This window comes from Budorcas taxicolor, chromosome 5 (assembly GCF_023091745.1).
Source record: "Budorcas taxicolor isolate Tak-1 chromosome 5, Takin1.1, whole genome shotgun sequence".
NCBI lineage: Eukaryota > Metazoa > Chordata > Mammalia > Artiodactyla > Bovidae > Budorcas > Budorcas taxicolor.
The window spans coordinates 136,245,176-136,389,354 of record NC_068914.1 but is presented as its reverse complement, the minus strand read 5'-3'; positions in this window follow the sequence as shown (position 1 = coordinate 136,389,354).

Here is a 144,179-nt window from a genome sequence, read left to right as displayed (position 1 = left end):
TGAAAGTTGAGTTAAAACTTGCACAGGAGTGTCTAGGCTTGGCTGAAATCAGAGATGAGGCCAAGATACAAGCCAGAGCAGTGGATACAGCCAAAACAGTGGTGTTAACAGTGGCTTATTGGTGTTTATTGCCTAGGATCCAGGAAACTTGAAGCTGTGATTCAACTCAGAATCTCTGGCAAATTTCTTATATATCCCCTGGGGCTTTACACAAAGTAGCTCTTTGGTGGCAGATGCATGAATCTGACTACCAAATTGTTATTTCTGTCAAGATGTTTCTGTGTATCAACCTGTATTTTTCTATCAAGGTTTAGAAATAGGCAAACGATTGCTTTGTGAAAATGACTCACTTAATGTTTCATTCCAAATTAAACTCAAAGAAAGTTTGTTTGTTTTTGAAGGATGTTTTCTTAAATATTCATATTTCAAGCTTACTAAGTAAAAGGCTTGTGAATAAAGCTACTGACACTTTGTGAGTGTTAAATGACCGACTCCTGAACATTTTATAAAGCATCTATTTTCACCATCTTTTTGATATATTACTATTTAACTATAAGATTGAAATCTCAGAATAATCTCACGCCTGGGAGATTCCCATAAGAAGTTATATATTCGCTGTGTCTCTAGTAGGCTACTTTGACCTCTTATGTTTCAAACTGTGGTCCTTTTCTATCACTAGAATTTTAAGTTTTCAAAATCTAGGGAGGAGGGGTTTTCTTTCTCATCCTCTCTTACATTGCCTCTGGGCTGAGGAAGAAAGTAAGCAAAACAAAAGATTTTTGTGTGCCTTGAACCCAAAAGAAGTTCAAATGGAAGCCTCAAGTGCAATGACCTTAATGACTATTGCTCTTTTATTATAACTATATGCTTAAGCAGTTCACAGAACATTTAGCTCAGCTGGGCACAATCGAAAACTTCAAAAGGAAGAAGTTTCTCTCTGTAGGGTAACTTACCTTTCCAGAGTGGGTAATTCCTTTATGTCTAAGGTTTAAGTAGATTGCAAGTGGAAAAGGCAATGTTTGAGAATAATTGAAGGATGACCAAAATAGTGCTATACAGTAAAAAAATAGTCTGTATCCTCTAGCTGTCCACATCAACCTGAAAAAAAATTTTCTAATGAATTAATGTGCCCAAGCCATTGCAAACCTTGTTAGCAAATGTATCAAAATGCTAATAAAAGATGATATTTGATATAACATCTTAGACAAATTGAAGCAATAAATATGGACCACGTTATTACATTAGCACAATGTTGTATGTGTGTATTTGTGTGTTCATGCTAAGTTGCTGCAGTTGTGTCTGATTCTTTGTGACCCCATGGACTGTAGCCTGCCAGGCTTGTCTGTCCATGGGACTCTCCAGGCAAGATTACTGGAGTCGGTTGCCCTTCCCTCCTCCAGAGTATCTTCTCAACCCAGAGATTAAACCTGAGTTTCATGTCTCCTGCATTAGCAGGTGGATTCCTAGGTAGTAACATCTGGGAAGCCCAATACATATAGGAGCCAACTAAGCATTAGCAAGAGCCTATTGGTAAGTTTTCAAAAATTTTGTGAGCTGGTTGTTAAAATCAATCATAATAAAAAATTTAATTATATAAGATCATAAATATATTAAAAACAAAGGTAATTACAAATCTTCAAAACTCAACACTTTCTACATATTTTTCTACATTTTATTATTATCTGTGCTCTTAAGGTTATTGACTTTTGTCTGTGGTGGGTATACCGTGTAATGGCATCGTACATCACTTCCTAACTCCACGTTCAGTAGTGTCAAACTGGTAGCTTAAAGCAGATACGGTATGAATACTTATACCATATAAATAAAGGCCTAGGCTCTTGCTAAGTGAGTCTAGACTGCTCTTCAGTTTTCCTTAGAACACTTGTGGATTATCCAACATACTATGAATATAATTACACAATTACTGCAACATAGTCTTCTCTATACTTTTAATATGTGAATATCATGAGAAGGGAGTTTATGCAAAACACTTTAAAATAATGACATACTTTAAACAATATAGGAAATATTATATTCATTCTTGTATCTATAACATAAATCATTTTCTTTCACTTCTTTTCCCTCTATCCCTTCTTTTCTGCCTTCCAAAGTGAAATACAATAATATCATCTTTAGCCAAAGTGAGCATGTTGCTACCATCAGGTGAATAGTAATACAGTTGAACCTTGGATAATGCAAAGGTTAGGAGCACCCAACAACCTGCGTAATTGACAATGCACCTATAACTTTTGAATCCCCTCAAAATTTAGCTACTAAAATAGTCTACCATAGATCAGAAGTCTTATCAATACCATGAACATTCATTTAACACATATTTTTATATTATGTATATTAAATACTATATTCTTAATACAAAGTAAGTTAGAGAGTACACAAAATGTTATTTAAAAAATCATAAGAAAGAGAAAATACATTTACATTACTGTACTGTGTTTATCAATAATCTAAGTTTATACGATTTACACAAAGATGAATTGTCTGTCAGTACCTGCATCTAGATTGACTTACATGACACAAAACATCGTACATGTTTTAAGTATTACTAACACACACAGTATGAAAAGGCAAAATGATAGGATAATGAAAGAGGAACTCCCCAGGTTGGTAGGTGCCCAATATGCTACTGCAGATCAGTGGAGAACTAACTCCAGAAAGAATGGAGGGATGGATCCAAAGCAAAAACAATACCCAGTTGTGGTTGTGACTGGTGACAGAAGCAAGGTCCAATGCTGTAACAGCACTATTGCATAAGAACCTGAAATGTTAGGTCCATGAATCAAGGTAAATTGGAAGTGGTCAAACAGGAGATGGCAAGAGTGAACGCTGAGATTCTAGGAATCAGCGAACTAATGCACTGGAATGGGTGAATTTAACTCAGATGACTAGTATATCTACTACTGTGGGCAAAAATTCCTTAAAAGAAATGGAGTAGCCATCCTGGTCAACAAAAGAATCTGAAATGCAGTACTTGGATGCAGTCTCAAAAACGACAGAATGATCTCTGTTCGTTTCCAAGGCAAACCATTCAATATCACAGTAATCCAAGTCTATGCCCCAACCAGTAATGTTGAAGAAGCTGAAGCTGAATGGTTCTATGAAGACCTACAAGACCTTTTAGAACAAACACCCAAAAAGAGATGTCCTTTTCATTATAGGGGACTGGAATGGAAAAGTAGGAGGTCAAGAAAGACCTGGATTAACAGGCAAATTTGGTTTTGGAGTACGGAATGAAGCAGGGAAAATGCTAATAGAGTTTTACCAAGAGAACGTACTCGTCATAGCAAACACCCTCTTCCAACAACACAAAGGAAGACTCTACACATGGACATCACCAGATGGAAAACACCGAAATCAGATTGATTATATTCTTTGTAGCCAAAGATGCAGAAGCTCTATACAGTCAGCAAAAACAAGACCAGGAGCTGACTGTGGCTCAGATCAGGAACTCCTTATTGCCAAATTCAGACTTAAATAGAAGAACGTAGGGAAACCCACTAGACCATTCAGGTATGACCTAAATTAAATCCCTTATGATTATACAATGGAAGTGAGAAATAGATTTAAGGGCCTAGATCAGATAGATAGACTGCCTGATGAACAATGGATGGAGGTTCATGACATTGTACAGGAGACAGGGATCAAGACCATCCTCATGGAAAAGACATGCAAAAAAGCAAAATGGCTGTCTGGGCAGGCCTTACAAATAGCTGTGAAAAGAAGAGAAGCAAAAAGCAAAGGAGAAAAGGAAAGATATAAGCATTGAATGCGAAGTTCCAAAGAATAGCAAGGAGAGATAAGAAAGCTTCCTCAGCGATCAATGCAAGGAAATAGAGGAAAACAATAGAATGGGAAATACTAGATATCTCTCCAAGAAAATTAGACATACCAAAGGAACTTTTCATGCAAAGACGGGCTCGATAAATGACAGAAATTGTATGGAGTTAACGGAAGCAGAAGATATTAAGAAGAGGTGGCAAGAATAAAAAGAACTGTGCAAAAAGATCTCCACGACCAAGATAATCATGATGCTGTGATCACTCACCTAGAGCCAGACATTTTGGAACGTGAAGTCAAGTGGGCCTTAGGAAGCATCAGTACAAACAAAGCTAGTGGATGTCATGGAATTGCATTTGAGCAATTTCAAATCCTGAAAGATGGTGCTTGTAAGTGCTGCACTCAATATGCAGGTAAATTTGGAAAACTCAGCAGTGGCCACAGGAATGGAAAAGGTCACTTTTCATTCCAATCCCAAAGAAAGGCAATGCCAAAGAATGCTCAAACTACTGCACAATTGCACTCATCTCACACGCTAGTAAAGTAATGCTCAAAATACTCAAGCCAGGCTTCAGCAATACGTGAACAGTGAACTTCCAGATGTTCAAGCTCGTTTTAGAAAAGGCAGAAAACCAGAGATCAAATTGCAAACATCCCCTGGATCATCAAAAAGCAAGAGAGTTCCAGAAAAACACCTATTTCTGCCTTATTGACTTTGCTAAAACCTTTGACCGTGTGGATCACAATAAACTGTGGAAAATTCTGAAAGAGACGGGAATATCAGACCCCCTGATCTGCCTTTGAGAAATCTGTATGCAGGTCAGGAATCAACAGTTAGAACTGGACATGGAATAACAGACTGGTTCCAAATAGGAAAAGAAGAAGGTCAAGGCTGTATATTGTCACCCTGCTTATTTAACTTATATGCAGAATACATCATGAGAAATGCTGGGCTGGAAGAAGCACAAGGTGGAATCAAGATTGTCGGGAGAAATATCAACAACCTCATATATGCAGATGACACCACCCTTATGGCAGAAAGTGAAGAGGAGCTAAAAAGCCTCTTGATGAAAGTGAAAGAGGAGAGTGAAAAAGTTGGCTTAAAGCTCAACATTCAGAAAACGAAGATCATGGCATGTGGTCCCATCACTTCATGGGAAATAGACGGGGAAACAGTGTCAGACTTCATTTTTGGGGCTCCAAAATCACTGCAGATGGGGATTGCAGCAATGAAATTAAAAGACACTTACACTCTGGAAGGAAAGTTATGACTCACCTAGACAGTATATTGAAAAGTAGAGACATTACTTTGCCAACAAAGGTCTGTCTAGTCAAGGTTATGGTTTTTTCAATGGTCATGTATGGATGTGAGAGTTGGACTGTGAAGAAAGCTGAGCACCGAAGAATTGGTGCTTTTGAACTGTGGTGTTGGAGAAGACTCTTGAGAGTCCCTTGGACTGCAACGAGATCCAGTCAGTCCATCCTAAAGGAGATCAGTCCTGGAAGGACTGATGCTGAAGCTGAATCTCCAATACTTTGGCCACCTCATGCAAAGAGCTGACTCATTGGAAAGACTCTGATGCTGGGAGGGATTCGGGGCAGGAAGAGAAGGGGACAATAGAAGATGAGATGGCTGGATGGCATTGCTGAATCGATTGGCATGAGTTTGAGTAAACTCTGGAAGTTGGTGATGGACAGGGAGGCCTGGTGTGCTGGGGTTCATGGGGTCACAAAGAGTCATACAGGACTGAGTGACTGAACTTAACTGAACACTAGATCCGAAAAATAAAAGGATATTGTTAAAAAGATTTTCACATTTTACAGATATAATAATTCATAGGGTGATAAAAAGAAGCAGCAGAGGATTGCTTTGTGTGAGTCCAGTTTAATTGATGGCACCATGTGTGATCTTTAAATGTTTCAGTTCGTTGCTCATTTGTGTCAGACTGTTTTCAACCCCGTGAACTACAGCATGCCTGGCCTCCCTGTCCATCACCAACTCCTGAAATCCACCCAAACCTATGTCCATTGAGTTGGTGATGCCATCCAACCATATCATCCTCTGTCGTCCCCTTCTTCTCCTGTCCTCAATCTTTCCCAGAATCAGGGTCTTTTGAAATGAATCAGCTTTGTGCATCAGGTGGCCAAAGTATTGCAGTTTCAGCTTCAACATCAGTCCTTCCAATGAACACCCAGGACTGATCATTTGGATGGACTGGTTGGATATTCTTGCAGTCCATGGGACTCTAAAGAGTCTTCTCCTACAACACAGTTCAAAAGTATCAATGGTTCGGCACTCAGCTTTTTTTATAGTCCAACTCTCACATCCATACATGACCACTGGTAAAATCATAGCCTTGACTAGACAGATCTTTGTTGACAAAGTAATGTCTCTGCTTTTCAATATGCTGTCTAGGTTGGTCATAACTTTCCTTCCAAGGAGTAATCATCTTTTAATTTCATGGCTGCAATCACCATATGCAGTGATTTTAGAGCCCAGAAAAATAAAGTCCATTACTGTTCCCTCTGTTTCCCCATCTATTTGCCATGAAGTGATGGGACAAGATGCCCATTATCTTAGTTTTCTGAATGTTGAGCTTTAAGCCAACTGTTTCACTCTCCTCTTTCAGTTTCATCAAGAGGCTCTTTAGTTCTTTCTCACTTTCTGGTATGAGGGTGGTGTCATCTGCCTATCTGAGGTTATTGATATTCCTCCTGGCAGTCTTGATTCCAGCTTGTGCTTCATCCAGCCCAACATTTCTCATGATGTACTCTGCATGGCACCACTGAATCGATGGACGTGAGTCTCAGTGAACTCCAGGAGTTGGTGATGAACAGGGAGGCCTGGCGTGCTGCAATTCATGGGGTTGCAAAGAGTCGGACATGACTGAGCGACTGAACTGAACTCTGCATATAAACTAAACAAGCAGAGTGACAATATACAGCCTTGACATACTCCTTTTCCTATTTGGAACCAGTCTGTTTTTCCTTGTCCAGTCTAGCTGTTGCTTCCCAACCTGCATACAGGTTTCTCAAGAGGCAGGTCAGGTGGTCTGGTATTCTCATCTCTTGAAGAATTTTCCACAATTTGTTTTCAGCCACACGGTCAAAGGCTTTGGCATAGTCAATAAAGCAGAAATAGATGTTTTTCTGTAACTCTCTTGCTTTATTGATGATCCAGCAGATGTTGGTAATTTTATATCTGGTTCCTCTGCCTTTTCTAAAACCAGCTTGAACATCTAGAAATTCACCTATTTCTGAAGCCTGGCTTGGAGAATTTTGAACATTAATTTACTACTGTGTTAGATGAATGCAATTGTGTGGTAGCTTGCCCATTCTTTGGCATTGCATTTCTTTGGGATTAGAATGAAAACTGACCTTTTCCATTCCTGTGGCCGCTGCTGAGTTTTCCAAATATGCTGACATATTGAGTGCCACACTATCACAGCATCGTCTTTCAGGATTTAAAATAGCTCCCCTGGAATTCCATCACCTCCACTAGCTTTGTTTGTAGTGATGCTTCCTAAGGCCCACTTGACTTCACATTCCAGGATGTCTGACTCTAGGTGTTTGGGTGAATACATTTTGATAAATTTTAACTTTTTAAAATAGATTTGTGTATATTTTATGGTTCAGTTCAGTTCAGTCACTCAGTCGTGTCCAACTCTTTGCGATCCCATGAATCGCAGCACGCCAGGCCTCCCTGTTCATCACCATCTCCTGGAGTTCACTCAGACTCACGTCCATCAAGTCCGTGATGCTATCCAGCCATCTCATCCTCGGTCGTCCCCTTCTTCTCCTGCCCCCAATCCCTCCCAGCATCAAAGTCCTTTCCAATGAGTCACCTCTTCGCATGAGGTGGCCAAAGTACTGGAGTTTCAGCTTCAGCATCATTTCTTCCAAAGAAATCCCAGGGCTGATCTCCTTCAGAATGGACTGGTTGGATCTCCTTGCAGTCCAAGGAGGTCTCAAGAGACTTCTCCAACACCACAGTTCAAAAACATCAATTCTTCGGCGCTCAGCCTTCTTCACAGTCCAACTCTCACATCCATACATGACCACTGGAAAAACCATAGCCTTGACTAGATGGATCTTAGTCGACAAAGTAATGTCTCTGCTTTTGAATATGCTATCTAGGTTGGTCATAACTTTTCTTCCAAGGAGTAAGCGTCTTTTAATTTCATGGCTGCAATCACCATCTGCAGTGATTCTGGAGCCCCCAAAAATAAAGTCTGACTCTGTTTCCACTGTTTCCCCATCTATTTCCTATGAAGTGATGGGACCAGATGCCATGATCTTCGTTTTCTGAATGTTGAGCTTTAAGCCAACTTTTTCCCTCTCCTCTTTCACTTTCATCAAGAGGCTTTTTAGTTCCTCTTCACTTTCTGCCATAAGGGTGGTCTCATCTGCATATCTGAGGTTATTGATATTTCTCCCGGAAATCTTGATTCCAGCTTGTGTTTCTTCCAGTCCAGCGTTTCTCATGATGTACTCTGCATAGAAGTTAAATAAGCAGGGTGACGATATACAACCTTGACGTACTCCTTTTCCTATTTGGAACCAGTCTGTTGTTCCATGTCCAGTTCTAACTGTTGCTTCCTGGCCTGCATACAGATTTCTCAAGAGGCAGGTTAGGTGGTCTGGTATTCCCATTTCTTTCAGAATTTTTCACAGTTTATTGTGAATATTTTATGGTAGTAAATTGCAAAACAGACTAGTGTTTACGTGTTCATGATGTATCTATCTTTTTCTTAGTTTTTCAATATATCTATGCTTATTCAGTTTGTAAGTTTTTTCAAATTATGTCAATCTCAATAAATTTTTTCTTATATTTATTGAAACATATCCACATAAAATAGATCTGTGCAGTTCATATCCATGTTGTTCAAGGGTTAAATATACTACTTAATCCCTTGGATCAGGGTTTGGCAAAATCAGATCTGTGGATCTAACCTTTTTTTTTTTTTTTAATAAATGAGTTTTATTGGGAAAGGTGGTACTTACTCTTCCACATGCTGTCTGCAGCTGCTTCAGAGCTATAGCAGTGGCAGCTTTAGATCTGAGTAATTACAATAAAGATCTGATGGCCTATTAACACAAAGCTGAAATATCTACTGTTTGACTCTTTAGAAAAAGTAGTTTGCTGACAGTTGGTCTAAAGCAGGGATGACAAGCTAACAAAAAAATCAATTGACTATCACTAATACAGTGATTAATTAGTAATGCCTATGATGGGTGACTGAGTGACTTCACTTTCACTTTTCACTTTCATGGACTGGAGAAGGAAGTGGCAACCCACTCCAGTGTTCTTGCCTGGAGAATCCCAGGGATGGGGGAGCCTGGTGGGCTGCCATCTATGGGGTTGCACAGAGTCAGACATGACTGAAACGACTTAGCAGTAGCAGTAGCAGCCTGATGGATGAAGTAAGAGGAATATTTGTACGAGATATTCACTATCCTGGGTTTTAAAAAGACAATTATGTAATATAGATAACTAGTGGGCACCTGCTATAAAGCACAAGATGCTCAGCTCTGTGTTCTGTGATGACCAAGATGGGTGGGATGGGGGAGTGGGATGGGGGAGTGGGATGGGATGGAGGTCTAAGAAGGAGGGAATATATACATACACATATAGCCAATTCACTTCATTATAAAGCAGAAACTAACAGAACACTGTAAAGCAATCATACTCCAATAAAAAAGACAGATAAAATTTAAAAATAAAATTTTTAAAAAGAAAATCTTTCCTTAATAGTCACCAAGGGAATCGAAAAGAATACATTAATTATTTTCCTTTTCCTTGAACTTTTGAAAAGCTAAGCATAATCAGAAATTATAAATTAATACAAGTAGAACAAAAATTTTCAACATTTTCAATGTGTTGCCTTTCTTATGATTTCTTAACTACTATGAGCCATAGAAATTTTTTTCTTTACATTTTTTAAGTTTGAGCAAAGTATCTTCCTAGTTACTCTATAAAGTAACTCTATTTCTTTATAAGTTAAAGAGCCAAACATCTTTTTCCCTATTGTGTCTGTCTGCTATCTTAATTTTACTTTCTTTTGTTCCCTCTTATCATAGAGGCAGAAGTCAGAAGAAAAGTGATAAGTCACATGATACAGTGGAATCAAGTATATATTTTAAGTATCCTGCCTTTACTCCTTTAAAAACACCTAACATCCTTAGGTCGGAGAAGGCAATGGCAACCCACTCCAGTACTCTTGCCTGGAAAATACCATGGATGGAGGAGCCTGGTAGGCTGAAGTCCATGGGGTCGCAAAGAGTCGGGCATGGCTGAGTGACTTCACTTTCACTTTTCACTTTCATGCATTGGAAAAGGAAATGGCAACCCACTCCAGTATTGCCTGAAGAATCCCAGGGGTGGAGGAGCCTAGTGGGTGCCATCTATGGGTTCGCACAGAGTTGGACATGACTGAAGCGACTTAGCAGCGGCAAGAATGTGACGAAAAAAAAAAAAAAAACAACTCGCATTAGATCACAACATAAACCCCCTTTCATATGTTAAAGACCTGATATACATTTTTTTCTTTTTTCTTTTTCATTCTCCATAACATGCTTTCTGTAGCTGTCCTTCAGCATTTCTTATCTGTTGACTAATGGGACATAAGCACCCTATTTATGGACTTCCCTGATGGTTCAGCAGGTAAAGAATCTGCTGTAATGCAAGAGGCACAGGAGACACAGATTCCATCTCTGGGTCTGGAAGACCTCCTGGAGTTGGAAATGGCAACCCACTCCAGTATTCTTGCCTGGAAAATTCCATGGACATAGGAGCCTAGCAGGCTACAGTCCATGGGGTTGCAAAGGGTTGGACACAATGGAGCACATGACACACACATACAACCTATTTACAGAATTTGATACTCACCTCTATTTACAGGGTTTGAGACTCACCTTCTGGTTTCCCTTAAGGTCAGTTCAGTCAGTTCAGTTGCTCAGTCATGTCCGACTATTTGTGACCCCATGAATCGCAGCACGCCAGGCCTCCCTGTCCATCACCAACTCCCGGAGTTCACTCAAACTCATGTCCATCGAGTTGGTAATGCCATCCAGCCATCTCATCCTCGGTTGTCCCCTTCTCCACCTGCCCCCAATCCCTCCCAGCATCAGTCTTTTCCAATGAGTCAGTTCTTCACATGAGGTGGGCAAAGTATTGGAGTTTCAGCCTCAGCATCAGTCCTTCCAATGAATACCCAGGACTGACCTCCTTTAGGATGGACTGGTTGGATCTCCTTGCCATCCAAGGGACTCTCAAGAGTCTTCAACAAAAGCATCAATTCTTCAGTGCTCAGCTTTATTCACAGTCCAACTCTCACATCCATACATGACTACTGGAAAAACCATAGCCTTGACTAGACAGAAATTTGTTGGCAAAGTAATATCTTTGCTTTTCAATATGCTATCTAGGTGGGTCATAACTTTACTTCCAAGGAGTAAGCGTCTTTTAATTTCATAGCTGCAATCCCCATCTGCAGTGATTTTGGAGCCCAAAAAAATAAAATCTGACACTGTTTCCACTATTTCCCCATCTATTTCCCATGAAGTGATGGGACCAGATGCCATAATCTTCGTTTTCTGAATGTTGAGCTTTAAGCCAACTTTTTCCCTCTCCTCTTTTACTTTCATCAAGAGGCTCTTTAGTTCATCTTCACTTTCTGCCATAAGGGTGGTGTCATCTGCATATATGAGGTTACTGATATTTCTCCTGGCAATCTTGATTCCACCTTGTGCTTCTTCCAGCCCAGCGTTTCTCATGATGTATTCTGCATATAAGTTAAATAAGCAGAGTGACAATATACAGCCTTGACATACTCCTTTTCCTAATTGGAACCAGTCTGTTGTTCCTTGTCCAGTTCTAACTGTTGCTTCCTGACCTGCATACAGGTTTCTCAAGAGGCAGGTCAGGTGGTGCGGTATTCCCATCTCTTGAAGAATTGTGATCCACACAGTCAAAGGCTTTGGCATAGTCAGTAAAGCAGAAAGAGATGTTTTTCTGGAACTCTCTTGCTTTTTCCATGATCCACCGGATGTTGGCCATTTGATCTCTGGTTCTTCTGCCTTTTCTAAAACCAGCTTGTACCACAGCTTTCTTATCCATTCATCTGCTGATGGACATCTAGGTTGTTTCCATGTCCTGGTTATTATAAACAGTGCTGCAATGAACATTGGGATACATGTGTCTCTTTCAATTCTGGTTTCCTCGAAACATATATACTATCATGTAAGAAATGAATCGCCAGTCTATGTTCGATACAGGATACAGGATGTTTGGGGCTGGTGCACGGGGATGATCCAGAGAGATGATATAGGGTGGGAGGTGGGAGGGGGGTTCAGGATTGGGAACTCATGTACACCCGTGGCGGATTCATCTCAATGTATGGCAAAACCAATACAGCATTGTAAAGTAAAATAAAGTAAAAATAAAAATTAAAATAAATAAATAAATAAAACCAGCTTGTACATCTGAAAGTTCACAGTTCATGTACTGTTGAAGCCTAGCTTGCAGAATTTTGAGCATCACTTTACTAGCATGTGAGATGCGTGCAATTGTGGGGTAGATTGAGCATTCTTTGGCATTGCCTTTCTTTGGGATTGGAAAGGAAACTGATCTTTTTCAGTCCTGTGGCCAGTGCTGAGTTTTCCAAATCTGCTGACATATTGAGTGTAACACTTTCACAGCATCATCTTTCAGGATTTGAAATAGCTCAACTGGAATTCCATCACCTCCACTAGCTTTGTTCGTAGTGATGCTTCCTAAGGCCCACTTGACTTCACATTCCAGGATGTCTGACTCTAGGTGAGTGATCACACCATCGTGATTATCTGGGTTGTGAAGCTCTTTTTTGTACAGTTTTTCTTTGTATCCTTGCCACCTGTTCTTAATATCTTATTCTGTTAGGTCCATACAATTTCTGTCGTTTATCAAGCCCATCTTTGCATGAAATTTTCCCTTGGTATCTCTAATTTTCTTGGAGAGATCTCTAGTCTTTCCCATTCCATTGTTTTCCTCTATTTCTTTTCATTGATCACTGTGGAAGGCTTTCTTATCTCTCCTTGCTATTCTTTGGAACTCTGCATTCAGATGCTTATATCTTTCCTTTTCTCCTTGGCTTTTCACCTCTCTTCTTTTCACAGCTATTTGTAAGGCGTCCCCAGACCACCATTTTGCTTTTTTGCATTTCTTTTTCATGGGAATGGTCTTGCTCCCTGCCCCCTCTACACTGACGAACTTCCATCCATAGTTCATCAGGCAGTCTATCTGTCAGATCTAGGCCCTTAAATCTATTTCTCACTTCCATTGTATAATCATAAAAGATTTAATTTAGGTCATACCTGAATGGTCTACTGGTTTTCCCTACTTTCTTCAATTCCAGTCTGAATTTGGCAATAAGGATTTCCTGATCTGAGCCACAATCAGCTCCTGGTCTTTTTTACTTATTTATTTATTTATTTATTTTTGGCTGACTGTATAGAGCTTCTCCATCGTTGGCTGAAAAGAATATAATCAATCTGATTTCGATGTTGACCATCTGGTGATGTCCACGTGTAGAGTCTTCTTTTTTGTTGTTGGAAGAGGGTGTTTGCAATGACCAGTGCATTTCCTTGGCAAAACTCTATTAGCCTTTGCCCTGCTTCATTCCATACTCCAAGGCCAAATTTGCCTGTTAGACTGCAGTTAAAAGGTATCTCTGCTTTTTTTCCTAACCAATAAACTAACCTGGGCAGATTTCCATTTGCTTTTCCCACCTGTAAACTGTTACTAGACAGACTGGCAGTCAGAGACCTGGATTTGAGAACAGGCTGTAATATTAATTCTTCATGTGACACTGACAGTTCTCTAAAATTTAGACTTCTTATCACAATGAGGAGGTTGACTTTGATGATTCAAGTCCTTTAGCCCTAAAATCTGCCTTTGCTTTGAATAATTCTCTTTATATGTCTTTATCTTCATATCAAGTAGTTTCTGAAAGAGCTACCAACCCACAATGGCATGTGCTCTGCCAAAGACATGGACCTCACATCAGTCAGCACTCACTGCCCCCACCAATTTTAGTTTTTGCTTCAACTTCACCTCTACTTTCTACCCCATTTCTCTCCCCCTCTCTCTCCCTCCTTCCTTTCCTTCATCCCTTCCTCTCTCCTTCTTCCCTTCTTCCTTTCCTTTCTTCCTTCCTTCATTCCAACCTCTACATCAGACATTATTTGAGAAATGCATCCCACTGAATATTTTATCAATCAGTTCTAATTCAGATTCCTAGACCTTGCAGTTTAATGGGCTTAGGTTATAAAACTAACCAGCTGTATTAGGACATAACTTTGGAGAATACTCTTAAACAGAGTAAATTGGGTTTTCAAAAAAAAAGTGTCCATTACCTTTTATGTTGCCAGATTCAGCTACATATGGAAGCTATGTATGGAAGCTATGTATAGAAGCTATATTTATAGCTATGTATAGCTACAAATGGAAGCTATGTATTTTTAGAGACTTTTTTTCCCCCCTATTCACTGATCAGTCATTAGAGCAAGGTTAGTACATGGATCCTGCTGTGGTTTCATACAGACTTGCTGTCTATCTGGAAGGTTTTGTAGCACATTGGGAGTACATTCAAGGAATGTCATCTCAATACTTCAAGGGGTTTTCTTTAATAAAAAGGGCAATAGAGATCAAACCAACCCACTGAATTTGCATGTTTTCCTCTCACATTGCTGAAAACATCTTTTCAAACCAGCTTCAAACTACAGCAATTATGTGGGTAATTGCCCTAGTGTGAACTTAGCCTTAAAAGCTTATTCTATGAAACTAGAGTAATTAGACTTGTTTCTTTAGTCTTTTTTCCTTCACCTCATTGTTCTCTTTCATAAGGCTAATGTTGCTGTGCTTGGGTTCACTTGGATGCAAAGGAATGGAGGCTGGGATGGGGGAATAGAAAGCCTTAAATGGATAGGAAATCCAACAAACAAAACTGAAATTCAGCTTGTGACAGCAGTCATGAAACAGGTTTGTATTCTAATAAGGGCTTGTTAAATAGCATTTTAATTAATCTGAAATTTGCAACATACCTGCTTGTCACTATTCTTTGTAATGGCTAGTTTATATTCCTAAAATAGATATACCAAATACATCATATTTTGCCAGGTTATTTAGCAATGCTTTGCTATATCAAATTAATCTTAGTTGCTAACAGGATAGCAGTTTTAGTTGTTTTTTCTTCGCTTTATCATGTTACAATCATTATCCAAAGAGAACATACCAGGTCAAGTGTTAACAATTTGTGTGTTGCAAAAATAAAAGTTAAGATTTGCCATCTGTTCAAAATGATACCATTACATTAGATATTGTTTCAAAAAAATTCCCTTTCATTTTAATACATTTTGATTTTCATTTCCATTTTTAAAGGCTAAAGATACATTTTTTTTGAGAAGCAAAAGTATAACATACAATTAAATAATCAGAATTAAAATGTTGTAGGGCAATACAGAGTCCCTTTCTGTCAATATTTGAAATAGATAAAGTGCAATGTCTTGGAATGTGTTCCACAGATATAAATTTAGAGCTGGAGATGGCATGTGTAATAAAATACTCATTAAATATTTGTTCAGTTCAGTAAGATTAAAACCTGCAATACTGTTTGCATATTTACATTCAAAGTGTTGATGAGAAGTGCTGAATGGGCCCTGATTCTCAGGTTCTTACCCTATAGCTCTCTATCTGAGGTAGGAGATGGATACACCCCCCCCGCTCCAAGGCAAATAGTTGGAGTTCACTCTCTATGGAACACATACTCTTAAGGTGAAAATAGGACAATTGAGTGAGGAGGCTGGGCTTTGCCCAGATAAGAGATAAGAAACCACATATTTCTCATTCTCAAAGTGAAAGTGAAAGTGAAGTCGCTCAGTCTCAAAGTGAAGACCTCCCTAACTAAACATGTGCAGAAAGGCCCCTTGGAGGTCAAAAGAGAGGGAGCGTCACCTCATAGTAAGTGATGCAGCTACCCATATGCCTCTTTGGCAGAATCCATCTTGGCTAAGAGATATGCATGCACACCTGGGAGGATTCTGAGATAAACCAAATACAGACTCAGAACCGGGTTTTCTAGAGAAAACCACTAGACCATTCAGATATGACCTAAATCAAATCTCTTATGATTATACAGTGGAAGTGAGAAATAGATTTAAGGGACTAGATCTGATAGACAGAGTGCCTGATGAGTTATGGACAGAGGTTCATGACATTGTACAGGAGGCAGGGAGCAAGACCATCCCCATGAAAAAGAAATGCAAAAAAGCAAAATGGCTGCCTGAGGAAGCCTTACAAATAGCTGTGAAAAGAAGAGAAGAGAAAAGCAAAGGAGAAAAGGAAAGATACACCCATTTGAACGCAGAGTTCCAAAAAATAGCAAGGAGAGATAAGAAAGCCTTCCTCAGCAATCAATGCAAAGAAATAGAGGAAAACAATATAATGGGAAAGACTAGAGGTCTCTTCAAGAAAATTAGAAATACCAAGGGAACATTTCATGCAAAGATGGGCTCAATAAAGGACAGAAATGTTATGGACCTAACAGAAGCAGAAAATATTAAGAAGAGGTGGCAATAATACACAGAAGCACTGTACAAAAAAGATCTTCATAACCCAGATAATCACGAAGGTGTGATCACTCCCACTCACCTAAGCCAGACATCCTGGAATGTGAAGTCAGGTGGACCTGAGGAAGCATCACTATGAATAAAGCTAGTGGAGGTGATGGAATTCCAGTTGAGCTATTTCAAATTCTAAAAGATGATGCTGTGAGAGTGCTGCACTTAAAGAAGAAATTCATAGAGTCTGGACTCCATTTTAGGCCTGTTCATTCTGATCATGCTTGGTCACCTCTCCAATGGACTCTGGACTCTGCTTGGTGTCTATGGAAACTACAATAAAAGGATAAGGCTCCCTCTGGACAGGGGAATCTTGAAGATCACATCCAGGTTACTCATAGCCTAAGAGAAAACATACTCTAATCACCTCTGCCTCCGGACAGGTCATAAATTCTTTCTGTATCTATCGGAGTGTAACTGTAGACTTATTGATTATTAACAGTTTGAACACCTAACACTTGAATGACGGGGCTATTGTGATTGTACTTACCCTTCCTTTGTTTTATGTAACTCTCAAGGAAATTGGGGTGGTGGGTTTGGACACGTACACATGGGGTATAAAAGATTTTCACAAATGCTGGTTGGGGTCCTTGGCTAAGAGGAGACTTTGCCTTGGGCCCACCGGTGTAATAAACTACACTCCACTATCGACATTGTCTTTCTGACTGAGTTTGTTTCCTGGAACATGTGGCTATAACACACTCAGTATGTCAGCAAATTTCGAAAACTCAGCAGTGGCCACAGGAATGGAAAAGGTCAGTTTTCATTCCAATCCCAAAGAAAGGTAATGCCAAAGAATGCTCAAAATACCACGCAGTTGCACTCATCTCACACGCTAATAAAGTAATGCTCAAAATTCTCCAAGCCAGGCTTCAGCAATATGTGAACCATGAACTTCCAGATGTTCAAGTTGGATTTAGAAAAGGCAGAGGAACCAGAGATCAAATTGCCAACATCTGCTGGATCATCAAAAAGGCAAAAGAGTTCTGGAAAAACATCTATTTCTGCTTTATTGACTATGCCAAAGCCTTTGACTGTGTGGATCACAATAAACTGTGGAAAATTCTGAAAGAGATGGGAATACCAGACCACCTGATCTGCCTTTTGAGAAACCTTTATGCAGGTCAGGAAGCAATGGTTAGAACTAGACATGGAACAACAGACTGGTTCCAAATAGGAAAAGGAGTAGGTCAAGGCTGTATATTGTCACCCTGCTTATTTAACTTATATGCAGAGTACATCATAAGAAATGCTGGGTTGGAAGAAGCACAAGCTGGAATCAAGATTGCCGGGAGAAATATAAATAACCTCAGATATGCAGATGACACCACCCTTATGGCAGAAAGTGAAGAAGAACTAAAGAGCCTCTTGATGAAAGTGAAAGAGGAGAGTGAAACAGTTGGCTTAAAGCTCAACATTCAGAAAACTAAGATCATGGCATCTGGTCCCATCACTTCGTGGCAAATAGATGGGGAAACAGTGGAAACAGTGGCTGACTTTATTTTTCTGGGCTCCAAAATCACTGTGGATGGTGATTGCAGCCATGAAATTAAAAGACACTTGCTCCTTAGAAGAAAAGTTATGACCAACCTAGACAGCATATTAAAAAGCAGAGATATTACTTTGTCGACACAGGTTCATCTACTCAAGGCTATGGTTTTTTCCAGTAGTCATGTATGGATGTGAAAGTTGGACTATAAAGAAAGCTGAGCACTGAATAATTGATACTTTTGAACTTTGGTGTTGGAGAAGACTCTTGAGAGTCCCTTGGACTGCAAGGAGATCCAACCAGTCCATCCTAAAGGAGATCAGTCCTGGGTGTTCATTGGAAGGACTGATGTTGAAGCTGAAACTCCAATACTTTGGCTACCTGATGCAGAGAGCTGACTCATTTGAAAAGACACTGATGCTGGGGAAGATTGAGGGCAGGAGGAGAAGGGGACAACAGAGGATGAGATGGTTGGATGGTATCAGCGACACAATGGACATGGGTTTGGGTGAACTCTGGGAGTTGGTGATGGACAGGGAGGCCTAGCGTACTGCGGTTCATGGGGTCACAAAGAGTAGGACACGACTGAGCGACTGAACTGAACTGAACTAAACTGAACTATTTTCCTACAGTTAGCAAAGATTTGAAGCAGGTACTGATTTAATTTCAGGACACTTTTTAGCAGCTCATGTAGGAGCTGGGATGGGATGGAGAAAAACATTTGGACTATGGTGTCAGACAGATCTGAAACTTGGTCTTTGTGACATTATTTTAGCACATTGAACATTATTTTTCTCATCTACATAATGGTGTCAATAATACATTTTCCTAAGATTTTAGTGAAGATTAAATGAGACGTTATACAAAGCCTGTTAAGTAATAGAGTACTGAAGTGAACTAAAGTGTTAGTCGCTCAGTCATGTCCAACTCATTGCGGCTCCATCAGGCTCCTCGGTCCATGGGATGTCCCAGGCAAGAACACTGGAGTGGGTTGTCATTCCCTTCTCCAGGGAATCTTCTGGACCCAGGGATCCAATTCAGGTCTTCTGCATTGCAAGCAGATTCTTTACCACTAGGGCCACCTGGGAAACCATATGGAGGAGAGTAGAACACAAACGTTCTTGGAAAAGGACCCAAGAAGGGTCACTCCACCACTAACCATGTGAAAGAACTTGAAACAAACTGAAGTCTGTCTAGGATTTAAAATTCCTCACCCATAAAATGACGGCTTTGTGTGTAATGATGTTTAGCATGTCACCTACATTTCCTTCCCTCATAGCTCAGTTGGTAAAGAATCTGCCTGCAATGCAAGAGACCGGGGTTTGATTCCTGGTTGGAAAGATCCTCTGGAGAAGGAAATGGCAATCCACTCCAGTATTCTTGCCTGGAAAATCCCATGAACAGAGGAGCTTGGCGGGGTCCATGGGCTCGCAAGAGACAGACATGACTTAGCGACTAAACCACCACCACCTACATTTCCTTTGGATAGTTTTACAAAGTCCATCACATTGAAGGGTGCCAAAGTTTACAGTAAGAAAGTACAGCAGTGACTCTGGGGAACCCCAATTCTCCTCCCTCCTACTTTTAGCTCTCCAGGCTCAACCTCTTTCAGGAACAGATTTCAGCAAACATTTTCACAAGATAAACAAACAAACATGTAGGAAGAGAGAGACACTTTACATATGGACTTAGTTTTAAAAGAAATTGGAAAAAATATAGTAGACTGTGCTTAATTAACACAGATTCTGAAAAAAAATGTGTTAATTAATCATTCCTCTTGATTATGAGAAGGTCATATCCATATACACAACATACAAACCAGAAATCAGAAAGAGATATTTTGCCACCTAGCTCCTCTTCTGAAAATCTCTACCAAGCTTCTAAAAAATTTTACATTACATATTGAAATGTAAGTGCCCTGGTGTTTTGTTCTTAATAGAAGCTTGAGAATTATTGTGGTATGTAGTTCTTTGAGCTTTAAAAAAAAAAAAAAAAAATAAGATGTTGATTGTGTGTCTGTTTCTCTTTCAAGATCTAATTACTCAATTACTTTTCTCAAAATACTGACTTCTTGGTTTTATTTTTGGTGTATTGCTCACATGATGATGTTACTGAGGAATTAGAGCTTCAAGGAGTTTAACTTTCTCATCCGAAGTAAGATAACCTAATTTAGCAGCTGTAGTAGAACAGGAAAGCAGCATGATACCAAAAAAAGGTTACACAGTGGGAAGTTCGTGCTGGCAAATACCAATTCACACCTGTTTTAGGCCTACAGACAACATCAGGGGTGCTATTTAAATGGACTCTGTGTGCAATTTATCCATTGTTCAGAGTCATTGAAATGAACTATACTGATTCTTCTCCTTGGCAATTATTCCAATTAAGTGGATGCACCATTTATCAGGGTGCTGATTAAGTGGGTTTAGTAGCAGGCACCAAAGAAAGACTGTGAAGAAATCTATGAAAGTGATATTCACACTTTCTCACACTCACTAATGTTTTATGCTATGTAGTTTGTAACATAGAACTTTCTACAAAAATACCGCAGAATCTGGAGTTAGGGAGATGATTAAATGTTCCAAGTAAGTACATTGAGATTTCAAATGTCAGCATGAGGAGAGATAATTTTGGGTTGAAACAACCTGCTGATCTTGGTATTGACTATTTAAATCTGGAACTTATAATGTAACAAGCTTTTTCTCTGGGAAAGGGTCAAGTTTTCTGTAGACAACTAACTTAAATTTATTTGCAGAGTACATAAAGACACCCCACCACAAATTAACTAACATCACAGGTTAATAATCAAAACAGAGAAAACACATTTGTTGCTTCACAGTCTGAAATTCCAGATGATCAGATTATTTAATTTTGCTTTATGTTAATATTAGTTTTATGCAAATTTTAATATTTATGGTAAGTATTTAATAGGCCAAATATATTCTATCATATATCTAATTTACCAGGATATTTCCACTGAAAATTGAACATATAATGATGCATTACTATAAATAAATCAATGCTTTTTAAAACAGCTGAGAAAAAAGTAATGAATACAAATACATTGAAATTGACCTAAATTAAGAGATATAAAATAATGATAATATTTTCAAACAAGAAGTTTAATTTGTTCAGTTTTTTAAACTATAGTATTGATTCACATCTGATTTTGATAACAAATCTGAATTTTTACTGTCTTTTCTACTGGACATGCACTATAGAGTCTTTTGTAGATTGGTACCATTAAAAAATTGATAAAATGAAACCTATTAAAGGAACATTTAAAAACAAAGAAATTTGGCTTTAAAATAATAAACAAAAAGAAGTCTGAAATACAAATAACAGCATGTTAAACAATGTATCACTTTTATGTTAAGTTTTAGAACAGGTACACTGAAATAAGTCCAGAGTCACACTCTGAATCTAAGCAACTGTACGAAAAGATTTTAAACTTACCCTCTTCCAGTCTTCTTCTTCTGGCATCTGCTTGTTATTACTTTCTAGAAATATGTTTAGGAGCAGGTTTTCTGTTTACTGTCCAGAACTGTGAGGTGGCAAGATTCTATTCTACTTGCAAGCTGACATGTTAGCCTGCCAAGGTTTCACAGGTGTTAGCAAAACATGCAAATCTCAAGGGTCAAATTTCAGAGGACAACTTCCTACTCGTAGTAATAACAATAGCCAGACAACCACATTTTCACACTGATTCCCTGAACCCGAATTCCTACAGGGCAACGTGAAGACAGCCAGATAATATATGCACCCATAAATAAGGTTAAAGAGAGAAGCCCTGTTTTTAGGGAACCTGCACTTTTTATACTAGACAGCAAATATGTCTGCCTGTTGCCCCAGAGGGAAATGCAATCTTCCATAGTTGTTCACTATACAATTACACTTGAGAGAGAATAGTCAAGAACAAGGACAGCCAGTGTCTGTGCTCATAACATTTGTAGAAACACAAGAGACCCTAACTAGTACAAATGAAAGCAGGTAACTGTTAACAGGCATAATCTTTAATCTTCTCCAATCTGTTGCTTTTGACAAATCACATGCAATCATCAGGATTCACATTATCAATGCATTATTTATTGTACATCTTAGAATCAGTACTCACATAGAGTGTGCCAGAGCCTAATGACTGGAAATTTCTGTCATGGGACACATGCTATAATATTTTGTGAATGCTTTCATATGCAAAGTTGACTCCATCCTTGGAGACTGAGTAAATTGTAACATACCTGAGAATCCTTGAGCTTGATACCATATTTAGATAGCAATCATTTCCTTTTTAACAAGAGTTGACTTAATGAGTTTTAGCACACCTGCCAATCAATTCTAACCACTGGCCAATTAGGTAGAAGCCAATGTACCAAAATGAAAATAATGATTAACTTGATATGATTCTACTCTCTTCTCTTTCATTGAAAATATTTTAGGCATTATAATGAGCCAAATAACCAACCTCACCATAGTTCCTTCTATGGAAATAATCAGGGGCTACCATGGAAAGGATGATAAGCTAAAATTAACATGGATTTTTGGAAAAAGAGAGACCAAAATTGGATTCCCAGCTCCGACAAGTAGTTACATTTAATATTAAGTAATATACTGCAGAATTATCTGAGATAAATTTTCTGCAGTAAGAGCAACTTGAGAATGTTACAAAAATATTTAAAGAACATTTTCAAAGTGCTTGACACTTTGATAGATGACAACTGTTTCTATATTTTTTATTTCTTTGTCTATGAGATGTTTTCTTATACCTTTAGTTCACTTGTGATTTATTTATTTTCTAGCTACTTTTATAAGTAGCTAATCTAGTGGAAACAGTGTCAGACTTTATTTTGGGGGGCTCCAAAATCACGGCAGATGGTGATTGCAGCCACGAAATTAAAAGACGCTTACTCCTTGAAAGGAGGGTTATGACCAATCTAAATAGAATATTGAAAGGTAGAGACATTACTTTGCCAACAAAGGTCCATCTAGTCAAGGCTATGGTTTTTCCAGTAGTCATTTATGAATGTGAGAGTTGGACTGTGAAGAAAGCTGAGTGCTGAAGAATGATGCTTTTGAACTGTGGTGTTGGAGAAGACTCTTGAGAGTCCCTTGGACTGCAAGGAGATTCAACCTGTCCATTGTAAAGGAGATCAGCCCTGGGTGTTCTTTGGAAGGAACGATACTAAAGCTGAAACTCCAGTACTTTGGCCACCTCATGTGAAAAGTTGACTCATTTGAAAAGACTCTGATGCTGGGAGGGATTGGGGGCAGGAGGAGAAGGGGACGGCAAAGGATGAGATGGCTGGATGACATCACCGACTCCATGGATGTGAGTTTGACTGAATTCCAGGAGTTGGTGATGGACAGGGAGGCTTAGCATGCTGCGATTCATGGGGTCGAAAAGAGTAGGACACGACTGAGCGGCTGAACTGAACTGAACTGATAAAGCTGTTATGCCACTTTGGTAATTCGTATGCATGGAACAAATTTGCTTCTTGGTAATCTTGCAATTTATTTGTCACACAACAAACAGAACTGTGAATAAATGTAATTGATGACGAGAGCAACCCAGAGGAGAACAGAAAAGTACTGGAGAGCTAGAAACTAGAATTAAGGTTATATATAAAAAACAAAAAAAAAAACAAAGAAGGAACAAAAAGTGAGAATAGAGATGAGAAAAAAGAGAAGAAAAGAGATAGATATCCCCAAGGAAGACAGTGTAATGCGTGGAGGACATGACACTGAGCTAAAAATCATGTCTTGGATTTCCATTATTTCCCAGGGGATCTTGCAAGGAGCTTCAAGTGTGGGTGATATTAGAGGACTTCCTAAAATCATTTTTAAGATTAAATAATTTCATGATTTTTAAAAATGTGCATAACCACTGGAGTCTGTAATATTAAAGAACAGAATTTGAAGCATACTGGAAGGAAAAGGTTTATACTTTTCAGTTCAGTTCAGTTGCTCAGTCATGTCCGACTCTTTGCAACACCATGGACTTCAGCATGCCAGGCTTCCCTGTATGTCACCAATTCCCAGAGTTTACTCAAACTCCTGTTCATTGAGTTAATGATGCCATCCAACCATCTCATCCTCTGCTGTCCCCTTCTCCTCCTGCCTTCAATATTTCCTAGTATCAGGGTCTTTTCTGATGAGTCAGCTCTTTGCATCATGTGGCCAAAGTATTGGAGCTTCACCTTCAACATCAGTCCTAATGAATACTCAGGACTGATTTCCTTTAGAATTGACTAGTTTGATCTCCATGCAGTCCAAGGGACTCTCAAGAGTCTTCACCACAGTTCAAAAGCATCAATTCTTCGGTGCTCAGCCTTCTTTATGTGAGGTCCAGCTCTCACATCCATACATGACTACTGGAAAAACCATGGCTTTGACTATGTGGACCTTTGTTGACAAAGCAATGTCTCTGCTTTTTCATATGCTGTCTAGGTATGTCATAGCTTTTCTTCCAAGGAGCAAGCATCTTTTAATTCCATGGCTGCAGTCACCATCTGCAGTGATTTTGGAGTCCAAGAAAATAAATTCCATTGCTGTTTCCATTGTTTCCCCATTTATTTGCCATGAAGTGATGAGACCAGATGCCATGATCTTAGTTTTCTGTATGTTGAGTTTTAAGCCAGCTTTTTCACTCTCCTCTTTCGCCTTCATCAAGACGCTCTTTAGCTCCTCTTTGCTTTCCACCATAAGGATGGTGTCACCTGCATACCTGAGGTTATTGATATTTCTCCCAGCAATCTTGATTCCAGCTTGTGTTTCTTCCAGTCCAGCGTTTCTCATGATGTACTCTGCATATAAGTTAAATAAGCAGAGTGACAATATACAGCCTTGATGTACTCCTTTTCCTATTTGGAACCAGTCTGTTGTTCCATGTCCAGTTCTAACTGTTCCTTCTTGACCTGCATACAGATTTCTCAGGAGGCATGGTGGGTGGTGGTCTTGTGTTCCCATCTCTTTTAGAAGTTTCCACAGTTTACTGTGATCCACACAGTCAAAGGCTTTGGCATAGTCAATAAAGCAGAAATAGATGTTTTTTCTGGAAATCTCTCTCTTTTTTGATGATCCAGTGGATGCTGGCAATTTGATCTCTGGTTCCTCTGCCTTTTCTAAATCCAGCTTGAACATCTGGAAGTTCATGATTCACATACTGTTGAAGCCTGGCTTGGAGAATTTTAAGCATTACTTTGCTAGCATGCAAGATGAGTGCAATTGTGCAGTAGTTTGAGCATTCCTTGGTATTGCCTTTCTTTGGAATTGGAATGAAAACTGACATTTTCCAGTCCTGTGGCCACTGTGGAGTTTTCCAAATTTGCTGGCATATTGAGTATAGCACTTTCACAGCATCATCTTTTAAGATTTGAAATAGCTCAATTGGAATTCCAGTTGAGTACCCATAAACTATATCATAAAATACATCTTTGCTGGAATTAGCATTTTAATTTTGAAATGTGCTAGTTATTATGCTAATGAGGCAGGTGTATTGTCAAGTTAAAGTTACACAATTCAAAGCATGTTTATCAGTGAGAATAAGAATTATGCAAGCAGCTATGAGAACTTACCAGATAGGAAGAGCAAGCTTCATGTCAAGTACTTGGTAGAAAACATTCAATATCATCGCAGCCATCACAGAAGTTCTTATATCGAGTCATAGCTCAACAGAGATTTCTGTTGGATAGCTAATTGAGAGAGGAATTTAAATGATTATTCAGTGGGTTTACAAATATTATTAAATATAGAACAGGAACTAAAAATACTTCAGAAAAGAAAGTGGAGAAGAAAGAAATCAGTAAGTAAAATTAATGATTATATACAGTACTATTTCCTTGTCTGAAAGCTATATTACAGAATTTAAGGTCAGATCAAAAAAGACTACATTATGCTTGTAGACTGACATTTTTGTGCTAAATTTCAACAGAATAAGAGATTTAACTTAAAAAGAAAAGTTCAAAATTTTAACTTTTACAATTCAAACCTGAGTGCTTATTGTTTGTCATACATTATCATCCCTATGGTTGATAAACAGATTTTTGTCTGTTTCACTCTATATTATAGAGTTAATTTATGCTATATTCTCAGTGCCTGGAATTGTACACATAATAGAAGTTTGCAAACTTTGCTAAATGAATATCTTTACAAAAATCTTACAATATTTATATTATTACTCATTTTACAGCAAAGAAAACCAAGACACAGAAAGTTTAAGTAATTTATTGAAAATTACCATGTAATTAATTGCAAAGTTGCAATTTAGATTTAGATTACTCTTTCTCCAAAATGTTTTGTCTTTTCTTTATACATGAGGATCTTCTGATTAACTCAGCTTGTAAAAGTACTGATAACAAATATAAATATCATATCATTTATTAAACATCTCTTATGCACTGGGTACTGTGTTAAATGCTTTGTATGAATTATTTTATTTAATCTTTTTGATAACCATGTGAGATAGTGTTATCTTGGTTAAGAATTAAGGATCTAGAACTAGACAACTTGGATCCAAATGCCAGCTTTTCTACTTACTATCCATGTAACTTCAGGTGAGTTATTCAGATTTTTTAATGCTTTATTTTCCTCATAGGGAGGCTATAAAGGATTACATTAGTCAAAATATGTAGAAAACATGATATAGTATTTGACACTTGGCAATAAATTTTAGTTTATGCATGAGGATGTTGAGGTACACATAAATTAATTCTCCTTGGTTGAAGTTTGGGGATGCAGCTAATAAAGAATGAATAACATATTTTTTTCCTTCCTGAATTCTGACACAATTGAGAAGTAACATCAGAGAATATATAGTGATTTGGCATCTTTCATAAAATGTAAGATAATAAGTGTTAAACTACATGCCAATTTCAAAGTGATTTTATCAAGATGGTGAATAGGTTATTCCTGAATTTAGTTCCTGTAAGAAGAAGACTAACTAGCAAGTATCCATAGACAAGATATCACTGTGAAAATTCCAGAATCTGGGAGTGAGCCTGAAGTACCTACCTCCCTGGACTACAGATACTCATTGAGGGTAAGAGGAGATGCCACCATTTGACTGCATTACCCCACAAGGCTGACACAGTGCCTGACACCAAGAAGACAACCCTGGGCCTGTGGTTTCTCCAGTGGGGAAAAAGGATCCCAAGGTGGACATCCACCTCCCCCAGTGTTGAAAGAGACTTCCCAGGAGGTCCACTTAGGTCACTGCTCAAGAGGCTCATTGGGGCAATCTTCTGGGCTTGACTACTGAGGATCAAAGAGAAGCAAAAAAAAAAAAGATAGGTCTTATATCATTCAGTCCACTTGAGATTTTTCAAGGTGTTGTAGCCCTAGTACACCCTTCTAGTTGAGGAAGTAGAAAGACTGTGCCTAAAAATTAGAACAAATTTGAGACAGATCACTCTCAATTATTTCAAAATGCTCTGTTTGTTTTATAAGGTCCAGAGAAAGTGAAAGTGAAAGTTGCTCAGTCGTGTCTGACTCTTTGTGACTCCATGGACTAGTCCATGGAATTCTCTAGGCCAGAATACTGGAGTGGGTAGACTTTCCCTTCTCCACGGGATCTTCCCAACACAGGGATTGAACCCAGGTCTCCTGTATTTCAGGCAGATTCTTTACCAGCTGAGCCACAAGGGAAACTCAAGAATACTGGAGTGCATAACCTATCCCATCTCCAGTGGATCTTCCCAGGAATCAAACTGCAGTCTCCTGCACTGCAAGCAGATTCTTTACCAACTGAGCTATCAGGGAAGCTCATAATGTCCAAAATAAATCAATCATTTGTCAGGGAATAAAATAATATATTTAGCTTTATAATTTTTATACAAAGGGATTAATATTTAACAAATATTTGACAAGAAATAGGATAAAATAAAATAAAGGAAAAACTAGAGAACTGAAAAAAAGAATGAAAATGCCATTCACAGCAACATGGGTAGACGAGTCAAAGAACGACAGACTGGTTCCAAATAGGAAAAGGAGTACGTCAAGGCTGTATATTATCACCCTGCTATTTAATTTCTATGCAGAGTACATCATGAGAAACGATGGACTGGAAGAAACACAAGCTGGAATCAAGATTGCCGGGAAAAATATCAATAACCTCAGATATGCAGGTGACACCACCCTTATGGCAGAAAGTGAAGAAGAACTAAAAAGCCTCTTGATGAAAGTAAAAGACGAGAGTGAAAAAGTTGGCTTAAAGCTCAACATTCAGAAAATGAAGATCATGGCATCCGGTCCCATCACTTCATGGGAAATAGATAGAGAAACAGTAGAAACAGTGTCAGATGTTATTTTTTTGGGCTCCAAAATCACTGCAGATGGTGATTGCAGCCATGAAACTAAAAGATGGTTGCTCCTTGGAAGAAAAGTTATGACCAAACTAGATAGCATATTCAAAAGCAGAGACATTACTTTGTCGACTAAGGTCCGTCTAGTCAAGGCTATGGTTTTTCCTGTGGTCATGTATGGATGTGAGAGTTGGACTGTGAAGAAGGCTGAGCACCAAAGAATTGATGCTTTTGAACTGTGGTGTTGGAGAAGACTCTTGAGAGTCCCTTGGACTGCAAGAAGATCCAACCAGTCCATTCTGAAGGAGATCAACCCTGGGATTTCTTTGGAAGGAATGATGCTAAAACTGAAACTCCAGTACTTTGGCCACCTCATGGGAAGAGTTGACTCATTGGAGAAGACTTTGATGCTCATAGGGATTGGGGGCAGGAGGAGAAGGGGACGACCGAGGATGAGATGGCTGGATGGCATCACGGACTCGATGGACGTGAGTCTGAGTGAGCTCTGGGAGTTGGTGATGGACAGGGAGGCCTGGCGTGCTGCGATTTATGGGGTCACAAAGAGTCGGACACAACTGAGCGACTGAACTGAAGTCAAAGAAAGAAAGACAAATATCATAGGATAAGTACTTATGCTCATGCGTGCTCAGTCATGTCTGACTCTTTGCAACGCCATAGACTGTAGCCCACCAGTCTCCTCTGTCCATGGGATTCCCCAGGCAAGAATACTGGAGTGGATTGCCATTCCTTTCTCCAGACAGTGCTTATATATGGAGTCCAAAAAAAGAGATGATACAAATGAACTTATACACAAAACAAAGATAGACCCACAGACATAGAAAACAAACTCATGGCTACCAAAATGGAAAGGGATGGAGGGTGGAATTAATTTGGAGTTTGGGATTAACAAATATACACTACTATACGTAAAACAGATAACCAATAAGGACTTACTGTATAGCACAGGGAGCTATACTTAATGTTTTGTAATAAGCTGTAAAGGAAAGGTATCTGAAAATAAGTAGATACATATGCATGTATAATTCAATCACTTTGCTGTACACTTGAAACTAACACAACATTGTAAATCAATTATAATTTTTAAAAAAGAAAAGCAAAAGACAGGTAAATCAGACACTGGTTTTACAAATCATTATGATTTAAGTATTTAAGAGAATAAATTAAAATAAAAAGAATCTCGTCAGAATCTTGAATCTATACAATGTAGACACAGGCTTTGCAAGACATTTCATCTTGTCCAAAATGTCCAGAATACATTTGGCCCATGAAAACATCCTTGAAATCTAGCCTTCATCAAAGTGTTCATGAGCATGTTTGGTTCATGTCAAAAGTTTTCAGACAAGACCAGATGTCTGCTAATCAGATAAAGACAATTCAAAATTGTATCTTTTTCATTTGTGAAAATAAACTTTAAAATGTAGTAAGCAGACTTAACAGATTTGATACAGAAAAACAATGTTTATTGGAATGGGAAATGAATCAATTAAAACATCCAGGAAAATAAAAGGTGGAAAAAAATTGGAAAATACTGAAAAGAAGATAAATGATGAATGGGACATAACATTATTGAATGTATCATGGAATTTCAGTCCTATTGGGAAAGACAGTAAAATGGGGAGAAGAAACAATATTTCAATGGAAATTGACTGAAATTTTTCAAACTGATCAAAGATATCAATATGATGAATACAAAGAGATATACCAATAGACATGGCATAGTAAACTGACTGCTAACCCCAGGAAGAAATATATCAAAGGAAACAGAGAAAGAGATGCACAATGATTTAGAGAAGCAGCAATATGACAGAGACTAGATTTTTCAAGAAAAAGAAAACTTCAGTGAAAATAAAACTTTTAACATACTGGTAAAACAACTGCCAACACAAATCCATTTTGGAGTTATGATCTTCAAAAAAGAAAGGTGAAAAATGTTCTTTGCAAATGAAATTGGCACAGATAGAGTTAGTTGCCCTCAGGCCCAACATAGCTCAGTTGGGAGAGAATTCGCCTGCAATGCAGGAGACCCCAGTTCGATTCCTGGGTCAGGAAGATCTGCTGGAGACGGGATAAGCTATCCACTCCAGTATTCTTGGGCTTCCCTTGTGGCTCAGCTAGTAAAGAATCTGCCTGCAATGTGGCAGACCTGGGTTTGATTCCAGGCTTGGGAATATCCCCTGGAGAAGGGAAAGGCCACCTACCCACTCCAGTATTCTGGCCTGGAGAATTCCATGGACTGTATAGTCCATGGGGTTACAAAGAGTCAGACATGATGGACTGACCTTCACATAGTTAGTTGCCCTTAGGCCCAACCTAAAAAAATGCTTAAGTATTCAGTAGATTTAAAACTACGTATATTATTCAAGAGATTGTTGTTCAGTCACTCAGTCGTGGTGACTCTTTGCGACCCTATGAACTGCAGCACTCCAGGCTTCCCTTCCTTCACCATCTCCCAGAGCTTGCTTAAACTCATGTCCACTGACACGGTGATGCCATTCAACCATCTCATCCTATGTTGTCCCCATCTCCTCCTGCCTTCAATATTTCCTAGTATCAGGGTCTTTTCTGATGAGTCAGCTCTTTGCATCATGTGACCAAAGTATTGGAGCTTCACCTTCAACATCAGTCCTAATGAATACTCAGGACTGATTTCCTTTAGAATTGACTAGTTTGACCTCCACGCAGTTCAAGGGACTCTCAAGAGTCTTCACCACAGTTCAAAAGCATCAATTCTTCAGTGCTCAGCCTTCTTTATGTGAGGTCCAGCTATCACATCTGTACATGACTACTGGAAACCATGGCTTTGACTATGTGGACCTTTGTTGACAAAGTAATGTCTCTGTTTTTTCATATGCTGTCTAGGTATGTCATAGCTTTTCTTCCAAGGAGCAAGCATCTTTTAATTCCATGGCTGCAGTCACCATCTGCAGTGATTTTGGAGTTCAAGAAAATAAATTCCATTGATGCTTCCATTGTTTCCCCATTTATTTGCCATGAAGTGATGGGACCAGATGCCATGATCTTAGTTTTCTGTATGTTGAGTTTTAAGCCAGCTTTTTCACTCTCCTCTTTCACCTTCATCAAGAAGCTCTTTAGCTCCTCTTTGCTTTCTGCCACAAGGATAGTGTCATCTGCATATCTGAAGTTATGTATATATCTCTGAGGAAACTGATATTTCAACAGATTAAGTGGAAATAATTTTAATTCAAATAAACTCAGTTATCCAAATAGAGACAGCAGTTGTAAGACATAAGAGAAAAAAAGGAACATAATATTTTCTCTTTAAAAAATGGCCAATCATCAATATAAAGACACAGAAAAGTTAGAATTAAAGAATCAAAAAAATATACCATGCAAGAACTAACCAAAAGTGTACATCAATTATCTATATTTATTTAAATATGAATTTAAAGAATGTATAGAAGGTATCAAAAATATATTAAAATTCACTTAATGGATGTGTACTCAATAAGCTCAGAAATGCTATAAAACAAATATGAATAAATTTCAAAGAACTAAAATAATGCAGAAACTTACCACAACTGTATTAATCCAGAAATCAATAGCAAACTAATAGGTAGATACTTTTCAAATATTTCAAGTAGGAAATGTTACAAAAGAAATCAAAAGAAAAGCAGAAAATATTTTAAACTGAATGAAAACAAAATTATACTACATTAAAATGTGTGTTCCTGCTGCTGCTGCTAAGTCGCTTCAGTTGTGTCTGACTCTGTGTGACCCCAGAGACTGCAGCCCACCAGGCTCCCCCGTCCCTGGGATTCTCCAGGCAAGAACACTGGAGTGGGTTGCCATTTCCTTCTCCAATGCATGAAAGTGAAAAGTGAAAGTGAAGTCGTTCAGTCGTGTCCGACTGTTAGCGACCCCATATACCGCAGCCTGCCAGGCTCCTCTGTCCATGGGATTTTCCAGGCAAGAGTACTGGAGTGGGGTGCCATTGCCATCTCCATAAAATGTGTGGGATGCAGCTAAAACAGCACTGTGTTAACAGTGATATAGGCAAATGTGCACCAAAATACATGCAGCATAATTTTTTTAGCTGCATTATTTAGAAGAGCCCCAAACTAAAAATAAACTAAATGTTAACATTCATCAATACAAAAATGAGTAAATTATGGTATATTCATAGAATCCTATGCAAAAATTAAAAGAGCTAATTCAACAAATTTGACACTAATATTACTAATTATATTTGTGATTATGTATATATATATGTATATGTATATACAGCAAAAGAAGCAGACACGGTATTTGTGTTCTGTAATTTTTTATTTATATATCTATAGCAATAATAGTCAAAAGCATCATTAACTCTAGGGCTAAAACTGACTGAAGTGGACAAAAGAGTATACTTAAATTGTAAGGGATCTTCCCGACCCAGGGATTGAACCCGGGTCTCCTGCATTCCAGGAAGATGCTTTAACCTCTGAGCCACCAGGGAAGCCCCAGAAGTTAGAACTCATGCAATTTATATACGTCTACATCAAAAACATTTATAAAATAGTAAAAAGGAAGGACATAGATATCAAGTAATAACTATTAATAATTGGTTCTCTTTTGTAACACAATTTTGGAACCCATAAATGTTCCAATCTGTTCCTCCATCTTTCAGTATCAATCCATCATCTACCATTTAAGCATGCTTAGCTTGATAAACTATTCAGCTTATTCCTATGGTCTTTCTTTAGATTTGTTACTTGCTTCTTTTGCATGTGCTTTGGAAAATTGTAAACAGCCTCTAAATACAGCTCCTAAGACATTCCATGCACACATCACACAAAAACAGCCCAGCTCCAGGGCCATAGGAAGGATCCACAAAGTTTGGAAGATTAGATGAATATTTTTGTAAAATATTTCCAATTTTGGTTTAAATATGATGCGCAACCTGTCATCTCAGAGGACTACATCACAGCCATGATGTGATTTTTGTCAACTAGCATTTTCAAGGGAAAACTTGATATCTAGTGTATTAGTGTGGGCCAACTAATTAGACAAAATGTATAATGGTTTAAGTACAAGGAAAAGTTTATGTTTCATTCACATAGGAGTCTAAGATTGTAACAAATCTGCCTTGGGGGAAAAATTTGTATAATTCTTCAGGGATCCAGACTGACTGAGGTCTTAACAACTTTGACCTGTGTTTCACAAGGCCACTTGGAATTGAAATTCATTGAACAAATTCTATGAAATTTTTAGAATGGAAGAATGGATATGAACAGTTACACAGACAAGACCTGGAAGTGGTGAACTTCAATCCTATTGATAGTTCATTGGTAAGAACTCAGTTACATTTCTGAACAAAGGCAAAAGGTATTCAAGTTCAGTTTCCAGGAAGAGAGAAAAGCATGAATTTTGGCAAACAGTCAGCCATCTTTATAAGGCCTAGGAAATATGTTGCTTTTGAAGATTTCAAATATGAATAGCTGGTAACATTTTAAAATAGCTATTGCTATGATTTTGCAGCAGAGTGACATGATACCTTAGATGCATTTAGGCTTATCATCAGTTTATGGTATAAGCTTGAACACTTTGTAAAAAAGAGGCCAAATGCAAGACCAGTTTCAGGGTTGATAAGACTTGTGATTTATTTCTGAAACTACCAATGTAATTAGAATCAAGAAATAACCATTTTCATGAAATCATCAGAGCACAAATAATAGCAACTGGGAGACTATTTTAGAGCTGATAGGAATTGTAGACATGGGGTCCATTATTTGTCAACCCCTCTATCTATAGAAGTAGATAATGACATATGCACTATTATAAGCATGGTTAATGCTGCCATACAGACAGTTTAACCTCCAGTTCTCAGCTGGATTCTCTTTAAAGTTGGAGACTGCTGATGCTTCATATAATGGCTCTTCATTTTTTTCACTTGTTTCCATTTCAGCAGTTACCATTTTTGTCCTGGCCCTCATAACTACACACATGGATTGTTTCAACAGACTCCTAGCTCTTCTCTCTCAATTCAGTTTCATGCCAATCCATTCTTCATAGTACTTACAAAATTAATCTTCCTGAAACACTGTTTCATCACATCTCTTTCCTGTTCCAGAATGAGGTGGTTCCTAGTTTCTTGCTGAATCCAATGGAAGTCTCTCTACCCTCTCCTTTTAAATTCTGCTCTTATCAGCCTGATATTAAACATCTTTATGGACCTTTAACATAGTCATGTAATCTTATGACTCTCCATATGACATGTTCACTTCCATGTCTGTGCACTTCACCTCTTTCATTCTCTTTTTCTTTAGGGCTCCTGCTTCTTTCAACAATATTTCATTTTTTCCTCCAACAGTAATCATATGTTTTCAAAGCCTCTTTTCTCATTTGTCACCTCTTAGCAGATATATACTCTTACTTTATACTTAAACTTCACTAATCATTACATATTTGCAAGCTGGGCTTCACTGTTTCACATGAGAAAGGAGAATATGCATATATACTTAAGATTCTTACCAATAGTAACACGTGTTCTAACTCTTTTGTATGCTTTCAGGATTCATAACTCAATGCACTACATGCAGAAAATATTTGGCCTATGCAACACTTTACTTACTCAAGAATATTATAGTTTATTTTCATTCCACCTTTTTGGAAGGAGACCAGGCTTATGAAGATGTATAAATAATATGATAAGACAGCATAAACTATATGTATCTTAGAAAAATGGAGTCAAGAAAGACCCCCCAAAATGTATTGCTGAAGTCCTATAAACTTCATCGGAGTAGATGCTAAGTTTGGCTACAAGCTTTTTGGCAGTAGGCAAGTGAGAGGACTCCTGCATAAAAGTGAACTGTTTTCTTAGGAATAGCATATCTAACTAATATCCCTTATACTATAATGAGCCATATTCTTAAGCTTAAAACTATTCTTAGACCAATAAATGTAGGCCATTTGTACTATTCAACTTGTGAACCATGAAAAGGAGTCAACTGAGACAGAAAAGTAGTAAAAGAATTGGAAAAAAATGACTGGAACAGAGCTCCTTAATCTTCCAGGCATTGAAACTGGAAGCAAGCTGACCAAGTGCATACTTTAAAAACAGTGAACAAACTGGTCCAATGTAGAGTTGACCCTAAGGAAGAATGAGCCAATGAACAATTATCTTTGCAATTTTAAAGGTAAATAAGCCTTGTAGGAAAAGGAGGACATATTTTTAACCTACTGCTTAGTATTCTTTCAACCTGCATGACCTTTTTTTTTTTTTTTCAGATTATGAATTAGGCCCAGTGTTCTTTGCTAAACATGGCCAAAGCTGTTTACACATTATACATTGCTCCTTTTCCCTTAAGAGAATCTTTATTATGTTCAAAAAGCTAAACAGCTAAAAATACTCCCATTCGAAACTTCTTTGCAATTGGGATAAGATATATGGCACAGCTCTAAATAGACACAAGATGAGGATTTCTGAATTTTCACTTTGCTGATAAATGTCCTGTTCCTTGTGTTCCTCTTTTCTTCTTGATGCCTGAAATGAAGCCATGATGTTTGGAGGAGAAGCGCTCCCTTGACAGCCTCCAGACCACAGTAATAAAGATGAAGGCCTACATGTGTACACTGGAAGATAAAGAGAGAAAGGCCATATCTCTATGGCAATTAAGCCACTGCATGAATTCCAGGACTACCTTCTTACCTCTGGCCTTCAGTAGCTATAAGACTTAGATTTGAATTGTGAAAGTGCCTTCACCAAATATTCAAGTGGTTGAAAGTGAGGTGGAATTGGGTAGAAGTCAGACCAAGCAATATGGAGACAGTGTCTTGACCTGACTGTAGGGCTGATATTTGATGTTTAAGCCAGTGGCCCACTATCTGGTGCCTAAAGTGCCATAGTCATTGGAACCCAAGGGAGCTGCTCATGACACATAAGGCAAAGTTTATATCATAAACAGATGAGGGGCTGCAGCATTTCTAACTGATCAAAATTCCAGCCAGAAACTCAATATATGTGCAATAGCTACTCTTGCTGCAGAAGAAGACAGGTAAAATTAAACTCTTCAAGTTCAAATTCTCAATCCGGGATTGAGAACAGAACTTCCTACTGGAAAAATGAACTACTAAAAGTAAGGTGAGGCAAATAGCTTCATAATCAGTCTATACAGTGGATATTGAGAGAAAAACTAATCATGTTTTGAAGATAATTGGAAGCAATAGTCCATTGAATTCCTGAAAATTGGGTGTGAGGTACGAGAGAAAGATTCAGACATGACTTTTCAGTGGAAGGTGTTGAGCTGAGCCACTGAAGGATGGATGTACCATCCGGCATCCAGTGTACTGAGGAAGCTTGAGGAGAAGCAGTTTTAGAAGGAATATCAGTTAAAGTTTGGATACTTAAATATTAAAACATTTATCAGGCATCCATTTGGAGATAATTAGGTAGGTGATTAAATATATGAGTGTACCATTTAGGAGAGAATTCTAGGCAGGAAATTTAAGTTTGATAGTGGCTAGGAAGAAGCACAGAAGGAAATGGCAACCCACTCCAGTGTTCTTGCCTGGAGAATCCCAGAGACGGGGGAGCCTGGTAGGCTGCTGTCTCTGGGGTCGCACAGAGTTGGACGCGACTGAACTGACTTAGCAGCAGCAACAGCAGGAAGAAGAAGAAGCTGGAATCAAGATTGCCGGGAGAAATATCAATAACCTCAGATATGCAGATGACACCACCCTTATGGCAGAAAGTGAAGAGGGGCTAAAAAGCCTCTTGATGAAAGTGAAAGAGGAGAGTTAAAAAGTTGGCTTAAAGCTCAACATTCAAAAAACTAAGATCATGGCATCTGGTCCCATCACTTCATGAGAAATAGATGGGAAAACAGTGGAAACAGTGTCAGACTTTATTCTTCTGGGCTCCAAAATCACTGCAGATGGTGACTGCAGCCATGAAATTAAAAGATACTTACTCCTTGGAAGGAAAGTTATGACCAATCTAGATAGCATATTGAAAAGCAGAGACATTACTTTGCCAACAAAGGTCCATCTAGTCAAGGCTATGGTTTTTCCAGTAGTCATGTATGGATGTGAGAGTTGGACTGTGAAGAAAGCTGAGGACCAAAGAATTGATGCTTTTGAAATGTGGTGTTGGAGGAGACTCTGGAGAGTCCCTTGGACTGCAAGGAGGTCCAACCAGTCCTTCCTAAAGGAGATCAGTTCTGGGTGTTCATTGGAAGGACTGATGCTAAAGGTGAAACTCCAATACTTTGGCCACTTCATGTGAAGAGTTGACTCATTGGAAAAGACTCTGATGCTGGGAGGGATTGGAGGCAGGAGGAGAAGAGGATGACAGAAGATGAGATGGACGTGAGTTTGAGTAGACTCCGGGAGTTGGTGATGGACAGGGAGGCCTGGCGTGCTGAGATTCACCGGGTTGCAAAGAGTCAGACATGACTGAGCGACTAAACTGAACTGAACTGAGCAAATAGATAATCGTGAAAGTCATGAGACTGACCAGACATACTAATAAATGGTGGATCTTGGATTAGGATTTGGTTAGGTTCAAGCAAAGATGTGGGGCGTCCGTGGTTGCTCAGACAGTAAAGAACCTTCCTGCAATGCAGGGAACCCAGGTTTGTTCCCTGAGTCAGGAAGATCCCCTGGAGAAAGGAACGACTACCCACTCCAGTATTCATGCCTGGAGAATTCCATGTACAGAGGAGCCCAGTGGGCTTACAGTTCAATGGGTCTCAAAGTGTTGGACATGACTGACCGACTCACAGTTCACCTTCAAGCAAAGTTGTGAAGGCAGTGTCTATAGTGAGTGTATCTGAAGAAGTCAAGGCTACTATTTAATGATAAAGCCATTTGACCTTCTTGCCCAAAAGGCAGGTCAAAGATGGTATGGGGTGATTTTGTAATGAGAGGCTTGCTGATGAAAGAAAATTCAGGTTTTCCTACATCAGGGAAATGATTGGGACTAGCTGAGGAAAATAGACCAAAAAAGTTGTATCTCAGTAGACTTCAAGGACAAGGAGAGCCATATGAACAAGTACTGACTTGGTGATTCCAAGAACTCAGGAGAACAATGGGATAAGTGAGTAAATATGAGAAAAAATAGTGCTATTAGAATTTATTATATTTAGTCATTTTTATATGTAGTAAACATATCTATTGTTCTGTATCTGATTATTTGGAAGGTTTTTTTTGTGTGTGTGTTTGATTATGGCTTTTGCATTTCAGCAGGATCTCACTCATGACACTGTGTTGTGTTGTATGTTTTATTTTTGAATGTGAGCTGTCATGTCTGCCACTTTATTTTTTGAGAATTTGGGGGCTCTAATTTGAGTGAAAGGTGAGTTTCTCTCATGAAGAGCTGTATCACTTCTGCAAGAACTGAGAACACTCTGGATCCTGAAGGAAGACTGATAAGCATGAGACTTATGGGATTTCTGGAATCAGAAAAAAAAAAAGTCTGAATTGGTGTTAGACCATCTTGTGAAAGTTGGCATCTGGTGGTGTCTTTTTCAGAGAAGGAAATGGCAACCCACTTCAGCATTCTTGCCTGAAGAATCCCATGGACTTTTTCAGTTCAGTTCAGTTCAGTCACTAAGTTAGTCAGTTAGTCAGTTCAGTTACTCAGTCATATCTGACTCTTTGCGATCCCATGAATCGCAGCATGCCAGGCCTCCCTGTCCATCACCAACTCCTGGAGTTCACTCAGACTCATGTCCATTGAGTCGGTGATGTCATCCAGCCATCTCATCCTCTGTCGTCCCCTTCTCCTCCTGCCCCCAATCCCTCCAAGCATCAGAGTCTTTTCCAATGAGTCAGCTCGTCGCATGAGGTGGCCAAAGTACTGGAGTTTCAGCTTTAGCATCATTCCTTCCAAAGAAATCCAAGGGCTGATCTCCTTCAGAATGGACTGGTTGGATCTCCTTGCAATCCAAGGGACTCTCAAGAGTCTTCTCCAACACCACAGTTCAAAAGCATCAATTCTTTGGTGCTCAGCTTTCTTCACAGTCCAACTCTCACATCCATACATGACCACAGGAAAAACCATAGCCTTGACTAGACAGACCTTTGTTGGCAAAGTAATGTTTCTGCTTTTGAATATGCTATCTAGGTTGGTCATAACTTTCCTTCCAGTAAGCGTCTTTTTAATTTCATGGCTGCAGTCACCATCTGCAGTGATTTTGGAACCCAAAAAATAAACTCTGACACTATTTCCACTGTTTCTCCATCTATTTCCCATGAAATCATGAGACCAGATGTCATGATCTTGGTTCAGTCATGTCCAACTCTTTGTGACCCCATGGACTACAGCACACCAGGCCTTCCTGTCCATCACCAACTCCCAGAGTTTACTCAAACTCATGTCCATTGGGTCGGTGATGCCATCCAACCATCTCATCCTCTGTCATCCGCTTCTCCTCCCGCCTTCAATTTTTCCCAGCATCAGAGTTTTTTCAAATGGTCAGTTCTTCACATCAGGTGGCTGAAGTATTGGAGTTTCAGCTTCAGCATCAGTCCTTCCAATTAATATTTAGGACTGATTTCCTTTAGGATGGACTAGTTGGATCTCCTCACAGTCCAAAGGACTCTCAAGAGCCTTCTCCAACACCACTAGTGGAGATTTTTCTTTTCCTCCTGTTGGCTCCAAAGTCAGGACTAGAAAGTTTCCCTGTTGTATCCTTCAGTGGGGGAAAACTCACCCTTTTATTTTCTACCTTGCTATTTGCAGTGTCTGTGGTCTTGGACCACACCTGTGTGAAGGGACGCCTCTAATCTTTGCTTTGGAAGCTGGGTATCACTGGATTCCAATTGTCTTTAAAGGCAAAACCGGCTTCAGTTTTCTGGATTCCTGCTCTCCACTCAGTTCTCTTTTCTACTTCTTTTATTACCTAGCCCAGTGATGCTCTTAAATATTATTATTTTAAAATTATGTAGTGGATTCATGTCAATGTATGGCAAAACCAATACAGTATTGTAAAGTAAAATAAAGTAAAAATAAAAATAAAAAAATTATGCATTCCGTGTAGGTTGTTTCTAAATGACTATAGCTGAGAAGCCCACAGACTGCTTGTCAGGACCTTTGTTTTCTAAAGAATACAGCTGCTGGGCTCACTATGTTTACAAGGCTAGACACTGAGCGTGTAATTGAATTACTTGTCCATACAATTAAAATCAGGTTTTATAGTACAGACTTCAAAAGTCCAACTCATGTGATAGACACTAACTTAGATAATGAATGTGAAATTGTTTACTTCTAACATTCCAGATGACTCAGTGATAAAGAATCCTCCTGCCAATGCAGGAGATTGGTGAGATGTGGATTCAATCCCTGGGTCAGGAAGATCCCCTGGAGGAGAAAATGGCAACCCACTCTGGTATTCTTGCTGGGAAATCCATGGATAGAGGAGCCTGGCAGGCCACAGTTCATGAGCTTGCAAAAGAGTCAGATAAGACTTAGCGATGAAACAACATTCATTATGGGATGTATTCAAAATAACCAGGGTTTAATCTTGCCTGTACTATTCATCACATTCCCAAAATTAAGGAGACAATACTCTTGACTCATAACTCCATATTCTCAGCAAAGTACTGTGACTTTAATAAGGGCAATTTTATCATTAAATATAATATTGGCATGAAACGGCAAGAGTAGTCTTTGTAACTTGTTTCTGTGATAGAAACAGATAGGTACTCTGGGCCTGCACATCTACCCTCAGTGATGAATTAAATTTTGGTTCTTAATTATTTCAATAACCATCATTAACAATTGTGTGAGGGTTAAAAGAATGCAACTCTTTCTTTCCAAAGTTAGAATTTTCTTCCTCAACTTCTGAGTACATGTTTTCTATATCATTAACTTATCTCATGTATCTGGATATGAGAAGAGATCACCTACATATTCATAAACTGTGTTTTGTGTTTATTTCTACAGATGAGTACTGTAAAATGACTTAATGAATACTGTAAATGACTTAAGATGTATACTAATAGAAATACAAAAAAAATAGGAAATAAATGTTATGCTTATTTTCTTTACCTTATTTTGCAGGTCTTTCCTATCTTCACAGGTTGTCAGGTAGTAAAGCTGGTGGGTCAGTATAGACAGCCATTGTCTCGTTCATTACCATAAAAGCTGATAGGGACTGCCCTGCCACTGGACCTTACAAATATATAAATATTTTATACCCGTATTCATCTTTATGGGTGAAATCCTTTGCCTAGGAATCTTAATTGTTCTTCTGGTTATAATTCCATGTTTGGAGGTAATATTCTTTCTGTGTATAACTGATTATCAAAATTTTTTTTTTCTTTTTACTATGGCTGCAGTCCAGCATGCCTATATAGACAACATTAAGTATTGAACAACAGTTAAAAAAATAAATGGAAATATAGGTATTGACCAATGTCATGCTAAGCCAAGAGCAGTTTGTTTTTTTTTTTCTTTGTATTGATCTGAGAGATTGAACATTTGGATTATGATGTAGCCTTTGACTTTTGGCTCTAAGCTCACAGAGCAAATTCATCTTCTATGTGAGGGGTATTCAAACTGGAGTTTGACCCACTTCAGGGCTGGCCACCAGGTGGCAGAAAAAACAGTTCTCATATTAAGAGCTGGAAAAAAAAAAAATGGAGCTAATTTCTTTAATCATATGTTGATACTCAAGAACTACTAGGGTCAAAATCTTGGGATATCATTTAGTTTTGCTTTGGTTTTTGTGTGTAGATGTTCATAAAACCAGATATTTGGAACACTGATGCCATCTGCACATTTCATATTGTTATTTGAATGCACATACTCAAGTTTCAGAAGGGGATTTTTGTTTTGTTTTGTTTTAATCATGCCAGGTTGCTGATTAGTTGATTGATGAGTTAGAGCAAAATCAAACATGGGTATGTCTGTGTTGACTACTGAGTAAACCCAAAACAAGAGTGTAAAGGGCCTCAAGTGAGAGGAGTTTAAGGGCATTGCTGAGGGAGAGAGAAAGGATGACAAAATTTTCCATAATTTGGTTCTCCCATCTTTAGTAACAGCCAGTTTTCTCAAACGTGAAAATTGTTTCCAAGAAGCAACTTTATTGCTTTTCCTCACAATTAGAGAAAAGGAGGCAGCGGTGTTCAAATGACGCTTGACAGCCTGGGTAACAAGCACCAACCATCTGTGCTATGGCAGCTCTGCTTGTATTTTTAATGTTTACACATACAGCACAGATAATTAAAAATAACTATAATTAAAAATGATTATAACAAATTACTTTTCCCTCAACAGTAATATGTGTCTGTAACTTCTAAGTTACTTACTAAAGTAACCTTTATGAAGTCTAACAAGAAAACATTGCAGTTTCTTCCTGTTTCTGAAAGTTTACAGACTTGGGGGAGGAGAGAATTTCCCACCCATGAAACTATTTGGTTTAAAGTACTTCATAACTGTTGATAGTATAGGAACTATTTCTGTATCAATAATGCAAGAGAATTTTTTTTTTTTTTCCTGTGAAGGAAAGATCAAATGTAGTTTCTTTTTCTAAAAATGTAAAGTTAAATGACGAGGAAGGGATGAAAAAAAACAAACATACCTCCTTGCATAACCCTTCATTAAAGCAATTAATTTTTTCAAAGTGTTATATGAAATATGAAGAGGAGAATCCCATTAGGAACAATACTTTTTTCTCTGCCTTGTTGAGAATCTTTGAATATCTTCCAATTACCTTCTCTAAAGAAGATGCTGGTTAATAACAGAAGTCAAATAGTATTTCCACGGAAAAAGTAGGGAAGCTGACATAATGTTTGTGGAAGGGTTTGAAATTTAGCCAGAAATTAGAGATTAAGCATGTGATCCTTGGAATTAGACCACCTGGATTCTAATTACATATCCTCCATTTCTAAGGATGGGTCAATGTTACTCATGCCTCAGTTTTCTCATCTACATCATGTGGACAATAATAACATATCTCAACCTGTAGTGGCAAAGGTAAAGTTGATACACATAGATGCTTGAAACATTATATGTATGCAGTAAATTTAAAAATAAATATTAATAACTACTTATAGTTGGCCACCTGTGAGAAGTTTACGGCTACATGCCTTTAAGTTGTGTGGCTCAGCTGGTAAAGAATCTGCCTGCAATGCAGGAGACCTGGGCTCAATCCCTGGGGTGGGAAGATCCCCTGGAGGAGGCCACGGCAACCCACTCCAGTATTCTTGCCTGGACAGAGGAGCCTGGCAGGCTACAGTCCATGGGGTCACAAAGAGTCAGATACAGCTGAGTGACTAAGCACAGCACAGTGTCATGCTTTCTTGATTTTTTGGGTTCCTTGAAGTCTTGCTTTGCTTTCTTCACAAAGAAGAAGATACTTTCTCCAGTCTTTACTGACTGGCTTCACTAAAGTAACACCTTTACCCATCAGAGTCATGGCTAGGGATTATGAGGATCTCAGATTTTTTTTTTTTTTTTCCATTGGATGTACAGACTCCACACCTTTTGTTCCCTTAAGGGGGAAATTCTTAAGATTGTTTGCCTTCTCATAATTTTGCAAAGCATGGCTAGGTGTTGAAAATCTCGTTTGTTTTCCCTATGGTAGTGCCCTGAAATATTCTAATTTGTATGCCATCTCTCAATCCTCCAAAGTCATCTGCAAAGGCTCACACTTGCCATTGGTGGGGGACGTGCATGGGAAGAGGGTCAAAGTGGGGGTGAGACTGTCAGAGCTTTGAGGCGTCCACAAACCAGAGGTCTGCAGGCAGCATCCCAATTGGCTTGTGGGCAGGTTCCCTGATGGAGTTCATGAGACAAGTACTAAAATCAATGGCCCTTTGTTGAGTTCCAAATCCTTAAGTCTGAAATATTCACTTCTCTGCTCTCAGCCTCTCTCAAGCGTTTAACTGTGCCAATCACCTGAGTATTCTGAGTGAGGTGAGAAAATATTGAACCTCTCAGGCTGCAACCTATACAGTGAGGGAAACCCAGCACTCACTCACTACACTCTTGCTTTTCCCTGTGGAAGAAGTCATGGGCTGAGGGAGTCTGTCTTGGCACTGAATTGTGCTGCCTTGAGGGAAGGATGACACAGGTAAACTTATACTTTTCTTCTTAATCCTCTTCAATGTGTTCTCAGAATTTTTGTTCTAGTGGTATGCTGGAACATCTCTGCATACTCCTGGGTTCCCCCAAAATTACCCTCTTCTATGTATAAATGTCAAAATTTGATGTTAAGTGGGATGATGGTGACAGAAAACTCCTATTCTGCCATTTTGCTGATGTCACTTCAATAATATTTTAAAGTCTATATCTTATTAGGGAACTGATGCTCCTAGAGATCTTATAGAAGGAGAAACAATCCTGTTTTTATTTTAGGAAATATCATACTATTGATTATATTGGCTCAAGTTACCTTTGTGTGTGTGTAGATCTCTTCTGCTCCTGTAAGCATTTCTTAGAATTTCCAGAGAAAATCCCCCATGTGCTTAGGAAGTCTGCTTCTTTGGTATTCACACTGTGGTGCCTGACCGTGGCCATCACCTTCCTGCCAGGACCAGGAGGAACTGTCTTTCTTTGCTACTACTCTACAGTCCCCATTAGTCATAACAATTTGTTATCAGGAACAAATCTGACCCTTGAAGATTTCAAAATTATATTTGTACTTCAACCTAGAACCAAGACATGATATGAAAGCTGAGGACAGATTCAAATAATAGCAACTCCATTTTTCTCAGGGTTCCAGTTCTTTCCAATAGTTGAAAGTTTCTTATCTACCTATTCAAATTCAGCGCAGCAACTCCTGCTTTTTTATAAGGAAACATTCTTTCCTTGGAGGATAGCTGCCTTTGCAAATAGGTTTCTGTCAGAGCACTCCACTGTCTGCAAAACATGCCTATACATGTCCGAACTCCGTTAGAAGTCATACTTAAATGCTTTTCCAGAAGCCTTCTTAATCTCTATAAATCAGTTTCCTTTAGATCAGTCCACACAAGATGCCCAGATATGCTACTTAACTATATTAATATTTAAGTAATATAATAATTTTTTAACTAGAGGAATAGAAAATATTTTGTCTGAAGATATAAGGGTTATTTACTTGTCTTCTGAGGTCTTTTCTGGTGGCTCAGTGCTAAAGAATCCACTTGTCAAAGCAGAAGGTGTAGGTTTGATCCCTGGTTTCAGAAGATCTCCTGAAGTAGGAAATGGCAACTCACTGCAGTATTCATGCCTGGAGAATCCTATGGACAGAGGAGAATGGTAGGCTACAGTCCATAGGGTTGCAAGGAGTTGGACACAACTTAGTGACTAAACAACAACAATAACAACAATACCAAGTTGTTTTTTGAAGGGCCTACTGTCTCCCGGGTTCCTTGGTGTTAGACTGGGACACTCCATCAGTCTCAGCAGAAAGTGGTCTCTCCATTGCTCCAGCCACCATTTTCCTCAGGCAGCCAAGAGGGCAGCTCAGCCGGAAGACCTTGAAAAGGTGTTAACAGAAAAGGATCAGCAGCAGACTGCCACAGCTCAAGGCCCACAGCACAGCCAACAAGTCCTTCAGAGTCTCATAGGAGGCTTTAAACCAAGATACTGGTGGCTTCTTGAACTTCAGGGGCTCTGTGAACACCATGTAAATGTTCTTTAGGGAACTCATAGTGTCTTTAGGTTTTAAATGTGTTCTGGTTACAGATACTCTACTTTAATATTTTTTGACTAATGCAGACTCAAGCAACTTCACAAAAAAGTTCTACAGTAGTCCTCTCTTATCACTGGCTTCTCTTTTTGTAATTTCAGTTATCCATGTTAACTGTGGTTGATATTAAATGGAAAGTTCCAGAAATAAGCAACTCATAAGTTTTAAATTGAGACCTGTTCTGAGCAGCATGAAGATATCTTTTGCCATCCTGCTCCATCCTTCCCCTGAAGGTGAACCATGCCTCTGCCCAGTATATCATACCCTTTAGTCATTTAGTAGCTGTCTGGGTTATCAGATTGGCTATTGCAGTATTGTAGTGCTTGTGTTCAAGTAACCTTTATTTTACTTAATAATGACCCTGAAGCATAAGAATAGTGATGCTGTCAATTCAGATACTTCAAAAGCTGTGAAGTGCCTACTTTAAGCGAAAAAGTGAAAGTTTTCAACTTAATAAGAAAAAATATATGCTAAGGTTGCTAAGATCTACCATGAGAATGAATCTTCAATTCATGAAATTATGTATTAATAGGAGGAAAAAGAAATCTACATTAGTTTTACCATCATATCACAAATTGCAAAAAGTATGGCCATGTTGCATGATAAATGGTTGAGATGGAAAAGGCATTACATTATACAGTAAGATATTCTGAGAGACAGAGAGGGACATAAAAGGACCATATTCACATAAGTTTTATTACAGTGTATTATAATAATTGTTCTATTTTTATTACTATTGTTTATATTTTACTGTTATAGTTATTGCTGTTAATCTTTGTGCCTAATTTATAAATTAAACTTTATCATATGTATGTACCTATAGGGAAAAATGAAGCATTATGGATTAGCTTCCTGTGTCTACTGGACATCTTGGCACATTTCCCCAAGGATAAGAAGAGACCATTGTAGTTGTTACATTCAGATAATCCTTGATATTTTACCTTTCTTTTACTTTTCTTTTTTTTTTTTCCTACTACTAAACATTTTCTCTTCTCTTTTCCTTATTTCCTTGTATATTCATTGTTGCTCTCAAGCATGACTATTTTTTTAAAAAACTTTTGATGTTTTAGTGGAGTATAGCCAATTAACAATATTGTGATAGTTTCAGGTGCCCAGCAGAGCAACTCAGTGACACATACAGTATATCACTTCTCCCTCCAATTCTCCTCCCATCCAGGCTGCCACACAACATTGAGTAGAGCTCCCTGTACTATACATTGAGTAGGGTGCCCTGTACTGTACAAGAGGTCCTTGTTGGTTATCTGTTTTAAATAAAGTCATGTGTACTTGTCAGTCTCAAACTCCCTAACTATCCCTTCCCCTCCCACTTCCAACAATGACTATCTTTATGGGAAAAATATGTTAGAATCCGAATTGAGAATGTTTTTCTCAGAATAATGTAAGTAGAATAACACTTGAAGTTTCATTTTTAGTGAGTTGTAGTGGTTCTTTTTTTTTTTTTTTTTCCAGAAATTTAAAATAAGTGAGTAAGCTCTTCTCTATTCATCTATCCTTAAATTATGGAATAAATATATTTAGTGTATTTTTATCAAATGTATTTCATGTGCTTGTGCTTAATATCCTTCTAATACTCTTAGGTTAAATATAAACCCAAATATTTTCACATTTGATACCACTGGTGAAATAATAGCATACAGCAAAGGATAAAGTGAGGTAGTGGATTTAATGTTTATTAATGTGTAATGCTATAAGCTAAGTGGTAAACATTTGAGACTCTTCTCTTACTTTCTTTTAGGAGCTAATTTGCAGAGGTATGGTGGGAGGAGGCTGCTCTCAGTCATTCATATGTACCTAAGCATAATGACTTTCATTTTAATGGTAAATATGTAGAAACAAGGGCATGGATTACCACAAAAATATGGACAGTTTGTAGATTGCCATTTTATTTTATAAGAAAATCAAAACACTGAACTGAGAAATTATGCATATTGTATGTTTACACACATTCATAGTAATTAAATGTTGCTTATTAAAGTATTAATAATTGAATAAGATTAAAATGAAATATCTACTTTAGGCATGTTAAATTTTTTAATCCTTGTATTATTAAGGAAGTATTATGATAAGAAGAATATTATATTACAGTAATGGAAAGTAAAATTAGAGCAATGTTGTTGTAATGTGTGTCATGAACACAAAGCCACATCAAATATTGATATTGTAAAATTCCTGTCCACAAAGGCTAAGGCAAACCTAGGCAAAATCAAGTTTTAAAGCAAGAGTTAAATCCTGCTTCTTTGTTTCAAAGAGTACTTCAGAGTGGACAAGTCTGAATGGTAACTGATAAATTCAGGCTGAGAAGCATGAAAGGCAAGTTCCCAAACTTTAGGGTCACTAAAGTTCTATCTCAGGGCCAAAATGTTTGTATTTTGATGCAACATGAGTTGGGTTGACATGAAGGTGGGATCATTGAAGACTGTAGGGTCATGAACAAGTTTGCGATTTTAGAGACTTATTTTCAATGTTGATTTCTGACCTGTTGTCAGAGTAACTATAATCAAGTATCAACATGAGGTTGGAAAGCTATGTATGATTAGATACTACTCTCAGGGTAAAACTGATTGGCAAAAGAGTTTTATTGAGAATTCCTTCAAGAGGCCATTTATGAAGCACCAAGTATGTACCAAGGTATAAAGTGAATTGCAGATACAGCAGTAACTAAAATGTGGATCTGACTCACACCTGGAAATGAGAGACTGTAATGTACTCGGTGAATGCTATGGTGAAGAATAGTGGAAGGAGATGTGGGAGCATAAAGAGTTATCACTGTACTTGGTCTTAGATGGTCAACCAGGGAAGACTTTCTAGGCGAATAATGTTGAGATTGTACAATTGTATAAAAATTTATCTAGACAGTGGGATTAGTCAAGGTGGAAAGGAAAGGAAAGGAAAGGAAAGTCACTCAGTCATGTCCGACTCTTTGCAACCCCATGGACCGGGCTTCTCAGTCCATGGGATTTTCCAGGCAAGAGTACTGGAGTGGGGTGCCATTTCCTTCTCCAAGGGATCTTCCTGACCCAGGGGTCAAACCTGGGTCTTCTGCATTGTAGGCAGACGCTTTACCCACTGAGCTACCAGGGAAGCAAGGTGGAGTCTGTACAAAGGCTTACAGTTTAGTAAGCATGAAGGATGAATCATAGGGAGCTAAAGCACACATGGAAAGATAAATTCTGGGATCTGGAGTCTCCTTTCCATATCTTTGTGTTGGGGGAGGGAGTTGGCCAAGGAAGACCATTGAGTTTATAAGGCACAGAATGATTCTTCCATTAACTTACACTTTCATGGACTAAGGACAGTATCTTGCATTAGTTGATGGAATAATTAGAAGAAATACATACATAACCTGCTTATAAACCTGCTTTAAATACACATGGAAAAAACTTTCCAGTGAAGATGGAGCTCATGTTGGAAAAGCACTTTTCATTTGTTCTCTGAATGGCATTGTACATGGCTCATCCTGGATCCTTTAGACTCATGGACATTATGAACTTTAGGAATTTTGTGACGGAACTTGTGTCCTAAAAATGATCATTATAAGACTTTGCTACCTTCAGTTCAGTTCAGTCCAGTTCAGTCGCTCAGTCAGGTCTGACTCTTTGCAACCCTGTGAACTGCAGCACGCCAGGCCTCCCCATCCATCACCAACTCCTGGAGTCTACTCAAACTCATGTCCATTGAGTTGGTGATGCCATCCAGCCATCTCATCCTCTGTGGTCCCCTTCTCCTCCTGCCCCCAATCCCTCCCAGCATCAGAGTCTTTTCCAATGAGTCAACTCTTCGCATGAGGTGGCCAAAGGCCTGGAGTTTCAGCTTTAGCGTCATTCCTTCCAAAGAACACCCAGGACTGATCTCCTTCGGAATGGACTGGTTGTATCTCCTTGCAGTCCAAGGGACTCTCAAGAGTCTTCTCCAACACCACAGTTCAAAAGCATCAATGCTTCGGTGCTCAGCTTTCTTCACAGTCCAACTCTCATATCCATATATGACTACTGGAAAAAACCATAGCCTTGACTAGACAGACCTTTGTTGCCAAAGTAATGTCTCTGTTTTTCAATATGCTATCTAGATTGGTCATAACCCTCCTTCCAAGGAGTAAGTGTCTTTGAATTTCATGGCTGCAATCACCATCTGCCGTGATTTTGGAGCCCCTAAAAATAAAGTCTGACACTGATTCCACTGTTTCTCCATCTATTTCCCATGAAGTGATGGGACTGGATGCCATGGTCTTCATTTTCTGAATGTTGAGCTTTAAGCCAACTTTTTCATTCTCCTCTTTCACTTTCATCAAGAGGCTTTTTAGTTCCCCTTCACTTTCTGCCATAAGGGTGGTGTCATCTGCATATCTGAGGTTGTTGATATTTCTCCCGACAATCTTGATTCCAGCTTGTGCTTCATCCAGCCCAGCGTTTCTCATGATGTACTCTGCAGAGAAATTAAATAAGCAGGGTGACAATATACAGCCTTGACGTACTCCTTTTCCTATTTGGAACCAGTCTGTTGTTCCATGTCCAGTTCTAACTTGCTTCCTGACCTGCATATAGGTTTCTCAAGAGGCAGGTATTCCCATCTGGTATTCCCATGGTCTGGTATTCCCATCTCTTTCTGAATTTTCCACAGTTTATTGTGATTACACAGTCAAAGGCTTAAGAATAAACTTGGAGTTGGCAATATGACACATAGTACCAACTTACCTACAACTATTTTTAAAATTTCCATCAGAAACTGATTGCAGACCTATGATAGTTCATAACAGGATATTGATTCAAGATTGACAGGAGTATAAAAGCAAGCCCAAATTAAAAAGAAAAAAAAAAAAAACTTGGCAATTTTTTCTTCAACCAGCTTTCAAGTGGAATGTGTTAACAAATCATTCTTTAAAAAATAATAAATAAAACCTATTTTTAAATAATTTGTATTTTGTGTGAAAAATGACCACATGATAGAATGTAGAATGCAAAATAAATCTAGATTAATGAATAAAGGATAAAAGAATATAAAGAATCATATGAAAAGAGAGAATTTAGGAAATAACTCAGCCATACTTTTTATTTTTCAAAATATTTTTCTCTTATATTTCCCAGAAATTTAAAAGCCTCCTTTTTTTATATAGTAAAATTTGTAGAGTTAGTGATAGCAATCTTTATTGTCAAGCCAGTGTGCACGCCTTGTAGAAGTGGTAGAATTTAATGTCATTTTTCACATGACTGGGGGAAAGACATCTGCACAGAAAATAATAGTTGTCAAAAGTAACACAAATTATGACTTAATAGAGATATGTTCCCTCAATTCATGTCCTGTGATAAAAGACCTATGGAATAAACAGTATATCATGGTAAATGGTAATATTTGCCTATCTTTCCAAATGTGGCTTTACCTTCAAGAGCAGTTTAGTTCAGTCTTGTGAAGAGCTTGCCCCCACTACTGACAAGAAGGTGAAGAGCCTTCCAATATTTGGGCCACAAGAATAAGTCTCCATTAAGCACCCATTTCAACATGAAGCTTAAAGATACTTCTGATATTGAAACTATAAAGTTTCCCTTTAATCATTTATTTATCTTGGAAATTGGAAATAAAGCTGATTTAAGGCAAAAGATAAAGGAAGAAATTGGAATTCCAAAGTTAGGAAGTTATATTTTATGTGTGTGTGTGCATAAGCATGTATAAATTTATATATATGTACTCCTTTAAACACATTTATTTATTATAAATATTCAATATATCTTTTTGTAAAGTAATGGAACTGATATTTAAATAAACCATAGTTGAACTTAAATAATCATAAAAATGTTTAAATTTAAAGTATTCTTTCTATGACTTCATGTATTTATTCTAAATATGCTATTTTCAAACCACATTTAGAATTACTCTTTTGAGGTTTGTTTTAATTACTGTTTTATGAGCCACACAGGAAAATTCATCTCTGTATGTTATAATTTTGTTGTCGTTCAGTTGCTAAGTTGTGTCTGACTCTTTAGTGACCCCCATGGACTCTAGCCTTCCAGGCTCCTCTGCCCATGGGATTTGCCAGGCAAGAATACTGGACACATTTTAGAAACAAAATGCCACATTCTCCAGCTTTATCTATTGTCATATTTAATTCTGGCTATGAAATAGTTGTCATTGTTGCTAAAAATGAGAAATCAAAAACACAGTCAAAAGATTAAGATTTAGCTCTAGGGAGATCTTTGACAAGTGCATAAATGCATGATATATTAAGTGAGTTCAAAAATATATAGTCTCAATTAAGAAGATAATTTTATGAGTTTCAAAATGATGAATCTCAGCATCAGTAGAAATCTGTAACTTCTGAGCGACCTAGGATGGAAGTTCAGTTCAGTTCAATTCAGTTGCTCAGTAGTGTCTGACTCTTTGCAACCCCATGGACCACAGCACGTCAGACCTCCCTGTCTATCACCAACTCATGGAGTATACCCAAACTCATGTCCATTGAGTCAGTGATGCCATCCAACAATTTCATCCTCTGTCATCCCCTCTTCTCCCGCCTTCAATCTTTCAAAGCATCAGGGACTTTTCAAGTGAGTCAATTGAAAATTGTGTGTAATGAGTTCACATCAGTTGGCCAAAGTATTGGAGTTTCAGCTTCAACATCAGTCCTTCCAATGAACACCCAGGACTGATCTCCTTTAGGATGGACTGATTGGATCTCCTTGCAGTCCAAGGGACCCTCAAGAGTCTTCTCCAACACCACAGTTCAAAGGCATCAAGTCTTTGGCACTCAGCTTTCTTTATAGTCCAACTCTCACATCCATACATGACTACAGGAAAAACCATAGCCTTGACTAGACAGACCTTTGTTGGCAAAGTAATGTCTCTGCTTTTGAATATGCTGTCTAGGTCATAACTTTCCTTCCAAGGAGCAAGCATCTTTTAATTTCATGGCTGCAGTCACCATCTACTGCAATTTTGGAGCCCAGAAAAATAAAGTCAGCCACTGTTTCCACTGTTTCCCCATCTATTTCCCATGAAGTGATGGGACCAGACGCCATGATCTTAGTTTTCTGAATGTTGAGGTTTAAGTCAACTTTTTCACTTTCCTCTTTCACTTTCATCAAGAGGCTCTTTAGTTCTTCTTCACTTTCTGCCATAAAAGGGTGATGTCATCTGCATATCTGAGGTTATTGATATTTCTGCCAGCAATCTTGATTCCAGTTTGTGCTTCATCCAGCCCAGCATTTCTCATGATGTACTCTGCATAGAAGTTAAATAAGCAGGGGGGCAATATACAGCCTTGACATCCTCCTTTTCCTATTTGGAACCAGTCTGTTGTTCCATGTCCAGTTCTAACTTGCTTCCTGACCTGCATACAGGTTTCTCAACAGGCAGGTCAGGTGGTCTGGTATTCCTATCTCTTTCAGAATTTCCACAGTTTATTGTGATCCACACAGTCAAAGGCTTTGGCATAGTCAATAAAGCAGAAATAGGTGTTCCTGGCTTGGAGAATTTTGAGCATTATTTTACTAGCGTGTGAGATGAGTTAGTAGAATAATTTGAAAGAGTCAATGCTCTTATGCTTATTCAGAAAAATCACATGGCTTTATACACAGACTGTGTAAATAAAAAACAGTCTATGCATTCAAAAATGAGCATGTCCTTTTACCAAAAGGAAGCAATCATCATTGTAATTATCATCAAGTAATTATTTTAGTGAGAAGTACATTTGCTTTTCAATTTTATTCCATATTAGAATTTGAGCTGAAAGGGATCTTGGAGACCATATAGACCAACCCACTCATTACTTCACAGCCAAGAAAAATGTGCCCCAGAGAAACTAGAAGCTAAAAGACCTGTCGAAGGTTACATAGTCATAAGTCTTACTCCAGAATTTCAGTGATTGACCACTGATATAAGATTCTTCCCATCACACCCTGGTGCATCCGTATTAGGGTTTATTTTATACAAGACTTATATAAAAAAGGTGAGTTTTAAATATTTAATTATAGAATACATTAATGTGTCTTTTGTAGATTTTAAAAAGATAAAAGCAGAGTTGTTAACTTTGTTTTACATGTCAAGAACACCATACTTTTAAAAAGTCACATGTGAGTGATTCAGAAAAGTGGATCACTTAAGGAAAAGTCTAGTCTCTTTTTTCATCAGTCACATGGTTTGCTTTATTGTATCACTTAGATTAAAGTGTGAAATCAGAGTGTTTGTTCATTTCTGATTTTACACTTTGTTTTTCACCCTGGCACTAATGCTTGCTAAGGCTTCTATTTTTTTCATAGGAAGTATATTACTCTCTTTCCTTGGGAGATTTTTCTAAAATAGTTCAGAAAAAAAATTGTTGTTTTTGGTTGACCAAAAGATGTATTTAAAATACTCAAAATCATGAGTATATATAAATTCTTCATATTATCATTGCAAAAATCATATTAAAGGTAGACTTTATTACCATTTTTTTTTTTTTTTTTGGTAATAAAGGATACAATTTTTCTTTAGTATCTAGGGAGGATTGTTTTCAGGACCACCCTTCACATTTCATCCTATACCAAAAGGTACAGATGCTCAAGTACTTTATATAAAACAGTACAGCACAGTCAGACCTCTATACCCACAAGTTCCAAATTTCAGGAAACAAATGTGGATTCCCTCAGATACAGATAGGTAATTGTATTTACTACTGGCATTCAATTGCTATCCTTGAGTTGTTTAGTTAATTGAGAGTTCCACAATTTTCCTTTTTAATTATAATCCTCAAATTTAAATTTCCAAAGCTCAAACTTTTGCAGTGGTACCTCAAAATATGCTTTCATGTTGGGTGTATTACCTTTGCACATAAAGTGACCTTGAGGTACCCCACAGAGAGGGATCCTGGGAATTCAGGGAATTGCTTCATTAAGATTCAACAACAGTCTTTAAATATACAACTTTATGCCCTCAAAAGGCAAACTAGAGGGTATAATCTGAGAAAGTATTCTCATTTAGAAATAATGAAGGTTTTAGAAAACTGTACTTTAACATCAAAAGAAAGTGAAAGTGTTAGTTACTCAGTCATGTCCAACTCTTTGCAACCCCATCTATGGACTGAAGCTGGCCAGGCTCCTCTATGCATAGAATTTTCCAGGCAAGAATAATGGAGTGGTAGCCATTCCTTGCTCCAGAGGATCTTTCCGACTCAGGCATAAAATTGGGGTCTCCTGCATTGCAAGCAGATTCTTTACCACCTGAGCTACCAGGGAAGCAATATCAAAAATAATGCAAAGAGACATGGTCTTCTTCCAAAAAAGACTGAAACAAAAGCAGAGCAGATAATACAGTAGACTGAAGAGTCTAGATTGTAGGACAACCCAAACAGAAACACAATAAAGTCTATATGGAAGACAGAAAGAAAGGACCTGATTGTCCAGAAATTAATAAGAATTGGCAAGATGAGAATAGTGGGGTATTTATGTAAGAGAAGTAGCAGCTTGAAAAGACTTAAAAACCATGGGTGGGGATGTGGCCTAATGAAGAACTAAAATGAATGCTATGGAAAGGATACAGAATTCTAGGAAGGGCAGCCAGAGATAAGAAGCAAGCAGAATCAGTTCTTGAAGGCCCTAATATGCATTTTTAAGAAATTTATACAATATCCTAAGGGGAAAGTAGAGCAATTGAAGAGATTTCTTTATTATAGGATTGACACAATGACTCCTATATTAGAAAGATTACTCTAGATGCAATGTGGAAAACAGACTGTGCCTGGAGACATAGGCGTCAGCTGAAAAGCACCTATTTTAATCCACAACAGACAGGATGGTGGCTTGGACAAGGTTAATGCTGATGGAGCTGGAGTAAAGTGATTGGATTCAAGAGATATTAAAGTGATAAACTAATAAAACAAAATAGATGACTGAATGTGGCAGAAGGGGAAAGCGAATAAAGCAAGGGCAAGACTTCAGCTTTTACTTTAGGTGTGTGCTGTGCTCAGTAGCTTCAGTCCTGTCCGACTCTTTGCAACACCATGGAACAGAGCCCGCCAGGCTCCTCTGTCCCTGGAGTTTCCTGGCAAAAATACTGGAGTGGGCTGCTGTTGCCTTCCCCAGGGGATCTTTCAAACCCAGGTGCAGAACCCGAGTCTCCTGTGTCTCCTGAATGGCAGATGGATTCTTTACCGCTGAGCCCCATGGGAAGCACAGAATTTTACATTAGGTAGTAGGGTAAATGGCAATGTATTTAGTTAAGAGGGGAAATGTAGAATAGAAGGAGGCCTGATCTTTTGGAAAACATGGCGACATCAGTCCTTTCATGTTATGTCTGAAGAATACTTATGACAAATATATGTATGATTGCCAAGTGGCAATATTGAATAGCAGTTGGATATTTGGTTCTGGAGCACAAAAGAAATACCTAGGATAGAAATATAGGTCTTGAAGTTTAGGGAGGATACATGTATAGTGTGTAGGAGGTTTCAGAAAATCTTTGTGGTGATCAGGAACAAAAGTTGGCTTGAGAAACAAGGGGTTTACCCTCCTGGGCTGAAAAGCATAGATTTCTAGTGGCAAGATCTACCACTTGCCACTAGAAAGCAAGGATGATTTGCTTTCTTCTGAAGCTGCCATCTTTGTGATAAAGGTGCAAAGATTGTGGCCAATCCAACTTATAATCCCTTTAAGATAAATTCCATCTTTGTGGAATTCCTCTTTCTTAGACACAACTTTGCTTAACTTTTTCTAATGCAGGATTGACTGGCGTTTGCACATCACTTAACAATTTGTATTTTTGTATACCTCCTCTCATTTGATTGCCAATATAGCAAAATGGTTTATTATTAAATTTCCACATGATAGGTGAGAAAATGAAGACTCAGGGGTTGAAATGCGGTAAGGATTCCACATAGCCTTTCTGACTATCAAGGCTGTGCTTTGGACCATGTGCATGAAGCATTCAGACTATATTCTGTTTATAATTGAAAGTAAAATTTACCAGAGTATAAGCTGAAGAGACAAAGACAACTCCTTACCTCTGCAGAAGGCTGCCTAGCTTGCACACAAATGAGAGAATGGAGCTTTCTATGAAATCTGACAAATAACAAGGTTAGATGCAATACATAAAATATATATTATATCTTAAAAGAAATCAATCCTTGGTTCACAGCTCAAAATAGCATCTTTTTTTTTTTTTTTTCCTGGTGCAGCAGAGGATGCTCTGGTATTATATCAAGCAACATTTAGTGAGTGAAAGTAACTGAATGCAATATATTTACCGACAATAGTGCCAGGGCTTTTTAAGGCACAGTATTGATTTACTTCTTTCAAAACCAAAGTGACAGCACAGAGGGGAAAAAATCACATGATTCAGGGAAGATATCTGAGGATATAAAAGTGGCAAACACAAATCCATTAGTTTTAAACTGGGTCAAAAGACAAACCAGAAAACTGTGAACTAGTTAATCAGTGAATTCAACATCTATTATAGGAGAAATACAGGATATTATGTAATGGAGAATATAGGAGGAAAGAAGTCAGGAAAGCAATTGGAACAAGAATAACTTTGTGCATCTAAAGTCAAGTGAGTAAGTATAGATATTTTCCTCTTACCTGTAGGAATAAATTATATCTTTTGGTGTTTAATAGTCATCAGTCATATGTATTTATTACTGGTTTTGTAAAATATTTATGAAGCTATTCTTATAGTTTACTTATCATTGGAGAGTTCATTTAAATAAAGCAGGATCTGATTTAGTCATCTCTGACCCTGAGTAGCTCAGTTGGTCAGATAATGCTACCCCCTGAGATCCAGAAGGGACAGTGGGTATTTGCCTTGCTCCTATTGGTTAGAAAGCTCTGCCTTCAGGTTTGACTTAACAGGATAGTAAGCCCTCACACGTTAGCAAAGTAATGATCAAAATTCTCCAACCTAGGCTTCAACAGTACGTCAACCGAGAATTTCCAGATATTCAAGCTGGATTTAGAAAAGGAAGAAGAACCAGAGATCAAATTCCCAGCATAAAAAAGCAAGAGAATTCCAGAAAAATATCTATTTCTGCTTCATTGACTACAGTAGAGCCATTGACCATGTGGACCATAACAAATTGTGCAAAATTCTTAAAGAGATGGGATTATCAGACCACCTGACCTGCCTTCTGAGAAATCTGTATGTACGTCAAGAAGCAACAGTTAGAACTGGATATGGAACAGTGGACTGGTTCCAAACTGGGTAAGGAGTATGTCAAAGCTGTGTACTGTCACCCTGGTTATTTAACTTACATGCAGAGTACATCATGCTAAATGCTGGGCTGGATGAAGCACAAGCTGGAATCAAGATTGCCAGGAGAAATATCAGTAACCTGAGATATGCAGGTGACACCATTCTTAGGGCAGAAAATGAAGAGAACTAAAGAGACTCTTGATAAAATTGGAAGAGAAGAGTAAAAAGGCTAGCTTAAAACTCAACATTCAAAAAACTTAGATCATGGCATCTGGTCCCATCACTTCATGGCAAATAAATGGGGACAATGGAAACAGTAACAGACTTTAGTTTTGGGCGCTCCAAAATAACTGCAGATGTTGCTTGCAGCCATGAAGTTAAAAGATGCTTGCTCCTTGGAAGAAAAGCTATGACCAACCTAGACAGCATATTAAAAAGCAGAGACATTACTTTGCCAACAAAGGTCTATCTAGTCAAAGCTACGGTTTTTCCAGTAGTCACATATGGATATGAGTTGGACCACAAAGAAAGCTGAGTGCCAAAGAATTGCTGCTTTTGAACTGTGGTGTTGGAGAAAACTCCTGAGAGTCCCTTGGACAGCAAGGAGATCAAACCAGATAAACCTAAAGGAAACCAGTTTTGAATATTCATTGGAAGGATTGATGCTGAAGCTGAAGGTCCAATTTTTGGCCACCTGATGTGAAGAACTGACTTATTGGAAAAGACCCTGATGCTGGGGAAGACTGAACGCAGGAAGAGAAGGGGATGACAGAGGATGAAATGGTTGGATGGCATCATGGACTCGATGGACATGAGTTTGAGCAAACTCTGGGAATTGGTGATGGACAGGGAAGCCTGGCATGCTGCAGTCCATGGGGTCACAAAGGGTCGAACATAGGACTGAGTGACTGAACTGAAGCCCTGAGCTGCTGGTAGCTTAGTGTAGCTAATGTCAGAAGAGCTTTGTTTTGCTCAACTCACAGTTTACTTGGCCAAATTCTTAGTGACCACAATATCAGAGAAAATAGGTACAAGAGAGCATGCTAAGTTGCTTCAGTCATGTCTGGCTTTTTGCAAACCTATGCACTCGAGCTCACCAGGCTTCTCTGTCCATGAGGTTCTCCAGGCAAGAATACTGGAGGGGGTTGCCATGCGTTCCCAGGGATATCAGAGTAGCTGAGTCATTCCTGGGCGTGAAGGACTGACGAATATTGAAGTTAGATCTATGCTACATCCTACTTAACCTCCATTTAGGCACTTAGACTAGGCTACCATGTTTGTTGCTCTGTTGTCATAGCGATGTACCACTCTAAGCCATGAACAACCAAGGTAATCTTGCAAAAAAATGGTATGTTTTTTAGTACTAGAAGTGGAAAGAGCTTTTCACATTGTTTACTAAATTACACTTTTTGTTTACAAAATGTGCCAACAATGTAGAGTTGGTAGAGTTGTATTCAATAGTTTTTTCCCCTTTGTCACATTTAAAAGTTACCGCTTTTTTTTTTCCTTTGTTGGTTCTTTAACAGACTCTAATATTAGACTTTTACTAGCTAATAGTTCTCAAAAGCAGTGATTCTCAAAGTGTGCCAAGACCACCTGCTTCTTAAAACACACCTACCTTAATCTTGGGTTAGGCTTCCCAGGTGGCATCAGTGGTAAAAAAAAAAAAAATTCATCTGCAATGCAGGAGACATGGGTTCCAATCCTTGGTCAGGGAAAGATCTGGAGAAGGAATTGGCAACCCACTCCAGTATCCTTGCCTGGAAAATTTCATGGACAGAGGAGCCTCGCAGGCTATAGTCCATGGTATTGCAACGAGTTGGACATACTGAGCACACAAGCACACACCCTAACCTCATCCTAGATTTTCGAAATCAGAATCTCTAAAAATATAACACTGAAATCTGTGTTTAAAAAGAGAGTTGGAGGACTTTCAAAAATATTAAGAGTAATATCCACAAACAGAAGTACATGTTTCAAAACTATACAGTGTGCTGAATTTTTACAATCTGAATGCCACCAGGTAACCAGCCCTCAATCAAGAAACAGAATATGACCAGCACTTCTCTATGCAGACCAAGATATAGCCAGAAATCTCTTGAGTAGCCCTTCCCGTCCCTGCCTTTTATCAAGGATAACAATACTCTTATTTCTAAAAGCACGGCTAAGCATCACCTGTTTTTGTAATTTAAATGAATTGAATCAAACACTATGTACTCTAATGTGACTGGCTTTTTAACTTAACATTATATTTGTAAAAATTCATCTCCATAGTTGCCTACAGTTGTAGCACATTCTTCTTCATTGTTGAATGTAATTATTTTGTGAATATACCATGATTTATGTATTCATTCAGCTGTTGATAGGCAGTTGGCTAGTTTTGCAGTTTAAGATTACTTTGAATAGCATTGCTTGAACACTCTTTTTTTGCAGTACATATGTTTGCACTTCAACAGAAGTGCAAACATGTTGTGGCTGTTGTTTAGTCACTCAGTCGTCTCCTTAAATAAGTTAATATAGTGAATTATATTAATAGAGTTTCTAATACTGAACTATCCTTGCATTCCTAAACTGTTTATATTAAAATATTTGTATTTAGCTGTTGAATTATATTTGATTATATCTTATTGAGAATTATTGCATCAATATTCATGAGTGGGAATAGTCTGTAAATCTGTTTAATGCCATCTTTCTCAGACTTAATGAAGGATGCTAAAATTTTTACAGAAATATTCACAAATTTGCATGATATCCATGAAGGGGAGACAGGCTAATATTTTTCAGTATTGTTCTATTTTAGTATGTTTACCCCTGCAGTGAACACATGTCTAGTAAGTCCTTAATTTTAGGAAGTAAGGTATTCACTTTATTTTTTTATGGCTTTGGGTTTTAAATCTCGGTGTTTTTTTTTTTTTTTTTTTCAACTATGGTTTATTTTCCTTTTTCTATATCTTCATCCTTGAAGATCTCATCATCTTCATCTTTTCTTTTTTCATCGTCCATATCCTCATCATTGTCTATTCACTTCTATATATCCAATGCCTTAAAGACCTTCTGACTTATAGTAGACATCTGATAAATATTCATCAAATTAATGGGGAGCTGAAGGAATAAATTTTTTCTATCATATTTAGCAGATTGGTATTAAGGGTGTTTATTTTCTTTGAAGTTTGTAAATTTTTTTCTTGTGAGTTTGGCAGACCTTCTGTGGAATTTCAATATAAACCATGATGGAAGATATTTGCTTTCTCAGGGATCTAGAATTTCCAATATCCTCAAACAGTTTATGTTAATTTCCTAGATTGTGTCTCTATTATCATGTATACTGTATATATTTAGACTACATGCTTGAGCATGCAATAAGCCTGTTGTAGTTTAATCGCTCGGAGAAGGCAATGGTACCCCACTCCAGCACTCTTGCCTGGAAAATCCCATGGACGGAGGAGCCTGGTAGGCTACAGTCCATGGGGTCGTGAAGACTCAGACACGACTGAGCGACTTCACTTTCACTTTTCACTTTCATTCACTGGAGAAGGAAATGGCAACCCACTCCAGTGTTTTTGCTTGGAGAATCCCAGGGACGGGGGAGCCTGGTGGGGTGCCGTCTCTGGGGTTGCACAGAGTCGGACACGACTGAAGCGACTTAGCAAAGCAGAGCAGAGTTTAATTGCTCATGTTCCACTTTTTTATGACCCTATGGACTAAAGCACCCCCAGGCTCCTCTGTCCACAGGATTTTCCAGGCAAGAATACTGGAGTGTGTTGCCATTTCCTTTTCCATGAGATCTTCCCCACTCAGGGATCAAACTCTCGTCTGATTGAACCACTGAGCCACGTGGAAGATACTCTATTTATTAACGGTGATCTTTCTATTCTTTTATCTTAGATATGTAACATAGTTTTAACACTTCTCCAGGACAGTAGACAGCATATTATGTGTATAATTTAATGTCTAGGGCAGTACTTTTAAGGATCTGAGCTTCATCCGGGTGACTTTGTAGGGATAGGAGGCCACATCTATCCAGACAACAGTGTTAGATTTTAGCCTTGCAGATTTAATGAAATACCCATGAACCACATTAAAACACTTTGAGTTTGTTGGTGTTTGTGTTTTCTCTTTTTTCCTTGCCCTTGAAAATTCATTTAATTTTATTTTTATGCTTGATTGCATATTTAACAACATTTTGAATTATTTTTTTTTTCAGTTTTTCTTCATGTAAGGAAATATGATATCTTTTTATCAGTTTGGTCTTCTGGATTCCTGGTAATTTATTTCCTGGTGATTCTCATGTTCACTTAAAATTTACAACCATTGATGAGGGTAACAATGGCTTAATAATGTTATTCTCATTCTATTTATAACATATGATGTGGCATATGGCATTTCTTTGAATTTCCATATATTCCTTAATGCAGAGAATTTTTAACATTTTGATATCCTTCCCTGTAGAATCAGCCTGCAATGCAGGAGACATGGGTTCCATCCCTGGGTCAGGAAGATCCCCTGGAGAAGAGAATGGCAACCCACTCCAGTTTCTTGCCTGGAGAATTCCATGGACAGAGGAGTCTGGTGGGTTATAGTCCATGGGTTCACAAAGAGTTGGACACAACTGAATGACTAACACTTTCACTTCAGCACATCAGCAAGCTAAATGACACACCCAGAGGCACCATGACGGTTTCAAGGCTGATAATCAAAGATCAAAAAGTGGGCAGTGGCCTAATTCCTGGAAGTCTATACCCCTTCCCCAAAATAGCTGGAATAATCCTTCCACTCATTAACCTATGAAATTGTCCAGCCCATGAAAACTAACCACACCACATTTCAAGCCCACAGAGGCCTCAGCGACAGCCCACTCTCTGTGGAGTGTGTTTGTCTTAACAAATCCACCTCTTACCTATCACTTTGTCTCTCTCTGAATTTTTTGTAAAAAGACATGAAGAACCTGAACTTCAGTAGGTCTTGAATCCAGGTCTGTAATCTCAGTTGTAAGACTGTGGGTTTTGGCTGGACTTGAGTCCTGGCCATGTGGATTCAAGTCCTAATCTCAGGTAAACGATTTCAGTTTCTCAGAAGTCAAAGAAAGCTATAATTTCAATAAGAGATAGTGGTAAACAGAATTGAATGCTACACATAATTCAGATTTTACAATGATAGAAAATGTCTATAGCATTTGAAATACAAAGACCATTGAGCACTGTTGACTTTAGCAATAGCTGTAATGGTGGAGGCAAAAGTCAGACTGATTGGAGTTAGAAAGCAAAAGGGAAGTACATGAGCAGAAGCAATGAGGGATACTTACACCTTAGAAATACTCAGCCATGAAGGAAAAGAGAAAAGTTGTCAGGTAGCCAGAATTGATCACTAAGATGAAGGGAGATTTATTTAACTTTATTATAGAAGAGACAAGATCATGTTTATAATTCTGAGAGCAAGAGGCCATAGAACAGGAATACAGTTTATTAAGGAGAGAAATGAGATCATTTGTGAAGTGATTGGCTGAGGGGGCAATAGAGATTTAGGATAACCTTTAAATTAAGAAGGGCTTCCCTGGTAGCTCAGCTGGTAAAGAATCCACCTGCAATGCAGGAGACCCCAGTTCGATTTCTGGGTTGGGAAGATCCCATGGAGAAGGGATAGGCTACCCATTCCAGTACTCTTGGGCTTCCCTGGTGATTCAGACGGTAAAGAATCTGCCTGCTATATGGGAGACCAGGGTTCGATCCCTGAGGTGAGAAGATCCCCAGGAGAAGGGAATGGCTACCCACTCCAGTATTTTTGCCTAGAGAACTCCACAGACAGAAGAGACTGGCAGGCTTCAGTCCATGTGGTTGCAAAGAGTCGAACATGACTGAACGCCTAAGCACGGCACAGCACAGCTGCAGGTCTAGGTTAAGACTCAGCACTTCCACTGCAAGGAAATGGGTTTGATCCCTGATCAGGGAACTGAGATGCCACATGTCTCGAGGTGCAGCCAAAAAAAAACAAGAAACAAAAAACCTTGATTTTATTAGAGTGCCAGTGTACTCCACTGTAGGGCAGTCAGTCTAGTCATTATTAAATTAATTGTAGGAATATCTCCTTTTCTTAAAAATTTTTTTTTTTTTTCAGTTCTGGTCAAGGAAGCAAAAAAAGTTAGGTCTTCTAGGGAGCTTCTGAGTAAGTTTTCCATTTTCTGATAAAAATAAGAAACTTGACAAAAGATCCTTTTTGCTACCACCCTGATTCCTGATATCAAATATGACTGTTTTACACTTGCCCTATGGAAGCCACTCCGAGACTATGAGACAAGAGTACAAAGACAAACAAAAATGCAACAAAAAGAGAATGACAGAATTGAAGGATGGATAGAGCCAGGTTCTTCCATAATTATTTGTTAAGCCCCTGCCCTAGACCTGTTAGCTATGCTTTATGTTATTTACAGCCAACAGATAACTCATTCAAGTCACAGAAGTTTTCCTCTCAACAGCGGTTTGCCACTGTCCATGCAATTCTTCAGTCAATTTGAAAGTGTATCAAATTCTAAGTAATATGTCTATATCACGGGACTCTCAATGTCTTATAAACTGTCTCAAAAACAAACAAACAAACAAACAAACAGATTTTCACTTCCATCGAGTAATAAAATTATAGTACATTTAGTAATTAGTAATTATCATTAAGGAAGATACTAGAATTGTTGTCCTTCATATTAGCTCACTTTCCATTACTAACATGGATGAAATTTGATAAATATTAGTTCAATAAATCAATCAAAATTAACACATTCAGTTCATTTATAAGACATCCTCTAAAGAGCTTTATTTAATTCTTCAAGATGAATTAATTCTAGTTCAGCTGTTGCTGGATGCTATTGTCACCCATTTTATGAAAATTATTTTTTCTTTTGCTAGCTTGTAGTTTTCAATGTATATGCTCTCTTCTGCTAGTACAGTCCAGGATAATAAGTTCCAGCAAAATAGATATAAGCAGAATAATGTAGACAACTTTCAAGTCATGTGTTTATGTAGGAAATTGCATGCATTCCACTTCCTCTCATTCTCCTTTCTTATGGACTGGAACACTTTGACCCTGTAAAGAGTAGGAAGGAAAAAAAGAAAAAAAAAAAAAACCTTAAAAAGATTTGAATCCTGGATAATCTCATGGAACACTATAGCCATTTTCCCCTACTTTTTTTTTATATATATCACTTCCAATGTCTAGTCATTAATTTTTCAAGTCTCTTCTAAACTCAGATGCCATCTAATGAAAAGTAAAAGACAAAGGAGTGTGTAGAGAAATCCTTAAAAGTTGAGTGTCTTCCCCAAGGAAATTGTATTAAATTGGAAGTGACTAGGTTATAAACCTGAAGTGATGGTGATGTTTATCTATACACCAACAGAAATGGAGGTTCCAAATGAATTAAATTCAGTATGGTGAAAAAAGTTTTACGTACATCAGGAGTTGTGACTATAGACTTTAAAATAAATTATGATACAATAGATAATTTATTAAATTACAAGAATGTTTCAGTATTGCATTTTATGTGTAGGAAAGAGGGGAAGACAAGACCTTGTTCCATAGGGAGTGTTAGTATGAGAAAACAGAATGTGAGTGAGCAACTGACATTCATTTTGAAAAGTGTTCATCATTAAAAAATGTGAATAAATTGCTCATGTGTGTGCTCAGTGGTTTCTTTTGCGACCCCATGGACTGTAGGCTCCTCTGTCCATGGGATTTCCCTGGCAAGAATCCTGGTGGAGGTTGCAATTTCCAGTTCCAGGGGACCTTCCAGACCCAAAGATCAAAACTGGATCTCTGAGGTCTCCTGCACTGGCAGGCAGATTCTTTACCACTGTGCCACCGAGGGAGACACGTAGTAGGGAGACATAAATCAAATCTAGGAAAACTGAAGCATTTTAAATATCTAATTACTTGAAATACTTCTGATAACACTTCACTGGTTGAAAAAAAACAGATGTTTAAATTCTAGGTATCATCTTATTGGAGAAGAAAGTTCAAGGAGCCTCAAAATTTGGAGACTATCTTGGTGCTATATGAAAGAAAAAAATTATATTGTGGCTTTGACACTTACACTTATCTAATTGCTTTTTTAATAGCAAATAATCATGTTTTAATACAAAAAATACATTCTGTGTCATATTTCTTTAGAAAGGAGACCAAGCACATGTCTATAAACAAGGCTGCTTTAATACCTATCTTTGGAGTCTAATGGGAGCTGTGCTAAAATGGAGTTTCCTCTTGAAGGATGATCATGACAGACACCAGATTCAAGAATGCTGAAACATAGCATAGCCAGAAAATTTCTCCCTTGCCCACCTGAGCTTGGAACTCTGAAATTTTCCTGGGCATAACAGAAGATATGTTGCTTAGATGTCACATTTCAAATGCAAACCAATAACAGTCATTCAAGTATTAATATCTCTTAGCTACTGGATAAGTTTTATAAAGGATCTAGAGATGATTATAACTGAACGACTTCACTTTCACTTTTCACTTTCATGCATTGGAGAAAGAAATGGCAACCCACTCCAGTGTTCTTGCTTGCAGAATCCCAGGGATGGGGGAGCCTGGTGGGCTGCCGTCGGACAGCAACTTAGCAGCAGAGATGATTATATCCACTTAGTTCTTTCCTTGTTTATGTTAAATAGGGGATGGATAAAGGAGGAAAGGGAATATGAATGTTGCATAAAGTGGCAATGAGAGAAATAGCATGCACAGATTGTGACACTTTACTTGGGAGAAAAAAAAAAACACCCCAAATTAATTTTGTTCTATTTCTTCTAAACCATCTGAGAGCCTTTCTACATTTACCAATACAGACTAAATTAACTGATTGAGTTTATGGAAAGATAGCAGCACATATGTAGATGAAAGCGCAGACGGATATTTATGAAAACCTGGGTTTCTATTTTAAAAAAGGGGAAAGTTGGTTGTTATTTTGAGGTACATTTAGTAATGCACAAATGTAGAAACTTTGAAGAAGATGTCATGTATTCAAACATGCCACTTTTCCTCATAAAGGGAGAAACAATTTAGAGAGGACAACATTGAACAAATAGGCCGTTGTTAATTGCTGGTTTTGTCTGGGACAGCCTGTTGTGTCCCCAGCTGTATGAATCACCTCTGCAATATGTCCCATTTGTTTGCATAGGGACTCTGAGCCTAGCTGGGGGTGGGGAACCATGTAGAGAAAAACCTGTTACTTTGTTACCCCTAGAACCAGATTGTTTCAAGTCTGTGTGTGCATATTTTATTTCAGAGCCTTTCCTTAAATCTTGGCTTTCTGTCTTTCTTGTGTATCTCTCCCCATCCTAAAAGAATAAACTAGTTTGGGACCAAAAATAAAATTCATGTTATTAATAAATCAAATTCTGTAAGTCCCATCTGTTTTTTTTTTTTTCCCCCTTAAAATTGCCTGTTGAAGATAGAAAATACACTGGCCTTTTATATCATTTGCAAGCACATCTAAAGTTCTTTTTATAAAAATGCAGCTTCCATAATGCACTTCCATTTGTCAGTATGTGATTATAATTCTCCATTTTATGGGCATGCAATCTGTGTCTATATTTACATATAGAAAGTTTATGTTAATTACAACTTATACATGTATGGTATACATATATTCATCAAGATAAATGGGTCCTGGGCATTCTTATGAGCATTATTTTGTTAAATTCTTTTGGAGTCGGCATTTCAACATTTCAGATATGGAAACTGAAACTTGGAACTTTACAGTGAATTCTTTTTTTTTTCTTTTAAGGGAGTTATTTTTGTGGAGAGTTATGTAGCACCAATGTTTATCTGGATAAAGACACCCTGAGACAAAGAGACCAGGCTGGGCTCTGGTGAGTAGTGGAACCATATTTGAATTGAGGACAAGAAAGAGTTAAACTACTGTTCCTTTGGTTACACCAAGATGCCAACACAGCTCAAGTATGAAATGTTCTATTCTGCCACTCCAATTGGAAAGGAAATGTTTGAAAACATTATTTTTGAAACCAGGAGTCATAATAGAAATTATATATTTTACTAGTTTTTGTTTTGCCAGTTCAGGATGAAGCTTTTAATTTTCTGTTATAAATTTTATCCTTAAAAGTATAACATATATGTTCACGACAGAAATGATGGAACATATCTAAATACACAGGGTTCTGACATTAAGATATAAGCACTCTGAACGTCTTGCCTTACATATTTACAATATTTTTGCAATACATGTGCATGTGTATGCTTTTTCTTTTGCAAAACATGTTCAGAAATATAAACAGTTTGGTTTTTACTATGTGAAAGAGTTTTCATAGAATTTTTATTTCATCATAAGGGTTATACCTGCTATTTTAGCCAATCTTTTATTGTTTAGATTTTAAGTTTGATTTCTCTATTTTATGAACATTTTTCTGATGGTCATTACTCATTCTAACACAGTAATGTTCAGTTCAGTTCAGTTCAGTCGCTCAGTCGTGTCCGACTACTTGCGACCCCATGAATTGCAGCACGCCAGGCCTCCCTGTCCATCACCAACTCCCGGAGTTCACTCAGACTCATGTCCATCGAGTCCGTGATGCCATCCAGTCATCTCATCCTCTGTCGTCCCCTTCTCCTCCTGCCCTCAATCTCTCCCAGCATCAGAGTCTTTTCCAATGAATCAACTGTTCGCATAAGGTGGCCAAAGTACTAGAGTTTCAGCTTTAGCATCATTCCCTCCAAAGAAATCCCAGGGCTGATCTCCTTCAGAAAGGACTGGTTGTATCTCCTTGCAGTCCAAGGACTCTCAAGAGTCTTCTCCAACACCACAGTTCAAAAGCATCAATTCTTCGGTGCTCAGCTTTCTTTACAGTCCAACTCTCACATCCATACATGACCACTGGAAATGTAAGAAAGTGTCTATTTGCATATAGCCAGAAGTGCTGGATGTTATAAAGCAATTCACAAATAGCTAAAACTATATTTCATTTTGGTTTTAACTTATATGTGATTGTTTGCTATTAATATTATTTTAACATTTACTTGGCTCTTTCAACCCCTTGGTTGCTTCAATCTATTCTTTTATTCACTTGATTGCATTTGTTCATTTTTGCAAATTGTGTATATATATTGCTTATTTGACCGCCAGGTTCTCTACTGGAGGAGACATGCTTGGTCCCAGCCCACATACAGCTTACAACTTTGCTAGCCTCGTAAACACCGAACATGAGAAAAAAATCCATTTTTTTTCTCTTGATTACAGATTTTTATAAATTCCCCGAAAGAAGTGAATGAGATTCTAAATACACTTCACTATATGAATGCAGCTTAACATAATCAATACTTGATTAAAAATGCTTCCTTTGATGACAGGAATGTTTCATTTGAGTTCTGTAGTCATATTTAAGTTATATTTCTTGTCATTATGCTATTTTTCTACTTTTGTTATGTTGTATTTGTTTTGCTTACTGTTTGCGATAATTTGCACAAATTATGTGTTTTGCATAATTAAAATTTGCACAGTATATGTTTTGTTTCAGAGGATACATGAATAGCTATAGTTGATGACATATGTATAATGTTCTATTTTTAAAACTGTACTCATCCTACTAGTATTCATCATTCTCTTTAGAGAAATTAGGATGATGTATTTTTATTTAATTTCTCATCTATAACTCAGTTTTACCTCTATGTAATTTATTTTTGTTTTACTTTTATTTAAGGCAATATATTTACACCTATTTATATCTTGTAAAGGACATATTTTTATTTCTAATTGTAAAATGGATTTCTACTCAACTATTATCTATCATATAATATTTTTCAAGTTGACTGCTTTTTACCACATAATTTCTGTCAGTTTTAATCATTTTTCTTTGTAAATTTAGCTCTATATTTAAATACAACCTATGTGTTCTGTAAAAGCTTTTCTGTATTTCCTCATTTTCAATATAAACAACATCAAAAACAAAAATAAGAATTCTGATTAGGCTTACTTTGAATCTGTAAATCAGTTTGATCAATTAACAACTTATTGGTCCTTGAACATGGTGCATTCTTTCCATTTATTTAGACCTTCTAAAATTTTTCCAGTAATATTTTAGTTTCCAATATATAGATATTAGACATATTTTATAAATATATCCCTATGCACTTTATGATTTCTAATTCAAATATAAATTATACATATAAACATATTTGCATATATATTTAATTTCAATTTTATTTGTTTCTTGCTACTGTGATGAAATGAAATTGATTTTTGATATTGACCATGTTTCCTATGACCTTGGTAAACATGGTTATCGATGCCAGTATTGCTTTTTACTTTTGTAAGTGTCTACTTAGACAATCATGGCATATGCAAATATAGTTTCATTTGTTCTATTCCAATCTGTGTAGTTTTTGTTCTTGTCTTAAACATAATGGACAAATTCTTTAAAAGGCAAACTACCAAACTCACATGAAATAGCCTAGATAACCTGAATAGTTTTATATCTATTACAAAGTTAAATTCATAGTTAAAATTTCTTTGGCTAGACCCTGCAGTACGATGTTAATAGAAAAAGTGAGTGCAGCTATCTTATCCTTGTTCTATATTTTAGAAAGAAAGCACTGTCTTTAACTAGTAAGTATATTATTGATAAGTTTATTCCTGATGTCCTTTATCAGAATAAGAACATTTTATTCTATTTCTAAGTATGCATAGAAATTTTCTGATCATGAATGAATGTTGAATTCTATCAAATGCTTTTTCTGAATCTATTGAGATGATTTTTTTTTTCAGTCTGTTAAAAAGGTAAAATAATTAACTTCTTTTCAAATGAACAAACTTTGCATTCTTGGATTAATTCCCATTTGTTTCTGATGTGAAAAAAAGTGAAAGTGTTAGTCGCTCAGTTGTGTCTGACTCTTTGCGATCCCATGGACTGGAGGATTCTGTCCATGGAATTCTCCAGGCAAGAATACTAGAGTGGGTTGCCATTCCATTCTCCAGGGGATCTTCCCCACCAAGGAATCAAACCTGGGTCTCCTGCATTGTAGGCTATTTCTAGAGTTGATTTAATATGCTGTTAAATTTGGTTAAGCCAGTATTCAATAATTATATTGTTTAGATTTGTGTGTATGTGTGTTTGTTTGCATTGCCTTTATTTGGTTATGGTAACAGGTTAAGGTTATCCTTGCTGCAGCATGGCAGTCCCCTTCGTTTTGAAGTCCAGCAGAATGTTTCTCTAAAGCCTCACTTTTTAAAAAGGACTCATTAATTTAAGTCAGACCCATTCAAGATAACCTCCTTTTTGATTAATTGAAAATAAACTGATTAGCAATTTAACCTTGGGAGCAATATTTTATCATATTTTCACATCCCACACACATTTGGGGTAGGGGATTATACAGGATGTGTACACAATCAACAAGTCTTGAAAGGGCATCATAAAATTCTGCCCATAGTATAAATATCTCATTTACTTTAGAAGATAAAATTTATTTTATTTTCTCATTGATCACATGCAAGAGGGTACAGCTCTTATTTTAAATCTAGAACTAGAGAGTATCTTTTAGACATACATTTATGGAGGATTACTATATAAGATTTCACATAATTGGGGGTAAAAAGGAATAATAAGCAGCCAATTATATGAAATAAAGGAGACAGAGAATTTAAAGAAGATTTAAGAGCATATGCTAAAGGTCTTGAGATGAAAAAAGTAGCATATTTAAGTAGAGACCAGAACTGAGTTAGGGAGTGACTCATGTCATTGCTAGGGAAGGGCTTTTCAAAGATAGTGAATAAGTCTAAGCCTGGGGTGTTCAATGAATGTATATCAGGCTGATATTACTACAGCAAAGCTAGCTGGGAGAAAGAGTGGCAGGGGAAAAAATTAGAATAGTCTGTAGGAACAATCCCATAAAGGGAAGGAATTATTGTTTCTAAAGATAATGGTTAAGTAATTAAAAATTTTAAGTTAGGATAAGGAGCATGATCAAATAAATGTGTTACAAAGATGATTCTAGATGATATGTGGATAGGCAGAAATTGATCTCTCAGAAATAGGAAAGAGTAGAAGCTACTAGAAGACTTGGGACATTTTTGTAGTAAAAAAAGAAAAAATCATGATGATTAGATGGAAACTAGGAGTTATTGACGAATATGATGTAGAATTTTGGCTCTAAAACTCTTTTTAATTCTTCATTATTTTTAAACCTGAGTATTGAAGGGGGCAACAGAGGATGAGGTGGTTGGATGGCATCACGGACTCAGTGGACATGAGTTTGAGCAGGCTTGGGGAGATAGTGAAGGACAAGGAAGACTGGTGTGCTGTAGTCCATGTGGTTGCAAAGAGTCAGACATGACTTAGCGACAGAACAACAAATTTTCTAAATTCTTCTGATTGGCAGATTCTTTATATGTCATACTTCTTGCAGATATCTTTATATGCTATTAAAAAAATATTTATTTATTTGGCTGCCCTGTGTCTTGGTTGCAACATGCAGGATTTTTGTTGCTGTTGTAGCACATGGGCTTCTCTCTAGTTGTGGTGCAGGCTTAGCTGCATCACACAACAGGTGTGATCTTAGTTCCCAGATCAGGGATTGAACCTGAGTACTCTGCATTATAAGGCATATTCTTAACCACTGGATCACCAGGGATTTTATTTTTGGTGTTTTAGGTTTTATTCATAGTATTTTTGATAATGTTTTCAAGTGAACACTCTTCTTGATATTAATATTTTTATTGTGTAGCAACTGTACCACTATCTGTGGTTTATGGTGTAAGTTAAGCCATGTCAGTGTACTTAAAGATACTAAAATACAATTACACAATCTACTGCATAATATACTCTGTATCTAAGAGAATTATTTTTAAAATGTATGATATAGCATGGTACTGTCATCTGGGATTTTCAACAGAAGCAAATAAACCATTTTTCCACCCTAAGATTTTTCATTGATGCAAGATTTATTGAATAGTTTTTAAATTTTTAAAATTTATTTAATTTTTGTTTATGAGAATAAAAATTAAATTTTTCAGAATAATTTTACTGAATTATGCAAAAACATACACATGCTTCCTTTGATTTTTTAAATATGTGCATATTTGAACAGTGATCTTTATTGACTACACTAGATGACAAATTAAAAAAAAAAATCTCAGTTTGTATTACACAGGGGTTTCTTGTGTCATGGGACTCATAAATTAAAGGTTACCATGATCTGCAGCACAGTGACCTTTAGAAAGAACTGAAAAGACTCATCTTTTCATTTAGGGCTTTACTTTACAAATCCATAAAGAATGGTCTAAGTTCAGGCTCTAAATTCTTGTCCCAAGAAGGAAGTGAACATATTTCCAATATTAACTGTAGTATTCTTGAAAAGTGACAAATGAATCTAGGTCTTATGAGAGTGGTAAACATGCCTAGACATTTTATGTTGAGGAAATTATTAACTTTGAATGTTAGTCTTTGTCAGATATGTAAGTGGAGATGCTTCTCTTCCCAAGTTCTTTCTTCAGGCCCACTGATAAAAAATACTCCTTTGAGTTAGAAAAGTATCTGAGACCTCCCTGGTGGTCCAGTGGTAGGAATGCATTTGCCAATGCAGGGGACATGGGCTCGATCCCTGGTCCAGGAAGATTCCATGTGCTGTGTGGCAACTAAGCCTGTGGTCACAATTACTGAGGCATGTGTGCCCTAGAGCCCATGCTCTGCAACAAGACAAGCTGCTACAATGAGACGCCTGCACACCGCAAGTGGAGAGTAGCCCCCACTTGCTGCAACTTGAGAAAGTCCGTGTGCAGCAACACAGACCCAACACAGCCGAAATCTTTAAAATTTTTTAATTAATTAATTAATAAAAAATTATTTGAAAAACAAATTTCCAATATCCATGCTCATCTTTGCCTCATCCTTATTCCCCAGGGAACAGTAAGTAATCTGTTTATAGAAAGCTTGCCATCCATCGGAATACTGCAGTAGGGGCAGTCATGAGCCCATCTCTTGCATACTGTACCAGGGACAAGAAGAAAGGAAGAGTTACCTTTCTGACATTTATAGAAATTTCACTTGTTGAAATCACCCTAGGACAGAATCATTGTCTAAGTGGAGAAAGGAAATTGTGCCTTAAAGTTCTCATTTCTCCCTTCAGGTTAATTTTCAACCCCTCACTGACCTATTCACTATCCCAGATTACAGTGTGGCTCTCACAACTGCTGTTTACTGTTGGGTTTGGCCATAGGGACATCCTTGCACTGTAGCATCAGAATAAGTGAGGAGCATGAAGTAAAAACATTCATTTCCTTATCTCCTTCTTTACAAGGTTGTATCCCTGTCCTTAAACTGAAGCTTGCTGTACTCAATGTTTCTTAATCTATGTGACTCTGTTTCTCTGGGTTCTAATAGTCTCTCCTTTTGTTTGCCCCTTTGGGCCTTGGATGGTGATAGACAGTGTTGCTATGCTTAGGGCCACTTGATCACGCACCTAAATCTACACCTTTGTAAACAGTCCCCTTTAAAGTAAAACCTCCCTGAATTAACATAATTTGAATGTGGCATCTGACACAGAGTGTTGTCATTTCACAGCTTCCTGAAAGGAAGGAAAGGTGATTGGCCTTTTGGGTCTATCCTCTGTCAACAATAAGGTTCTTTTTCTTGCCAACACGAAGGATCTAGATTTTGTTTTATGATAAAAGCTGGACTATTGCTATATTTATTTTAAGAACAGCATTAGCAATGAGGCCTTACCCTTCCTGAAACTGTTATTAAATAGTTAATAAAAGTGGAAAGCCTTTTCAGCTTGAAGCTGTATTCTACAGTTTTCACTTCTACTAATAAATCCTGCTCATCAAAGGACTAAATAGTCAGTCTAAGGCTAAAAGCCAGAATCATAAGGTTGAGTACAAGGCTATATATGGTAAGAAAACATGCTATCTATTTAAATAAAATATTGGTACAATCTAGACCCTTACTGTATATAAACTAAGGAGAATCTCCATGTTGATAGGAAAACCTGCCTTCAAGCTTCTCACTCTGTTCCTTCAAAGACTGGTTTCACCGCCACAATGTCCTGGGCTTGGGGGCAAGGGGAAGCTCTGCCATTGGCTAGTGCCTGGGTCCCGTGCCTTCTCCCAGTTCCTAAGTGCAGCAGAGACTAGGTTAGTTCACCTAAGTTCTAGAAATTTACAAGGAACATAAAAAATAGTTGCACATAACTACCTAAATGTGCTATAAAACATTTATCTCATCCTTAACTTGGAGAAACTTTTAGGAATTTTTCCTGACTAGAAAAGTTGGACCAACTCTCAAACATATCTAGAAATTTCAAAACATATACTCAGAGAAAGTAGTTTCAGAGAGTCTAAGGCATTTTTATTATCCTTAGCTTAAGATTTGCCTTTTTCCCAATTTAGAATCTGAAAAATAGAAAGCCCCTTCTGGCTATACTCACAGGCCACTCTATTTATCACACTCCGAGAAAATTTCTCAAACACATCAAGCATCGTCTTGCTGTGAGAACTTTCCCCTAGCTATTTCCTCAGTCTAGACCTCATGAGGTATCCTCATGGCTGACTCCCTCACTTTACAATAACACAGCTCAGCTCTTGAGTCAAGAGATCCCCATCCCCTCAAGACACTCTGCAAAAGAATACTTCCTGTTAGTTGTTCTTGAGCTGTTTCTGCTGCTTTATTTTTTTTCACAGCACTTTTTTACCATGTTTTTTATTTATTTATTATCATTGGAAGGGCTGATGCTGAGGCTGAAGCACCGATACTTTGGCCATCTGATGTGAAGAACTGACTCTGGGAAAGACCCTGATGCTGGGAAAAACTGAAGGCAGGAGGAGAAAGGGACGACAGAAGATGAGATAGTTGAATGGTATCACCAACTTGATGGACATGAGTTTGAGCAAGCTCTGGGAGTTGGTGATGGACAGGGAAGCCTAGCGTGCTGCAGTCCATGGTGTCGCAAAGTCAGGCACAACTGAGCGACTGAACTGAAATGAACTGATCTGATCTATCTTCACCAGAATGTAAGCCCCGTGAGAGACAGGCTCTTTTGCATTCCAAAACTAGAGTCTGGTAGATAATAAGTCTTCCGTAGATATTTGTAGTATGAAAGAATAATCCAAAATTGACACACATGCTGTCAACAGCAGAATGGTGACTTTATAACAGTATTAAAGTCTGAGGATGATGATGATGATGATGTGTGTGTTTTTGGAGAGAGAGAAATTTATTTTTAAATTGGCTCACAAGATTTCAGAGGCTTGATGAATCCAATGACGAATGGGATAACTGGGCAGGTTAGAGGCTCTGAGAATAGTTGCAGTTAGGGTCCAAGGGAATTCTGTTGGAAGAATTCCTGATTGCTTAAAAGAGGTCTTTGTTTAGTAATATTTTCAACTTACTGGAAGAAGCCTGCCCACATTATGGAGGATAATCTGCTCTACAAAATCCACCAGTTTAAATGTTAGTCTCAGCCAAAACAATACCATGATAGAAACATCCACACTAATATTTGACACCGTAAAATCTAAGTACTGTGGCCCAGCCGGGTTCACGCATAAAATTAACTATCACAGTAGGCTTGGGGAAGTAGCCATAACAGAACAGTGATGGAATTACCAAGAATATGAAATCAAATAAGTTTTAAAACAGAGGTGTCTATGGTTTGGCAAAACACAAGCAGTAGGAAAATGTAGCCTAGTAATATTACACTATTATTATATAGGCTAAGGTATAAACTAAGCTGCTATAACAAAGATTCTCTTAAAATATAGTGGCTTAAATAAAATGAAAGTATATTATTCTTCCCCATAATATTTCAGGGGAGATAAGAAGATTCTGTTTTAAAAGTTCTTTCAGGAATCTAACTTGGTAGGTTGACACTACTCAACTTGCACTGTTAAACATGTAGTCACATGACTACCCTAGCTTCAGGGAAGACTGGGAAATGTAGTGTGAGGTTGAGCAAATACATTCTCAGCTGAAAATAAATGAGGAGAGGTAATTACTTAAAGGGTAAGTGGGGAAATGCATCCTGGAAGATGGTTTGCAATTTCCATCCTCTGGTCTCTGGTCTTAAAGGCATCCATGCTCACTCTTCTTTCTGCACATGCAATGAGTCTCATTAAGGAAGAGTAGTACATGATGAATGCAAAATCAGTTTTCCATTTATAAAAGGGGAAAAAAAAAAAAAAACAACCCAGGAGATATGGGGGTTATGAGTCCACATCAATGATGAAATCCCCTGAATAGAAACTGTACAGTTCTCTCTCCTGGTAGTGGATTAAGTTTTTTTTTTTTTTTTTATTAGACACTGGTTCTGTTTTGGGGGAAAGAGAGAATTTGATCCATTGTCCTTCTTTCCAATCTGACTAGGCCCTTTAGATCAGTCTTCCTTGTTCATTATCTTCTGTGAGTGTATTGGAGTGGGCAGTACAGAACTAACCAGCTTTTGCAGCCCACTCCCTGCTGGTGCAGGTTTGAAAGTTTAGCAATAATTTTAGGACTCCAGCAACCATATGAGTTTTGAAGTTTGGCTAGATGATTCTTTGACAATGTAATTTTCTTAAAAACTTACTTGACTTCAAGTAATTTTGTTTTAATAACTTTCATGTACCATCAACCATGGGCTTCCCTCATGGTTCAGTGGTAAAGCATTCTCCTTCCAATGCAAGCAAAATGGGTTTGATCTCTGGGTCAGGAAGATACCCTGGAGAAAGAAATAATAACCCACTCCAGTATTCTTGCCTGGGAAATCCCATAGACAGAGGAGCCTAGCAGGCTACAGTCCATGGGTTTGCAAAAGAGTAGAATATGACTTAATGACTAAACAACAACTATCCACTATATAAAAGTTATATTTTGGATACAGTTCCTTAAACCTGTAAGACATACTGACTTCTATTCCAGGATCATCCATCTCCTCCCTCATTTTAATGGTTATAACTGAAAGAAAAAAATAGGCTAACCGAATAAGATATTCCCCTTAATCTGATCTTTACCACTAGGCTAACTTCTATTTTCCTAGTTGAAAAACCATAATAAGAGCTATTTGAAGAGTGTCTGGAGCATCACTTTCTAGTGTTAGAATAAAACAAGCAGTGATTTTTCCAACTCTGCCTACTAAAAATTACTAGACTGTCTAACTGAGACCAAAGGCAGATAAAATCGCCTCCAGATAATTCTATTCTATCTCTGCTTGAAAATTTGTCAATTTTTGACTGGACTCATCTGCTTATTATAATACCTTGCTAAAAGCATTAAGGAACATTCAAAACACTATAATGTTCTGTTTTCAGCTCCAAGCCCCAGAATTACATTCTCTTTAAGGCATGTGATCTGCTTTCCAAGATATTTCATATGATAGTTTAATATGTTTAGCCAAGACATAACAAGGCTCATAGCTTTCCAGTTTGATATATATATATTTAGCTATTCACTGAGCCAAAGCTCTATCTTTCATTTTTTTAATGGTAGAATATTTCCATTGCCATTTTGGCATTTTATTTAGTATGTAGGTTAAACTATTGTATCAACAGAACTCCAAAATAATGTTGCTGAAATGAATTAGCAGTTTTTTCTTTCACCAGAAATAGTCCAAGAAAGGTAGGACTTGGTCCAAGAGGTCATCTAGGAATATGACTTGCCAGGGTGGCTCTCCATCCTCCTCATGTGTTTTCATCTCTGATTTTAAGAGCTCATGTTACTGGTTTGGTTGGACAAAGCAGCTTAGTAGCTCCCCTTCTGAATTTTAGAAAATGGGAAAGGAAAAGTGAAAAGATAAAATTTAGACAGTAGGTTCTGTCTTAAAGGTGATTATAAATAAACTGCCTAATGGAACTTTCCTATTTTATTTGATCAAACTGAATCTAAAGTAAACACAGCAGCAAAGAAGGATGGACTCAGTTAAAATTTGGGAAGTGTTTGGCTTCCCTGGTGGCTCAGAGGGTAAAGCGTCTGCCTGCAATATGGGAAACTGGGGTTTGATCCCTGGGTCAGGAAGAGCCCCTGGAGAAGGAAACGGCAACCCATTCTGGTACTCTTGCCTGGAAAATCCCATGGACGGAGAAGCCTAATAGGCTTCATGGGGTCAACAAAGAGTCAGACACAACTGAGAAACTTCACTTTCACTTTTCTCTTAATGAAGAAGCTATGCAGAATGGATACTGGTGGATTATTTTTGCCATTAAAGGACACTGAATTTCTCTGTTTGGAGCTGATTTGGAGAAGATACATTCAGAATGCACTAGAGACAGAATAAATTAATATATAGTGAAAACTTTCCCTCTTTAAGAAAAGTTAGAGAAAGAAGAGGAGTAGATAGGTTTAAAGAGACCAAATGGAAAACCTGAATGGAGTGGGAGATCCTTATTGCCTTAATAAAAATGACCCTCTCATGGCTCAAGTGTTAGATAAATTAAGTGATATTGCACCTTCTATCAATCAACAGTCGTTTAATATTAGCTGAAAACAGATACTTTGCTCAGGCTGAAAACACATACTTTGTTAAGATTATAAAAAAGGACTGATCTTCCAAGAGTTGATGTTTCATTAAATGAACATATATTAAAAACATAGTTCGAAATTTTTTTTAGAAATTAATTTACAAAACTTTTCTTTCTCTTTCCTTTCATTCTACTTAAATATCAGTTTCTTTTTCTATATGCAATTCCCTCGATAGACTAAGAAAAATCATCAGGAGGGTTTATCTGAATTTGTAAGTTATTTTTACTTTACCATTTCTACCCATTAATTACTTTATTCCACATCAACTATTCATGCACTCTTCCAAAGAAATGCTCCCATGTTGTTCTGGGATTCAGTGTGAAGACAGACAGAAGCTCCATAAATGATGGCAGACTACTGGAAAAATCATTTGCTTCCTTGGAAAGCAAGTGATTTTACTCAAAAATAAGCCATTATTGGGTTTATCTTATGCTATTCCTCTCTCATCTCAAGTGACAAATACACCATTTAGAAAATGACGTCAAAACTACATTCAAATTACTTCAGATGCACAAATGCATCAAAGCAACATCTCTTCTATCACATACCTTATTTTCTGTTCATTTTTGTCGCCAGTTTATTCAGGATTCACCTCTCAAAAAAATAAAACACTTCCTGTTATACCTTATGTAGAATCTGTGGCTGGTGTTTATTACATCTTTACTGTTATGTGAAAACAAAGACATATACATCCGTGTGTGTGTGTGTGTGCATGTGTGTGATCATAAACCTGTGAAAGTTTACAAATACATTGAAAGTCTCTGGGAAATAAGCACTGGAAACTGCTGAGTTGAAAAAATAAACTTGTGTTCCATTTTAATGTTTAATCATGTACCTGCATTTCTTTATCATTATAAATCTAATAATGAAATTAATTTAACAATAAATAAAATAAGTTCACAATAAAATCTGTAAGATAGGTATATATATATGTAAAATATATATATATTTAACAAATATATAATTTATATATATAATTATATATAAACAAATATATAATTTTTATATATATTATATATAATTTAACAAATTATCTATGTTTGTGTATGTATGTATGACAAACTCATGATTAATGAAACAAGTACAGTCTGGTGAACCAGTTTAGTTCACACTATATGACTACAACATAGCAGTTTTGATGATATAAGTTTTGAGAAAACAGTGCTCTTTTATGTTCTATTTTTTTGGGGCAATGACAAATAACTAGGTACCTTGTTTTTCACCTATTTATTATTACATAGAGAATGAATAATAAGAGTTCTTAAGATGTGAGGAACACATCAGCTTTTACTAGGTAATTTTAGGACTATAAGCCTATATTGATTGACTACTATGTTTTAAGTAGGGCTTCCCTGATGGCTCAGTGCTAAAGAATCCAACTGCCATGAACAGAGGAGCTTGGCCAGCTACAGGCCATGGGGTCAAAAAGAGTTGGACATGACTTAGAAGCTAAACAATAATATTTTAAGTATGGTGTTACTTGTGTTCTTTTGCAGGTAGAACATAATATATTTGTACATGTCCATTAAGTAGAATGGTTGTTAAACTTCATGGCAAAGTTTAGATGGGGAATCAATCTATGCAACTGAGGTGACCGAGCACACACACACATGAAGCAGAAGAACATCATGTTGTTGTTCAGTTGCTAAGTTGTGTCTGATTCTTTCAGACCCTATGGTCTGTAGTGCACCAAGCTCCTCTGTTCTCCACGTCCTAGAGTTTGCTCACATTCATGTCCATTGTGTTGATAATGGTATCTAACCATCTCATATTCTGCCACCCCCTTCTCCTTTATATTGCTGTTAACTATTTAAAATTAGTTTTAGAAAATCAAGGAGAGATGATACTAATCTTGAGGGTTTACAAATTTATAAATCACGAGCACACGATATGGGCTTTCAAGAGAAGGCGCAATTTAAAAACAGAAATGTAATGAGAAATGATGTCAGCATTATGGTGGTATAAGTCTCTCCTTTTTCTTTACCTACCACCCAACAAGAAAAATTTGTCTACTATCCACATACAAAAATGCCTTTTTTGGAGTTGTGGGATCCAGCATTGCACAGTAACAACCCATGAAGAGTCTAACCCATCTGTGCATTGGAAAACAGGCAGACAGAACTTGGATCACACTGTAGAAATGGCAGGAACCTGTTAAGTCGTTCTTGCCTTGTTAACTCTCTTGCCTCTGGTTTGTGAGCACCTGCAAAACAGTTCATTGGGAAGGTACCCGTAGATGACAGAGCCTTTGTAGAAGTCCATAGTTCCAGTTGAGAAGTTTCAGCACTTATTTGGAGGAAGAAAAAAAAAAACAAGCCTGGAGACAAGAGGCTACAACTTAGAGCTAGAAGAGGCCCATGATCTCTCCAATGGGGAAAATCCTCCAGCTGAATGGGATGCTGCTAAAGAAATTAATTTCTATCCTTCTGTGCCCAGAATATTAATGTAGGACATCCATGACTTGGGGAAGAAAAACATCAGAAAAGAAGCCAATAAGGATATCAGAGGGCATTAAAGGGATGCTGTTCCTGTTGTGTTCTGGGCTTCAGCAATAAACACACTCACGATCAGCCAGGGAAACCTTACCTAAAGATCCCTCTAATTGGCCCACAGCATCCTTGATTCCCTGGTGCAAAATCCACATGTTCCCCCAGCCTTTACATGCATGATCCCAAGGGTGCTGAGGAGAGTAAGCTCAGACAGACAGGAAACAGTCCAGGGGCAGCATGTAGGTAAGAGAGAAACCACAACCTTGAGCTTTACCACCAACATCAGGGAAAGAAAACAGGCTTCCAGCAGCAACTCTGCTAAGTTCTCAGAACTAGAGAAAACACATAAGCTTAAGAATTTTGCCACAGAAGGAGAAATAATGTAGAACAAGAGTATTCATAGAAGGCCAGAGGAAGTCCCAGAATAAATAGCAGAAACAAAAAATAAATAAATAAAAAGAGTATCTCTTATGAAGGCAGCTAGTAAAGATGGGAGGAAATGGCTGTTGTTTTAAATGTAGAAACAGCAACACAAAACTTCAGGAAACATGGAGAATTAAGGACCAGTGACACCGCACATGCAAAAATCACAATATTCCTCTGGTAACCAAAGCCAACGACACAGAGATTTGTGACTTACCCAATAAAGAATTCAAAAAGTTTTTGAGAAAATTCAAGGAGTTGTAAGAAAACAGTGAAAGGCAATTCAACAAATCAGGAAAATAACATGGGCAAAATGAGGAATTTAGCAAAGAGATAGATATCATTGAAAAATAACCAAACAAAAATTTTGGAGTTGAAGAACTCAATGAGTGAAACCAAGAATGCAGTGAAGAGCATCAACAACAGGACAGACCATGCAGAAGAAAGAATCAGTGAGTTAGAGAATAAGAGATTTGAAATAATGCAAACACAGGAGAACAAATAAAAAACAAGAAAGCCTATATGATCTATAAGATACAATAAAAAAAAACCGATATGTGAATCACTGGTATTCCAGAAGACGAGATGGAGAAGGAAGCTAAAAGTACATTGAAAGAAATGATAACTGAGAATGTTGCAAACTGGGGAAAGTCTTGGACACCCAAGTTCATGAAGTTTGCAGATAACTTCATTTTTTCATCTCAAAATGAATTTTTTTTCCAATGCAATGGTAAAAAATAAAAGACAAAGAAAGAATCTTAGAAGCAGCAAGAGACAAAAATGATAAACTACAAAGGAATCCCCATTAGGCTGTTAGCAGATTTGTCAGAGGGCACTTTACGAGCCAGGAGAGAGAGAGATGATATATTTAAATGGATGAAAGAAGAATACTGCCAGCCAATAATACTCTACCTGGCAAAATCACCCTTCAGAAATTAAGAGATTTAAAGACTTTTCAAGACAAACAAAAGGTGTGGAAGTCCATCACCACTAGACTTGCTTCACAACAAATGCTGAAAGTTTTTCAAGCTGAAATGAAAAGATGCTAATTAGTAATGTGAAAACATAAAAATTTATAACACACTGGTAAAAGTAAATACATGATCATATTTGGAAATTAATTTTGCAATATGATGTATTAACCTCTTCCCATAGTATAAAAATGAAAGGAAAAGGCTACTAAAAATAACTGTAGCTATTAGTATTTGTTAAAAAATACACAATATAAACAGAAGTTAATTGTGACACAAAAACGATAAAAGTGGGGGAATAAAGAGTAGGATTTTTATATGTGATTGAAGTTAAGTTGCTATCACTGTACAATAGACTCATATCAGTAAGATGTTTCATGTAAGTCTCATGGTAATTATAAAGTAAAAACCTCTAGAGGAGTCACAAAATATAAAAAGAGAATTAAGGCATACCACCATCAAAATATCACTAATCTTCAAAGATAGGCAGCAAGAGAGAGAAAGGAAAAGCAGAACAACAAAATAGCCAAGACGCAATTAACAAGATTTCATGAGTAAATACTTATCTATTAATAATTACTTGAAATGTAAAATGATTGAGTTTCTAGTCAAAAGACACATATTAATGTATTAAGAAAAAGATTGACTCAAGTATATGCTGCCTACAAGGAATTCACTTTAGGTTTAAGGATAAAAATAAGTTCAAGGGGAAGAGGTGGACTGAAAATATTCCACAAAGATGGAAACAAAAAGATAATTTTGGTAGTAATACTTAGACAAAATAGATTTTAAGCCAAAAATAATATTGAGACAAAGATCACTGTATACTCATAAAGAAATCAGCTCATCAAGAAGGTAGAATAATTGTAAATATATATGAATCCAACTAGTAAAGTATTATTATTAACAGCTTGTAGATGCAGGGGTGGGGGTGGGTGTTGTCATTGGAAAGATGTTGGCCAGAGGTTACAAACTTGCAGTTAGAAGATAAATACATTTTTGAGCTCTCCTAAAAAATATTATGATTACAGTCAGCAATGCTAAGCAATGGAAACTGCTAAGAGATTAGAACTTAAATGTTCTCAGAATTTAAAAGAAATGATAATTATGTGATCTGATTGAAGTAATAGCTAATGCTACAATGGTAGTTTGTATTATAATATGTACTTTTATCAAATCACTACACTGAACACAAATTTAAATGCTACATGTCAATTATATCCCACTTTAAAATGCAAAAAGATATATAGCTACTTAGGTTTAGGGGGTAAAAACATATGCAGGGATCACACAATAATCTGACATAATAATCTAAGAATTACAGATGTGCAAGGGAGTCAGGTGGAATTGGAGACAAGAGTCAAGATTTTTAAAATCTTGGAAGGACAAATGATGACAAATTAAAATTTCCATTTCAAGGAATTTAGATACTGTTTCAAAGTTTACTTCAGAATTTGTGTTTGAAAAACATCTCCAGCAAAATATTTGAGACTATGTTGATGACAATACAATTGGTTAGAGGAAGACAGAACTTATTCCAAATATATATTAATACATAATGTCAAAATAAAGTAAGAGTAAAAATGTTCTTAAGTTATATCCTCAACAGATGTGATGTGATCAACTGGCAGAGGGAAAAGAAGAAAGCACATCTGAGAAAAAGACACATGGCTTTGGGTTCCTAGTGAACCTCTATGTGAAAAATGTTCAGAAGGCAGTTAGTAACTCAGCATATGGAACTCTGGAGGATGTTTGAAATTGTGGGTGTATGTAGGGCACAAAAAGCCATGGAATTAGATGGGTTCTCCATGTCTAGAAGTTAAAGATGTAATTATTCAATATGTGTTTAACATTATACAATATGAAAGAAAGCAGCATAAGTGGTGAGCATACAGTGGTGAACAAAGGATGTTGCCCTAGTGGAACTTACTGCCCAACTGAGCAGATAGTAATATTCAGTACAAATATTCAGATACATAAATTGAGATAAGGTCCATCAAATAAATTCCCAGAGCTCAGTAGTATAGAGCTTGTGGTTCTGCACAAGAAAGAAGTGAAGGCTAAGGCAGAGCTGTAAACTGCATGGCTGAATGTAGATAATGTGCCCCAACATGCATATCTTCAAGAAGGCTCACGGACTTATTGGTTCCACGCATTTCAGGAAACTTCTGTCCAATTAGTACTGATCACTGAGTGACTAAGCAAAGACTTCAATGACCACATGTGGCAAAGGATACAGACCTAAAAGACTGTTTGGAAAAATCACTGAACAAACAGCTTTACAGTAATTTTTGTTGTTCCTTTTATTTTTGCTGTACATAAAGCTGTTCTGTACATTGAAAAAAATCTCATTATTATCCAGCTTCATTTTTCCCTTTTAAATATTTTTTAGGTTCTCTTTTTCAAGATTGAGGCTTTCTTCAAACTTCCTATAACCCATAGTCATTCATCATATTAAAGATTTAGACACTAAAGGCTGATTGGAGCTCTGTATGTGTGAGAAAGGCCTACTGACTGACTTGCTTGGCAGGAGAACTCTAAGCACTCAGAGAGGTCAGAAGACAAGAGGGGTGTGGCATTTTTTTTCCCCAAGACACAAAGGAAGAGCATTCCTAGAAGGTGGTCTAGGGACCTCCCCGGCTGTCCAGTAGTTAAGACTTTGCAGGGGTGTGGATTGAACCCCTGTCTAGGGAACTAAGATCCTTCATGTCTAGGTGTAGCAAAAGAGAAAAAAAAAATGAAAGAAGATGGTCTAGAATGGAAAATGCAACAGAGAGTAAAAGAGGGTGAGAACTTAGCAGCGGCTATCAGATTTGACAAAAAAAAAAAAAAAAAAAAAAGCTTATAGATGGCTGTTGAAAAAAGAATTTCCAAAGAAAGTGGTGTAAACAGAACATTAGAGAATCAGTGAGATGGTGTGTGTCAATCACAATAAACTGTGGAAAATTCTAAAAGAAATGGGAATACCAAACCACATGACCTGTCTCTTGAGAAACCTATATGCAGGTCAGGAAGCAATAGTTAGAACTGGACATGGAACAACAGACTGGTTCCAAATAGGAAAAAGAGTACATCAGGGCTGTATATTGTCACTCTGCTTATTTAAATTATATGCAGAGTACATCATGAGAAACAGTGGGCAAGTGGAATCAAGATTGCAAGGAGAAATATCAATAACCTCAGATATGCAGATGACACCACCCTTATGGCAGAAAGTGAAGAGGAACTAAAGAGCCTCTTGATGAAAGTGAAAGAGGAGAGTGAAAAAGTTGGCTTAAAGCTCAACATTCAGAAACGAAGATCATGGCATCTGGTCCCATCACTTCATGGCAAATAGATACGGAAACAGTGGAAACTGTCAGACTTTATTTTTTTGGGTTCCAGAATCACTGCAGATGGTGATTGCAGCCATGAAATTAAAAGACGCTTACTCCTTGGAAGAAAAGTTATGACCAACCTAGACAGCATATTCAAAAGCAGAGACATCACTTTGCCAACAAAGGTCCGTCTAGTCAAGGCTATGGTTTTTCTAGTAGTCATGTATGGATGTGAGAGTTGGACTGTGAAGAAAGCTGATCGCCAAAGAATTGATGCTTTTGAATTGTGGTGTTGGAGAAGACTCTTGAGAGTCCCTTGGACTGCAAGGAGATCCATCCAGTCCATTCTAAAGGAGATCAGTCCTGGGATTTCTTTGGAAGGACTGATGCTGAAGCTGAAACTCCAGTACTATGGCCACCTCATGCGAAGAGTTGACTTATTGGAAAAGACCCTGATGCTGGGAGGGATTAGGGGCAGGAGGAGAAGGGGACGACAGAGGATGAGATGGCTGAATGGCATCATGGACTCGATGGATGTGGGTTTGGGTGAACTGGAGATGGTGATGGACAGGGAGGCCTGGTGTGCTGCAATTCATGGGGACGCAAAGAGTCAGACACGACTGAGTGACTGAACTCAACTGAACTGAGATGGTGTGTGGGTAGAGACAGTTTTTTCAGGAAATCTGATTTTTAAAAAGAGAGAATGAAGACATATCATAGTTTAAAAAGAAGCCAGTTTTGGTGTGTTTGTTTGGGGTTGTCTGTTAAATTCAGTTTAGTTGAGTCGCTCAGTCATGTCTAACTCTTTGCGACCCCATGAATCACAGAACACCAGGCCTCCCTGTCCATCTCCAACTCCCGGAGATTACTTAAATTCATGTCCATTGAGTCCGTGATACCATCCAGCCATCTCACCTTCTGTCATCCCCTTCTCTTGCCCCCAATCCCTCCAAGCATCAGGGTCTTTTCCAATGAGTCAACTCTTCACATGAAGTGGCCAAAGTACTGGAGTTTCAGCTTTAGCATCAGTCCTTCCAATGTATACCGAGGACTGATCTCCTTTAGAATGGACTGGTTGGATCTCCTTGTAGTCCAAGGGACTCTCAAGAGTCTTCCCCAACACCACAGTTCAAAAGCATAAATTCTTTGGCGATCAGCTTTCTTCACAGTCCAACTCTCACATCCACACATGACCACTGGTAAAGTCATAGCCTTGACTAGATGGACCTTTGTTGGCAAAGTAATGTCTTTGTTTTTTAATATGCTGTCTAGGTTGGTCATAACTTTTCTTCCAAGGAGTAAGTGTCTTTTAATTTCACTGCTGCAATCACCACCTGCAGTGATTTTGGAGCCCCCCCCCAAAATAAAGTCTGACACTGTTTCCCCATCTATTTCCATGAAATGATGGGACCATATGCCATGATCTTCATTTTCTGAATGTTGAGCTTTAAGCCAACTTTTTCTTTCTCCTCTTTCACTTTCATCAAGAGGCTCTTTAGTTCCTCTTCACTTTCTGCCATAAGGGTAGTGTCATCTGCATATCTGAGGTTATTGATATTTCTCCTCACAATCTTGATTCCAGCTTGTGCTTCTTCCAGCCCAGCATTTCTCATGATGTACTCTGCATATAAGTTAAATAAGCAGGGTGACAATATTGATGGAATTCCATTTGAGCTATTTCAAATCCTGAAAGATGATGCTGTGAAAGTGATGCACTTAATATGCCAGCAAATTTGGAAAACTCAGCAGTGGCCACAGCACTGGAAAAGTCAGTTTTCATTCCAATCCCAAAGAAACGCAATGCTAACGAATGCTCAAACTACAGCACAATTGCACTCATCTCACATGCTAGTAAAGTAATGCTCAAAATTCTCCAAGCCAGGCTTCAGCAATATGTGAACCATGAACCTCCAGATGTTCAAGCTGGTTTTAGAAAAGTCAGAGGAACTAGAGATTAAATTGCCAACATCCTCTGGATCATCGAAAAAGCAAGAGAGTTCCAGAAAAACATCTATTTCTGCTTTATTGACTATGCCAAAGCCTTTGACTGTGTGGATCACAATAAACTGTGGAAAATCTGGAAGAGATGGCAATAGCAGACCACCTGACCTGCCTCTTCAGAAACCTGTATGCAGGTCAGGAAGGAACAGTAGAACTGGACATGGAAGAACAGACTGGTTCCAAATAGGAAAAGGGGTATGTCAAGGCTGTATATTGTCTTAAAATTAAGCAAACCCAAAAGAAACCAATCAGTTGTCATTTAAACATTTCACTTGTCAAACTCCTGCCAGATTTTGGGCAAAACAATTTTAGAAGTTTTAATTTTATCTCTAATTTTTCTTAAAATCTTTTGATTCGTGTGCTGACCTGTGGTATTATTCAGAGACAGACATAGGAAGAAGGAAGAAAATACAAAGACCTAAGGCAAACACAGTTTGGAATATTGGTTTCCAAAAAATTGTATCAATATACAAGAACACTAAAAAAGAACCAAGTATGTCTTTTCTTAGAAGCCCAGTTATCTGAAATTAATTTTAACAATGTTGAGCTTCAAATCTGAACAAGATAGAGATATATTTCCTCCCTCCCCCCTTCTTTCTTCCAATAATATAACATAGATTCAAAACAAGAAAATATGCTAAATTGAATGACACATTATCTATCAATCTATATATGTATGTGTGTGTGTGCCCAGTTGTGTCTGACTCTTTGTGACCTTGTATATATCTATTTATCTATATACTTAAAAAGGTACTTATGTTGTACATATAGGTATATACATGTATGTATGTATAAGTATAAAAAAGGAAAAAGGTGAGGGCAGAGAACACATTTAAAGTTTTGTATCCAACTGATAACTGACAGAATAATGGAGAAAAGGATAAGAAGACATATAGAAAACTATTTTACTGAAATGTGTCTTATAAAGACATCATAAAAGCATCAATCATTCCGAGACTGAAGTGTTACTTTTTTGTCACTACTTCAGATTGGAAAGCCTATTTGAAACCTAGGATCAGTATAAAAAAGGTGAATTATGAACATTTTCCTGTGATTATGTAAACTCAGTGTCACCACTCTTTCTGGTGAATAGAGATGATCAGGCCATTTTGGTCTCATTTGTGGTCTCATAGGAACACTTAGGACAAGATGGGACATAGGAAATTGAACATTTATTATGCTCTATTTAAATAGTATTTCTAAGCTAATGTTAAGCTACAGAAATGACCCAGTTTAATACATCATCACAGATTTCTTTGCTGTCAAATCAGCATCTTTGCTGAGGGTTTATTATTATATTTATTTAGTCAAACAGGACCAGAGTTGTAAACTCTCAGAGAATAGATCTTTTGTCTTATGCATCCTTTTTTTTTCTCTCTCAAATTGTCTAGCATAGAGTTTTGCCAACAGGACTTTGAGTGTTAGAAGCTTATTTAGTGATGGACAGATAATGAATGAACGAATGAATAGATAAATGAATGAATAAAATATCCCTCCCAAAAGCCCCAAGATAAATAACAATACAATTTCATATCATTAAGAAAAGAAAGCTAGTGATCAAATTTCCATTACTGCTTTCAGTTCAGTTCAGTCCAGTCGCTCAGTCATGTCAGACTCTCTGCAACCCCATGAATCACAGCACGCCAGGCCTTTCTGTCTTACACTGAGTAACTAATTAAATGATGAGTCAGGATTATCATCTAAAATTTTACCCAACCATTTTCTTTGCACCAGTTCCAATAAAATAAAGCTTTAACCTGTCACATTACCACCTGGGGGAATCTCAGAATTCTCAATAAAAGTATTCAATACCATTGGTTTCTGTATTTCTAAAGGTACTCATTCCATCAGCATTTGTAAAATATTAGTTGTTTCCCCACAATTCAATATAAAGCTTCACAAAGGCAGAAAAATATCTGATTCCTTTTGACATTCTCTGTAGTACTTTGCATTGAATATGTATGTGTCTGCCTAATCGTGTCCAACTCTTTGCGACTCCATGGACTGTAGCCCACTAGGCTCCTCTCTCCATGAATTTTTCCAGGCATGAATACTGAAATGGGCTGCCATTTTCTTCTCCAGGGGATCTTCTCAACCCAGGGATCAAACCTACATTTTTTTTTTTTTAATCTCCTGTATTGGCAAGATTCTTTACCACTGTGCCAGCTGGAAATCCCACTTTGCACTGAGCAAAATATCTATTCACTCATTTACTTAACCATTCCACCTTGCCTCAGTAATGAATGATTTGCAATTTTCTAGTTTTCCTCCTAAGTACTAGGTTTAGACAGGCTATCTGGTATAGGTTTTTTAACTTGAAGTTTCTTTATCTAGCTTTTCTCAAAATCTTCTCACAATATGCAATACAATATTTTCTTTTTAAATAGAAGATCTTAAAACCATAATTTGAGAAGTTCTAAAAAATTGTTTTTAGTCCACTTGAGATAACTGTGCTACCTTAAGGTTGACAACAATATCTCCTGTAGAATATTTCTATTCCGTTTTTATTCCCTCTGTGGAGAATGGACAAGATTCAGAGTGATTTCATCAGAGGCACCACTGATCTTTTTGTTGGACAATTAATCATTGCACTAAGGAGTTTAAAATGCCCCCAACCTTAAAAATGTCCCTAAAGAATTGTTTCCTGAGGCAGGAAGACAATCAGCTTAAGTTTGATTATGAGGTGATTTTGGTGATTTTAACAATGACATGAGCACTGATGGTTTGGATATGTTTGACTGAACTACATTTTAAATACTTGGTGATGGATTATGGGTGTGCTTCAGTACTATGCTGTTCAAGTACCCTAAGGGTAAAAGACTAAAAATTGTAACAAAATTTCAACATATGAAAGTTACTACTAATATAACTTTAAAAATCATAACACAGTTTCAGCACAGTAGTTCAGTTCAGTCGCTCAGTCGTCTGATTCTTTGGGACCCCATGAAAGGCCTCCCTGTCCATCACCAACTCCCGGAGTTCACTCAAATTCACGTACATTGAGTCGGTGATGCCATCCAGCCATCTCATCCTCTGTCATCCCCTTCTCTTGCCCCCAGTCCCTCCCAGCATCAGAGTCTTTTCCAATTAGTCAACTCTTCGCATGAGGTGGCCAAAGTACTGGAGTTTCAGCTTTAGCATCAATCCTTCCAAAGAACACTCAGGACTGATCTCCTTTAGAATGGACTGGTTGGATTTCCTTGCAGTCCAAGGGACTCTCAAGAGTCTTCTCCAACATCACAGTTGAAAAGCATCGATTCTTCGGTGCTCAGGTTGTTTCACAGTCCAACTCGCACATCCATACATGACCACTGGAAAAACCATAGACTTGACTGGATGGACCTTTGTTAGCAAAGTAATGTCTCTGCTTTTGAATATGCTATCTAGAATGGTCATAACCCTCCTTCCAAGGAGTAAATGTCTTTTAACTTCATGGCTGCAAGCAACATCTGCAGTGATTTTGGAGTCCCGAAAAATAAAGTCTGACACTGTTTCCACTGTTTCCCCATCTATTTGCCATGAAGTGGTGGGACCAGAGGCCATGATCTTCATTTTCTGAATGTTGAGCTTTAAGCCAACTTTTTCTTTCTCCTCTTTCACTTTCATCAAGAGGCTCTTTAGTTCCTCTTCACTTTCTGCCATAAGGGTGGTGTCATCTGCATATCTGAGGTTATTGATATTTCTCCCGGCAATCTTGATTCCAGCTTGTGCTTCTTCCAGTCCAGCATTTCTCATGATGTACTCTGCATATATGTTAAATAAGCAGAGTGACAGTATACAGCCTTGACGTACTCCTTTTCCTATTTGGAACCAGTCTGTTGTTCCATGTCCAGTTCTAACTGTTGCTTCCTGACCTGCATACAGGTTTCTCAAGAGGCAGGTCAAGTGGTCTGGTATACCCATCTCTTTCAGAATTTTCTACAGTTTATTGTGATCCACACAGTCAAAGGCTTTGGCATAGTCAATAAAGCAGAAATAGATGTTTTTCCAGAACTCTATTGCCTTTTTGATGATCCAGTGGATATTGGCAGTTTGATCTCTGGTTCTTCTGCCTTTTCTAAAACCAGCTTGAACATCTGGAAGTTCACGTTTCACATATTGCTGAAGCCTGCTTGGAGAATTTTAAGCATTAGTTTACTAGCATGTGAGATGAGTGCAATTGTGTGGTAGTTTGAGCATTCTTTAGCATTGCCTTTCGTTGGGATTGGAATAAAAACTGACTTTTCCAGTCCTGTGGCCACTGCTGAGTTTTCCAAATTTGCTGGCATATTGAGTGCAGCACTTTCACAGCATCATCTTTCAGGATTTGAAATAGCTCAACTGGAATTCCATCACCTCCACTGCCTTTGTTCGTAGTGATGCTTTCTAAGGCCCACTTGACTTTACATTCCAGGATGTCTGGCTCTAGGTGAGTGATCACACCATCGTGATTATCTGGGTCATGAAGATCTTTTTTGTACAGTTCTTCTGTGTATTCTTGCCAGCTCTTCTTAATATCTTCTGCTTCTGTTAGGTCCATACAGCTTCTGTCCTTTATTAAGCCCATCTTTGCATGAAATGTTCCCTTGGTAACTCTACTTTTCCTGAAGAGATCTCGTCTTTCCCATTCTGTTGTTTTCCTCTATTTCTTTGCATGGATTGCTGAGGAAGGCTTTCTTATCTCTCCTTGCTATTCTTTGGAACTCTTTATACAGATGCTTTTATCTTTCCTTTTCTCCTTTGCTTTTTGCTTCTCTTCTTTTCACAGCTATTTTTAAAGCCTGCCCAGACAGCCATTTTGCTTTTTGCATTTCTTTTCCATGGGGTTGGTCTTGCTCCCTGTCTCCTGTACAATGTCATGAACTTCCTTCCATAGTTCATCAGGAACTCTGTCTATCAGATCAAGGCCCTTAAATCTATTTCTCACTTCCACTGTATAATCATAAGGGATTTGATTTAGGTCATACCTGAATGGTCTAGTGGTTTTCCTTACTTTCTTCAATTCCAGTCTGAATTTGGCAATAAGGAGTTCATGATCTGAGCTACAGTCAGCTCCTGGTCTTGTTTTTGCTGACTGTATAGAGCTTCTCCATCTTTGGCTGCAAAGAATATCATCAGTCTGATTTTGGTGTTGACCATCTGGTGATGTCCATGTGTAGAGTTTTCTCTTGTGTTGTTGGAAGAGGGTGTTTGCTATGACCAGTGCGTTCTCTTGGCAAAACTCTATTAGTCTTTGCCTTGCTTCATTCCATACTCCAAGGCCAAATTTACCTTTTACTCCAGGTGTTTCTTGACTTCCTACTTTTGCATTCCAGTCCCCTATGATGAAAAGGACATCTTTTTTGGGTGTTAGTTCTAAAAGGTCTTGTAGGTCTTCATAGAACCGTTCAACTCCAGCTTCTTCAGCATTACTACTTGGGGCATAGACTTGGATTACTGTGATATTGAATGGTTTGCCTTGGAAACGAACAGAGATCATTCTGTCGTTTTTGAGACTGCATCCAAGTACTGTATTTTGGACTCTTTTGTTGACCATGATGGCTACTCCATTTCTTCTAAGGGATTCCTGCCCACAGTAGTAGATATAATGGTCATCTGAGTAAATTCACCCATTCCAGTCCATTTTAGTTCGCTGCTTCCTAGAATATTGACTCTTACTCTTGCCAGCTCCTGTTTGACCACTTCCCATTTGCCTTGATTCATGGACTTAACATTCGAAGTTCCTATGCCATATTGCTCTTTACAGCATCGGATCTTGCTTTTATCACCAGTCACATCCACAACTGGGTATTGTTTTTGCTTTGGCTCCATCCCTTCATTCTTTCTGGAGTTATTTCTCCACTGATCTCCAGTAGCATAATGGGCACCTACCAACCTGGGGAGTTCTTCTTTCCGTATCCTATCATTTTGCCTTTTCATACTGTTCATGGGGTTCTCAAGGCCCGAATACTGAAGTGGTTTGCCATTCCCTTCTCCAGTGGACCACATTCTGTCAACATACTTTAGTATGTCAACATACTAAAGTTAGTTGCTAATACAACTTTATTTCTTGCATACAATATCCATATACACTGGAGGGTTGCAAACCTGAGTCTAGCTACTGGTCCCCCTGGAGAAATATTCATTTAATTGATAGGGATAAATACTCTAATAATTTCCAAAACCAAAGAGGATGCCAGAGGAAATTCATGTAAATTGCTAGAGTATTTGAATGATTTTTAGAAAATGTTGAGGACCACTCAAGGTCCCAGGATATCCAACATCAAATAAAATAAACATGCATTTAAAAATTATGGTTGTTCCCTTCTCCTTTATTGGACTATTTTGACTTACAAAATAATTTTTATTTATTCAATATACCTGTTTGAGTACTTGCATATTATGGGCTTTCTTATCATCAGAAGTTTTCCCTTTATTCCTCCCTCAGTAAAAATGAGTCACTGTGTTTTCCTTGTCTTTTACCTCTTTTTATCTGTGTCTATAGACTGGGAGTACCTATTCTCTTCCTCCTATGGGGACATTTAAGTCAATAATTTTAATGAGAACATTTGATGCATAAATACTGCAATTCTGGGATCTAAGTGATGAGATGGTGGGAAGGGAAATAAATAGTGTAATTGAAGCAAGCGGGATATTCATGGACCTGAAGCTGCTCTCTAGTTAGGCCTACACTGAAAGCTTAGTTTTCCCAATCAGAATGGAAGGTTTTTCAAGGACAGAAATCATTTTCTATAGCACACAAAGAAAGAAAGATGTCGCTATTTGATAAATATTTTAACTATTTGTGTATATTTCCTAGTAAGAATAAAAGTAGCCTGAAAGAGGAATTCAAAAGTAAAAAGCCATAAGAATTTACAATAATTATAAACTAGAAACTAGCGTAATTCTTTTATATTGATATTGACTGACTTTTGAAACAATATGCAGATCAAAAAAGAAAATAGAGAGCTTGCAACTGTTTTGGAACAAATTTGATCCACATTTCTCCTTTAGGGAAGTACAAAATATAGAAACTAATATGGGTAGACTTTCTTGGAAGTAAGCCTTTTTCTACTACATTATGTGTAATGTTTTTGCACCTGTTTTTTGCTGCAATTTACCAACATGGGGTCTAGGGAAGCAGGGCTTCATATTTGGCCTACAGCCAAACCAATAAACAAAAATGTCATTAATCACTGTCACTTGTCAATTCTCTATTTAAGAAATTGTCTCTTTTCATTGTTGGTACTAAAAACACAAGGGATATTGATAACTTTTGTTTCGAGGAACTACGGCTAAATTTTCAAAACTGAAAGTATTTTTGCCAAAGGGAAAATGTGGTATTTAAAGGTAGATTACTGCTGCAATTGGAGAGTATATCTGTAAGAAATAAAACATGCATGTACGTGTGGCTGGTCATCCAAAAGGTTGTCTGAAAACAATCTGCATTTAAACAGAGCCCTATTCCTGCAGACTGTTTCTTCTGGATGCTGGCTGAAAGATCAGACAATGGAGGACAACAATATATGTATGCTCCTTTGCCCCACCCTCCACACTTAACAATATGAAAGAATCACAAGAGCAAAATGATAAGGTCTTCATAAACCCCGCTATAGTCAATAAACAGCTGTGCCCAGCTCTAAACAGAATGGACACATTATTTTACAAGCAAAACCATTTCATAGATTTTTTTTAAAAAGCCTAGACACCTAAGAGCTTGGCTACTTTGGGCAGGTTATTAAATCTCTTTGTTTTAATAATCAAATAATGTCACTCTCACAATGTGCACACACACACACACAAAACCCACTTAACACAATACCTGGAAAATTCCATGTACAGAGGAGCCTGGTGGGCTATAGTCTATGAGGTCACAAAGAGTTAAGACTGAGCAGGCACATGCTACACCATGCCTAGTCAATAACAAGTGTTCAATAATGATGCATACATAAGTACGTAAGTACTACACATACATGCATGCACTCACACACAATAGTCTCTTTAACTATGTGGACCAGAAGATCAGGGTTCAAAATTTCATTCTATAAGTATCAGTTTTTGCAGTAGTGAAATAGTGATAATACAAGACATTTAAGAATTTGTACAGGATTAAGTTAAATAAATTATGTCGTGAGACTTAGCATAGTTCCTTGCACACAGATTTTGCTCAATCAAGATTAGTTGAATTTGACTTTGATAGAATCTTATGAAAGCACCTTTACTTTGTGTACCACAAACTGCGAGGCACTTCGGCATACAAAAACTTGTACTTTCATACAAGTTGAAAGTAGCTTGATCAAGGATTACTTTGTCCTAGTGATACTTAGTAAGATTACAGTGCTTGAATACCATGAAATGCTCAATACATCACACTTGAGTTTTTTGGTCAATTTGGAATCTGAAAATATTGATGTGCACCATGACAATATAGCAGCCATGCTACTTTAGATTATCAAATACAGTCAAAATATAGTCCAGAGAGCTAACGTAACTTGTCCAAAATGGTACAATTTTTCACACTTCTTTGGGTACTGGAAACTTGGGTTTAGGGCTTTTCTTTGACATGTGATAAGCGGCAATCATGTGGACAGCCAGATGAGCTGAGCTAATTAAGAGCAACAACACAGACAGCCTATGAGACTTTAGCAGGGAGTGTCTAAGACTAGATATTTTATTTTAAAACAATCATTCATTGATAGAATCATAAATTTCCATATTTTAAACTGAGGTTATATCATTAGTTCATGAAAAGATAGAACAATGGTAAAAAAAAAAAGTGCATTTTTACTTTTTTAAAAAAATGTTTTGTACTTTGAAGTATCTTTTCAAAATAGTTTTTCAAATTAGAATCAACATTTTACCCCATGTTCCCTAAGACAATGTTATATGTTCATAGTCCTGCCTAAAGCATGTTCATAAAATGAGTTATTTGCAACACAGTTCATTTATCTTTAAAGAATAGAAGGTGAAATTGCTACTGGGATTTAGATTTGGTTTTTCTCCAGGAAAACTGGGTACTCTAATCCTGATCATTAAGCCACCCCAACAGCTCTTGGCCCCATTTCTATTGCACTATCATTTTTGTTATCATTTAATTCATCAGCTAAGCTAAGATGCTATAGGAAGGGGGAAGAATGATACATTAGTGGAGTACCAAGAATAGTTTTTTATATTAAGCTCATTTTTAATGAAGTGTGTACTCATGACAATTTATTCTCAAGAAACTGCAATCAGCTATATTTTCATGGTATTTATCTGTACCATGTCTATATCTATCTATAGCCAGTATAAATATGTTAGAGATATTTCCAAAGGCAGTACCTTGATTTTTTTCTTCACATATAAAGATGACAATCAATCCTTTGGAGAAGCTGGCTATTAACTACCTGCTGGGTTTATTTGCACATGTCCTTCTCTGTTATATTCAGACACCCAGAAATTAATCTGTTGCTAGATTACTTTTTTGTATATATGATTATATTGAATAATATGAGATTTTGAAAAAAAAAAAAACCAGGGCAATTCTAAGGCATTATTTTAGGTCATTCAGTCTCTAATCTTTTCTAGGGCTCTTTTGCATGTAAAGTGTCTTTTTATTAACTTATGGAAATTGGAACCCATCTCCTAGTTTCTAAAAACAATTATTATTTTTGTGTGTGTACTGGAGGTGTTTATGCTTTCTCCCTTTTCTATTATGATGCCTTTTCTTATTATTATATTGAATGCTCTGTTCTCTGACTGAAAATATCTCTTTTTAAGATCTTGCTTTTATTTTTGTATTCTTTCATTTTCTCAGGTGCTTATGCTTTAATAAGTTTCCCCTGATTTGTGCTGCCTCAGTTAAAAGACTTTTTTCCTGCTTACCTCTTTGAGAATGGTTCTTTCACTGAATGTAATATATGGTACATCAACATATGTACTTTGACCCCATCACAACTATTTTTATTTTTCAACTTTTCGAATGTATACCATTATACAATTTTATTTTATAAAACACTTTTCAGGAAATGCTGAATACTACTAAATGCACTGAATGGCAATTGGAACTTTCTCCACCTGCCTTTAAGTGTGATATACACAAATCTTTTATTTGGCTGGACTAAGAAGTAAGACCTCTGTGTTTGAGATCTAAGGCTTAAGAAAGCTATTTTTTTTTTCTTTTTGTGTGATAATAGTGCTTCTGACAGAATTAAGAGTAATATGACTGTAATGTCTATCCTTTGATTTTGTTAATTCTTGCTATTACCATGAAACTGGCATTCACCCCTTTGCTTCTTAACTATTGAGCCAGATTTCTCAATAATTGCCCTGCTTTTTATCTTTTCAAATTCAGTCCATTCTATACACTGCTATTAAATTAATTATCTTAAAACACTCTTTGTACAAGCTATTCCTCTGGTCGAGTCTTCATTGACTTTTTATTGTTTGGAGAAAAATATTCAAAATACTTAGCCTGGCATTCAGAAGCCTGCAAAATATATCTCCATGTTTCTTCCCTCCCTAAATGCCCACCTGTGGGATTTAGCAGAATTTAAAAGCACTGACTCTAGAGACTATTTTGCTTCAAAGCTTGCATGAACATGGGCCTGTTATTTCTCTCTTTAAGTCTCAGGCTCCTCAGAGTTATAATGGAGATAATGAGTATTTATCTCATAGGATTGTTGATCATTAAATGTGTTAACACATGGAAACTTCCTAGAACAGAACAGGCACAAGTGCTTAGTATAGAGTAGCTTCAAAAAATGATTTACTGTTTATTTGGTTTAAAATTTCTTCCCCATATCATATGTCTCTTATTCCCTAATTATTCAACCCCAGGTCCTAACCAAGTGAAGACATTTTTCTTGCGAAAGATAGTGATCCCTTCCTCCTGTGAACTTGGAACAATCATAAATATCCACTAGCTATCCTACTTTTAATATTATGCTTTCTTTAATTTTTAGTACAAATTTCAGAATTGTGTGTTTTCTTTTCCTCAAACCACCCTTATTATCACAATATCTACTAGGGTGGCTTGCATGTAGTAGATCTTGCATAAATGTATCCAATAACAATTACAATAAGGTTATTATATACTAAAATATAAATTAATGCCATTATTTTCATTCATCTGATTAGCTCTCCATATGAAGTTCAGTGTCTTGAAATAAAAGACTAATCCATGTCACGATTAAATATTTGTTTGAAAAATGTGTGTGTGTGTGTGTGTGTATGCACCTGTGTACATTCAGGTAGAACTCAGGAAAGATACTCTTAGCTCTGAGTGAAGTGAAGTGGAAATACTAAGGAGCTGAGTAGGTAGGAGCACTTCTCAGATAAAAGGGATGGGATTATGATTGAATTGTATTTTTATATACTAAATATTTTTAAATCAAGAGTATGAAGTGAATGTATGTATTAAAACAGTCTTAGCTCTCAATCATAAGGATAAAAACAGTCTTAAAACACGATACTTCCAGTTTCAATTCTAACATATAAAGCTTATAAAATTATCATTCTTACTTTTATAAAAGCAAAAGAGTTGAACAAACTTAGAATCATTGATTTTCCTTAATTTTATCAGAGAACCAAGGACACAGGACAAAATTCCCTCTTAAAAGCTAGAGATGCAGGTGAAGACAGTATTATAACCGAGTTCAGTTTACTGGGAAATGACATACTGGAACCAGAAATGTGTAGGAAGACTTACATATTCCTATTACCAGATGTATCATGTCACCAGCTTTCAACAAAAAATTATAAGAAATCCTAAAAGCAAAATCTGAAGTGATAAAGCAAGCAACAAGACAAGAACGATAGTGATTTTATTTTAGTTTTTTTTTACTTTACAATATTGTATTGGTTTTGCCATACATATAAAGTAAAAAAAAAAAAAAAAAGATAGTGATTTTAGAATTACTAGATTCGAAATTTAAAATAGCTCTGATAATAAGTTAAAGCATTAATGCAAAAATTAGACAACATGTAAGAATAGATGGATGATGTAAGTAGAAAATGAAAAATATTATAATGAGTAAAAAAGGAAACGCTGGGGGAAAAATGTAACTGAATGCAGATTGCCTCTGATGGGTTTATTGGCTTAAGTTGGATATGATAAAGGAATCAGTGAGTGTCAATAGACTTCCTGAATTGAATGAAAAGAAAATAGAATGAACAAAATAAAATGAGCAAAATGGAATGGAATATCCAAAAACAGTGAGATGATTACAAAAGGCATGATGTACATGTAATAGGAATACTGAAGAGAAAAGAAATTAAAAAAAAAAGAAGAAGAAGAAATAATTGAAGTAATAGTTGATGAAAAATTTCCAAAACTGGGGACAGACATAAAACTACAGGTTCAGAAAGTTCAGAGAATACCATAAAGAAAAATGTCTACATGTAGGAGTATCATGCTTAATGGCAGAAAACCAAAGAAAAAGAGATAATCTTGAAAATAGCTAGAGGGAAAAAAATAGCTTACATATAGAGGAACAAATACAAGAATTACCTATTAAAATAATTATATATTTCTTGTAATTACAAATTATAAGAATTCAGAAACTAAAGAGAATGGAATGAAATATGTATTGAAAGAAAAAAAAATAGTCACAGTCTAGAATTCTGTGCCAGTGAAATTAACTTTCACAAATAAAGGAGACACATCTACTAGTATAACTACAATGGGAAAAAAGAAGTATTGGTAAGGATATGAAAATTTGTGCATTATTGGGGAGATTGTGAAATCATACAACCATTATGAAAAACAGTATGAAGTTTCCTCAGAAAGTTAAAACTACCACGTGACCCAGCAAACTTACATCTGGAAATATATTCAAAAGAACTGCAAGTACGGAGAGCTGAAAGCATAGTCTTAAAGATATATTTATAGATACTTGTTCACAGCAGCAGTATTCACAATAATCAAATGGTGGAAGCACTGTAAATGTCTATTAATGAGAGAAAGCAAAGAGGAACTAAAGAGCCTCTTGATGAAAGTGAAAGAGGAGAGTGAAAAAGCTGGCTTAAAACTCAATATTCAAAAACTAAGATCATGGCATGTGGTCCCATCACTTCATGGCAAATAGATGGGGAAACAATGGAAAGTGACTGACTTTGTTTTGGGGGGCTCCAAAATCACTGCAGATGGTGATTGCAGCCATGAAATTAAAAGACGCTTACTCCTTGGAAAGAGGAGAGTGAAAAAGTTGGCTTAAAGTTCAATTCAGAAAACTAAGATCATGGCCTCTGGTCCCATCACTTCATGGCACATAGATGGGGAAACAGCGGGAACAATGGCTGACTTTATTTTTCTGGGCTCCAAAATCACTGCAGATGGTGATTGTAGCCATGAAATTAAAAGACGCTTACTCCTTGGAAGGAAAGTTATGACCAACCTAGACAGCATATTCAAAAGCAGAGACATTATTTTGCTGATAAAGTTCCATCTAGTCAAAGCTATGGTTTACCAGTAGTAATGTATGTATGTGAGGGTTGGACTATAAAGGAAGCTGAGTGCCGAAGCACAGATTCTTTTGAACTGTGGTGTTGGAGAAGACTCTTGAGAGTCCCTTGGACTGCGAGCAGATCAAACCAGTCAATTCTAAATGAAATCAATCCTGAATATTCACTGGGAGGACTGATGCTGAAGCTGAAACTCCAATACTTTGGTTACTTTGACCACCTGATGCAAAGAACTGACTCACTGAAAAAGATCCTGATGCTGGGAGAGATTGAAGGCAGGAGAAGCAGACAACATAGGATGAGATGGTTGGATAGCATCACCGACTTGATGGATATGAGTTTGAGTAACTCTGGCAGTTGGTGATGGACAGGCAAGCCTGGTGTGCTGCAGTCCATGGGGTCACAAAGAGTCAGTTACAACTGAGCGACTGAACTGAACTGATTATTGTATGAATGGATAAACAAAGTATGTATATGAATACAGTAGAATACAGTCATGTGTTTAAAAGGGGAAAAACTCTGTCACACGTTACAACATGGATGAAGACTTTATGCTAAATAAAGTAAGTCAGTCACAAAAAGACAAATACTACATGATTCCACTTATATGAGGTACCTAGAGTAGTTGAAATCATAGGGTCAGAAAGTAGAGTGGTGGTTCACAATGGCTGAAATCAAGGTTGGGGAAAGCTCTTGTTCAATGACTGTAAAGCTTCAGATTTGCAGGATAAAAAAACTCTGGAGATCTGTTTCATAATTATATAAAAATACTTCACACTATTCAATTAGTGTTAGTTGCTCAGTCACGTCTGACTCTTTGCGATTCCATGGACTGTAGCCTGCCAGGCTCCTCTGTCCATGGAATTCTCCAGGCAAGAATACTGGAGTGGGTTGCCATTCCATTCTCCAGGGGATCTTCCCAACCTAGGGATGGAACCCACGTCTCCTACATTGTAGGCAGATTCTTTACTATCTGAGCCACCAAGGAAGCCACAGTACATTTAAAAACCATTAAGATGATAAATTTTATGTTTTTGCCAGTATAAAAAATGTACATTGTTCCCCCAGTTTAAAAAATTAGTGAAGAAGAAGTACTGTGTAAGAAAAACAAAAGCTAAGGAAATTTATTACCAGTAGACTGGCACTGCAAGAAATGTTAAAAGTTCTTCAGAGAGGGCAAATGATACAGGTCAGAAGCTCAAGTGTGCATTAAGAAATGAAGAAACTGGAAACGGTAGAAATGAATATAAAATAAATCTTCTATTTTTTTCTGATTCTTAATTGATAGAACACATAACCTTTCCTTCAAGGTATTAATAGCAACAAGATATTGAGTGATTACTGAGAGATTATAACACAAAGGTATAATATAGTATATGGGACAGGAAGAAAGAATTGCAAATATTCTGTTCAGTTACCAATACAATCTGTGAAGCAGTACAGAATTATTTGAAAGTAGACTTATATTAGCTCTAAATGTGTGCTGTAAACTCTAAAGCAACTGCTAAAAAAATTAAAAGAAGTATAATTGATAAGCTTCCCCAGTGGCTCAAATAATAAACAATCTGCTGAAATGCAGGAGACTCGGGTTTGATCCCTGGGTGGGGAATATTCCCCTGGAGAAGGAAATGGCAACCCACTCCCATGTTCTTGCCTGGAAAATCTCATGGACAGTGAAGCCTGGAGGGCTATAGTTCAGAGGGTCACAAAAAGTTGGACATGACTGAGTGATGAACACACACACATACATATTTGATACGCTAAGAGATTAGAAAAGATGGACTAATATATTAATAGAATATGTCATGAAAATTAGGCAGAAAAGATGGGAAATTAAAAAATTTAATAATTTGAAAACATGGTAGATACTAATGAGCTATATTTGCAATTATTTCAAATGTGGATTGACTAAATGTGCAAATTGAAAAACAGAGGCTGTCAGAGTATATTAAAAAAAAAAAAAAAAGACCAGCACTGGTCCATGACCTGTGAGAAGCTGGGCTGCAAAGCAGGGAATGAGCTAAACCATCCTGTGACCCATTTCTGTGTAAAAATTATCTTCCATGAAATCAGTCCCTGGTGCCACAATTGTTGGAGACCACTGATTTAACCCAAAGATTGAGTTCTTTAACAGCTAATCCCTTTATGTTAAAATACCTGTTGTAATACCTGTAATAACCTTTTTGAAGTTCTCCAGCTGTGCTTTAGGAATGAAATCCCACATTAGTATCCTGCTTGACAGCTCCCTTAATTCAACATCCAGGAACTTCTCCTTCAGTGGTGCAACTGACATCATCTTAGAGTCCTGGCTATCTCCTCCAGTATGAACTCTTCCATGTTGAGCATGGTTTGAAGCATAACTAAAGGCCTTTCCACATTTTTAATCTTTATAGGGTTTCTCACCGTATGAGTTCTCTGATGCAGAAAAAGAAATTAATGTTTTCAAGATAAAAACATTTTTCTATCACTGATTATTTTATACCTTGAATCCAAATCTATACTCCAGCTTCTTTTTTCTTCCCTCACAACCATCTAGGGTTCTTTTCCTTGCTTTAGCACAATTATGTTTGGCTTAGGAATGGAATGGTCCACTGAAACCAAGTTACTACACTTCTCCGTCATCACATCAGGGTACAACTTCTGAACAAATGTCAATGAATTTCCTCTCATGTAAAAGAACTCTATGATCACATCTGTGTATGTTATTGGTCTCTGGGTCATGGCTTTAGACTTGCTAGTGCTGATCAGTCTTTAAGGTTCCCTTACCAGAAAAACAGAGTCCAGAACACCCAGACCATTCCTTGTGGGCTTGGGCTATTTCTGCATAGCTGTTTCCATGGTGACCTGTGCTAGCTTCTTGTTTGGATGATTGTTACCACATGCAATTCTCAACAAGGTAAGGTATCGTTTTATTGGAGAAATAAATAACTGGTTAATATCTTTTTATATTTTTTAACTGAGTACAGTTTACTGACATATTTATTTCTAAAGGGTATAATATATTTATATTACCATACTGTGTTTTATATTAAGGATTATTGGTTTGAAAATAAAACAACTCACAACCCTCCTATTTTTGTAATTATTAAAATACAAACTTTGAAATAAATTTTATGTGTATAGTTAAATACTGAAACAATAACTGTGGGAGCAATTAGAAGACTCAAGAAATTTTATTAGAGCATGAATTCTATCCTTTTTGACTATAAGAATAAATAAAATTGCTAACTTTTGCATAGCATTTAAAGTATGTGAAGAACTATAGTATTCGTTCTATGTAAATTATGACATTTAATCTTTATAACAATCATATGTGGCAGGAATTATCATTGTGAAAGTTTTAAATGTGAAGACAACGAGGCCTAACAAGGTTAAATATTTGAAAAATATATAGCTAATAAGATAGTGAGATTTGTTTGGTAATCTTATGAAATTATTTTTGAAATATGTACTTACATTTTTCTTTTCCCCTTTTACTTTGGGTCAGTAAACTAAAGTCTCCAACTACAAAATTGTATTGCTTTGATGATGCTTTTCAGAGACTATTTTCAACAATGAGAATTAAGATGATTTTCTCTTTCTCCTTATAAGCAGATGGAATAAAGAATTGAAAAAAAATGTGAAAAATGATTCACTTAACTCATTCCGGTATTCTTGCCTGGAAAATGCCATGAACCGAGGACCCTGGTGAGCTACAGCTCATGGGGTCGCAAAGAGTTGGACATGACTGAGCACAGCATAGCATACTTCACAGTGCAGTAAATAACTGGTAATAATACCTTCAGTATATAGATCAGTCAGTATCAGGTTGTTACTGTCTCACTTTTATTTCAGAACTGGTTTTCTCTAACTCCTCTGTCTCTACACCTCTGTTCCTCTTTCTCTGTCTTTCTTTTCAAGTACCTCTCTTCCTAACGTCAATTTGCACTTTTCTTATGTCTGTCACCTCCAGAGTAGTCTCTTAAATTTACTGTTTCTATGTAATATGGTAGTTTTTCAGTATACTTAGTGATGTTCAAAAGCCACTTTTAATTTTTCTAACCACATCTGCAGATGCAATAGCCAAATGAAACTTATTTATAAAAATCAAGGTGAACTTCATGTTAATACATAGTTTTTGGAGCATTGTACACTTTTTCCTCTCCTTTTCCTTCAGATTTATTTTGTTCAGAAGTTGTCCCTCCTGACTTTTCTTATATCTGTATAACTCATTTATGGGCTTATGAACTTAGTGAACTTCCAGTGTAGTTACTTCTTAGAGAGAGAGAAAGAAATGCATTGGCTAGGCAGGCATTTCTCCTATTCTTTAAATTTACAGTGAATGGTATTATTGCTGGGGCAGTAGGAATACTTTCTCTTGGTGCTGCATATATATTATTTGATCTGGTAATAAATGTAAAATATAGTCTTACATAAACATACATATAAGCTAACAGTTGAAGGTGGCAAATGAATTATAGAATACAAAACTAGTCCCTGGTAGCCTGACTGTCCTGTGTGTATGAAATTGCATACTGTGTGAACAGAACTTCTTTAAAAGACTTCCTGAATAATATTTCTAACAGTGTAAGGAACTGGGACCTTGAAGTAAACCTTTTCATTTTTGAAAGTGCATTTACTACTTTAAGATTCTGTCTGGAATCCTCTGTGCATTTATACGCTGCTTCCTACTTCTTGGCCTGTGTACCCAAGTTCTGACACAGTGGAACATGAGAAACCAGCTTATCCTCTAAAGCTCATTTCTGACTGCTGATGGGGTATAGGTCAGTGCTAGTATAGACTGTGAATTCTGTTGCTTTGTTACCTGTGAGCTGTGTATTGAAACTCAAGTGAAATACAGTATTTTGAATCAATCAGTCAGCAAATGTTGATTGAGCACCCATGATGTTTTAGGCATAGTAGCATATTAAAGTTGTAGTAAGCAAGACCCATTCCCTCAGGAAGTTTAAAATTTAGCTACCTGGCAATTTAAAAATGTAAAAATCATGTATAAAAAACTATAATATTAATATTAAAAAGTAAGTTACATTTTAGGAAACAAGAGTTGTAAGAAATACAGTAGATAAAGGATTAGCATCCAGAATATTTGACTATTGCCTACATATCAGTGAATAAAAATATAAAAAAATCCATATAAAAACATGCAAATTATAATTTGGCTTGTAGGCAATAGTTTGCTGACCTCTGAGTTAGAAAGCTATTGCAACAATCTGATAGCATCAGTCAGGATGAGAATAGTGATGGTTCTATGATAGGATTGCATCTATAGCTTGAATCAGATTTAACAGAATTTGTTGACAAGTCTGATGTAGAGTAAGAGAGAAAGAGGTGTCAGGGATGATTTCAAGATTTTTGTATTAGCAACTGAAGGTTAACATTGCCATTTACTGAGCTAAAGAAGATTAAAGGAGGATCATATAAAAGAAGAAAAATAGAAATTCAAATTGGGGCACATTATGCTATTTGAAATATAGGTAAATACATCAAAGAAATGGTTGGAAAAAATAAATATGGAGCTTAGGATCTTTGGGATTGAGGATATACTTTGGGAAGTCATCAGTATATAGATAGTATCAAAGCCTTAATACTTGATGAGATGACTAGAGAATAAACACAAAATGGTTTTAATAATGGATCATGCTGTTACTGCTACTGCTACTGCTACTGTGTCCGACTCTATGCGACCCCAGAGATGGCAGGCCACCAAGCTCCCCTGTCCCTGGGATTCTCCAGGCAAGAACACTGGAGAGAGTTGCCCATTTCCTTCTCCAATGCATGAAAGTGAAAAGCCAAAGTGAAGTTGCTCAGTCATGTCCGACTCCTAGCGACCCCATGGACTGCAGCCTACCAGGCTCGTCTGTCCATGGGATTTTCCAGGCAAGGGTACTGGAGTGGGTTGCCATTTCCGTCTCCAGATGAGACATGAATGTGCCGACAAAGATCCCTATAGTCAAAGCTCTGTTTTTTCCAGTAGTCGTGTACGAATGTGAGAGTTGGAATATCAAGAATGCTGAGTGCCAAAGAATTGATGCATTCAAACTGTCCTGGAGAAGACTCTTGAGGGTCCCTGGGACTGCAAGGAGATCAAACCACTCAATTCGAAAGGAAATCAAGTCTGAATATTCATTAGAAGGACTAATGGCTGAAGCCAAAACTCCAATACTTTGGCTACCTGTTGTGATCAGCCAACTCACTGGAAAAACCCTGATTTGGGTAAAGATTGAAGCAAGAGGAGAAGGGGGCAGCAGAAGATGAGATGGTTAGATAGTATCACTGATTCAATGGACATGAATTTGAGAAAACTCTGGGAGATAGTGAAGAACAGGAAAGCCTGGTGTGCTGTAGTCCATAGGATTGCAGAGTTGGACACAATTTAGCAAATGAACAACTACTGTCTGGTTTATAACAAATGAAAAGAAGTAGAGTCCTTTTTTAAAGATAGGCTTTCCCAGTACAATAAGGAGCAATAATCTGAGATTGTTTTTTTTAAGAAAGTAGAGATATTTAAACTTTGAAATGTGCAATAAAACTTACAAATTAAAACATTAGGGTAACCATTTACATGGTTATATGGATGAAAATGCAATTTATAGCTTCTAATATAATCTGCAGTAGAGGGCAAAAAAGAAGAGGGGATAAACACTACCAAATCAATAGAAGACATGTAGGAAAAATAAATTATTGGTAAACAACAAGATAGATTTTATATATTAGCAAAAATAATAACTCTAAATGAATCAAACTCGTCTATTAAAATTTGAAGCACGTGAGATAGATTTTAATATTAAAACTAGAGTCCATCATATGTGGTTACAAGAAATACAGTTAAAACATCAGGGTACAGAAAAAAAGAAAAATATGCAATAAATATACATTAGAATAAAATATTAATATTTTTCAAAATAGCATTTCAGCAAGAATAGCCATATTATTGTGGATAAAGACAATGTAAAGCTAATAAAATTTATAAAGAAAATATTTCAATAGCAAACTTGCAGATACCTATTAATTTATATTTGAGATATATAAAAACAAATACAGAATTAGAAAAAAACATTTTACAATGATAAAAATTTTAACAAATTTTCCAGAAGTTTTAGATGAAACAAATAAACAACTCTCTAGAATATAGACTATTTGGACAATAATTTAATTTAGTATGTTTAAGTGGATTCCTGAGAACAACAGAGACTTCTTTTCTGCAAGCATTCATGAACATTAGCAAAAACTGAGTATATAAAAGTCATAAAAATATCTTACCAATTTTCACTGAGCTTTAATCATTCAATTTATATGCTATGAACAAAATTAAATGAAATGTAACAAAGAGAAGATGGCTTAAAATACCTACATACTAAAATTTCACTTCTAAGTAGTTCGTAGATAAAAGTAGAAATCACAATGAAAATTACAAAATCAATATTTTACAATTAAGGCACAATGATCCATACTATGGGTAAAGCTAAAATGGTATTTAGAGGTAAATCCATAGCCTTATAAATTTAAAGCTAAAAGGATATACTTATATTAAATTGAGCATTCAAGTTAAAATATGAAAAAGAGTTAAATAGAATAAAGGAAAATAAAACAAAAAAAATAGTTTCAACCATTTTATTAACAATTATGATAATAAGACCTCTATTAAGATAGAAAGAGAAAAAGCATAAACAAGTTGTGTTAGACTTTAAAAGATAAGGAAAATCATTACAGATGTGTTCAAGACTTTATAATAATATAGAATAATCTATGCCAACATGTTTAGAAACTTGAATGATTTGGATAATGTATGTATATGTTATATTAGAAGTAGAAAACCTACATAAAGTAAAAATAATTTAGAAAACCAAATATATAATAAAACATCTCTTGAATCTAAAATATACCAATCAAAAATATTTTTACAGGTGAGTTTTAGTAAGTCTTAAAGCAAGAGATAATTCAACTAATAATTGCTTTAGACACTGGAAAGAGAGAGATACACCACCGATAGCAAAACTGGGAGAGAAAAACACAAGGTAAATATTATAAACAATGTTACACTAGGATAAAGATGCAAAACACTAGACAATTAACAAAGTGAATACAACAATATAGAAAAAAATATACTGTGGTCACATTTGATTATCCCAGGAATTTAAGGATAATATTAAAAATTAAATGAGTTACACTTCCACTAAAAGCTAAGATTTAGTATCTCAGTGTGGTTTTACTCTCCTTCCATATGAGGTAATCAAGTGTAGTGCAAGAATTTGGAAATACAAGGAAGTCAAGGCAGATAGGGTTTGCAGATAGGGTTTGCAGATCAGAATATGGAGGGGAAAGGCCTGCAAAAGAGAATGTTCTAGGTATCTGCAGAGGATTTCTCCTGAGTGTTTTGCACAGTACTGATCAGCACATTTTTGACTGTAAAATTTCATGGACAGAGGAGCCTGGTGGGCTACAGTCCATGGAGTCACAAAGAGTCGACATGACTGTGCATGCATGCGTGCAAGATTAGCACATGTGTGTGAAGGAATTAGGCAGGAGTGGGGAACGAACAACCCAAAAGTATTAGAGAAACAATCTATGAGGTTCACAGTAAGTCGGGTAGAGTTTGTGGTCTTTACAACCAGAGCGGGAAAAGAAAACATAATTGATGGGATATTGGGCAGAGTATTCAGAAGCATGTTGTCTCAATAATGGAGGAAAAGTTTGCTCTAGACTAGTAGCTAGTCTGGCCCCACCTCACAAAGCTTTAAAGTCACCCTCAAAAAGATTACTGTGTTTTTCAAATAACTTAACTTTGCTCTAGAACAAAGCTGAAGAAAATCTGTTGTCATACAAAAATATCCAGCACCCAAAAAGGTAAAATTTATAACTTTCTGCCATTTAATAATAATGACCATGCATGCTACAATGACCTACTGTCTATATAGTGACATAATGTCTAGAAAAAATGAATGCCTAATATTCCATGTATTTAGATCTTGAAAGCAGAAAATTAAGGAAATAAGCTTTAGAAAAGTCATATTATGGAAATTTAAAAATATACATAATAAAATTATATACTTTTTATAGTTACATACATACATACTAAAAGAACAGAGACAAACTAGATTTTAGAAAGCATGATAATGGGTGTGTTTGGGGCCTGGGGATGGGATCATAAGAACTTTTAACTTTAACGTTTTATTTTGAGCATACCATTTAAGTTTGGAAGCAATTATAACAATTTTTAGCAATAGATATATTTGAAATTTTATGTTATGACTTGAAGTCTCATACGTTTCATGTCAATTACTTTTTTTTTTTTTAAAGATAACTTTAATAGTTTTAATTACGTACCATCCCCACCAGCTAACAAATGTAATAACAGCTTGCTGTGGGCTTCTACAGCACCTAGTTTCATGCTACCATTATAACACATTCAGTTCAGTTCAGTTCAGTTCAGTCACTAAGTCATGTCCGACTCTTTGCGACCCCATGAATCGCAGCACACCAGGCCTCCCTGTCCATCACCATCTCCCGGAGTTCACTCAGACTCACGTCCATCGAGTCCGTGATGCCATCCAGCCATCTCATCCTGGGTCATCCTCTTCTCCTCCTGCCCCCAATCCCTCCCAGCATCAGAGTCTTTTCCAATGAGTCAACTCTTCGCATGAGGTGGCCAAAGTACTGGAGCTTCAGCTTTAGCATCATTCCTTCCAAAGAAATCCCAGGGCTGATCTCCTTCAGAATGGACTGGTTGGATCTCCTTGCAATCCAAGGGACTCTCAAGAGTCTTCTCCAACACCACAGTTCAAACGCATCAATTCTTCGGCGCTCAGCCTTCTTCACAGTCCAACTCTGACATCAATACATGACCACAGGAAAAACCATAGCCTTGACTAGACGGACCTTAGTCGGCAAAGTAATGTCTCTGCTTTTGAATATACTATCTAGGTTGGTCATAACTTTTCATCCAAGGAGTAAGTGTCTTTTAATTTCATGGCTGCAGTCACCATCTGCAGTGATTTTGGAGCCCCCAAAAATTAAGTCTGACACTTTCCACTGTTTCTCCATCTATTTGCCATGAAGTGATGGGACCAGATGCCATGATCTTCGTTTTCTGAATGTTGAGCTTTAAGCCAACTTTTTCACTGTCCTCTTTCACTTTCATCAATAGGTTCTTTAGCTCCTCTTCACTTTCTGCCATAAGGGTGGTGTCATCTGCATATCTGAGGTTATTGATATTTCTCCCGGCAATCTTGATTCCCGCTTGTGTTTCTTCCAGTCCAGCGTTTCTCATGATGTACTCTGCATATAAGTTAAATAAGCAGGGTGACAATATACAGCCTTGACGTACTCCTTTTCCTATTTGGAACCAGTCTGTTGTTCCATGTCCAGTTCTAACTGCTGCTTCCTGACCTGCATACAGATTTCTCAAGAGGCAAGTTAGGTGCTCTGGTATTCCCATCTCTTTCAGGATTTTCCACAGTTTATTTTGATCCACACAATCAAAGGCTTTGGCATAGTCAATAAAGCAGAAATAGATGTTTTTCTGGAACTCTCTTGTTTTTTCCATGATCCAGCGGATGTTGGCAATTTGATCTCTGGTTCCTCTGCCTTTTCTAAAACCAGCTTGAACATCAGGGAGTTCACGGTTCACGTATTGCTGAAGCCTGGCTTGGATAATTTTTTTTTTTTTTTTTAGTATTAAGTTTTTTATTTTTTTTAATTTTAAAATCTTTAATTCTTACATGTGTTCCCAAACATGAACCCCCCTCCCACCTCCCTCCCCATAACATCTCTGTGGGTCATCCCCATGCACCAGCCCCAAGCATGCTGTATCCTGCGTCAGACATAGACTAGCGATTCAATTCTTACATGATAGTATACATGTCAATTACTTTTGAAAAGCAACAACCCTGATAATCAACTAATGTAACAATGACATGATATTTTCCTCATCACACTGAAAAAGTTCTAAAAATCTAACATCTCTGAGATCGGCAAAGATGTAAAAAGTGCACCCTCACACATTCATGTACAAATGAAGTAAACAGGTAATATGAACAGCAACATGACATTAATTTAGTGAAATTGAAATGCTCATTTCCTAATATCCAGAAACTCTGCTTTTTCATACAAAGTGAAGAATGTTTTGCACAGGTACACTGAATATATTACTGTTCTGATTAAATGCTGTCTCTATGGTGAAAAACTGAAAACTTACTTATTCTTCCATAGAATAAAAATGGGTAAATATTGACATATTAATATTGCTCTACAGAAACTAATCAGAATATATTAGATTTAATTGTAATAACTACATATATATTTATGTGTATGCACATATATTTATTTCTAAAATATTTTCTGAAAGATACAAGTTGAAATAAAGAATACCATTTGTGTAATTTCTAGTGCAAAATATGTATAATAGAACATGCATGGATATAGATGGATATATGTATAAAAAATAAGATGAAAAAAATTGCACAGAAATTGTGAAAGATTATCTTTTAGAGTAGATGGGACATGGAATCGGACTGAAGTACTGAAAAAGGTGAACTTTTAAATATTTTATTAATTCTTGAAGAATAAAATACATCGTTTATTTATTCTTAATGATAGATATATATGCAAGCACCACTAGTGAGTTTTAGAGAGTATGTACCAGGAAAATCAATTAAAAAACACACAGCAAAAGTTAAATTTTTTTTTGTAAAAGTTAAAGAGTAAAAGTTAATTCCTTATACTTACAATAGGAATGATTGATGTTTAATGATTTGTACTATCCTGTATATTTTATATTTTCAAATAAGTTAAATAACAATATAGTTGATAAATATAAAATATATCAATAGACTTCATAAGTCAAGACATTATTATTTTTCAAGTGAATAGTAACCTGTAAGTTCCACTTTGCCTCATAAAAGATAGAAATTCATGTAGACTGCATCATTCAAAGACATTTTCAATAATGAAAGTGTGATATGGTTGGAACAGTGGACAGACTTTTACAGATGGAGAAGAAAAAGCCATCTCAGGAATACTGAATGGAACAACTAAAGAGATTAAAGCCAGGTTACATATTCAGGTAGCAATAAGTAGACTAATGAGAGGGACTGACAACCAAATCCAGATGAAATGGAAGGATGGATTGGGCCACAGTTGGTTGGTGAAAGCCAGTGTCAATTGCTCAGTTGTGTTTGACTCTTTGCGACCCCATGGACTGTAGTCCACCACACTGCTCAGTCCATGGAATTGTCCAGGCAAGAAAGAAGGGTAGCCATTCCCTTCTCCGGGGTATCTTCCTGACCCAGGGATTTAACCTGGGTTTCCTGCAACACAGGCAGATTCTTTGCCATCTCAGCCACCAAGGAAGCCCCACAGTTGGTCCATAAGCAATACCAAATAATAGAATATCATCAAAGCCCAGTAAGATGCATTATCTGTGCCAGGGAGCAATTAACAGAAGGAATGAAGGATGCCAGAAAAGTTTCTCAGAATTAGCGTTCTTGATAAAGGATCTAGATAAGGATTCAAATGCAAGATAAAAACAAACAAAAACAAGACCTGATAGCTGGAGGCAAGGTGTTAGTTTAGTTTGAAGATGATGGAAGAGAGTGTTTAACGTGGTATCTCTGACTTCAGACCCTGCCACTTACTTTCTAGATATATAGTCTTGTTTAACCTGATTGATGCCCAGTATCAAAGCCTTTCTTCCTTGCCTTTCTCAGTCTTTTCTGCAGTTGAGTGTGTCCATGTGTCACTGTTTTTTCTGCCTGAGACATAAGTAGAATTTGTTGGAAACTTCTATGGAAAATTTTGCTTTTCTGATAAAATGGACATTTTTGCTGTTGCTGACATTGCCCTTTTTTCCTTACTCCTGGCCAAATGTAAACATAATGCATATCACTGTAGTAGTTGTCTTGCAACTATTGGGTTGGCCAAAAAAGTCTTTTTTTTTAAAGTAAAAATAAAAGGCACATTTCTCATTTTCATCAAGAACTTTATTGAACAATGTATTCACCATTTTGTTCCACTATCTTCTGCCATTTTTCAGGCAACTTCACAATTCATCTTCCTAAAATGTTTTACCTTTTGGAGTAAAGAATTTTTCCAAGTGCTTTTTCCAGTCTTCCAGGGAACTGAATATTTTGCCATTACAAGAATTTTGTAAAGACGAAAGTAAATGGAAATCTGAAGGTGCAATGTCTGGTGAATATGGCAGATGAATCAGAACTTCCAACCAACCTGTAACAGCTTTGCTGGTCATCAAAGAAACACGCAATCTTACATGACCTTAATGCAAGATTATGCATTTTCTGTTGCCTAATTCCTGATGCTTTTCATGTACTGCAGCTTTCAGTTGGCCTAACTGGGAGCAGTATTTGGAATTAATCATTTAGTTTCCAGAAGGAGCTGATAATAGAGGACTCCCTTACAATCCCACCATATGCACAGCATCAACTTTTTTTGGATTAAGATTGGCCTTTGATGTCATTGGCAGTAGTTCGTTTTGCTTGCCCCATGATCTCTTCCATTCCACAGTATCACACACTATTCACTTTTCATCACCTGGCACAATTTGTTTTAAAATGGAAAATTTTCATTATATTTAACAAGATGATCACCTGTGGAAGTACAGTCAAGAATGGTGGGTTTTTTTTTTTTGTTTTTGTTTTTTTTTTTTGCTTAACTTATGAGGAACCCAAACATCAGAGTGATGAACATAAATAAGCTGTGCAAATGATTTTCACTGTTTGGTTTGGATATTTTGAATATGTTGGATATCTTCTGCATATTATAATGTTGATTGTCCTCAGTTAATGCCTTGATTTGATCACTATCAACTTCAACTGCTTTGCTAGACCATGGAACACCGTCAAGCAAGAAATATCCAACACGAAACTTCTCAAATACTTTAACACATTCAATCAGTCACAGTTCCCTCTCCATAGACTGTACAAAGGTTATTTTGAGTTTCAGTTGTGATTTTACCTTTTTTGAAACAATAAAGCATAATGTGCTAAAAGGTTACGTTTTACTTCCATTCAATATTAAAGTGGATATACAAATATTCGCCAATTTTGGTTTTTTAAAAAATACACTTTGATATGACAGTTGCCACAGCACAATCTAACAAAATTGTTTCAAATGAAATTCAGTTCAGTTCAGTTCAGTTCAGTCACTCAGTCGTGTCCGACTTTTTGCGACCCAATGAATCACTGCATGGTGGGCCTCCCTGGTTCATCAACAACTGTGGAGTTCACTCAAACTCATGTCCATCGAGTTGGTGATGCCATCCAGCCATTTCATCCTCTATTGTCCCCTTCTCCTCCTGCCCTCAATCTTTGCCAGCATCAGGGGCTTTTCTAATGAGTCAACTCTTCCCATGAGGGGCCCAGTATTGGAGTTTCAGCTTCAGCATCAGTCCTTCAAATGAACACCCAGGAATGATTTCTTTTACGATGGACTGGTTGGATCTCCTTGAAGTCCAAGGGACTCTCAAGAGTCTTCTCCAATACCACAGTTCAAAAGCATCAATTTTTCAGCACTCAGCTTTCTTCACAGTCCAACTCTCACATCTATACATGACCACTGGAAAAAACATAGCCTTGACTAGACAGACCTTTGTTGGTAAAGTAGTATCTCTGTTTTCAATATGCTATCTAGGTTGGTCATAACTTTCCTTCCAAGGAGCAAGCATCTTTTAATTTCATGGGTGCAGTCACCATCTGCAGTGATTTTGGAACCCCCCAAAATAAAGTCTGACACTGTTTCCACTGTTTACCCATCTATTTCCTATGAAGTGATGGGACCAGATGCCATGATCTTAGTTTTTTGAATGTTCAGCTTTAAGCCAACTTTTTCACTCTCCTCCTTCACTTTCATCAAGAGGCTTTTTAGCTCCTCTTCACTTTCTGCCATAAGGGTGGTCTCATCTGCATCTCTGAGGTTATTGATATTTCTCTCAGCAATCTTGATTCCAGCTTGTGCTTCTTCTAGCCCAGTGTTTCTCATGATGTACTCTGCGTATAAGTTAAATACGCAGGGTGACAATATGCAGCCTTGATGTACTCCTTCTCCTATCTAGAACAAGTATGTTGTTCCATGTCCAGTTCTAACTGCTGCTTCCTGACCTGTATACAGGTTTCTCAAGAGGCAGGTCAGGTGGTCTGGTATTCCCATCTCTTTCAGAAGTTTCCACAGTTTACTGTGATCCACACAGTCAAAGGCTTTGGCATAGTCAATAAAGCAGAAATAGAAGTTTTTCTGGAACTCTCTTGCTTTTTCCATGATCCAGTGGATGTTGGCAATTTGATCTCTGGTTCCTCTGCCTTTTCCAAAACCAGGTTGAACATCTGGAATTTCATGATTCATGTATTGCTGAAGTCTGGCTTGGAGAATTTTGAGCATTACTTTACTAGCATGTGAGATAAGTGCAACTTGCAGTAGTTTGAGCATTCTTTGGCATTGTCTTTCTTTGGGATTGGAATGAAAACTGACCTTTTCCAGTTCTGTGGCCACTGCTGAGTTTTCCAAATTTGCTGGCATATTGAGTGCAGCACTTTCACAGCATCATCTTTCAGGATTTGAAATAGCTCAATTGCAATTCCATCACCTCCACTAGCTTTGTTCGTAGTGATGCTTTCTAAGGACACTTGACTTCACATTCCAGGATGTCTGGCTCTAGATGAGTGATCACACCATCGTGATTACCTGGGTTGTGAAGATCTTTTTTGTACAGTTCTTCTGTGTTTTCTTGCCACCTCTTTTTAATATATTATGCTTCTGTTAGGTCCATACAATTTCTGTCCTTTATTAAGCCCATCTTTGCCTGAAATGTTCCCTTGGTATCTCTAATTTTCTTGAGGACATCTCTATTCTTTCCCATTCTGTTGTTTTCCTCTATTTCTTTGCATTGATTGCTGAGGAAGGCTTTCTCATCTCTCCTTGCTGTTCTTTGGAACTCTGCATTCAGATGCATATACCTTTCCTTTTCTCCTTTGCTTTTCACTTCTCTTCTTTCACAGCTATTTGTATGGCCTCCTCAGACAGCCATTTTGCTTTTTTGCATTTCTTTTCCATGGGGATGGTCTTGATCCCTGTCTCCTGTACAATGTCACGAACCTCCATCCATACTTCATCAGGCACTCTTTATTAGATTCCTTAAATTTATTTCTCACTTCCACTGTATAATCATAAAGGATTTGATTTAGGTCATACCTGAATGGTCTAGCGGTTTTCCCTACTTTCTTCAATTTAAGTCTAAATTTGGCAATAAGGAGTTCATGATCTGAGTCACAGTCACCTCCCGGTCTTGTTTTTGCTGACTGTATAGAGCTTCTCCATCTTTGGCTGCAAAGGATATAATCAATCTGATTTCGGTGTTGACCATCTGGTGATGTCCATGTGTAGAGTCTTCTCTTGTGTTGTTGGAAGAGGGTGTTTGCTATGACCAGTGCATTCGCTTGGCAAAACTCTATTAGCCTTTGCCCTGCTTCATTCCATATTCCAAGGCCAAATTTGCCTGTTACTCCAGGTGTTTCTTGAGTTCCTGCTTTTGCATTCTAGTCCCCTATAATGCAAAGGACATATTTTTGGGGTGTTAGTTCTAAAAGGTCTTGTAGGTCTTCATAGATGCATTCAACTTCAGCTTCTTTAGTGTTACTAGTTGGGGCATAGGCTTGGATTACCATGATATTGAATGGTTTGCCTAGGAAATGAAAAGAGATCATTCTGTCATTTTTGAGATTGCATCCAAGTACTGCATTTTGGACTCTTCTGTTGAGCATGATGGCTACTCCGTTTCTTCTAAGGCATTCCTGCCCAGAGTAGTAGATGTAATGGTCATCTGAGTTAAATTCACCCATTCCAGTCCATTTTATTTTGCTGCTTCCTAGAATGTCGACATTCACTCTTGCCATCTCCTGTTTGACTACTTCCCATTTGCCTTGATTCATGGACCTAACATTCCAGGTTTCTATGCAATATTGCTCTTTACAGCATCAGACTTTGCTTCTATCACCAGTCACATCCACAACTGGGTATTGTTTTTGCTCTGGCTCCATCCCTTCATTCTTTCTGGAGTTATTTCTCCACTGATCTCCAGTAGCATATTGGGCACCTACTGACCCGGGGGGTTCCCCTTTCAGTATCCTATTATTTTGCATTTTCGTACTGTTCGTGGTGTTCTCAAGGCCAGAATACTGAAGTGGTTTGCCATTCCCTTCTCCAGTGAACCACATTCTGTAAATCACAACCACTAAGCTACTAGAGCCACCTTGCAAAAAGAATGAACAAACCTTTTGCCCAACCCAACATAAAGAAAAAACCCAAAGTATCATGAAGTATCTGGTACTGACATTATTGTGCAAACTAGGCCAGGGCTATTTGCTTCTCATTGTGAGAGAAGAATCAGCTTCAATTTATTTAATATATTGTGATCAGGTTTTTGATACTTACAGCTAAAAGCATTCTAAACTGCTATGCTTGTTATATAACCTAGAGGAAGTTATTTTAATTCTCTAAGTCTCAATTTCCTCATTATTTCATGTGTGTATTGAATAATAAATGTTTGGTGCTTAGCTTTAGTGCTTAATTTGAAACATGCTTAACAAATGTTATTACTCATTGCAGTCATTATCAAAATAAGACAAAGTTGTTAAATTTTTTAACAGCAAATCAGCAGATTTATGGCTGATGGAGCCAATACTCCATATATTGCTATGGGTTAGAAATATAGAGAAGGCAATGACAACCCACTCCAGTACTCTTGCCTGGAAAATCCCATGGATGGAGGAGCCTGGTAGGCTGCAGTCCATGGAGTCGCTAAGAGTCGGACACGACTGAGTGACTTCACTTTCACTTTTCACTTTCATGCATTGAAGAAGGAAATGGCAATCCACTCCAGTGTTCTTGCCTAGAGAATCCCAGAGTTGGAGGAGCCCGGTGGGCTGTCATCTATGGGGTCGCCCAGAGTTAGACACGATTGAAACGACTTAGCAGCAGCAGCAGAAATATAGAGATAATCCCCAAATCAGCAACTAGACAAAGCTTAGAAAATGAGTGAAGTGGCTGAGCCATTAAGATCTGATGGGTGTGGAAAAAGACAGGCCAGTAAAGAATTTTTCATATAAATTTAAATTTATTTTGACATATAGTCAACACTCCCATAGCAGTGGTGAACATATGCTCTGATATGCACTACATAGAATGGGTTAATCTTACCTGGTCTGGATTGACTTCATTCATTTATCTGTAGCTACCAATTCTTGGGCAATCTATGGAATCTGTTCATTGAAAAAAGCAATGTTCTATAACCACAGATTTTTTGTTCTTCCAAGAGTTGTATTAGTCTGTTAGCACTACTTAATAATAATTGACTGTATGATTTGTATATGGGATTGGTGAAATCTGTCATGAAAGCAGAGTGGGGGTGGGGTAGCAGCAGGCCTTGAGGTGTAATTTTAATGGTTAGCAAAGGTCAAAGAGTTAGAATTTGTCTCTGTAACCAGTTCCCTCTAAGAGATTGCAACCGCAAGCTGAGGTTGGGCTTTGTGGTACTGAGGTAAGGGAGTAGCAGTTTGAGACCCACACACAATGCACAACTTGGCCAGTGGAAATAGGACAAAGGACTCTGCACTAGAGTCTCTAGACACTTTTAATGGCTATTCTTCTCCTACTCTTGCTGTACTGTACCCTTCACCATATTAAAGTTGTTCAATGAATATAAACATTTTGAGTCCTATGAGCTCTTTCAACAAACATTTAAAATTATGAATAGGTCCTAAACACATAGAGTCATATTTAAAAGATACTATACTAAGAATTGTGTCATAATTATACTTTACATTGCTATAGAGCAGATAATATAGTAAAATCGTCACTCATCTAATCTCCCCACCAATACCTTTTAAAGGCTCTCTTCACACTTTTAGCTTTTCTAGGGATAAAATTTATACCTTGAATTTCAGTACACTACATTTACATGCAACCTTAAAAAAGTATTATTAGTTTTGTCTTGTTTTCAACTATGATAAATAAAATCATAAAGTGTGATTTATTTTCTGACATACTGTTTTCTGTTTAGTATTATATATTTGAGCTTCAACCATGTTATTGTTTTCAGCTATAGTTTATTCTTTTTTAATATTTTAAAAATTCTTAAAGAGATAAGAATACCAGACCACCTTACCTGCCTCCTGACAAATCTGTATGCTGGTCAAGAAGCAACAGTTAGAACCCGACATGGAATAATGGACTGGTTTTAAATGGGGAAAGGAGTACATCAAGGCTGTATTTTGTCACCCTATTTATTTAACTTATATGCAGAGTGTATCAGGCAAAATGTCAGGCTGATGACACACAAGCCAGAATCAAGATTGCCAGGAGAAATATCAACAACCTCAGATATTCAGGTGACACCACCCTTATGGCAGAAAGCAAAGAGGAACTAAAAAGTCTCTTGATGAGGGTGAAAGAGGAGAGTGAAAAGCTGGCTTAAAACTCAACATTCCAAAAACTAAGATCATGGCATCTGGTCTCATCACTTCATGGCAAATAGATGAGGAAACAATGGAAACAGTGACAGAGTTTATTTTGAGGGGCTCTAAAATCACTGCAGATGGTGACTGCAGCCATGAAATTTAAAGATCCTTGCTCCTTGGAAGAAAAGCTATGACCAACCTAGATAGCATATTAAAAAGCAGAGACATTACTTTGCCGACAGAAGTCTGTCTAGTCAAAGCTATGGTTTTTCCAGTAGTCAGTAACATGACTACTTTTCCAGTAGTCACATCCATAATGTGAGAGTTGGACCATGAAGAAGGCTAAGTGCTGAAGAGTTGATGCTTTTGAACTGTGGTGTTGGAGAAGACTCTTGAGAGTCCTTGGACTACAAGGAAATCAAGCCAGCCAATTCTAACTGAGTTTATTCCCTGTTGGCTCAGAGGTTAAAGCGTCTGCCTGCAATTCAGAAGTGAGTTTGATCCCTGGGTCGGGAAGATCCCCTGGAGAAGGAAATGGCAACCCACTCCAGTATTCTTGCCTGGAGAATCCCATGGACGGAGGAGCCTGGGGGGCTACAGTCCACGGGGTCGCAAAGAGTCGGACATGACTGAGTGACGACTTCAATTCACTTCACTTCACTTCAATCCTAAAGGAAATCAATCCTGAATATTCAGTGGATGACGAAACTCCAATACTCTGGCCACCTGAGTCAAATAACTGACTCATTCGAAAAAGCCCTGATGCTGGGAAAGATTGAGGGCAGGAGGAGAAGTGAACAGCAAGAGGATGAGATGGTTGGATGGCATTACCGACTCAATGGCCATGACTTTGAGAAAGCTCCAGGAATTGGTGATGGACAGGGAAGCCTGGGATGCTGCAGTCCATGGGGTTGCAAAGAGTCGGACGTGACTGGGCAACTGAACAATAACCATCATTTATCCATTCTCTTTCTAATTGACATTTGGCTTATTTCTAATATTTTATTATAAATAGTGTCACAACTAATATTCTTATATTCCTGTATATGTTTCCCTGGTGGCTCAGACAGTGAATAATCTTCCAGAAATACACAGGACCTGGGTTCTATTCCTGGGTAGGGAAGATTCCCTGGAGAAAGAAATGACAACCCACTCCAATATTCTTGCATGGGGAATCCCATGGACAGAAGAGCCTGGAGGGCTATTATAGTCCATGAGATCGCAAAGAGTTGGACATGACTGAAAGACTAACACTTTTACATGCTTGTATATAACTCTTGGTGGGACAGGTGCAAAAGTTTTTCTAGGTATACGCAGCAGGGCGATTTCTAGTTACAAGGTTCACGTATGTCCAATGTTATGAGTTCATGTCATAACCCCAAATTGTCGTAACAATTTGAACTCTCAGCAAGTTATTTCCTGGCAGTTAAAATAAATATTTGTAATTTCTGCAAAAAATAATTAAGTAGTGTATTTGTGGGACTTCCCTGATGGCTCAGATGGTAAAGAATCTGTCTGTAATATGGGAGTCCTGGGTTTGATCCCTGGGTTGGGAAGATCCCCTGGAAGAGGGTATGGCAACCCATTCCAGTATTCTTGCCTGGAGAATCCTGTGGACAGAGGAGCCTGGTGGGCTACAATCCATGGGGTCGCAAAGATTCAAACATTATTGAGCAACTAAGCACACAGTGTATTTGTAGTATAATATATCTTGAATGAAATATTGGGAATTTCTCAGAGATCATAAATATGAGTACTTCTGGGTATGTGTTTCTGGGGGAGGAAATGACAACCCATTCCAGTATTCTTGCTTGGAGAATTCCATGGACAAAGAGGAGCCTGGCAGGCTAGAGTCCACGTGGTCACAAAGAGATGGACATGACTGAGCACCTAAGCAGATATGTGTTCACATTCATATATTTATATGGTATAAGAATCAGTGAACTTTCAGATAAATTTGTAATATTTTAGATTAAAAATAGGATTTTTATGTTTAAATGCTGTTTCTCTGCCTTTTTAAAACCAGAAATCATACTTTTTATTTTTGCTTTATTAGACATGATAGGAAATTGAAGACTGACAGAAACTAGTAAATATATCTGCTTTATGCAAACTTTATAATAACCATAATGAGTTTTGTGACAGTAACCATAATGAGTGTAATTATTTTAGGGCAATTGGATGATTGGCACAAATGGGGTTTTCTGATAAGTCACATTTTACCATTCAAAGATGCATTATTGTTCTGTACCAATCGACCAGAATCTGCATGAATGCCAACTCTGAAAAGTTATGGTTTAATAATAAATATCAGATACAGCATCAGGAAATTAAATGACTTTCCTGTTTACATTTGAGATTTTGCCAGTTTCCAAATGTAATCTTGGGAAAATCAGGTGACCTTTCTGACCACCAGCTACTTCAGCTATAAGTGTGTAATCATCACTATGTTGCTCTGATGGCTAAGTAAAATAGTATGTAAGAAAATTTTTCATAAATACCAAAGCTGAGACTGAAAATTGTCAGGTGCTCTAGTCACTATTTTTATTTTAAAGTCAAAGTTCATTGGTATAATATATAAGATAACTTACCTAGTAGGAAACTTTATTTATAAATGTAAAGGTATGGAAAACCCTTAGTATCATCAGTTAGTTCATTCGTTCGTTCAGTTGCTCAGTCGTATCCAACTCTTTGTGACCCCATGAATCACAGCACATTAGGCCTCCCTGTCCCTCACCAACTCCCAGAGTTCACTCAAACTCATGCTCATTGACTCGGTGATGCTATCCACCCATCTCATCCTGTTGCCCCTTCTCCTCCTGTCCCTAATCCCCCCCAGCATCAAGGTCTTTTCCAAAGAGTCAACTCTTCTCATTAGATGGCCAAAGTATTGGAGTTTCAGCTTCAGAATCAGTCTTTCTAATGAACACCAAGGACTGATCTTTAGAATGGACTGGTTGGATCTCCTGCAGTCCAAGGAACTCTCAAGAGTCTTCTCCAAAACCACAGTTCAAAAGCATCAATTCTTCGGCACTCAGCCTTCTTCACAGTCCAACTCTCACATCCATACATGACCACAGGAAAAACCACAGCCTTGACTAGATGGACCTTAGTTGGCAAAGTAATGTCTCTGCTTTTGAATATGCTATCTAGGTTGGTCATAACTATCCTTCCAAGGAGCAAGAGTCTTTTAATTTCATGGCTGCAAATACCATCTGCAGTGATATTGGAGCCCCCCAAAATAAAGTTTGGCACTGTTTCCACTGTTTCCCCATCTATTTCCCATTAAGTGATGAGACCAGATGCCATGATCTTAGTTTTCTGAATGTTGAGTTTAGGCCATTTTTTCACTCTTCTCTTTCACTTGCATCAAGAGACTCTTTAGTTCCTCTTCACTTTCTCCCATAAGGGTGGTGTCATCTGCATATATGAGGTTGTTGATATTTCTCCCTGCAGTCTTTATACCAGCTTGTGCTTCTTCCAGTCCAGCATTTCTCATGATGTACTCTACATATAAGTTAAATAAGCAGGGTGACAATATACAGCCTTGACGTACTCCTTCTCCTATCTAGAACCAGTCTGTTGTTCCATGTACAGTTCTAACTGTTGCTTCCTGACCTGCATACAGGTTTCTCAAGAGGCAGGTCAGGTGGTCTGGTATTCCCATCTCTTTCAGAATTTTCCACAGTTTATTGTGATCCACAAAATCAAAGGCTTTGGCATAGTCAATAAAGCAGAAAGAGATGTTTATCTAGAACTCTCTCGCTTTTTCGATGATCCAGCAGATGCTGAAAATTTGATCTCTGGTTCCTCTGCCTTTTCGAAAACCATCTTGAACATCTGGAAGTTCACGGTTCATGTATTGCTGAAGCCTGGCTTGGAGAATTTTGACCATTACTTTACTAGCATGTGAGATGAGTGCAATTGTGCAGTAGTTTGAGCATTCTTTGGCATTGCGTTTCTTTGGGATTGGAATGAAAATTGACATTTTCCAGTCCTGTGGCCACTGCTGAGTTTTCCAAATTTGCTGGCATATTGAGTGCAGCACTTTCACAGCATCATCTTTCAGGATTTGAAATAGCTCAACTGGAATTCCATCACCTCCACTAGCTTTGTTCGTAGTGATGCTTTCTAAGGACACTTGACTTCACATTCCAGGATGTCTGGCTCTAGGTGAGTGATCACACCATTGTGATTATCTGGGTCATAGAGATCTTTTTTGTACAGTTCTTCTGTGTTTTCTTGTCACCTCTTCTTAATATCTTCTGCTTCTGTTAGGTCCATATAATTTCTGTCCTTTATTAAGCCCATCTTTGCATGAAATGTTCCCTTGGTATCTAATTTTCTTGAAGAGATCTCTAGTCTTTCCCATTCTGTTGTTTTCCTGTATTTCTTTGCATTGATTGCTGAGGAAGGCTTTCTCATCTCTCCTTGCTGTTCTTTGGAACTCTGCATTCAGATGCTTATATCTTTCCTTTTCTCCTTGGTTTTCACTTCTTTCTTTTCACAGCTATTTATAAGGCCTCCTCAGACAGCCATTTTGGTTTTTTGCATTTCTTTTTCTTGGGTATGGTCTTGATCCCTGTATCCTGTACAATATCACGAACCTCCATCCATACTTCATCAGGCACTCCGTCTATCAGATCTAGTCCCTTAAATATATTTTTCACTTCCACTGTATAATCATAAGGGATTTTATTTAGATCATACCTGAATGGCCTAGCAGTTTTCCCTACTTTCTTCAATTTAAGTCTAAATTTGGCAATAAGGAGTTCATGATCTGAGCCACAGTCAGCTCCCGGTCTTGTTTTTGTTGACTGTATAGAGCTTCTCCATCTTTGGCTGCAAAGGATATAATCAATCTGATTTCGGTGTTGACCATCTGGTGATGTCCATGTGTAGATTCTTCTCTTGTGTTGTTGGAAGAGGATGTTTGCTATAACCAGTGTGTTCTCTTGGCAAAACTCTATTAGCCTTTGCCCTGCTTCATTCCATATTCCAAGGCCAAATTTGCCTGTTACTCCAGGTGTTTCTTGACTTCCTATAAGTAAGTCCTTCCTATAACTTCCAGTCCCCTATAATGCAAAGGGCATCTTTTTGAGGTGTTAGTTCTAAAGAGTCTTGTAGGTCTTCATAGATCCATTCAAGTTCAACTTCTTCAGCATTACTGGTTGGACCATAGGCTTGGATTACCATGATATTGAATGGTTTGCCTAGGAAATGAACAGAGGTCATTCTGTCGTTTTTGAGATTGCATTCAAGTACTGCATTTTGGACTCTTTTGTTGACCATGATGGCTACTCTGTTTCTTCTGAGGGATTCCTGCCCACAGTAGTAGATATAATGGTCATCTGAGTTAAATTCATCCATTCCAGTCCATTTTAGTTCGCTGATTCTTAGAATATTGACGTTCACTCTTGCCATCTCCTGTTTGACCACTTCCCATTTGCCTTGATTCTTGGACCTAACATTCCAGGTTTCTATGTAATATTGCTATTTATAGCATTGAACCTTGCTTCTATCACCAGTCCCATCCCCAACTGGGTGTTGTTTTTGCTTTAGCTCCACCCTTCATTCTTTCTGAAGTTATTGCTCCACTGATCTCCAGTATCATATTGGGCACTTACTGACTGGGAGGTTCCTCCTTAAGTATCCTATCATTTTGCCTTTTCATACTGTTCACTGGGTTCTCAAGGCAAGAATACTGAAGTGGTTTGCCATTCCCTTCTCCATTGGACCACATTCTGTCAGACCCCTCCACCATGACCCATCATCTTTGGGGGCCCCATATGGCATGGCTTAGTTTCATTGAGTTAGACAAGGCTGTGGTCTGTGTGATCAGATTGGCTAGTTTTCTGTGATTATGGTTTCAGTGTAAGTATCATTGGAAAGAGTAAAAAAAAAAAAAAACCTGCAGAAAACTCAAAATCATAGCACAATTGGTTCAGGATGATGTCATTTCCTCCCTCTGTATCCCAGATGCCCACATGTACATTTTAATACAGAGGTATCTTAGAGTGGATGTTGCTACTGACAGTGCCAATATCTTCCCCTGGGAAAATAAATATAGCTGTTGCTGCTCCTGTAGGAGCCTCCAGTTGTTGTTGTTGTTGTTGTTGTTTTGCATCACTAGTTTCTGAATCAGTATCTGAGATGACTTCAGTGATTGGCTAATTACAGGTTAGGTGCTTGCATCATAGGCACTTTACCATCTGAGCTTCCCTGGTGGCTCAGATGGTAAAGAATCTGCCTGCAGTGCGGGAGACCTGGGTTCAATCCCTGGGCCAGGAAGAGCCTCTGGAGAAGGAAATCGCAACCCACTCCAGTATTCTTGCCTGGAGAATTCCACGGACAGAGGAACCTGGTGGCCTACAGTCCATGGGGTCATAAAGAGTTGGACACAACTGAGTGACTAACACACAGACACATCATAGTCACAAGGGAGGACAGAAAAGCAAGTAGAATATCTGGAATAATAACTTTAATTAATAACAGATTAGAGGCTGCTGGCCAAAAATACTGGGTAATGTCTTTTTTTTTTTTTTTTTTGATCCATTCAAAACTGTTGATAAAACAAAGGAACAGAAAAGTTAAGTGATATGTATCTAAAGTCACAGAATTATTTTGGGGCAGACACACAAATTGAAACCTGCATATGGCTTGACTTCAAAGAACATAACCATCAAACTATTCTAAATTATTTCAATGAAGGTAAGTCTGCTATGGTTTTCCTCAATACCTGGGGACCAAGGAATAAATTGGATCTCTTACATCTTTACTGATGCTCTGGCAGAGTTAATGATAAAGCTGATAAAAAAAAAAAAAAAGAAAAGAAAAACATGGTGTTTTGTCTGGCTCTGTACGGGTAAATGTTCTCTGTATTTTAAACTGTGTGCTATGTTATAAATACTGTATCTGTCATAAACCAAAAAGAATGAAAACTGTATTATGAAGCTCATGTACTAAGATTCCAGGACAGATTTGTCCATTTAAGCAGCACATAAATCTGTCTACATTTCATGACTTCTTTCCAAATATAAAGTGCTGCATAAATTCTTGATAACAACAGTGACCCAAGTTACTGTTGTCTAAGACCTTTCAGTTTTAAATGTTGATAGTGTAAGTTCAGTTCAGGAGAGAGCAGTGCTTACACTATGGAAACCTCTATCACAATCAGTACTAATTTGCAGTCTAAACAGAAAGGCCAAGATTTGACGAAAGAGGCTAAATTCCCTCTTGCTTTGTGACTATTTCTACTAGCTCTGTATTACAAGCAAATACTGAATACAGTCACTCTACACAAATTCATATTTAAGCATTAGATAAAGCATGACAGATCCAATTTGCATTGAGGGGGACAAGTTGTATGTGGGAATAAGTTCATGTATAAGAAGCAGAGAATCTAGTTTTGAGTACCAAGGCTGTTGCTTTTGTTTGTTTGTTTGTTTTATAATCTTAGACAAGTCACCTAAACTTTGTGACGCTCAGTTACTTCATTTGTGTAATGAGAACAATAATACCTATTGAACAAATGTGTAATATCACAAAGAGAATGAACAAGAAACCATGGTGCTATGATGCTCTTCAGATGTAGATTATTATATTAAACAATTTTTACTGTTAACTTATTTGCCACACAGTTTGGTAGCCAGGACATAAAAGGTTACAAAAATTTAAGCAAATTAGCGACTGCTTCAATTCAAAGACACATTAATTTTTTCAGCATTATTGATGTACAATTGACAAATAAATTGTTACATATTTAAAGTGTACATCATGTTGATTTGATATATGCATACATTGTGAAAGGATTCTTTCCATCTAGTTAATTAGCACATTCCTTATCTCACATATATTTATTTATATATTTACATTTTTGTGTCAGGACAGTATTACTCCTTATTTGAGGGAAATGCTGTGAGTCTTCTTGGCTCTTATTTGAAAGTGAAAGTCTCTCAGTCGTGTCCAGCTCTTTGTGACCCCATGGACTATACAGTCCATGGAATTCTCCAGACCAGAATACTGGAGTGGATAGCCTTTCCCTTCTCCAGGGGACCTTCCCAATCCAAGGAGCAAACCCAGGTCTTCTGCATTGCAGGCAGACTCTTTACCAGCTGAGCCACAAGGGAAGTCCAAGAATACTGGAGTGGGTAGCCTACCCCTTCTCCAGTGGTTCTTCCCAACCCAGAAATCAAACCAGGGTCTACTGCACTGCAGGTGGATTCTTTACCAACTGAGTTATCAGTGTTAACAAACTTTAAGTAATAGGTGCGCTGCTACTGCTGAAAAGAAGGTTCTGCCCTTATTATTAAGTAGAGTTTTCCAAAGCCATTTTATGTTTTCAGCATTGCCTAGAATATAATTCTTAAATTTATCTGCATATTGTATCAATTTCAATTGAAATTATACCTGAAATCTGTTTATTTTCTCCATCTTGTCTCCTTGCTTTTCTTCCTTCTCACTTTTCTTTTATTTATTTATTTGGCTGTGTCCGGTCTTAGTTGTGCCACACCAGATCTTTCAATTGCAGCACGTGGGGTCTTCAGAGCAACATGCAAAATCTTAAGAGTTGTGGCATGTGGGATCTAGCTCCCTAACCAGGGGTCGAACTCAGATCCTCTGCATTAGGAGTGCAAAGCCTTAGCCACTGAACTACCAGGGAAGTCCCTATTTCTCATGTTCATCAAATGCATTCCTTACTCATCCACCTCTGAAGTCTTTTTTTAAAATTTCAAATCACATTTCTTCCCCTGACTTAAAAATTATTTAAATAGTTTCTTATATAAAATGAAATGTAAACACAATATATACATAATCATATATATACATAATCTGACATCTGCCTCTTTCCACATTTGTATTTCATGCATTCTCTTTTCTCTGACTTCAGTCATAAAGGTTGTTTTTTGTATCTTCAATTTGGTCAGCTCTTAACTGCCTCCAAGCCTTTTGCCAGCCTTTACACAGTTGAAATACCTTTTGCCCTTTTCTCACAAAGTTAACACATCAAATTTCAATATTCAAGATACATGTCTGCTCTGCTCTTTAGAAAGAGCAGACAATATACCTAACTTCCTCCCGATTTTAAATTAATTTATCCGTTAAATTGCTTTTGTTCTAGGCTCCCCCTAAAATGAGAGCTGCATGAAGGCAGAGGCCATGTCTATCAAGATCACCAAAACATACTCTTAGCAAAAGACCTGGGATGTATCTCCTACTTCATCTATATTTATGGATGAATCGACCGCTGCCTGAATTGTTAGCTGTCTGAAGGGATAATGTATTAAAACCTTCCCCCTCCTACTCCAAAATGAAAAAAAAAAAAAAAAAAATCCTTGTCAATTAAGATATCTATAATGTTCCTGGGAGTCTACATGTAAATTAGAATTTTATTTTAAAGCCATGAGTTCCCATTATAATTTCATAAATTATTTATCATTTATTTTAAGTGATTTGGGTAAGCATCTGTCACTGACAATCAAAAAGTATCTATATCAGATTCTTGGTAAAAGACTTAAGAGTATCTGGGAATCAGCAGATTTGAAGAACATTGATTTCAATCATATATCCCACTCCTCAATTCACAGCCTCGACTCCTCTCTATGATATTCTGAACCATTGTTTTGTCATGCACAATTCCATGACAAGGAATTCACTATTGCCTAAGTCCTTGCATTCTGTTTTTGAATAGCTCTGACTGCTGGAAATTTCTTTTGTTTATCTAAGTCAAAAGTCTCAAATCTTTCCATTGATTTCTTGCAATTCTGTATTTTTTAGTCATAGCAATTAGGTTAATCTGTTTGACACATGAATCCTTCAAATATCTGAAGATGGACATATTGACTGTTCCTTAACAACTTCTTACTAAACACTATCTTTTCCTTATGCTGTTAACCTCCAAATAAATGTGGAAAATAAGTTTAAATTAACTTTTTTCATATTTCTGTAAACAATCATAGAGTGAATATGACTTCCAGTGAATTTCTGACATAAACTCATGATTATGACTAAATGGGTAACATACCTTGCAAATAAATATTGAAAACTTCAACCTATAGACTTCAAATTTTTTAATGCTTTATTTTGTGTGCTTTTACCAAGTTTCCATATTTTTTGTCAAAGTAAGGCAGTTCTTTGAAATAGAGTTAGTAAAATACTATATAAACTATAATTACAGTTGTTTCCCTGTCATGGATATGTGAATAGAATTCACCCCTTATTCCTTATCTCATCTCTTCCCATATATACATATATATATACACACACACACACATATATATGTATGTATTTACTATTTGCACTTTATAACTTTGGTTTCCTGTATTGTAACATATTTCATTTACCCATTTATGGTTAAAAATGTTAGTATTCTACACATTAAACTTGAGGAAGAAAAAGGGGAGAAAAGACTTTCAAGATTTTTCCACTAATAGGAAAAAAATTATCTCTTTGCTAGTTACTTGTTTTAATAAATTTAGCCAAGACAATCCAGATATTAACTGTACATTTTTATAACATCATGATAAAACAAAGATCTCGAAAGTTTATGTGAACAGTTAAAAATTTTTAAAGTATTATCTTTGTAAAATATTAGAAATCTAATTTGGTAATAACATTCTATATATTGTCCATGAAAATTTTCCTTTGTGTTATGAAAGGTGATTATATGAAGACAACAGGACAAAGAAATGTTCTTGAATTGGAAGGATTAATATTGTTTAAAAGTCTTTACTACCCAAAGGAATCTACAGATTTAATGCAATCCCTATAAAAATACCAAGGACATTTTCCACAGAAGTAGAATAAATAATCCTAAAACTCATATGGAACAATAAGATTCTGAATTGCCAAAGCAATTTTGAGGAAAAAGAACAAAGTTTAAGGAATAACCATCCCAGATTTAAGATTACAAAGTAATGAAACAGCATGGTCTTGGCACAAAAACGGACACATAGATAAATGAAACAGAGTAGATAGTCCAGAAATGAAACAACACACCTATGCTCAATCCATGGCAAAGAAGGGAAGAATGTACAGTGAGGAAAAGACAGCTTCTTCAATAACTGGTGCTGGCAAAACTGGATAGAATGTGAAATAATGAGATTAGAACAGTTCCTTACACAATTTTTATATAAAAAAACTCGATATGGTTTAAAAATCTAAGTATGATACCAGAAAGGATAAAAGTCCCAGAAGAGAACACAGGTAGAACTCACTTTGACATAAATCAGAGCAATATTTTTTTGAATCTGTCTCCTAGGCCAAAATAAATAAAAGCAAAAATTAAAAAGCTTTGCACAGCAAAGAAAACCATCTACAGAACAAAATGACAGCCCGCAGAATAGGAGAAAATATGATATGACTAATAAGAGGTTGATATCCAAAATACACAAATAGCTCCTTACAACTTAACACCAAAAAATCAAACAACTCAATCAAACAATGGACAGAAAAAACTGAATAAACATTTTTTTTTTCCACAGACGACATAGAGATGATAACAGGCACATGGAAAAAATGCTACTAAATGCCTACCAATAGATGAATGGATGAAGAAGATGGGGTACACACACACGCACCCCACACACAATGGAACATTGTTCAGCCATAAAAAAGAATGAAATAATGCCATCTGAAGCAATATGGATGAACCTAGAGCTTAGCATACTAGATCAGACAAAGACAAATGTCATATGATAGCACTTCTATGTAGAATGTGAAAAAAATGATAAAAATGAACTTGTTTACAAAACAAAAACAGACTCACAAACAAAAAATAACTTAAGCTGCCAAAAGGGAAAGATGGGGGAAGGGAGATGAATTGGGAATTTGGGATTAACAGATATATACCTTATATATATGAAAAGTGAATGTGTTATTTGCTCAGTTGTGTCTGACACCCTACGACCCCATGGATTGCAGGCCACCAAGCTCCTCTGTCCATGGGATTTCCCAGGCAAGAATATTGAAGTGAGTTGCCATTTCCTTCTTCGGAGTATTTTCTCAACCCAGGGATGGAAACTGCATCTCCTGCCTTTCCTGCTTGGGAAGTGGATTCTTTACTCCTGAGCCACCTGGGAAGTCTCCCACCCCCATCCTGCCACCACACACACAGTTAAATCACTGTTATACACCTGAAACTAATACAACATTGCAAATCAACTATACCTCAATTTTAAAAAACATGTTTAACAATTATTAGAGAAACGCAAGTCAAATTCACAATAGGATATCACCTCATAACTTTCAAAGCGGCTATCATCAAAAAGTCTATAATTAAAAATGTTGGAGAGGAGGTGGAGAAAAGGAAACCCTTGTATACTGTTGGTTTGAATGCAAGTTGCTGCAGCCACTATGAAAAATAGTAGTCAAAAAACTTAAAAATGAATTACCATATGATCCAGCAGTTCTACTGCTGGTATATATCAGGGAAAACAAAAAGGGTAATTTAAAAAGATATACACACCCCACAATAGCCAGTACATGGAAGCAACCCAAGTTGCTGTCCATCAACAGAAGAATGGACAAAGAAGATGTAATATATATAGACTAGAGCATTGCTGCTGCTGCTGCTGCTAAATCGCTTCAGTCGTGGCCGACTCTTCACGACCCCGTGGACTGCAGCCCACCAGGCTCCTCTGTCCATGGGATTCTCCAGGCAAGAGTACTGGAGTGGGTTGCCATTGCCTTCTCTGAGACTAGAACATTACTTAGCCACAAAGAATGAAACATTGCCATTTGTAGCAGTGTAGGCAGATGTAGAAAATACTGTGCTTGGTTAAATCTCAGACAGAAATATCAGTTATATCACTACAATATCATTTATATGTGGAATCTGAAAAATAATACAAATTAATTTACAGAAACAGAAACAGACTCACAAACATGGAAAACAAACTTGTGGTTACCAAAAAGGAAAGGAAAGGAGGAAGGAGAAATTAGGGTTAGGGAATCAACATTCCATGTCTATATGATGTATAACATATCTAAGTAACAAGGATATACTGTTTAGCACAGAGAATTATAGCCATTATCTTGTACTAATTTATAATGGATTATAATCTGCAAAATACTGAATCACCGTGATATACACCTGAAAATAATATAATGCTGCAAATCAACTATATCTCAATCAAAACAACACAACAATCTCAAAGCAAAACAACAGAAAATTGTTGTAAATTAAAAAAAAAACTAACAGAAATCAAGAGTTATACATATGCTTGTCGAGAGTTTAAATAAAAAGTTTTTTCCTCATTTATTATTAATATCTTTTTCAAAAACAGAATCATTGGGAAAATTATCAACAGTAAAAGAGGAACTGACCAAGTCCATGTGAATGAAACAATTTGTAAACAAAAAAAGTTAAAACTCTATGGCATTTGAGTTTAGGCCTCTTTCTGGTTTTTAGACTAGAGGGTAGTTACTACAAAATTCATATCTGCATAAGTATAAACGAGCTAGACTCTACTAATCTTTTTGGCCATGCAGCATTCACAGTCTTAGTTCCAGTTACCCAACCAGTGATTCAACCTGTGCCCCCTGCATTGGGAATGTGGAGTTTTAATTACTGGACCACTGGGAAATACCTAGATTCTACTAATTTAAAAGGAGTTTATTCTTGCACTCTTGAACCTATGCACTTTTTCAAATTCTTTTATGAGTGTTACTTAGCTACACTGATAGGATTAAGAGTGGACACATAACCCAAACTGAGCAATGGTATTTTTGCTGACGTTTCAAGAATGAAACTATTTTCTCCGTGAGATAGCTAGAGCAGTAAGCAGCTATCAACACCACAACATGGAGAGAGTCAGTCTTAAAACCAAGCCAACAGACTGAAAAGCCTCATTCGATGACAGATGAAACAGTAAGTAACCTGATGACATTATTTGAACTATTAGATCTTAAAGGTTTTTAATTTATCAGATAAAGAAGCTAATACACTTCTTTTTGTTTTTCTCCTGCTATATGTTTGCTTTCGGTCATGTGCATGGAAGTAATCCTGACTTTTATACATACTATATATTTAGTGCATGTTTCAACTCACTCCTTATATAAAATAGAATAAAAAAAAAAGACTATGAGCCTTTCTGCTGCCTTTGGGTCTCATTTTGAAGAACTATGGTATGAAGAACTTGGGTATACCTATGGGTATAGCACTCCAAAAGCTTCACATAGTCATTTATACATAGAAAATATATTCATTTTGTAAATTAGGTAACCAGGAATCAGTAGTCATCCTCTCATACTCTGAAATAAATTAAATTGGCTGGATGTCTCTGTTCAGTATCTTCTGAGAGGGCCATGTCTCTCTTAAAAACCTACCAATCTATGTCCTTAAGGTCTCCTATTTTTCTGTGACTCTGCCAGTCTCCCTTATCTCACTTTAAATGATTCTTGTCTTATTTATGCCTATGCAGACGTGTAACTCAGGCTTTTATTTTGATTTCACTCAACTCTCTCATACAAAGCACATACTCATAACAAGCTTTTAATGGTGTGGAGTGACAAAATGTGGTTTGCACTACAGCCAGTAAATTATCACCATCGCCTTTTCCCAGTATGTCAGAACTTGCATACTGTTCAGATTCAGCATCTGTTCTTGCTTTTTCATCTTTTTCTTTCTTTCTTTCTTTCTTTCTTTCTTTCTTTTCGGATCTCTGCCTTTCCTAATTTATATTCATTTCCTCCTCAGGGTAGTTTGACGTCCCCTTTTCCCCTCTATTCCTAAATCTTGTTTCAAAAGCTTAACCTTTCTTACTAAACTCACTATCATGCTGTTTGTTCAATAACTGTCTCCCTGCTAAACTCACAAAGTAACTTTTCTATCCCAATTGAACATACATTTTAAAGCACTCCAGTATTCTCTCCCTGGAGAATTTCACAGACAGAGGAGCCTGGTGGGCTACCGCCCACGGGGTCACAAAGAATTGGACACAACTGAGTGGCTAATACTTTATAAGGATGCTCAAATTATAAACATGTAGCTTTTCTTTTACTCTGCACATAACTCAACTCTCATTTCTCATGCTATGCTAAGTCACTTCAGTTGTGTCCGACTCTGTGCGACCCCATAGATGGCAGCCCACCAGGAATCCCACCTGTCCCTGGGATTCTCCAGGCAAGAACACTGGAGAGGGTTGCCATTTCCTCCTCCAATGCATGAAAGTGAAAAGTGAAAGTGAATTCGCTCAGTCGTATCTGACTCTCAGCGACCCCATGGACTGCAGTCTTCCAGGCTCCTCTATCCATGGGATTTTCCAGGCAAGAGTACTGGAGTGGGGTGCCATTGCCTTCTCCATAGCAAGAAAGTATTTTAAACAAATTGGCTCAGGAGACAAAGACAATCTGTTAACTAATAAAAGGAAGAAATGTTATAGCAATGCAAGTTACACACAATTAGCAAACAGGTGAAATTTCACCCTGGGCAACCAACTGATATCTGGTGGTGAGACAAGCCCAAGTCTAGTCAATATCTGAGTTATGTTCCAATCCTTTTATAATCAAGAACACAAATTTAAAACTGCATTGATTAATATGTAAATAGGAAACTTGTTTGGGGAGAGAGGAAAAATTCAGTTGCTGACAGAATCAAAATTTTGCCTTATTTTCCAGGATTGTTTACTGGAAAACCAGACTGCTTTTTAATATAAAGTTGGCCTGAATAAAGATGCTTACTCCTTGGAAGGAAAGTTATGACCAATCTAGATAGCATATTAAAAGGCAGAGATATTACTTTGCCAACAAAGTTCTGTCTAGTCAAGGCTATGGTTTTTCCAGTAGTCATGTATGGATGTGAGAGTTGGACTGTGAAGAAAACTGACCGCCGAACAATTGATGCTTTTAAACTGTGGTGTTGGAGAAGACTTGAGAGTCCCTTGGACTGCAAGGAGATCCAACCAGTCCATCATAAAGGAGATCAGTCCTGGGTGTTCATTGGAAGGACTGATGCTAAAGCTGAAACTCCAATACTTTGGCTACTTCATGTGAAGAGTTGACTCATTGGAAAAGACTCTGATCCTGGGAGGGATTGAGGGCAGGAGAAGAAGGGGAGGACAGAGGATGAGATGGCTGGATGGCATCACTGACTCATTGGACATGAGTTTGGGTGAACTCCAGGAGTTGGTGATGGACACGGAGGCCTGGTGTGCTGCAATTCATGGTGTTGCAAAGAGTCAGACATGACTGAGTGACTGAACTGAACTGAACTGTCCTGAATAAATAGTATAGGGAATTAAGCAACTCTTTTATTTGGCTGATTTTTAGTGTTACCATTCCAGAACAAAAACTGAATTCATTTTTGAAAAACATCAACATAGTGCTTCAGTAATGCTTTCAGGTGCTATCTGTAAATGTATACCAGCGGAATTGTTCTGGGAGAAACAAACCCACACGTGGGTGAGATGATAGTATTGCCAAGGGTTTGTAACAATTGTGTGTCTCTCCTGTAATACACACTACTTTTGCCATGAACTGAACATAATGCCAATATGTCTCCTTTCCAAATAGTGAGAGAACTAAGATAGTATCCAGAAAGTGAAAGGGTTAGTTGCTCAGTTGTGTCCAACTCTTTGTAATCCCATGGACTGTAGCCCACCAGGCTTCTCTGTCCATGGAATTCTCCAGGTAGGAATATTGGAGTGGGTAGCCATTCCCTTCTCCAAGGTATCTTCCCCACCCAGGGAAGAACCTGGGCCTCCTGCATTTCAGGCAAATTCTTTACCATCTGAGCCACCAGGGAAGCCCAGAAGATGTTTTGAATTTCATGGGACATGAATCTGAGCTAACTATGCCCTCTCTGAAATTCACTCACACAGACTATTACCCTATTCCAATTGTTCTCTCTGAGCTGAGTTACTTTTTTAAGTCATTATTATTATTTTATTTTATGGACTACTGTAAATTCTATTCAAAGTGTTAACTCAAGTTCTTGTGTCTGATGCACACTGAGGTCAAACAAACTGAAAGGTCGGAATTTGGAGAAGAGAAAGGTTTATTTCAGGGCCATGCAAGGAGACTGGTGGCTTTCTCCTTAAAAGCCCCAAACTCATCAAAGGGTTTCAGCAGAGCACTTTCAAAAGCTAGGTGAGGGAGGGGGCTGTCAAAGGATCTGTAATCAGTTTGTGCACAATTCACGACTGGCTGATAGTGAAGTAGCAAAGGTGGTGTCACAAGGGTTAACATTATAGGTCCTTAGGCTCCAGAGGCATGAGTCTGTGGCCTTATGGTCATCAAGTAGTTAACATCCTCCATTTGTTGGAGTGAGGGAGGTTTGTTGACATCTGTGAAAGGACTCAGGAAATGAGCACCAAGTACTATTATCTAGGAGCTTCAGAGAGGAGCTAAAGCAGAGGATATGGGGGAAGTCCTGTTCACCTGCCCCCACCTCAAGGCACATGGGATCCTTCTCAGTTACAAAAGTAGCCACTGAATTATTTAAACCTTGCAGACCAGTGACTAGAAAATGATTTGATAGCATAAGTCTGTAGGAATCTCTTTTATGGGACCAAGGTAGAATGAAAGGAATTGCCCCAGCCTTGAACAACATACTACGGGTAATAATTACAGAAGAAATTTCCTTCAAGTTTAAAACCAAACAGGTGGAAGCTGTCAAGACACACCAGCAAAGAATCTGAGAAGCTAATTCCAGCTCAATCTTTTCTATTAATGTGCCTTTGCCTACACCATCTTATTTCTGCCTGATCCACTGTTGTGTAAGGTACTGAACACAGCTGTGGATCAATGAAGTCATTTGCAGATTCCCCTCATGGGTAAGATAAATGATGGATTAATCTAAGTTCCCTGGGGCCTTTATTTTTGGAGCATATCCTAATGGTAACTGAAATCCGTTACTGGAGCTTCCTCAAATTGTTGCCTTCTCTTCTCCTCCTTCCTAAATTTAAGGTTCTTTTTTTCTGTTGTTGTTGTTGTTGCTATTGTTGTTGTTGTTAACATTTTATTATTGCTTTCAAGTTAGTCCAGTAATACAAGAGCTGTCAATGAACACTGGTTTCTACATCTAGTCATGAATCTTTCCTACTACAAAGACAAAAGGTAATTTCTTTTATCACGTAGTTGCCAAATGCTAAAATAATCCCACATGTCATTTATCTTTCAGAATTATGGGAGGCACAACTCAATTCCAGCACTTAAGGTCATTAATATTGATGCTGAAGACCAAGAGAGAAATAAACAAAGGACAGAAAAAACTTCAGAGAATTAGCCCTAACTTTTTTTTTTCCTGAACTTTGGGGCAGTCATGATAAAGATGAAATTATACTAATAAAATATGACTGCTAGTTTAGTGTCCTCATTTCTCCTTAGCTCTAACATAATCAATGAATCATCATTTTCATGCTGGTGGTGGCATGAAAGTGTTTTACGTGTATTGTTTTGAGGAGAGAATGGCAACCCACTCCAGTATTCTCACCTGGAGGATCCCCATGGACAGAGGAGCCTGGCAGACTTCAGTCCATGGGGTCGCAAAGAGTCAGACACTACCGAGCAACTAAGCACATAGCGTGTATTCAACGCTCAAAATAACTACAGAATACAAGAGTAAAGTCCCCATTCTATAGATGAAGAATTGTGACTTAAACTTATCCAAGGTCCTACAGTCAATGGAAGATAACAGTTGACAGCCTTGGAAAATAACACTTAAAACATATGCACTATCTATGCTCAACACAAAGGGCTTCTTCCCTGGTGGCTCAGCAATAAAGAATCCACCTGCAATGCAGAAGACTCAGTTTTGACCTGAAAGATCCCCTGGAGAAGGAAATGGCAACCCACTCCAGCATTCCTTTCTGAGAAATCCCATGGTAAGAAGAGCCTGGTGGACTACAGTCCATGGGCTCATAGACTGACTTGACATAAGTCAAGACATTATTAGAGACTCATCAACAATGCTCAACACAAAAGTCTTTTATCTCATTTTTTATACATACAAAAATATAGGACTTTTTACCCTCAGAGTTAATTAACAACTTTTTTTCTTCCACAGAATCAGTCCTCTGCCTTCCAATGAAATTATTCCTTTTATGTGGCTTCTCTTTGAGTGCTTCAGATGACCACTTTCTTGATGCTATTCTATTTTTTGTTTTCAGGTCTCTAAATGCATCTTAGAAGATACATTGTTTGATATCTAAGTTACTAAAAAGTGAGTCTAACAGAATGGAGCTGTCTTACAGGAGTGAATAAACGATAGGTTCCTAGAAGTATTACAACACTCAAAATGAATAACCAGAACAATTCTGACAATCTGGGATCTATTGTTCTAGCAGCAGATACCTTTTAAAATGTTAATACCTAGTGAACTCTTGGTTATCCTTTTTGTTATACAGAAGGTCATTTTACCAACATATCTTTAGAAAATTCTTACTTCCTGGTACATGCTGTCTTTGCTTTTGTAACAATTTAATATGTCTCAATCTTTGAGGTTTTCATAAAGTTGACCTAGAACATACAATTCTGTGAAGTACTAGGTGTATCTTTTAAAGATTTGGCAATCTTTAATGTGGTACTCATTGGTTATATAGCCTATGATGATCACTTTTTGGTCTTTGTGGTTCTTTTTTTTTTTTTTTTACTTTATTTTACTTTACATTACTGTATTGGTTTTGCCATACATCAACATGAATCCGCCATGGGTGTACACGTGTTCCCAATCCTGAACCCCACCTCCCTCCTCCCTCCCCATACCATCTCTCTGGGTCATCCCAGTGCACCAGCCCCAAGCATCCTGTATGCTGCATCGAACCTAGACTGGCGATTCGTTTCTTATATGATATTATACATGTTTCAATGCCATTCTCCCAAATCATCCCACCCTCTCCCTCTCCCACAGAGTCCAAAAGATTGTTCTGTACATCTGTGTCTCTTTTGCTGTCTCACATACAGGGTTATCATTACCATCTTCCTAAATTCCATATATATGTGTTAGTATACTGTATTGCTGCTTATAAAGATACTGATTATTTAGAACCCAGTCACCTTAGAGATTGTATTTTATTGCTCCTCACTGCTACAATTAAATGAATTAGTTACTAACAGTTGTATAATCACTGAAATCTCAGTAAAAGAGAAATAAGACTTTCCACACTCCATTTTTTGTATGTGTTTGTGCAGTTCTCCTTGGTGATGGAACTATACAGTTGAGCTCTCTTAACTGAAGACAAAATCAGAATTTTTTGGTGACTCATTACAGTTATATTAGGAAGAATATTTGATTTTTTAAAAATTATCTTGATGGCAGGAAAAGAAAATGGTTGGGAATAAGTTCATATTTATATTATGTTTAAGTATCTGATTCATTCTGCTGTATTTTAAAAAATCAGTGTATTACTATGCTTTACTTTATAAACATTTACTACATATTTTAAAGTCTTGCAACAAACCTTTGAAAATTTAGGAGCCTCAAAATTAGTTATGATTATTATTGGCATAATGAGTATTGAGTAATATAAACAAACTGGACTCAAAATATGGTTAGGGAAATATGTACTAGTAATAAAATGCTTAGCATTATACTGGAAAGTATTTGGAAAATTACAAAGAAATTTTAGTTTTGTACTATACATTGATTATATCAAGACAATAGGATAATCAAAATTCCTTACACATATCTGAAAAAACAAAAAGCTCTATAAAAATTTGCCCACCTCTCCTATTCTACTTAAAGTTACATTTTTCAGGAAATCAAGACAAATTTAATATTGAGAAGGATATGAATGATGTCTAAGAACTTATCTGATTCTTATGTATAAAGAATAATCTTCTGCTTACAGTTTTGAATTCTGAGATTTATTAATTTATAAATTCTTAAATTTATTTAATCTAATTAAGTATAATATTATTTTTAAGCTGAATTCTCCTAGCCACATTTTCCTATGCATTCTGAGAGGATAAAAGCAAATATTTGCCTTAGATATTTGGTTAATTGAGAAAAGACTGCACCTGGTGTCCAAATTATTCACATGCTTGCCAAATCTTCCATTTTTCCTTTGATTGGTAGCCCTGACCCAAGGCTATGACTTTGGAACATGCTTGGACTGGAATTAACTCGCCTGGGCACTGTTCTGTCCGGTTTCCCTTCAGCTTGTAAATTTATTGTAGATAGTTTAGTTCTATCTGGTATCATAGTTTAGTTCTATCTGGTACCATAGTTTAATTCTCCTAGTATCATTGGCAAGAATTATTTTTTATTGGAAAATTTAGAAAGAAAACTAAAGAATTATTTGAAAATGGCAGAATCCATAGTGAGAAAAAATTACCAGTATTAAAAAATACTCACTTGAGTATTATCAATTTTGTGTGTGTGTGACCCACTGTGGATATATTGTATTATGCGCACACACAGGTATAGGAATAGGGTATTAACTTCCAATCTTTGTCTTTTTAAGGAATTGTCATGAACTTTGCTCCAAAGTGAGCATAGATAATACTCTTGTCATGAGCCTGTCCTCCTTGGTTCTACAACGCATGCTCTCACTTTTCTCCCTTTATGCTGGTCAACACCCTACAGAAACGGGAGAGAGAAAGGTCACTCTCATGTATGAAAAGAGGGTCCTATGGTTAATACAGAAAATTCTCAGTGTCTGTTTGCTGCTGATCAAAGTTTGGATTTAAATTTTTCACTGTATATATATTGAACTGTTACATCTATTAGTGTTTTAGCATTTTTATTTATTACTTCATAAACACCTGGAGTCTATGATAGATGTGTCTTTTAATGCTGTGGCTTCTCAAACACTAAGCTCAACAAATCACCCAGTAATATTGCTAACATGTAGATTTGATTCAGGAGGTCTAGGATTTACCCTAAGAATCCGCATTTCTAACAAGGAGATGTCAGTGCTGGTGGTCCCAGCGTACATTCTGAGTAGCAAGATCATAAGCACACTCAACACAGCTCTTTCTAGCTGTTACCAGAGAGTATCTTTTCTGTGTTTCCTGTGGTAAGAGAGCAAACATGTGTGCATTTTCATGTGCATGGGTATAAGGGATGCAAGTAAGAAAATGATGTTGTACACTGGTTTATGACTTCTGAAATAAATGCCAGCATAAAATAAAGTAAAAAAAAAAAAAGTAAAAAAAAAAAAAGTCATTTACCCATGAACCGACTTCTCCTTTGGCTAAAGCAGATTGTGCTCAGTCATTCAGTCGTGTATGACTCTTTGCAACCCCATGGACTGTAGCCCACCAGGATTCTCTGTCCATGGGGATTCTTCCAGGCAAGAATACTTGAGTGGGTTGCCATGCCCTGCAACAAGGGATCTTCCTGACCTAGGGATCGAATCTGTATCTCTATGTCTCCTACACTGGCAGGAAGGTTCTTTACCACTAGTGCCACCTGGGAGGCCCATTTTAGAGCCATACTACTAATAAGTAATTAACTTATAAGCAATTTCTGATGTCTTGATTTTATTGATTTATGTATTTTGAATGCTACTCAAAAATGAACTACTTTTTTATTATGAAATAACAAAACTAGATCTGGCATTTTTAAAAGAGACACTATATTGCCTTTCTTGATATACAATGCTATCTCTAAGTATTACTAGAACTTGTAGTTCAGGTCAGAGGTTTACATCAGT